The sequence below is a fragment of the Ictalurus furcatus genome, chromosome 7 (genome assembly GCF_023375685.1).
Source record: "Ictalurus furcatus strain D&B chromosome 7, Billie_1.0, whole genome shotgun sequence".
NCBI lineage: Eukaryota > Metazoa > Chordata > Actinopteri > Siluriformes > Ictaluridae > Ictalurus > Ictalurus furcatus.
Genome location: NC_071261.1, coordinates 3,779,083 through 3,923,261, shown reverse-complemented (window position 1 = coordinate 3,923,261; position 144,179 = coordinate 3,779,083). Strand labels below are relative to the sequence as shown.

The 144,179-nt window shown below is 42.6% G+C and overlaps 7 protein-coding genes and 1 pseudogene across 13 annotated transcripts; 3 read left to right on the top strand and 5 right to left on the bottom strand.

Moving 5' to 3' along the window:
• Positions 1-686: 686 nt before the first annotated feature.
• On the top strand, positions 687-2,771 carry LOC128610645 (uncharacterized). The gene is made up of 5 exons (XM_053630066.1): positions 687-692; positions 833-914; positions 1,001-1,048; positions 1,144-1,329; positions 1,441-2,771. The coding sequence occupies exons 1-5, from the start codon at positions 687-689 to the stop codon at positions 1,899-1,901; spliced, it is 783 nt and encodes a 260-aa protein (XP_053486041.1). The 3' UTR covers positions 1,902-2,771.
• Positions 2,772-26,936: 24,165 nt separating this feature from the next.
• LOC128610644 (uncharacterized) lies at positions 26,937-29,999 on the top strand. Its single transcript, XM_053630065.1, has 4 exons — positions 26,937-26,954; positions 27,555-28,467; positions 28,534-28,623; positions 28,865-29,999. The coding sequence occupies exons 1-4, from the start codon at positions 26,937-26,939 to the stop codon at positions 29,920-29,922; spliced, it is 2,079 nt and encodes a 692-aa protein (XP_053486040.1). The 3' UTR covers positions 29,923-29,999.
• Positions 30,000-39,977: 9,978 nt separating this feature from the next.
• Positions 39,978-51,161, bottom strand: LOC128610643 (high affinity immunoglobulin gamma Fc receptor I-like). The gene is made up of 8 exons (XM_053630064.1): positions 51,131-51,161; positions 46,577-46,828; positions 46,146-46,444; positions 44,973-45,162; positions 43,350-43,457; positions 40,431-40,535; positions 40,222-40,260; positions 39,978-40,098 (listed from the first exon to the last, which is right to left on the bottom strand). The coding sequence occupies exons 1-8, from the start codon at positions 51,159-51,161 to the stop codon at positions 39,983-39,985; spliced, it is 1,140 nt and encodes a 379-aa protein (XP_053486039.1). The 3' UTR covers positions 39,978-39,982.
• Positions 51,162-64,325: 13,164 nt separating this feature from the next.
• LOC128610642 (uncharacterized) lies at positions 64,326-67,321 on the top strand. Its single transcript, XM_053630063.1, has 4 exons — positions 64,326-64,343; positions 64,944-65,856; positions 65,923-66,012; positions 66,254-67,321. Exons 1-4 carry the CDS (start codon positions 64,326-64,328, stop codon positions 67,309-67,311), a joined length of 2,079 nt encoding a protein of 692 aa, XP_053486038.1. The 3' UTR covers positions 67,312-67,321.
• A 7,864-nt stretch (positions 67,322-75,185) lies between these two features.
• On the bottom strand, positions 75,186-96,228 carry LOC128610641 (carcinoembryonic antigen-related cell adhesion molecule 5-like). Its single transcript, XM_053630062.1, has 9 exons — positions 96,141-96,228; positions 84,673-84,939; positions 84,268-84,540; positions 83,007-83,258; positions 80,891-81,157; positions 79,841-80,089; positions 78,441-78,554; positions 77,335-77,439; positions 75,186-75,676 (listed from the first exon to the last, which is right to left on the bottom strand). Exons 1-9 carry the CDS (start codon positions 96,226-96,228, stop codon positions 75,594-75,596), a joined length of 1,698 nt encoding a protein of 565 aa, XP_053486037.1. The 3' UTR covers positions 75,186-75,593.
• A 13,653-nt stretch (positions 96,229-109,881) lies between these two features.
• Positions 109,882-118,247, bottom strand: LOC128609486 (myb-like protein X). 7 transcript variants are annotated; one of them, XM_053627961.1, is made up of 3 exons: positions 117,684-118,142; positions 116,878-116,974; positions 109,901-115,449 (listed from the first exon to the last, which is right to left on the bottom strand). In XM_053627961.1, exon 3 carries the CDS (start codon positions 111,359-111,361, stop codon positions 109,901-109,903), a length of 1,461 nt encoding a protein of 486 aa, XP_053483936.1. In that variant the 5' UTR covers positions 111,362-115,449; positions 116,878-116,974; positions 117,684-118,142. The 7 variants fall into 7 exon arrangements, with proteins under 7 accessions (XP_053483941.1, XP_053483936.1, XP_053483938.1 ...); XM_053627963.1 differs by having other exon boundaries at positions 117,955-118,142; XM_053627966.1 differs by having other exon boundaries at positions 109,882-115,449; positions 116,878-118,142.
• Positions 118,248-123,681: 5,434 nt separating this feature from the next.
• On the bottom strand, positions 123,682-130,556 carry LOC128609484 (Fc receptor-like protein 5). The gene is made up of 7 exons (XM_053627957.1): positions 130,320-130,556; positions 129,882-130,157; positions 129,463-129,780; positions 128,871-129,137; positions 125,755-126,003; positions 124,922-125,029; positions 123,682-124,826 (listed from the first exon to the last, which is right to left on the bottom strand). The coding sequence occupies exons 1-7, from the start codon at positions 130,531-130,533 to the stop codon at positions 124,768-124,770; spliced, it is 1,491 nt and encodes a 496-aa protein (XP_053483932.1). The 5' UTR covers positions 130,534-130,556; the 3' UTR covers positions 123,682-124,767.
• A 602-nt stretch (positions 130,557-131,158) lies between these two features.
• Positions 131,159-143,520, bottom strand: LOC128610640 (B-cell receptor CD22-like; annotated as a pseudogene).
• Between the last annotated feature and the right edge of the window lie 659 nt (positions 143,521-144,179).

Sequence of the window (144,179 nt, the reverse complement as noted above, 5' to 3'; positions counted from 1 at the left end):
TTTAGGAGGTAAAAATGGTTAAAAGAGCTGTTTAAAAAGAATAGCACCTATTACACGGCTTCTAAACAAAGATCCTTACGAGGTAAAAATGTTAAAGTGCTGGCTAAAAGAATCTCCGTAATGTTTAAACTAGGAGAGAAGTATTTTCCAGAGATGTCTTCCAGTCGCTGTGTTAAGCAGTAATGAAGTTAAACGGAGACGCCTCACTCTCGCTAAACCCCGCCCACACATACGCGTTTTCAGACACGCCTCTCTCTCTCTCTCTAAACACACCCATTCACATGTTTTCATCGTAGCCAGTACGTTCTGTCAAAATGTCAATCACGGCGGTAGAACTAGAGGGCTAATTTATGGCCTCGTCCTTGACAGGCCTGCGTTTCTCTAGGAGTGCTTAATTTATGGCCCTTTGTTTCTTCCTGACCAAAGAGTTTTTTATGACTAGGGGGGTCGTGGTGTGATCCTACAGATTGTTTATGATAATGAGTGTCTGCGGGGGTGTTAATTGCTTTACGACACACCCTACAATAGGTATGCTTTATGTTTAAAAGTAGGGTCAGTTACGCAGAAGTCTCTAAGATCGCGGCCGTGTATCAGAGCGCTGTGTAATTTTAGGCGAATCGTCGATTCTCGTTTTAACTCACCGCTAAAGCTTTATATTTTATTTTTGAGAATACTTCAAAGAGGAGATGGCTGTCTGTCGTAACAGTAAGTGTTTTGTTTTTATTATTATTATTATTATTATTATTATTATTATTATTATTATTATTACACATAGTTAAGAATGTTTTTATTTATAAACGAATTTATGGGTTTATTGTGGTGAATAAAACAGGTATCTAACGCTACAGGTGATGATGATATTGTGTCTATCCCGGACATCGTAGACGAAATCAGGTTTCTGAACAAGGCAAGCGGTACGTGCGTTGTTATTCTTTATAATTGTTCGATCCTATGTATGATGTGTATGTGTTTAATGATTTTACTTCTTTTTTTCACAAAGGGTCGAACACAGAAGTCCCGCGAGTCAGGTTTGAAAACCCCGTGCTGGGTAAGATCTGTAATAACGAGATATTTATCTGTTATGTTTAAAAAGTGGTTTAAGATGTTTTCTTACGTATTGTGTTCGTTTGTTTACTGTTCAAGGCTTGTCAAATCTTGTAGACAAGATCGCTGCACCCGAGTTCAAAAATAGTGCTGCGGTTTCCACTGAACGCGGTATACCAACGAGCTCTGGAAAAGCCGAGCGTAAAACAGTCGCTCAGGTCCACAGCGCGGGTGTCGCAACGTCTAAACGTAAACGATCAAGATCTCCCCCACGATCGACAGACGGTGTGTAGCATGTATTTTTATTTTTTTATTTTATTTTTTTAAAGAGTGTTTCATCATCCTAATTAGTGCCGGTATCCTAAGCAATGTTTTGTGTTTTTTTCCCCCAAACAGAGTCAGCTGTGAATGAACCGAGCACTATAGACTCTTGTTTGAACTGGAATCAGGAGCTGTTAGATTCGTGGGACGCATGTGTATTTACCCCGGTTCCCGGAGACGATCTGCCTTCAAACCAAGAAGCATTTGGTCGCGATGCTACTGATGTTATAGACAATAACAGAGACTCGGCGGAGGTGATACGAACCGGGTTCAAGGCCATCGAGGACCGTATTGGTGGTTTTGAAAAGACTTTTGCCAGCGTCACCGAGCGTCTGGACATTATAGAGAAGAATCAGCGTCTTTATAATCAAAGTCTTGTGGAAACTTTACAAAAACATACCATCACACATAAAGAAATCATAGCAAACCAGAGGCGTCTTATTGGGGACATTCGTCGCGTTGATCACAATCAACACCTGACGGCGGAATTGTTAAAACAGTTTGTACAGTTAGTTAAAAACAAGAAACTCGGGTGAGTTGTACAATAAGTATTTTATACCCCTGTGTGTGTGTGTGTGTGTGTGTGTGTGTGTGTGTGTGTGTGTGTGTGGTGCGTTTATTTGCTGGTGTGTATCTGGTTTACTGTGTGTGATTTTTACTAGTTTTTGTTTCAATAATAAAAATGTCAAAGCGGTGTGGTGAAAACTCGTGTAATCTGGGAGCTGCAATTAAATTTAGAAGATGCGACGACGATGGTCTGTGTACTTTTGAATAGCGTTGCAATACAGAGACGTTACAGGGTTTAATTCGGACAATGGAGGATCTGAATAGACAGCAGTCTACCACCGATACTTTGTTGAACTTATTAAACATTGTTAGATCAATGGCTGAGGTTCAAACAGAGCCGCTGCCTAATTCGTTGTTAGACATCGGTTCAAATTCGTTGTTAGACAGCGATTCAAATTCACAGCAGGTGGGGTGCGGGTCGGACAGTCAATCGTTTAATCCTTCGGAACCAAATTTTGGGTTATCCGAAGCCGCTATTGAGTCTATCGTAAGAGAGGGTGGGTCTGTTGGTGATTATACGGTGGTACCGAGACGCAGATTTAATGGTTTGGAGATACGGCGTCGTATAAACATGCGTGTGATAACCGCTCCAGACCTGGCAGCGTACGCTATATTTCTGCATGATATCATGTCTGAAATAGTGTCGTTTTCCAGACTGCTGGCCGGCGATGGGGGCTTAATCAACATTACCTTGAGAGGCCCTAGTCTACCCTCTGACGTTAACGCTGTCTTGTCACCTGATAACGATTACGATTTGCACATATTCACACAACAACTAGAGAACATTATGCAGAGTAATTCTGACGTACGGGCTGATGAATGTCTAGATCTGTACGTGTCTATAGCTTTAGTTTGCGATGTATGTAATGCACCTGATTGTCATAAATACGCTGGCAAAACGAGGCAATGTCACGATTGTTTGCTGTACTGCAGATCAACCTACTGTTACAACGCGCATAAACAAACGCAAACAGGACAACAGTACGCTCAGTGTGATGTCACTAAATACTGTCAGAAATGTAATAGGCGATATCACGTCAACGGAGCAGTACCAAAAAAACATGTGTGCCCTGCAGAACACTGTATCCATTGTAAAGCTGAGTTGGTTAATGACGGAGTACACCAATGTTTCATACAGCCGATAAAAATGGAACCACCTAGCGACAAATACATTTATTATGATTTTGAGACACAACACACGGACGGTAAACACGTGGCAAATTTCGTATGCGCCATTACATTTAAAGGGGAAGAGTTCACAGCCGCTGGTACAGACTGTATAGATCAACTTGTTAAAAAGTTTAGACAGCCTCATTATCAGAATTACACATGGGTTGCACACAACGCTTCAGGGTTTGACAATTTTATACTATTGGAATATTTTGCAAAAGCAGGGCTAACACTCCAAATTACTATGCAAGGCTGTCGGATCATCTTAATGTATGATAAGACATTCAAGCAACGTTTCATCGATAGCTACTCTTTCATCCCTATGCGTCTGTCCATGACATCCGCCGCGTTAAATCTAACCTGTGCTGAGAAAGGTCATTTTCCACATCTGTTCAATAGAACCGAAAATGAAGACTACGTAGGCCCATACCCTGATAAGCATTTCTACGGCTATGAGACAATGTCTGACAAAGAGAGGGCTCTGTTTGATGAGTGGTATGTTACGGTGTCGGGTAAGGTTTTTGATTTAAAAAAAGAGCTCGCCATGTACGGCAAGAACGATGTCGTTTTGCTCCGTGAGGCATGCATGAAGTACCGTGACGAATTCATACAATGTACCAAACTCGACCCATTCAGATACACCACTTTAGCAGCGTGCTGCATGGCCGTGTATAAAACCCACTACCTACCAAAAGACACACTAGCTCTGACCCATAACAATGCATACACAAATCAGAACAAGACATATTCAGCCGTTTCCATTGAATGGCTTGAATATGTCAAAACAACACGAGGCGTGAACATTCAGCACGCTTTAAATCATGGAGAGATGGTGATTGGAAAATATCATCTCGATGGTTATTATGAAAAGGATGGTGTCAAATATGGTTTCGAATTCAACGGATGCATGTTTCACGGGCATGAATGTCGTTATAACCCAAACCATTTACAACCGTTATCAAAAGTGCCCTACGGTTTGCTCAGAAGACAGTTTGATGATAAGGTCGAAATTTTGGAAAAGGCGTATGGTCTCGATGTTGAGGTGATGTGGGAATGTGATTGGAATAACGCTAAACAGAACGATGTCGCTGTAATGGCGTTTATGTCCACTTACATACATCCTGAACGATTGAAACCACGCAACGCGCTATTCGGTGGTCGTACTAACGCGTACAAATTGTATCACAAAGCCCACAATAGTGAAAAAATATGATATGTCGACTTTACAAGTTTGTACCCCTTTTGCCAGGCCAAAAAATGTTACCCCATAGGACATCCACAAATAATTTTCAAGGATTTTGAACCTCTTGAAAATTATTATGGGTTTGTCAAGGCTACAGTACTGCCACCGCGAAAACTGCTTCACCCCGTCCTTCCCTATAGGACCGGTGGTAAGCTTATGTTTCCACTTTGTCGTACATGCGCCGAACATCAGAATCAGACAGACCCGTGTGGTCATACTGATGAGGAAAGAGCTATTTCAGGGTGTTGGGTCAGCATAGAGCTGTTGAAAGGTGTGGAAAAGGGTTATATTGTAACGAACGTGGACGAGGTGTGGCATTTTCCACAACGGTCAGAAACTTTGTTTTGTGATTATGTTAAAACATTTTTACAATATAAACAAGAGGCCAGCAGTTTCCCCGCACACGTTATGACAGACGCAGACAAGGAATCCTACATCTCAGACTACTTTGAGAAAGAGGGGATTAAGATGGACGCCGGTAAGATAAGTCGCAATCCAGCACGGCGTTCTATTAACAAACTTCTGCTGAACTCACTTTGGGGTCGTTTCTCCATGCGTGAAAACTTGCCGTGTACAGAGTTAATTTCGGATCCGGAACAATTTACTCAGCACATATTCGGTGACGGGTATGATGTTAAACACTTTTCCTTCGTTTCAGACAGCGTGGCTCTAATTCAGTGGTGTTATGCGGATGGGAAAGGGGGGCAGACTCGCGACATCAACATCTTTCTTGGGGCCTTTACAACAGCTCATGCCCGTCTAGAACTTTACGAATTAATGGACAAATTGGGTGACAGGCTGTTGTACAGTGACACAGACAGTGTGATCTTTACATCTAGAGAGGGCGACTGGGAACTTCCGTTGGGCCCCTATCTCGGTAATTTAACTGACGAGGTTGGAGCTGGTGATCATATTGTAGAATTTTGTTCAGGCGGCCCGAAAACATACGGCTACCGCACTGCGAAGGGTAAGGTTTGCATGAAAGCCAAAGGTGTCACGCTCAACGCAGTAAATTCAAAAGCCATTAGATTAGACACCCTGATTGGACTTGTCGATCACTACGTCGTGGGGGAGGATAATAGTCGTCATATACTGGCATACACAGATACCATTGTACGTAATAAAAAACAATTCACACTACACAACAGGTCAGTTGTTAAAAAGTTTAAGGTTGTGTACAACAAACGCGTACTGCTCCCAGATTTCACAACGATCCCATATGGCTTCTGACAATCTCTTTGGACATAGGGGTGTGCGAGACACAGAGGGGTTTGATTTCCGATTACATCACCCTTTCTCGTGTGTGATAAGCGGTCCTTCAAACTCGGGGAAGTCATATTTTGTAAAAATGTTGTTGCAAAATGCTGTACATTTGATTTCTAAAAAAATTGAAAATATTGTGTATATTTATGATTGTTGGCAACCGTTGTATGATGAATTGTTGAAAATGTACAAAATAAAATTTGTTGAAGGATTACCACACACTCTGAATGATGATGCTCTGATTCCGGCCAACGCTGTTAATTTGTTAATCCTCGATGATCTGATGAAAGAGGCCAGCGGGAGCAACGAAGTGGAGAAGGTCTTTACCCAATATGTACATCATAGAAATCTTAGCGCTATTTATATTGTGCAGAATTTATTTTGCCAAGGGAAATCCAGTAGGACCATCAGTTTAAACACAAATTATCTAATGTTGTTTAAAAATCCCCGAGATGCTAATCAAGTCAGTGTTCTAGGAAGACAAATGTATCCCGGCAACACAAAATTTTTTATGGAATGTTATCGAGACGCAACCAGCAAGCCTTTCGGGTATCTGCTGATTGATTATAAAACAAAAACTCCCGAACACTATCGGCTCAGAACAGATTTACTTGCGTCACACCCTGTGGTATATCTCCAGAAAAGAAGATAGCGATATGTCTGCCAGACTTTGTAGAAACCTGCCGCTTTTAAAAATATTATTAAAAGCATCACCCAAACAAAGACGGATTATTTTACAAACTGCCACAGACGAATTCATTGCGACATTGTGTGAAGTAGCTCTTAACGTTCTCTACGGCAATATACCTCTCACATCTCAACAATACCTGAAGCTCAGAAAAAGGAAAAGCGTGATCAAATTTGTAGCGGATAAGACTGTTGGTGTTAAAAGAAAGAGACGTGTGATAAATCAACAGGGGGGCTTTCTTCTACCGCTCTTAAGCGTGGCTATCCCTTTCATCTCCAGCCTGATTGCATCTAGATAACAGAGGGAATGGAGCACGCAGAGAAAATGTTTTTAGTCCCGCAGCACCAGTTGGACAAACTAAAGACTGGGACAGCACGCGAATCTATTCAACAAATCGTGGAGAATGATTTGGACATTGCTATAAGAAATATCTTGCACCGCTCTGACTTGGACAGTTATGAAAAAGCGAAGCTGTACACAAACGTTTTACAGCGCTTTTTAACAGTCGCTAGACAAGGGGACCGTGAAATCAGCACATTAACATTGACGACTATGCAGACTGAGCATCCTGAACAAGAAAAGCCGTCTGCGCCACCCGGCGTAAACCACCAGGACGGTGGTTAGATAACGTAGCGGCGGATATTTTGAAGAATATTCCGCAGAGGAGTGTAAAAAACGCTCGCTACATTTTAGATAAGATGTCTAAAATGAAAGATGTCACATCTTGGGACGATTCGGGGGAGTTTGTGTTTAAGGGTAGAACTATTCCCGGCTCACATATGCTCGATTTAGTTAAAGGCATCACGGCTCCGCAGAAGATTTCCGATGCCCGAAGACCTGTCGGCTGGCTTGAATTTCTGGAGGCTTTTGCTACTTTAAACATACCATACTCAACGGTGCCAAACCATTATGTCAGACACGCAATTAAATCTTTCAAAACCAAATCGACTTCGCCTATAACCAATTCGTCTAAGAGGCGTAAAAAGCAGAAAATACTGCTCACCATCAGCAAAATCAAATTATTCAGATGGCCCTGTATTCAAATCACCCACTCTTGACACGAGTCAGTGGCTACGTTTTTAAACCATGAGTTTTCTTTTGTTTATGATCTTGTTATTATCTGTATTGCTGTATGTGGTGTTTGTATAACAATAATAATAATAATGATGTTAATAATAATAATAATAAAGAGTCAAAAAAGAAGAAGAAATCTCTTTTCTTTGTTTTTATTGAAAATATCTAGTGTTAGACATAAACATTTCACCTGTCTGAACACAACGAATACATTTGAAAACATTTTCATTACAAAGACCTTTTTTTAGTTTTAGTTTTTTCATAAATGCTGACACCATCTTGTCGTTTTAAATAAAATCGCCGGTATACATCTTCAGCACTCGGTCATAATCATGTCCCTTCACCATGTGATAGAGAAAAAACACACAATGCTGCCCGCAGGTCTCTGATGAAAAATCTTGGACTTGTATTGCTGAATGTTGAATCACTCTAGAATTTCGGTTTAAAAAGTTTTTGATATTCTGTGGAAAACGATTGTCATCTGGTTTATTACCAAAGCTGTCGAAAAAACAACCCACGCCGACCTCGTTTATGTAGATGGCTAGCCAGTGTTCACCCGGGAGTCCTGAAGGATGCGTGTTGATTATCACCATGGATGGTAATTTTCTCAAGGGGGCTTTTGGTAGGTGGTCACACGGTAGTACGCCGAGAAAATGGGTGTTACATGAGATCTTATCCATTATTGCCGTAAGCTGGATGGTGTCCATTCTGCCTATTAATAGTAATCAACCAGGATCTGTCTGCGATTTGACACTTCGATGATGCTGTCAAATATGGCATAAACGATTAAGTTGATCGTTCGGGGTAGAGGTTGTCTAAAACGTGCTTCTAGCCTAATGTTCCCAGACTTGATAAGCGACACGTGTTGACTGCAGTCTTCGTCCGGCGTGAGATTAAACGCATAAAGGGTATACCCATGCAGAAAATCCTCCCTATCAATAGCTAGAGGTTGATTTTTAAGATGCTTTCCAGAAGCCAGCGCTAACTGGTAAAATTCGCGTACCGCAGAGCCACTTCCATATTCAGGCTGCAGAGGTTTAGCGGGGTGCTGTTGGCCGTCCAGATAAACTGCCAAAAATTCTAGGTCATAGTTTTTAAAGGCGAACGGATTTTTATCATACGAGCCTGTAAACGCATCATTATCAACCATAGCCAGAACAACGGATTTTGGTAGAGTTCCTAAGAACAAGTTTTCTTGATTACAAACACGTGAGCCTACAGGGATTGAGAAGTTTTTCACACACACCCTGTCGATGGGGTATTTGGCTGGCGTCGAGAGCAATGCTTGCGCGTGCCCCAATCTCACACCTGGTGATACCGACACTTTTTTCACAAACAGTGAAGCTGACACGATGTTTAGTTTATAGGCCACAGCGTCGTTCCTCATCAAACAGAATTCATCTTTCGCCCTCGTCATGCGAATTTTAATGTCCACGCCGTTAAGCATTAGTTTTTCTTGAAAGAATATGTCACTGTGAATGGGGGCCAGTAGTTCAACAACGTTGCTGGCGTTGGTAAATGCAGCTCGTTTGGTCAAACCTCTATTACCACCAGCGGGGTCCGTTACGTCCATGTGACCGGCCGTGTCTTTGTAAAAGAGCCCCGCTGAGAACAGCGTTTCAAGAGCGTCTTTTCCATAATTGGTGAGACACTCTATTATGCATCGATAAGGATATGTGTTGGAACTTTGTGATATGAGACGGTCTCCAAGCGACACGTCCACTTGTGAAAATATCGTAGATCCGGCATAGTTAATAAGCCCCACGGGGGCTCCGTCTGCTATGTCTGTGCCGTCTGCGTTAGTGATTTTGAGACGCAAAAAAACCAGGGTGTTGTTTAGGTCCACATAATCCTCTCCAGTCCCCGCTATAAAAAACTCCAGAGGTGATGTTTCTGATATTGCTGACAACGGTGGTACTTCTATATATGTATTTTTTTCAATAACGGTCTGTGTTAATGGTACTGTGAATAGGTCCAGCTCGGTTTTTAAACATTCTTCTGACATATTGTGTAGTAAAGACATGGTCTAAAATATTGTTTTAACGCAGGTCTTTGGTCTTTTTGCTGTAGAGCTGGTTGGCGTCTTCTTGTGCTTGCGTTTTACAACTGACGATTTCTTGGTGTTATGTTTTCTTTTCTTCGTCGTTTGGCCACTCCTCCGAGTCCCTGGCGGTTTAGATGTTCTACTGCGAGCCATCACCATTAGTCCGGATCCATCTTGAGTGTTATTATTGTTGTTGTTATTATTATTAAACGTATGCGATAATGTATTGCTAACAACATCGCTTAGTATGTTTTTTGCTGCTGATTTAAGATGTGGTTTGGCTATGCTAAAACCGCGTTTTAGCAAAGGAATGGCCATTCTAAAGAGACCTCTAAACACACCCCCTAACCCGGCTCCGTACATAACTCCGCCCCCTGCATAACCGGGGAGCCCATTCCCCGCTTGATTCTGGTAATATTGGACATAACGCAAAGGGTCTGTGTGGTGATTGTTGAAATATGCCATTATGATTATTTTTTAAACAAATTGTTTCACAGGCCTAAAATGCAGCTTGGCACACACCTTCCCGTAACTGAAGCGCACGTCTCGATTTTGATCGTCTTTCACCTGTATGGTTATCTCACTGACGGACGATTTATTAACCGATACGTAGTGTGGGGTGTCGTATCTAACACTAACATTCTTGTGGTTCTCCCCCTCTATATGTACACATCTCAGTAGCGGCACGTAGAAATCCCCCACGGTCTGGTATTCTATGATATCGGTATAAATATACATACTGTAAAACCCCGCGTTAATATCAGCCTGAAAAGGTGCATAAGTAATGCCAGATCTTTCAACAGCATGGTCTGTAGTTTCAATAGCAACTCCCGGTTTTAATCCTAAAATGTTGGCCACCTTTCCATAAAATGTCAGCGATGTCTTCGGGGGGCCTTTGAGAAAAATTTTATTTTTAACATGGTCATAGCCGAGACTCGCACGTTGTGTGAGAGTCGCGTTGATCTCCCTGATCAAAAAAACGACGTCGTCATAACATCCAGTCTTTAACCTGTAAGATGCGTTTGATATATTGCCTTCAATATTATATTCGGTGACCCGATTCTCAGTCTTCGTTGTTTCACCATAGTTGAAAATGAACGTAGCATCTTCCTCATTAAATGTGTACCACGACAGCGGATATTCAAATTCGATTAACCCGACTTGCCATTCTCCTTTTAGATTGATAGTTTTTGATAATCGAGTTGTATAACACGAGATACTATTTTCCGGATAAACGGTCCTTGAGGCATTACAGGGAAGCGTTACATAAAAACCACCAGCAGTCATGGTTGGTTTTTACATGAATGTGTGCCATCTACGAGGTTTCGTCTGTTTTTATGGGTTCTGTACATCGACCAATTCTTTCTGGTCGATCCACGATGCGAATTTTGAGGGCCATCCGAGCCATCTAACCAAAACCATTGTTTTTCGACCTTGTTTCTTCTTGTCTAAAATTTTTTCCACTTTAAATGTTTTGTTTTTGTTCACAAATATTTTTTGTAATTCCTCTTCATAAAAAACACCATCGATGACATCGCCGTCATAATCACACAACCTATAGACGGGACGTTCGCGTGATATGCATTCTGTTATAGTGAAGAACTCGTGCGTGTAGTTTTCTTTATAACCTTTTGTGAACGGACCTCTTACTTTAGAAATTCTAACAATGTCGCCAACTTTATATTTAAATTTAGGGGTTACGCCGGGGCCGTCTTTAGATCCATATAGGTTTTTATACACGGCAGATTCATTTTCTTTGGACACATCAATAGGTCTCATCTTAATGCTCCTGTGATAGCTGGCGTTGTATCCGTCCGTGATGTCTTGTAGAATATCGATATAGCGTTTGGAGTTTGTAGCAGTTAAATATCTCCACATCCGCCCTTTTAAGGTTCTATTAAACCGCTCGACGATGCACGCTTTTAAATCGGTGGCTGTTGCAAAATGTTGTATGTTGTACTTTTTTGTCATGCTTTGAAAATGTTTATTAAAAAATTCTTTCCCATTATCTGTCTGTAGTTTACGGGGCACCCTGCCCTCATCCATTATAGATTGGAAAGCTTTAGACACCTCGACACCGGATTTGTTTTTTAAAACCCGAGTCCACGCATATTTACTAAACATGTCTATGCACGTCAACAGAAAATGAACGTTGTCGTTTTCCTTGGCGTATGCAGACATATCGACCAGATCTGCCTGAAACTGCATATCAATACCATAAACAAAAACACGATTTCTTTTGTATTTTAGCGGTGCAGTTCTGTGTAACGTGTAAGCATCCTCGCCGGCGAGCCAATCCGAAACTTGTTTATCTGTTAAACGAACCCCTGTTTCCTTTAAAACACCGTCTTTTAAACGTTTTTTACCACCAAAAGACCCCGCATTTGAAGGTGTGTAATAGACTTTTTTCAGGTCTGCTGTCATGTCTCCTGACATGTCGACACTTTAACAAGTACAAAAGAATAACACAGATGGTCTTAAACGTCTTGGTATTTATTTCAGTAAAAGATCATAAACGTTATCATACAACATCATTGAGGGAGTGTAGGAATTTTATACACATCACAATGTTTTTGTCAACCACATACGCTATAAATGCGTCTATTATTTCACAGACATCTGTCTGGTCATTTCTCGACAGCAGAATTTCACACACATCATACACATATGTACACATACATAAAATGTCTGCAATTCTAATACGTCTGCCACATTCAGTCACAATATCTAGTATTTTTGTGATAGAAACCAAAATCGGTTCGCATGCGTTAATACACATATGTACCAAAGCAGTCCAATCACACACCGTACCTCGCACAAGACACATCTGATTCACGAGATTTGTTAGACGTCTCGGGTCAACATCGCATCCGTTTACAACTACGGATACACCAACACGGTCCGTAAGGCATTTGTACAACAGACCGGACATCTCGCACCTAATACGGCGTTTAAGCAGACTCTTTGCTAATCCTGTAGCGCTGCACACATTCCCCATCTCAAACGGTTGGTGTGACTCCCTTCCAGCTGTCCACGGCGTCGTAGACGATCTGCTCGCTGCTGACATCCACAAGTTTCTCTCTGACCTCGTTAAGCCTTTGCACGATGTACACTTCGTCCCGCAGCTCGTGTAGAACGGCATCCACCGATCCTTGAATTCTCTGAGGGTTAACCCTCAAACCAAACCGACTCAAGGCTTGAGCGATGAAATGTTTAAGCCCAGGTTTAAGCAGATCACGCGATAGTTCCTCAAAGTATTTGTCAAAGAAATACGCGTCAGGTTCGAAGAGACAAGAGTGTCTAAGCTGACTCGGATGATCCACTTCGCACCCCAAACAGAGATCTTTCAGTTTTTTATTGATAACATGCTCCAGAAGGACCACGACTGTCGCTTTTATAATCTTGAACGCGTCAGATCGAATACAGCCGTCTGTGTCATCAACACCGATGTAGGCCGAGGCGCCAGTTAAAGAGCCGCTGATTCCGTACGGAGTTGTGAGGAAACTTAGGTTGTGATATCCTAATTCCTTGCAGAAATTATCCAACCACTTGTTGTCGTATGTTTGCGGAGTGGATTCTAGCGTTGTCGCGTTGTCGTCGGGCAGAGCCGGCGCTGTCTCCGGGGTGTTGCTGTAGCAGGCGTATGTAGAATCTTGAGACATCTTCGTAATATGTGTTTAACTGTGACACAGGCCACCCCGTTTTAATCATCACAGCATGAGGGCGGTCTTAAGAGAGGATCTCCGGAGTTGGTAACGCCCTGCTCGGGGTTAAACGACAGCTCCTTTACAACCTCATCGCCCACACGAAGATTTTTTGACAAACTAATACATTGTTGTTTTTTTCTCGGAGCGAAAGTTAGCTCCTCAATCTTTTCCTCAGAGTCTCTTATAGGCGTGATGCAGAACCGTCTTCTAGAGATATTAGGAGTTCTCGGTGTAGCCATTGTAGCAGTTAGTTACAGACTGTCTTCTGTGTTTAACCATAATGTCTTAACAAGCTATTTAAAACCCATTAACACCCCCGCAGACACTCATTATCATAAACAATCTGTAGGATCACACCACGACCCCCCTAGTCATAAAAAAAACTCTTTGGTCAGGAAGAAACAAAGAGCCATAAATTAAGCACTCCTAGAGAAACGCAGGCCTGTCAAGGACGAGGCCATAAATTAGCCCTCTAGTTCTACCGCCGTGATTGACATTTTGACAGAACGTACTGGCTACGATGAAAACATGTGAATGGGTGTGTTTAGAGAGAGAGAGAGAGGCGTGTCTGAAAACGCGTATGTGTGGGCGGGGTTTAGCGAGAGTGAGGCGTCTCCGTTTAACTTCATTACTGCTTAACACAGCGACTGGAAGACATCTCTGGAAAATACTTCTCTCCTAGTTTAAACATTACGGAGATTCTTTTAGCCAGCACTTTAACATTTTTACCTCGTAAGGATCTTTGTTTAGAAGCCGTGTAATAGGTGCTATTCTTTTTAAACAGCTCTTTTAACCATTTTTACCTCCTAAAGTTTTTATGTGTTTTTTTTTTTTTTGGAAACCTAGTAATACGGATTCTTTTTAAACAGCTCTTTTGATCATTTTTTACATCCTAAAGGTTTGTGTTTAGAATGTATGTAATACAAACGATTATTTTAAACAGATTCTTTTTTAAACAGATTCTTTTTTAAAAAAAGACGCTTTAACTCCTAAACTTTTTATTCAAAGGTAAACCGGGATCCCTAAAAAACATAATCAACATTTGTTTTCATTTATTTCACAAAACAAATATTCTACTCATATATGTACACATTCAAACATCATGCTTTTCTAACAATGTGTTTACACAAACGAAATAACGCCACAAAGTAACACAAACACACCCCCATATTAAAAACATTATTTCTTTTCAGACGTATTTCACCCCACCAAAAACCAAACTCATTAACATAAACACCTTTTGTTGGGAGGGGGGCTATTCCCCCCAACACACACCTCTCCACAACACCCCCAGACACAAAGGAGCCAGATTGACCAGCTGATAAACTCCATAGGGTTACCCCTCTCACCACCCCTACAGACCTGCCAGTCAGGGAAGCACAGAGGGTCATAAATTATCACACACAACACTTTGATTGACAGTTTGACAGAAAGTGTATGATATAACTACTCAGGCATATACTGGGCTAGAACTAAAGCAAGTATGTGGCCCACAAGTGGCCAGACAAATTTTGCTATCTGGGTGAGAGACGGAGATTTAACAATGTCATGGATAAGGAGACGCGCCCTTCGTCCCTATTCGTCCCAACGTGAATGTTTTTAGAATGTAAGACGAATGTAATGCAAGGTGTTTTACATGTAAAATAGTCCATGTTATTACAGCCTAGTTCTCTGTTCAAAGTAGTTATAGTGTTCAGAAACATTTCATATCATTCATGTTCAATACCTGTCCGTTATATACTTTTATAAAAGTCATAAAAGTTATTTTTTAAAATCATGAAAGTTATGAAAAGTAATAAAAAGGTACAAAAACACAAAAGCAAAAAAAATTATCTATCTATTTATTGATCTATCTATCTATCTATCTATCTATCAAAAATAGATTATAGAATATATATATATATATATATATATATATATATATATATATATATATATATATATAAAATAGATCATCATTATACCTGGTCCCCTCTAATATGGAGGGGGGGATGGGGGGCATGCCAAATGATAGGGGAGGCTTGGGGGGGCTTTAGTTACAAAAGGTTGAGAACCTCTGCCATAATGCAACGGGACTGGCGCGGAAGACCTGTCAGAATCGGTGCCGAGTAGTATGTCTGGTTTGTATTCATGCTTACCACTTACTACTGATCAGCACTGTACTGTATCAACGACCGAGCAGTAGGTACTGAATCTAATGCAATAGGTACTGACTCTAATGTAGCAGGTACTGAATCTAATGCAATAGGTACTGACTCTAATGTAGCAGGTACTGAATCTAATGCAGCAGGTAGGCTACTGAATCTAATGCAGTAGACCTGTCACAGTATGCCTTTTCGGAAGCAGCCGCAGTTTTTACCACACACGCGCTCATGCACAACTTATCAACACTATCTTTTATTTATTTATTTAAAAGTAACAACATACTCTGATCATGTACTCTTCCTTTCATACCTTATAAGAAACAGAAAATGTTCATCCATGATAAAAGCCCATGAAAATATCACAAACCAAAATCTGATTCACGCTCAGAAAAAACTCCACGTCACCACAGACACTCTACAACCCAAAATAACACACATATACTGAAGATGGTAGATTTTAGATTCCACACATATGCACTAAAATGGACCAAAAGGTCCTCACTGCAGTCTGTAGCGTAATGACACATTGGATTAGATCCACTAGGTACTGCATGTTGTAACACGCATGCACCAACGGCAGACACAGTACATCACTGTTATCCATCTATGGTTAGGGTTGGGGTTAGTGTTAAGGTTAGAACATCCAGTACGTAGTATATCTAATCTAATGTCATTACACTACAGGCTGCAGTGAGGACACACCCAATTAACAGCAATCCACATAAACTATGCTGAAAACAAAAAATATTTAGTCCCCTCTGACACCACTGGAACAGCAGGCCAAGTTATTGTTATTGCTGTAGACTGAAGACATTTGGGTTTGAGATCAAAAGATGAAAAGGACAAGAGAGGTTAGAATTTCAGCTTCTGTTTCCTGGTATTTATATGTAGACGTGTTAAATGACATAGAACATAGCACATTTCTTTCTGACCACCCAATTGGTAGATACTAGGAAATAAAAGCTGAAATCCTAAAGTCTTGTCTCATATCCATCTTTTGATCGCAAACCCAAATGTCTTTGGTGTACTGCAGAAACAAATGAATAGGCCTTGCCGTTCCAATAGTTTCAGAGGGGACTGTACTGTACACTCCCACTCATATCATTGTTAATGCAACTAACTAACACTATTCTACATATAAATGTAACCCTTACCTTAACCTCAGTAACCAAATAATAAAAAAAAGTTCTCACAAGGGCTCAACTCAAATGAACTAACTCACACAACTGATATGGATGTACACTGATACAACAATCATATCAGAGACTCTTACGAAAATGTTCTAATCACATATTAACCTCATCACACAGGACATTAGACTTCATCTGAACATATTGTTTTAAGCCGCCACTCACTCTAATGAAGACACAAAGAAAACATTTACTCACAGATCATCACACGGAGTGGACGGAGCTTCATCCTGTCACACTGATGAAGGACTGACTGATCAGTGGTCTGTGTTAAAGACACTACACTTCCTGTGTTCTTACACACAGAGAGAAAGAGAGAAAGACTTCCGTTCTGGTCAAAGTTGAGGTGCTCTTTTCATGTGAACCCAGAAATTATAACAACAATTTGCAGAACATAACTTTATTCAACTCCTGAACTTGTACAGTTCCTCTGCTACTTCACTCAGGTTCATGACTGATCTCAACAAGACATCCAGTGGACCTTTCTGGAAAGCTTTTTATCTCGTTTGATTGAATAAGCAAGCTAACTCTTTTAAAAGAATGAGGTCTTTCCTAAATCAAGAAACTTTTCTATTCTGTCAGATTAACTTCAGGTTTTGGGTTTGATGCATTCCATAAAGATAAGAAAAGTTCACTGGTCATGATGTCAGAACCTCCTATGAAGCTGGGAGGCAGGACTTCTGCTAGTCACAAAATGGGGTTCTTAAATGTACAACCTAGATGTGATCAGTGAAAGGGATTCCAAGACTTAGATTTTTCCAATAAATCTGTACGTATTTTCATCCATTTTATTTGTATGTAATAATAATAATAATAATAATAATAATAATAATAATAATAATTCCTTAGATCAATATAGTGCTTTTCTAGGCACTCAAAGCACTTTACATTGAACGGGCGGTGGGGGGGGGGGGGGGGGGTGTCCTCTCAACCACCACCAGTGTGTATGATGCGACAGAACACCCACTACACACCATCCATTGGTGGAGAGGAGAGGAGAGTGATGTAGCCAATTCAGAGATGGAGATTATTAGGGGGCCATGATAGATAAGGGCCAATGAGGGAATTTCGCCAGGACACCAGGGTTACACCCCTACTCCTTACAAGAAGTGTCCTGGGAATTTTAATGACCATAGTGAACCGGGACCTTGAGCTCACTGAGTGCTGTTAGTGTTTACCACAGAAACTAGAGTGAGAACATGCATGTGTGGCTGTTTTAATTTTGGCATTACTGAGAATGTGAATGACAGCATTTCCTCATTTCTCACACAGCTCAGCTAGAATAGAAACCAAACCACAATAATGTTTCATGTCTTAACTGCTAATCATTTAAAATGTGTAATCATTAAAATCATTTAAAATCACATATCTTGTTTATCACATATCATGGATAAACAATTGCAGACAAAACACAGGCTTATATAAAAATATCTTTGTTAAATATAGGTGTGCACCAATTATTGGCACCCTTTAAGTTGATACTTTGTGCTACCTCCTTTGACAAGATAACAGACAAGAGTCTTCTCCTATAATGTCTGATGAGGTTGGAGAATACATGGCAAGGGATCTGAGACCGTTCCTCCATACTGAATCTCTCCAGATCCTTCAAATGCTGGTGGACTCTCCTCTTCAGTTCACCCCACAGGTTTTTATTTTTTTTATGTATGTTTTGGATCATTGTCTTGCTGTAAGATCCAAACACGGCCCATTTGAAGCTTTCTGGCAGAGGCAGTCAGGTTTTCATTCAATATTTCTTGATATTTGATAGAGTCCATGATGCCATGTATCCTAACTAAATGTCCAGGCCCTCTGGCAGAAAAACAGCCCCAAAACATTAAAGAGCCACCACCATATTTAACCGTGGGCATGAGGTACTTTTCCATAAGTCTACCTCTCTGTGTGTGCCAAAACCACCTCTGGTGTTTATTACCAAAAAGCTCTATTTTGGTTTCATCTGACCATAGAACCCGATCCCATTTGAAGGTCCAGTAGTGTCTGGCAGACTGAAGACACTTGAGTTTGTTTTTTGATGAGAGTAGAGGCTTTTTTTCTTGAAACCCTTCCAAACAACTTGTGGTGATGTAGGAGACTTCGGATTGTAGTTTTGGAGACTTTCTGACTCCAAAGACACAACTAACTTCTGCAACTCTCCAGCTGTGATCCTTGGAGATTTTTTATCCACTCGAACCGTCCTCTTCACAGTGCGTTGAGATGATATAGACACACGTCCTCTTCCAGGTTGATTCATAACATTTCCAGTTGACTGGAACTTCTTAATTATTGCTCAGATGGTGGAAATGGGCATTTTCAATGCTTGTGCTATTTTCTTATAGACACTTCCCATTTTGTGAAGCTCCACAACCTTTGGCCGCACATCACAGCTATGTTGCTTGGTCTTACCAATTGTTATGAATGACTAATTGAATTTGGCCTATGTGTTACCTCATATTTATCTTGGTTGAACAATTTCCTGTTCGTAGTCACCCAGGTGTACTAAAAATGTAAAATATCAATGGGAATACACTTCACATATCATTTTCTTACATGAATTCATAAGGGTGGCAATAATTGTTGCACACCTATATTTAACACTGATATATTTTGGATAAACCTGTGCTGTGTTTGCAATTCTTTGATATCCATGAGAGCAGAGTATTTTCGTGATTTTATTTTTTTTAACAAAAGATCAAAAGGTTGAAAAATAAAGACAATTGTTCACAGCCTTCTTTGTTCATATTTACCAAGGGTGCCAATATTAATGGAGGGCACTGTAACTGCAATGAATGTGGCTTTACTGAGGTACTGAGCTTCAAATATGAACCCAGAGTTATCATTATGTTTTTTTATTAAATATACTATATACTCATGAAGTCATGGTAAATGTGTATGATGTCTAATAATCTAACCCAGGGGTGCCCACACTTTTTTGACTTGCGAGCTACTTTTAACATGACCAGTCAAAGAGATCTACCTACGCTAAAAATTCGAAACATATATTTACTCATATATATACTGAGTATACTTCAAATATGTATACACACACAATATATGTTCATGTATCTTGCATAACTGCATGAGCCCTTATGGCACACTACAATTCAGTACATTTTTGGTCATTACCTTATACTGATGACTTGCACTGAATAGAATCAGCCAGGGTTGCATAGTCCGGACAGTAGCTGCTGGTAGCCAGCCTCAAGCAGGCCTCCAAATGATGATCAGTCATTGTGGAACGGTATTTGGACTTAATAATTTTCATGTGGGAAAAGGCTGACTCACATAAATAAGTAGAGCCAAATAATGCAGTCAAGGAGGTTGCACGTTTCCTCATGTTTGGGTACTTTTCCCCTGTGAGGAAGTTCCAAAACTGTCCATGAGCCCCGGACTTCAGCTGAATGTCAGTCTGTAGTTTCAAAATCTCATCCTCCACTTCAGACGAGTTCAGGTGAAACAGCGTTGCAATTTTCGATGAGAGTGAATCAACCTCAACATTGTCCCTGAATGGGTAGCACATGAATGTAGCGACTGGCTCCAGTAAAGCAAAGTCTTGAAAGCGTCTGTCAAACTCTGACCGACAGCTGTCAATCTGCTCCGTGTAGCGTGCAATGTTCAATTGCGCACAAGCCGCAATTCCGCTGCGTCTCCAGATCTGACGCGAGGTTTTGGAAGTTCCTAGAATCATGGCGCTGCAGCTTTGAGGACAGAAGTTGCATTTTCCGTTTAAAGGCATTAACTGAGCTGATCATATTGACCACGGTTTTGTCTTTTCCTTGCAGCTCTGAATTAAGCTCATTTAACATGTCGGTCAGATCGGTTAAAAATGCTGGACTTGGGTCCAGCAGCCACTGATCATCATTGAGTTGGGTGCATTCTGCATGTTTAACAGCAAAAAGAAACTCGCTTATTTCCGGACAGAGCTCTCGAAATCTCTGCAGGAATTTACCCCTACTAAGCCATCTCACGTCAGTGTGTAGCAGGAGCTCAGAGTGGTCGCAGTCTGCCTTCTCCAGATGCGCACGAACAGCCGTATTTGAAGTGATCTAGCACGTATAGAACAGGCGATCTTTGTTGCCACATCCACGATCTCTTTCATGTTTAGCATTTTTGCTAAATAATCCACTCTTAACCCGATTAAGACCATACTCTGATTAAGAAACTACCATGTAAACAGCTATTTTTACTTACCTTAATCTAATTAAGGTCACACTCGAATTAAGCTCTAATCGAATTAAGACAGGTGGAGTATTGCTGTTTTAGTCGCATTACAGACGTATTACAGACATGTAAACACCTTAATCACATTATGAACGTCGTGTGAGAGTTTTCACCGCATTTTGCGACAGGACACGATCACACACGGCAGTTTTACGTTTTACGGCGAACAAGAGAGATCGGCCGCGTCCCAAACCGCATACTTTCCTACTATAGGCCTGTAGTGGGGAAAAATACATGTATCTCGGCTACTATATAGACGGTAAGTACGCGGTTTGAGACGCAGCCCACGGCTTCAAGCAGTCGTCTATTAGCACGTATAGCATTACAAATAATTAACTGCACTTAAAACGTTCGTAAAAAAATAAAAATAAAAACACCCAAAACTGTATACGGTACCATAATGAAGACGAACTGTATGTTGACACGTGAAATTCTGGAGGGACGTCGGACAGCATGGCACGGTGACGTAATAATGTGTGACGTTAATGTAATTATGTTCTAAAACATGTAAAACGGGAACATGACAGGAGTATTCTAAAAGCGATTCACGTAAACACCTTAATCACATTATTATCTTACTCAGAGTAAGGTCAATAATTAGATTACTGCTGTCCATGTAAAAGTAGTCAGTATCGTAGTTTTTATGAACAGTCCTAAAGTGCCGCTCCACATTTCCCTTTTTCAGAATAGCAATGGTAGCTTGGCAGATCAGACAAACGCACTTCGAATATGACATCGTGAAAAAAAAATCATCCTCCCATTCCGCATGGAAGTGATAAGTCTTCGGTTTCTTGCTTGATCCCGCTACCTCACTCATTTTGTACCCTTTCTTCAGTAGGAATAAATTGGAAAGTTAACTCAGTGATTTCGCTCGATAGCCTTTAGTGCTGGCGCGTTTGATCGCACACGCATGGTGAGAGAAAAGACGAGATCTCAGACTGGCTGCCCTCTACATCATCGCTAATATCTAATTTTTTTTTTTTAATGGCGATCTACCAGCACTTCCTTTGCGATCGACCGGACGTATTGGGCACCCCTGATCTAACCCTTTTATTTATTACAGTATTTGGTGAAATGAACTTGACTGGTTTATATCTGTGTGAAGCTGCTTCATTCACAATAATATTATATTCTCTTTTTCTTATTTCATTATTCATTACAAGTCATCTGGACCTCCCATAGAAGTTTGTGTGACAGAAGACAAGACAGCACTCACACTCCGCCCATCTAGTTAACTTCACATCATCTCCCCACACACGCAGTAGTTTAGTCGTTGTCTAGACTGCACACGTGGGTCTGCGCTACAGCTCCATTTCACTCACACACACACACACAAACACACACACACACACACAGGTTTTTATCACATATTACTTCTCCCTGCTGATCCACATCCCCAATAATCACACTACACACACCAGATAAGTTTAAAACAGAACATCTTTATTTACGTGTCTGTATATTTGTATAGTCTGTCTTTGTTTGTGCTGTAGATTGTCCGCGTCCGTCTTCCGGGTCCAGTCCGCCGAGACTACAGCAAGAGGGAGGAGATAAACTCCTGTCCTATTTCTGCACCAGTGTTTATGTGTCTGGGGGAAAAGGGGGACTTTTATTGAAATGAACATGAGGAAGGTGGTTAATATGTGTGTATGTTCGTATTATGATCATATTATATGTTAATGATGATGTATACTTATTTTTATGTGTGAGGTTGTTATATTCATAATAATAATAATAATAAACTTTGATAGAGTGCCTTTAAAAGCAGCTTCTCAAAGCGCTGTACACACAATAAGCAGTACACAGAAAAAAATGAAATAAATAAAAGTTAATAATAATAATAATAATAATAAATAATAATAATAATGAAAAAGTAGACATCAGCAGTCAAATGCAAGTTTAAAAAGTAAGTCTTAAGTTGAGCTTTAAAAATGCCAAAGGTCTGAGCTTCCCTAAGTTCAAGAGGAAGAGAGTTCCAAAGGGAAGGAACATAGACAGAAAAAGCCCCGTCACCCATAGATTTTAAGCAGGTTTGTGGAACAGTTAACAGATTACACTGTGAGGAGCGCAGTCTGTGATTTGGGGTGTAAGGAATTAATAAAGCAGACAAGTAATGAAGAGCCAAACCATGTAATGCTTTGTATGTCAGCATCATAATTTTAAAATCAACACGGAACCTGACCGGGAGCCAGTGCAAGGACTCCAGAACAGGAGTAATATGATTGTATTTCCTGGTCCCAGTCGGGATCCTCACAGCAGAGTTTTGAACATATTGGAGTTTATTGATTGTGGATTTAGAAACTCTGACGGTAATCCAGCCGAGTGACAACAAATGAGTTTATCAGTTTTTCAGCTACAGAGAAGTTTAGCATAGGGTGCAGTCTTGCTATGTTTCTGAGGTGAAAAAAAGGATGCTCAACAGTGCTCTGTACAAAAGAATCAAAAATGTAAGACCGGTATCAAAAATTACTCCAAGGTTCCTCATTTTACTTTGAGTCTCTAGAACAGAGCCATCAACAAATAAAGACAGTGGACCAGCTTTGAGAATTTGCTGACGGGAACCTATAAGCATAACTTCGGTTTTACTGACATTCAGGTACAGAAAATTATTATTCATCCACGTTTTTATCACAGAAATACAATCAGAAAGAAAACAGACATCAAGGTTTTCACCAGATTCTGAGTGAATGTAGATTTGGCTTTCGTCAGCATAAAAGTGATAACGGAGGCCGAGCGATCGCACCAAATGCCCAAGTGGAGACAAATAAATATGAAAAAGTAAAGGGTCTAATACTGAAACCTGAGGAACACGAGTGAGCACAGAGCTAGTGTCAGACCTGTAACCACCCATAGAAATAATTTATACTTACCTGATATTTATTCTTTATCATGGCTCATGCCAAATGGGCGGAGCTTCAGCTTTATAAGCGGGCCACTACCCTACATGCGGGCGCTGATGGAAAGTCCGATTCATTTCCGCGAACCGGTTCTTTCTGACGGTTTGTTTCAATGAACCGGTTCATCGGTTCCTTTACGTCGTCAAGCAATGGCGTCACTACATATTCCTTTTCTAACAACTCAGTGTCATGTTGTATCAATGAAACTGCTGGCCCAAATTTAGCCTATTACCCAAAGACACTTAAAATTCAACATAGAAGCAAATACTCACATCTGTGAACCCAGTTGGAGATAGAAAAAAAGACACCAGCCATGAGTGAGAAGAAGCAAGGGTCCAGATTTATTGGTTCCATTCCACCACACGAGATCCACATCGATGAGAATTCTCAGAAGTGATCTTACACCTGGAGCTCAAGCTCCAGTATTTATACTGTATTTACACAGTAAATAACCAATATATCTTAGACTCATCAGTCCTGGCTCATGTCCCGTCTCATGTCCTCGTAGACCCCCCCAGTCTCGCTGGTGTTGCTGCTGTCCCTGCTCATTGTCTCGCGTCGCATGGTCTCGATCACCACCCCCCGTTGAGGCGGTAACGCCTCGCCCCTTAACAATGTACTGGCCAGAAAAGGAGGCAGAGGACATCACCATCCGTCGTGCGCAGGGGATCACACAGCAGGCCACCAGACCAACAAGGAGAAGGAGGGCGAGCAGGGACACTCCCAAGCGGGTCAGGGCAGCAGTCCAATCTCCAGAAAGAAACCAGGAGAGCCACGGCGGGAGGCGGAGACTAGACCCAAAGCCGGAGTCAGTCGCTTGCTCCGCTTGGAGGGCCTGTAGTTGACCTAGGACCTTGGAGAGAGCACCCTCAGAACCAGTGTGCAAAGGGATCACAGCACAGCACTCGGGACCAATCATTGCACAGACACCCTCCTCAGGGGCACGCATCTGGTCCAGGACAAAACGGTTCTGAGCAGCCATAAGGGAGGTGGCATGGAGCTGATCACGGACCAGTCCGAAAGCACTCACCGAGTAGTTAATGAAGCGTTGCTCGTTGTATCACATGTAATTAATCCACGCCATGTTGCAGTTGATCTGCACAGCCGGGAGCAAAATAGACGCTACACCACTGCCAACGGCCTCCATGGCTCTGTAGCGAGTAGGAACGCCAACGGGGGTGCCCCCAAAGTCAAGATGGATGGTCTCATCAGTGGCCCAGTCAGAATAGCTCGCTGCACCAGCGTCACGGACATACTGAGTCCACAGGGCCATGTCGCGGCGTGAACGGGACCGGCTGGATGACGGTTGGTCAGCCACCAACAAAACACGGGTCTTACCGTCCAACCTAACTGGGGCGCAGCACCCCTGCCATTCCGCAGGCAAAGTCTGGCGTACACGTTGGCCCCCACAAAACCAGAAAACAAGGGGAACAGTACCAACACTAAGATCAGGTAGGGGAATTGTCACACTGGGGGTGCATGGGGATGAATCACAGACAGAAAGGGTCTCAATTTGCAAATCATTAGCGAACAGGGAGACATTACATCGAGCAGACACGTTTCCCACAGGATACACGCCAACAGAGGAGCAGAGGCAAATGGGAAAGAACAAGGGCAGAGACGGTTGGATGCGGACAAAAGTCAACACTTGAGTGGAAACAGGGTGAAACAGGCATGAGGAGCTTGCATTTTACATCCACGATGGGCCAAAGTCAGCAGAAAGGGCCCCAAGAAGGCACACAGTAGGACACAAAAAATCAACAGAATAGTGGGTGGTGAGGCATTCCGTGAGGTTCCCTATAGGCAGCATAAAATGGGGGGTGAGGCTACGATCATGACATACGAGACACGAGCGATCCGTCACAGATCGAGCAGTATGGACCATCCATGCCAGATACATGTTACTCTGCTCCTCCGTAAGCGAGGTGTTATCGGTGGAGATTGAATAGCGTTGTAATTTCATTAATTTATGTGCGATAGGAGTTGACATCGGGGCAATGAGGAGGGGGTGGAGAGCCCGGGATGTGAAAGGTGAACCTGTACTATCATGGTAAGAACACGCCGTAGTCGAGCAAAGGAACGGTAGCCACAGGGGGCCAATAGTGGGCAGCTCAAAGGAGCACCTACTCGTCCGTGCCATACCAGTAATTCTAAGATGTCCCACGCGAATCTCCGCTGATCAAGCTCGGGAGAAAGTGAATGAGGCCAAATGGGGACTTCTGCCAATCAGGGACTCTTCATGGGCGAGTCTAAGGAGAGCTAACGCGCACATCGAGCTACGTGAACCCACATTTAAGCCAGGGGCAGTCCAGGATCGAACATGCCTAATACGGGGATAGGGGGCTGTTCGGGAAGTAGCATCCAATCGTGGGCGAAAGGTGTTATAGGAATCCAGGGCATTATTGAAGGTATGAATAGTCCTTCTGAACATCGGGTCATAGAAAAAGAAAAAGAATGCTATTAGCCCTGCTGCAAAAATCACCCTACCCCCATATGCGCCACTATTCTGCGGAGCTCGTGCCACCGGTCCCCTCCAGAACCGGTGTTAGGGGAGTGTGAAAGGATTCATGCGGAGACTGAAGCTCAGCAGTAAGCCCAGGTAAGCTCAACTGTGCTTCAAGGGACTGCAGCGTATCCAAGTCAATTAGGCTCAGAGGCAAAGCGGGGTCGTCAAGGTCCTGACAGAGAGTGGCAAGCGTAGACAGAAAATCCTCCTCCGATGGGGTTACAAATTCCTGCGGGCTGGTAGCTACGACACCCGTCACTTCTACTCAGGGCGAGAGAACAAGGTCCATATCATAGTAAGGAGTGGAGAGAAGCAGAGGGCCGTTTGGGCTACTGGCATCAGACTGAGACAGTTTATCTAGTTTTTCCACAGCCCGCCGCTTAGTCTGGGCTCGAGTGCCGTAGGCAGGGCTCAGTTATGCATCCGAATCACTGTCACTATCGGTGAACACCACTGCCTCAGTGGGCTGCCTTGTACTGACTAGGCCTGAGGTCGACGGTTGCTCGTCGGTAGTGTCTTGCAGTAGCGGTCCCTTACCTGGTTCGGCGCAGCTGCAGTGGTTCAAGTGATACCAGTAATTCCTCCCCTCAACTTTCACAGCCGTGGGGGTTGCAGTGACCACGGTGAAGGGTCCTTCCCGGCGTCCCGTGAGGGGGCTCTTCCTCTTGAAGATACGAATGTATACCTGGTCCCCGGGTGCCACTAGACGCACGTCCTCCCGTACCTCGTTCTCTCCATGGACTGCCTCACGAACCTGTGAATACAAATGTCTATGGATTTGGGTGAGGGTTCGCACATAATCCTGCATTTCGTCCTCCACTTGTGCCAAAGACAGCCCTGTGTATGGACCTCGGGTGAACGCCATGGGCATTGGGCGCCCAGTAAGCATTTCATGAGGAGTCAAGTGCGTCATACGATTGGTCTGTGAACGCATCTTCATCAATGCCAGTGGTAAGGCTTGGACCCAGTTTAGGCGAGAGCTCTCGCATATTTTTGCCAGTTTACTTAGTAGGGTACCGTTCACCCGTTCCACCATGCCCTGGGATCGAGGATGATATTGTTACGACACGGCAAAATTGGCGCGGCAGTTCACAAAGTGTAGTGCCGCCCAGGGATGTGGCGGAGGAGGACTACACTTCCCAGTCATACCCGCGCTCGAGTTCGCCAGAGTTCTAATCACAAACACCTGCAAACACCTGAGGTTATATAAGGGCCTCCCTAGCATTAGTCGCTTGCGAAGTACCCGCTCAGCAGCCTCGTCTCTGTTCGTTTACCAAGCCGATTTCATTAGAAGTGTTTTCCCTGGTGCTCGACTTCACACTCGTCTCTCACTATGAATTTGCCTACGTCCCTGATATACAGCTTACCTGCTCTGTCCCGATTCGATTCTCGTTCTGTGTTCAGTCACACGCCATCTCTCCACTCGCCCGCGCTTGTCTCCGTCTACGCTGCGTAACAGAATACTTCGCCGTACTATGTAGGCAGCGGGCACCTCGGATTGGGAACATGTCATCCTGGAACAAAACCGCACGCTAGCGGTGTACCGGGATGAGATATCCGCGTTTCGTGCCGAAGTCTCGCGACTGAGCCTTTCCGCATCTACCAACGCCACGCCCCCGGCCCTCGCGTCACCACCGCTGACCTCCCCAGCGCATGTTCAGCCGACACCAGCTGCGCACATTCCAGCGCCGGCTGTTCACACACGATGCAAGGGCTTCATGTTACAATGTGCGCTGTTCTTCGAGAGTCACCCAGAGATGCCTGAGGTCCGTAAGTTGACCCATTTTATGGAATCACTCTCCGGAACAGCCTTGGCGTGGGCCACGGCTGAGTGGGAGCGAGGAGGTGGTGTCAGACCCTCATTAGATGACTTCCTTGCCCGGTTCCAACGCCCCTTTGATCATTCTCCTGATGGCTGGGAGACTGGTGATGAGCTCATGCAACTCAAACAGGGCTCTTGTACTGCAAGAGAGTATGCGCTAGAGTTTCGCACTATCGCTGCCCGAAGTGGCTGGAACGAACCAGCCCTTAAGACCGCGTTCCGCCGTGGCCTCGATCCGGAGTTACTGCATGAGTTGGCCTGTCGGGGTGAACAGCTAACTTTTGATGACCTCGTGGATCTGACCATAAGGCTGGATCGTCTGCGCCGTACCAACCGTCCCATACCGCACGGTTTACTGCCAGCTGAGCCGGGCGCAGCAAGCGAACCCATGCAGCTCGGAGGGGCACGGTCCCGCGAGGAGGAGAGGGAGAGAAGACGCGATGAGTTCTGGTGCTTCTACTGCGGTGAGGACACCCACGTCGTCCGCCAATGCCCGCACAGGAGGCGCCGAGGGAACGGGAGGCGCACTGACAATCCACCTTGTCATGCCCGGGTGAGTCCTAACCAGTCTTGTATGTCTCACGTATTTTCTGTACCTGTCGTGATAGAACATTCAGGCCGTTCTTTTGTTCTTTCAGCACTCATCGACTCCGGAGCAGCGGAGAACTTCATAGATGAGAAGACGACGCCGGAGCTCGGCCTTTCCATACGTCCCCTCCTCCGTCCTCGTGAGCTCCAATCCATTGATGGGTCGCCTATAGGGGGAGGCGTAATATCTCACAGCACACACTCTGTCTGCCTTCAAGTTAGCGCCCTTCACCACTAAACTCTGGTCCTTTACCTCACGGTCTCCACCAGACACCCTGTTATACTCGGACTCCCCTGGCTGGAACTGCACAACCCCCAAATCTCCTGGACTGACAAGCAACTCACCCAATGGTCCCCATATTGCTTGCAGAATTGTTTGAGGGGCCCCACGGTCCCTTTGGCCACTCACTGTGGAGAGTCCCCTGTCGCCTGCCTCAGTTAAAATTCCCCCCGAGTACCATGACCTCCATGAGGTGTTCAGCAAGGAGAGGGCCAGTTGTCTCCCACCTCACAGGCCCTACGACTGTGCCATTGACCTCCTCCCCGGGGCCAGCCTACCTTGGGGCCGTGTTTACCCGCTCTCCCAAGCGGAGCAGCAGGCCATGGAGGAGTACATTCAGGAGGCTCTCCGGCAGGGGTACATCCGACCGTCCACATCCCCTGTGTCTGCCGGGTTCTTCTTTGTGGAGAAGAAAGGAGGGGGCCTCCGACCATGCATTGATTATTGGGCCCTTAACCAAGTGATCGTTAAGTACCGATATCTGCTGCCTCTCGTCACCTCAGCCTTGGAACAGTTACGGTCCGCCACCCTCTTCACTAAGCTGGACCTCCGCAGCGCTTATAACTTAATTCGTATTAGGGAGGGGGACGAGTGGAAAACTGCCTTCAGCACCACCTCTGGACATTATGAGTACCTGGTCATGCCGTATGGGCTCACTAACGCCCCCTCTGTGTTCCAGAACCTGATCAACGACGCTCTGAGGGACATGCTAGGAAGGTATGTCATCGCCTACATAGATGACATCCTGATTTATTCGACCTCCCTGGAGGAACATGTCCAGCATGTCCGGCACGTACTGCAACGCCTCCTGCAGTACCAGCTGTACGTAAAGGCCGAGAAGTGCGAATTCCACCAGCACACAATCTCTTTCTTGGGGTATGTCATTAGCCCAAGGGGGGTCGCCATGGACCAGCGTAAGATTCAGGCGGTCGTGGAGTGGCCCACTCCGCGAACCGTCAGGGAGTTGCAGCGTTTCCTTGGCTTTGCAAATTTTTACCGAAGATTCATTAGAGACTTCAGTAAAGTAGCGCAACCCCTGACGTCGCTCCTGAGAGGTAAGCCCAGGCGACTGCTGTGGACCCCAGTTGCCCAGGAGGCTCTGGAGAGACTTAAGCGGGCTTTCACCACGGCTCCACATTCTGGACGCAGGCCTGCGTAAGGACTTCCATGCGGCTCATCCAGACAAACCGGCCCCCCGGATGGGGGGGGCCTCGGGGAACTTCAGCTCCCGGAGTGAGCCCTTTGGGGGGGGGCTCTGTTACGACACGGCGAAATTGGCGCGGCAGCTCACAAAGTGTAGTGCCGCCCAGGGACGTGGCGGAGGAGGACTACACTTCCCAGTCATACCCGCGCTCGAGTTCGCCAGAGTTCTAATCATGAACACCTGCAAACACCTGAGGTTATATAAGGGCCTCCCTAGCATGACCTCGCGACATAAAAATTTAGCCGCGGCCATCGCGTCCTCCTTGGAAGTCACAGTTGCCTCCACCCACCTGCTGAAGCGGTCTACTATTACTAGAATGTAGCGCTTCCCTTCTTTCCGGTTGTCTGCTCCCATGTCTACATAATCCATCATTATATGCCGGAAAGGTCCCGTCGGCGGGGGAATATGTCCTAAAGGGGCAGTAAAGTTCTTTCGCACATTGTTCTTGATGCACACAGCACATCTTTTCAACGCATAGTCCACCATACTGGCCAGAAATGGGGACCACCATTCCTGACGGATTTTTTGGATAGTTTCGGTCCTATGGGCATGATCCAAGCCATGGGCTTCTTTGATCAAGAGCGGGAGGTAACAGGCTGGGGCTATACACAACCCTTCTATGCTGCGCCACAATCCAGTACCCGCCTCTTTATTCGCCCCCCCGTTTTATCCACGACGATATTTCAGCCACCCCTGTGGTGTTTTGCAGCTCCACTAAGTGGGCCACATTGTCTTCCTGTGGATACCGCAGCTGACTCTCCCCGGGCTGAGTTAGGGCCATCATCTGCGCAGGCCCTACGCCAGCTTTCTTTGCTGCCTCATCCGCCAGTGCGTTCCCTTTAGTGATAAAGGAATCATCAGTCTTATGTGCCCTGCATTTCACTACAGCTAATTTTGTGGGCAATGTCATAGCATATAGTAAATCTGAAATGGCTTCCCCGTGGGTCACGGCGGACCCATCTGCCCGCTGGAATCCCCTTTGAGCCCAGATTGGTCCAAACACATGGCAGACTCCATGAGCATAGGCCGAGTCCGTATACACAGTGCAACTGTTATTACGGCCCAACTTACATGCAGCTGTCAACGCCCGTAGTTCAGCTAGCTGGGCCGAGCAGGGTTGGGGAAGGGGAACACTCATCACCACCTCAAACGTCGCCGGGTTTCGTCGTGCTTCTACTACTGCCAACCCAGCCTTATTGCCCGTATCGGTACAATAACAGGAACCGTCCACAAAATACGTATGCTTAGCATTATCAATAGGGCAGTTCTCCAAATCCGAACGCGCTTTCAAAAATTTCTCTGATTCCGCTACACACTCATGGGATACACCATCTATCGGGGTTACCAGTTTATCGGCCGGATTCACCGTGGTGCACCGTTCTATAGTGAGCTCCGGGGCTGACAGAATGGAGTCATACCCCGTTTGACGGGAGTTCGTTATCACAAAGGTCTGACTCGTTAGGAGCGCATGCAGTGCATGGGTCGTATATAATGTAACTGGGTGCCCCATGGTGATTGAGGACGCTTTCTGATATGCAAATGCGGCCGCTGCCAAAGAACGATAACAGGGTGGCATCCCCTTTTCTACGATATCGAGAGCCGTGCTGTAATAGGCGATGGCCTGTTTCCCCATGCCTTGTTGCTGTTGAGTTAAGACGGCCGAAGCGTCCCCTTTCTTTCGGATATATAGAGGTGAAACGGTTTGCTATAGTCTGGGTTAGCCAATGCGGGAGCGGTCATTAAGGCCATTTTAATATCTGCGAGTGCGGCTAGAGCTTCAGGAGTCCAGACAAGGGGGGAATTTGGCTGTGATTGGTCTGCTGCCTTAATCATGTCCCGTAATGGTTGAACCCTTAGCGCGAACTCACATATCCATGGGAGACTGAACCCTGCCATTCCTAAAAACGCCAACATCTGCCGTACGGTGGTTGGCTGTGGGGCCTTGCGTATGGCCTCTACATGCTTTGGCGCTATAGTACGGCTTTCTCCCTCTAACACACGACCTAGGTATTCCACTTTTTGTCTGCAAAATTGCAGCTTTTCTTTACTCACTTTGTGGCCATTTTCGGCCAACATTCATAGGACCTTTAGTGAGTCGTGCTGGCATTGTTCTTTGGACGCACTACAAATCAAAAGGTCGTCAACATACTGCAAGATGGTGCTATGGCACTCCAGGGCTGAGAGGTCTTGAGCCAGTACCTGATTAAATATGGATGGGCTTTCACAGTAACCCTGCGGAAGTCTAGTGTATGTGTACTGCTGCCCTTCATATGTGAAAGCAAACAAATGCTGTGAGTCTGGGTGCAGTGGCACGCTAAAAAATGCTGAGCATAAGTCTATGACAGTATACTATTTGGTCCCTTCTGGAATGTTCGACAATAGGGTGTATGGGTCTGGCTCTACTGGTGTTTCAGGTATCACGATTTGATTAATAGCACGCAAATCACGTACTAGCCTCCACTTCTCTGAGTAATTTTTTCTAACTGGAAAAATGGGGGTATTGCACTGACTTCGCGTGGAGATTAGCACTCCGGCCTCTACCAATCCGTGTATTGAGGGCCGTATGCCTTCTCTAGCTTGCGCTGACAACGGATACTGTTTCTGCTAGGGCAACCGTGCATTCTCTTTTACCTTATTCCAAGCTAGGTCGGCGGATTTAACAAGCCCTACGTCGGTCGGATGTTTTGTCCATAGCTATTCTGGAACAGTTTTCAGTATTTCCTCATTGTCCTGATCTTTTGCTGCCTTAACTGCCATTTGCAAACCACTTCGGTCCGTGCTCACGCATATGCAGACACTAGTGGCCACGGCAGTGTCAACCGCCGTTACTGAGATTCGCACGAACTTTCCATCAGGCAATTTGTGCAAAGACGGATTGGTAGTTGGTTTCCACTCTTTTACTTCTTTCGTCTGCCTTATTATTGGCCCTACATCTTCCGGTTCAAGGCCTTTGGTGACCATGAGTGTGACATGGGGCGCCATCCTTTCCAGCTGATACCAGTTTGTGATTCCCTCTGGGAGCTTGATCATAGCCGCCACTCCCTGTGGGCCACTTATTATATCCATGGTTTTAATGTCCATTACTTGTCCCTGTTCCATGTCTTCCCAAAGCTGAGCATATTCCTGGTCTCGTCCACCATCATCATATTTAACAGTGCAATGTAAAGGGGCCTCCACCTCTGTGCAATCGGGCCGCATGTACTGTAACCATGGTTTCCATTCTGCGTATCTGTGCCAGAGTTCCGACTTAGATGGATCGGACATCTCCAACCAGTATACCATCCTCACATTACGGGCGGTGCGAGGTGGTTCGTGCAACAGTAAGAATTGTGTGGATATTGATTTAGGGAATGTCACCCAAATCCCAGTCGCCTCGCACTGTATCTGAGCTCCCAGCTTACACAAGGCATCACGTCCCAGTAGGTTAACAGGCGCTCCTGGCGAATATAACAGGGGTGCTTGTATTGTCACGCCATCCAGAGTTAGTTCTTGAGGCTCGGTGAATCGTAAGGTCTGTATTTTTCCTGAGAAGCCCATAGTTTGAATTGCCTTACAGGTGAGGGGGAGCTGTGAACCTTCTTTCCCTCAGTGGCATCTTTAGCTTCTTTTTTCAGCTTTCTGTGTTGCTCCACGTGATGGGTCACATGTGCCAGAAATGAAGCCCATTCCATTGCGTTGAGCCCCACCACTTCCTCTAACTTCTGCTGCACCTCCCCAGGGAGAGTCTTCTTCAACAGCAGTTTGAACAGTCCCACACTTGCCACTGAATCATCCCATTTGGCACCCGTTTCATCCCTCCATTTGTCTTGAAACTCTTGTATGAAGGTTATCACGTTTTCTTCGTCTTTCAGTTTTATATTTACGAGCTTCCCAGGGTCCATCTTAGCCGGAAACATGCTCCTCACTGCGTCCCATATTTCAGCAGTGCCTCCAACGGGGGGTGGCCCTTGAGTCCTCCTCCTCACTGACGTCCTGTTCAACTTTTCCTTTGTCGTCTGTTTCGGTCCCCTCGCTCTCAGTCCCCCCTTGTTCGTCCAGATCCATGTCTGAACTCACTTGCTTCTTCTTCTGCTGGTGGTATATTAGGCCCTTTGAGTCCTTACTCAGGCTCTTCACATGTTTTCCTACTGTCTGGTTCAGTGCTCTTCTCGACCTCTGTGATTTTGATTCTCCCAATATCCCATCCTCCAGCCGTCGAATCCTGCCCTCCAATTCCTTATCGTCCTCGATAGCATATGGGGAGCGCACCACATCCCCCTGTATACGGACCACCCGCCCCACATTGTCTCTCGGCTCCCCTTTTTCTCCTCCTCTGGTGTGTGGAGCCCCTCGTGCTCTGTTTTCACCCTCGTGCCCTCTCTCACTCCTACGACCTTCTTGATTTTCACTGGTCCTATGCCCCTCCTGGTCCTGTATTTCCTCCAGTTTCTTGTCTCTTTGCTTGTGCACCATCGGCTGTGACCCTGGCCTCGGGGTGCTAGTGCTGGTGGGAATCTCCCCATGCTCCGGCCACCCCGGAGTGTGGGTCCAGTTTTTCATGTACTCCTGTAGTTCCCTGTCCCTCTCTTTGTTGCCTACATGTGGGAGGTCCAGCCGTGGGCTTTTGCTCTCGACCGGGGTTCTATCCTCGTATCCGGCAGCTCCTTCTTCCATTTTGGTAGGTTCTCCATCCTCCCGCATGCGATGCCTCATTCTTTGGTATCCTCTGAATGTTCCCTGAATGTCCACCTCGGTTTCCTTCCATTCATCTTCTCTGTCCTCCAGGTCTTGCATCATGTAGAGCCCGGCAGGTGGGGCACTTCTGACAGGTCTCACTGGAGGGCGGTACTGAGGGTTATATGGGGGCGGGGCCTCGGCCCGTTCTTTCTGAATAGCCTCTTTTATCTTTTTTTCTAGGCTTGCTTCCCTTTCTTCTTTCTTCCGTACCACCGCCTCTGCTCGTTCTCTCTGTCGTCTATACTTCTCCTTCTCCTCCTTCCCTGCGTTCACAAACCAGTCCACTATCTTCTCTGTCTTCACACCTTTCTCCCTCACTCTCAAGACTTTTTTCTGTTCATTCCATACAGCTAATCTCTCTTTCATTATCTGGCATAGCTGTTCATCAAGAGTACCTTCCTCGGGCCATTTCCACTCACCACTAGTCTTCTCACTCCATTTTTTACAATAATGCCTAATGTCTTTCTCATCTGTACAGTGTTTGCTTATCACCCTCTCTATCGGGCTCATCCCTTTCTTACATTCGGCCATAACTCTACTGCAGGTCGTGTCTCACACCTCTCAGCCCTTAGAGTCTTTTGTACATGCCCCCCCTAAATCCCCTACGTTATCCCTCACAGCCAAATGTTTTCCTCCAACCTTGTCCTGCTGTTCCGGCCTGCTTAGCCTATCTCGTACCGATTTATGCCTGTTTATCCCCTTCCGTCCGTACTCGGTCCAGCTGCCCTAGGGACTCACATATACTCAGAGTACATACATATCAATGCATTTCATATGACGATTCAATTAATCTTATGATTCTTAAGTTTAAATTTAGGTAATTCACACAGCCTCACACAACGGGCAATCCGGCAGTTCTTACATGTTTACACTGTTCTTAGACATAATATTTACAACACCTATTCAATTTTACCCAATTTTGGGGCCTGTACTTTTTCATTTATCATAAGTTTTTTTCGGGAAGGAATTGTTGTGGATAAAAATGACATGAAATAAACATGAGGGAGACTTAGTATGAGTAAAATGTAATTTTATTGGTAATTCATGGGATGGGTGGGTGCGTAGTCTGGAGGAGAGCGGGAGGGGGAAGAAAATGGGGTGCGTCCTGGGGACATGGGAAAATCAGCAAAGGTGAAGTGAGGGGACCACTGAGAGTGGGGCGGACTGGTAGGTGAGAAGAGGGACGAATGGTCGGGGCCCGGATCAGAGAAGAGGACATCTCCCTCAGACTGAAAGCTGGAGGGGGGTTCTGGCTGTGTAGAGGCGTCAACACACACGTTCACGGGGCAGATTCTGTATCAGGGGGGGAACCCCGCATTTCCATTTCTAGAGGGGGTGCTGCGAAGATAGTTAAGTAGCACCATGATATCAGCAGTGAGATGCACAAGCTGATAATGAGTGTCCAGATCCAGATCCAGATCCAGTAAAGGGGAGAGGAAGGACTGACGATGGGCACCTAGACACACAGAAGCGGTTTTAGGCGGATATTGACAAACTGGATTTACACTTTAAACTTTAAGAGTACTACACTATGGTTTACTAGTCGAAGAGTCAAAAAGAAGTATAAGAGCTGAGGAGTACTGACACACACACACACACACACACTCACTCTCGCACAGTCAAGGACGGGCATGTAGACATAAAGCACACACACATAAATAACTTTATAAGAATAATGAAAAGGAGTATTAAGATAGTACAAGACATTACAATATCTTATAATAATAGAAAAACTCTTTATAAAATACAGAATAGCAGGATATGCAGAACAGTAGAAGGGTAATATAATGATATTATGAAGTAGGAAATACAGTAAACCGTTTTTCAAGCAGTATAACTATATATAAAATAGAGATATAAAGCAAATATAAAAATAAATTATAAACTAGAAATACAGAAAAATATGGTGAAGATTCTTGTCTCGCAAGGAAGGCCTTAATTTTAAGAGAGAACCATGAGGAGCCATTTATAAGGGCAGCTGTGTCAAGCTGCCCCCCGGCGAGATAATAGTAAGACCAAGGTCACTCTAGATTGTTTTGTCTCTCCACTTTTGATTCTATGGGTCATTGAAATCCCTTGGTTTTGATTCTATGTGTAATTTGAAAACCCTTGGTTTTGATTCTATGTGTAATTTGAAAACCCCTGGTTTTGATTCTATGTGTAAGTTGAAACGCCCTGGTTTTTGAGCTATTGGTAAGTGGAATAGCCTTTTTTAACATAATAGTAAAGTAGATGAGCTCTTTTTTAACCCTATTGGTATTGATATCATAGTCTTCTTGAAACATATGGGTTATTTACTGTGTAAATACAGTATAAATACTGGAGCTTAAGCTCAGGGGATCAGATCACTTCTGAGAATTCTCATAGGTGTGGATCTCGTGTGGTGGAACGGAACCAATAAAGCTGGACCCTTGCTTCTTCTCACTCACGGCTGGTGTCTTTTTTTCTATCTCCAACTGGGCTCAGAGGTAGATGTGAGTATTGGCTTCTATGTTGCATTTTAAGTGTTTTCAAGGCCATCTTTATGTAGAGCAACAGTTCTTTTTTTCAGATCCTCAGAGAGTTCTTTGACATGAGGTGCCATGTTGAACTTCCAGTGACCAGTATGAGGGAGTGTGAGAGCGATGACACCAAATTTAACACACCTGCTCCCCATTCACACCTGAGACCTTGTAACACTAACAAGTCACATGACACCAGCAAGGGAAAATGGCTAATTGGGAACATTTTGGACATTTTCACTTAGGGCTGTACTCACTTTTGTTGCCAGCGGTTTAGACATTAATGGCTGTGTGTTGAGTTATTTTGAGGGGACAGAAAATTTACACTGTTACACAAGCTGTACACTCACTACTTTACATTGTAGCAAAGTGTCATTTCTTCAGTGTTGTTGTCACATGAAAAGATATAATCAAATATTTACAAAAATGTGAGGGGTGTACTCACTTTTGTGAGATACTGTGTATATATATATATATATATATATATATATATATATATATATATATAGATGTCTAAATCGCTGGCAACAAAAGTGAGTACAATATATATATATATATATATATATATATATATATATATATATATATATAGTGTAGAATAGATCATAATTATACCTGGTCTCCTCTAATATGGGGGATGTCACATGATAGGGAAGGCTTGGGGGGGCTTTAGTTACAAAAGGTTGAGAACGTCTGCCGTAATGCAACAAGGCTGGCACGGACGAGCTGTCAGAATCGGCACCAAATAGTATGTCCCATTTGTATTCATGCTTACCATTTACTACTGATCAGTACTGTACTGTATCAACGGCCGAGCAGTAGGCACTGAATCTAATGTAGCAGGTATTGAATCTAATGCAGTAGGTACTGAATCTAATGTAGCAGGTACTGAATCTAATGCAGTAGGTACTGAATCTAATGTAGCAGGTACTGAATCTAATGCAGTAGGTACTGAATCTAATGCAGCAGGTAGGCTACTGAATCTAATGCAGTAGACCTGTCACAGTATGCCATTTCGGATGCAGTCGCAGTTCTTACCACACAAACACGCTCACACACAACTTATCAACACTATCTTTAATTTATTTATTTATTTATTTATTTATTTAAAACTAACCACATAACACTCTGATCATGTACTCTCCCTTTCATACCTTCTAAGAAACAGAAAATGTTCATCCATGATAAAAGCCTGCCAAAATATCATGAACTAAAATCTGATTCATGCTCAGAAAAAAACTCCATGCCACCTCAGACACTCTACAACCCAAAATAACACCCAAATCCTGAAGATTTTAGATTCTACACACATGCACTAAAATGAACCAAAAGGTCACTGCAGTCTGTAGTGTGATTAGATTAGATTAGATTAGATTGGATTAGATCCACTAGGTACTGTATGTTGTAACACGTATGCGCCAATGGCAGAAACAGTATGTCACTGTTATCCATCTATGGTTAGGGTTGGGGTTAGTGTTAAGGTTAGAACATCCAGTACGTAGTATATCTAATCTAATGTCATTACACTACAGGCTGCAGTGAGGACACACCCAATTAACAGCAATCCACATAAACTATGCTGAAAATAAAAAATATTTAGTCCCCTCTGACACCATTGGAACAGCAGGCCAAGTTATTGTTAAACAATAGTCACTTCTACATGTTCCATCCATCTTCTATACTGCTTATCCTCTTCAGGGTCAAGGGGGAACCTGGAGCCTATCCCAGGAAGCATCGGGCACCAGGCAGGATACACCCTGGACAGGATGCCAATCCATCACCTTTTACATGTTATGGTTTTGAAATACATGTGTTCTCTTTGCATTTTTTTGTTGAAAAATGCTAACTTTATATGCACATTAACTGAAGCTTGATATGTATAGCATTAAAACCACTGACAGGTGAAGGGAGCATTGATTATTTCGTCACAATGACATCAAGGGGTGGGAAATATATGGCAGCAAGTGAACAATTAGTTCTTGAAGTCGATGTGTTGAAAGCAGGAAAAATGGGCAAATGTAAGGATCTGAGTGACTTTGACAAGGACCAAATTGCGATGGCTAGATGACTGGGTCCGAAGGACAGGTCTTGTGGTGTGTTCCCGGAATGCGGTGGTAAGGAGTAGAGATTGACCGATAATCGGTTTAAACGATAATTTTCTGATGCATGTGGGAAGGGAAGGCTAGCTCGTCTGATCTGATCCCACAGAAGAACTACTGTAGTGAAAAACTAATGCTGGCTGTGATAGAAAGGTGTCAGAACACACAGTGCATCACAGCTTGCTGCGTATGGGGCTGCATACTCACAGACCAATCACAGTGTCATGGAAGAAGGTGGGATAAATTACTTTTTCTTTTAGATCATGGGGACGGCCGGGTGCGTGTACGTTGTTTACTTAGGGAAAAGATGACACCAGGATGCAGTATGGAATGAAGGCAAGCCAGCAAAGGTAGTGTGATGTGTTGGCCAATGTTCTGCTGTGAAACCTTGAGTTCTGGCATTCATGTGGATGTTATTGTTGTATCCATGGAAGCAGAGTATTTTTGTGAATTTTGTAACAAAAGATCAAAAAGTTATCATATTTACCAAGGGTGCCAATATTAGCGGAGGGCACTAATATATATATATATATATGTATATATATATATATATATATATATATATATATATATATATATATATACATATATATATATACATATGAGTGCTGCCAGCATTGCTATATATATATATATATATGATGCATGCAGATTTTTAGTATAGTAGATGATTGAATGTACTGTAGACTGTAAGTGTTTTTATATATAAAATGTGAAGTTGCAGTATAAAAATACTCCACTTTTATTCTTGTATGACTCCTTTTTCTTCATGACCTGTGCATAAATGGCCCCACTGGGTTCAGCTGCAGAGTCACCTAATCACAGTGAAATGTGATAGTCACTACAGGAGATGTATTTACTGTATGGTGTTAATCTGAGATTTATTCCTTCTAGTGTAAGTGGAAATATTTGACATGAAATAAAGAAATCTCTCTCACTTTTACTTGCGTTCTCCACAGTGGCATAAATGTGCACATCTACAGAAAAGAGTGCAAATAAAGAATAAACAGGAGAAATTTTCAGACAATTTTGAAAATAATTCCACTGAAATTAACATTGTTAAATTAGCTTGTTAGTAAGAACACAATCTTATATTGAATTACTGTATACATAAGGAAAGTATTCATTATGTGACACATTGTCTGACCGGTCTGAAGTGGAGTGTGTCTTGATTGAGAATCCTCGGCTCCTGACTGACTCGGGTTCTGGCCTGGTGTCTGATTGCTGTTCTGCTGTATGTCTCTGTCCTTTCCTATATGAGAAGACAGAAATTCTTCATTTGCTCAATTTATAAATCATACAAACTTTATTTTAGAGAACGCTTATACGTTAGTGTATAGATAAAATGTACCAGTAAATAAAGAGCAATTACAAGCTATTAAATGTGTAAGCAACAATTTGTCTCATTTATCAAGCTGGATATGAACACATTTATTTGTAAATCATTCACAGGAGCGTTTACATACATAATGTGTTATTCATGAATATCCAGTTAGTTTAGAAAACAATAGTGTATCCTATAAGAGCTCTTGGGTGTGGGCTAATTCACTTATAAGGAGAATCACTAATGTGAACCAATTAGGAGAAGAATAATGGTGCCCCATATTGCAACACATTGTGGTTGTCACTAAATGTAAATCTGCTGTGTCATAAATGCACTTGATGCAATTTACAGCTGATTGGAATTTATCAACATACATGAGTATGAAGAAAATCAGTGATACTAAAACTTGTGTAAATCTAGTGAGAATTATTTTTTGTTTAGTTTGGCCTATGAAAACATTTAGACACAAGTTGATAATGATTAATAAACGAGGACCAAATTATGTAATTGCAAGTACAATGTGTAATAATTAGTATTCTATTCATATTTTTTATTACCTTGTAACTATTTCTTATTTAATAGAAGCTATGTACAGTAGTTGTGTGTTAAATCATGTGTAATGAGAGTAATTATTAAAAAAAGTATTAGATACAGTGGGGGAAATAAGTATTGAACGTGTCAACATTTTTGTTCAGTAAATATATTTCCAATGAGGCTATTCACATTAAATTTTCAACAGACATACAGTGAGGGAAAAAAGTATTTGATCCCCTGCTGATTTTGTACGTTTGCCCCCTGACAAAGAAATGATCATTCTATAATTTTAATGGTAGATTCATTTGAACAGTGAGAGACAGAATAACAACAAGAAAATCCAGAAAAACGCATGTCAAAAATGTTATAAATTGATTTGCATTTTAATGAGGGAAATAAGTATTTGACCCCTCTGCAAAACATGACTTAGTACTTGGTGGCAAAATCCTTGTTGGCATTCACAGAGGTCAGACGTTTCTTGTAGCTGGCCACCAGGTTTGCACACATCTCAGGAGGGATTTTGTCCCACTCCTCTTTGCAGATCTTCTCCAAGTCATTAAGGTTTCGAGGCTGACGTTTGGCAACTCGAACCTTCAGCTCCCTCCACAGATTTTCTATGGGATTAAGGTCTGGAGACTGGCTAGGCCACTCCAGGACCTTAATGTGCTTCTTCTTGAGCCACTCCTTTGTTGCCTTGGCCGTGTGTTTTGGGTCATTGTCATGCTGGAATACCCCTCCACGACCCATTTTCAATGCCCTGGCTGAGGGAAGGAGGTTCTCACCCGAGATTTGAGGATCCATCGTCCCTTTGATGCGGTGAAGTTGTCCTGTCCCCTTAGCAGAAAAACACCCCAAAGCATAATGTTTCCACCTCCATGTTTGACGGTGGGGATGGTGTTCTTGGGGTCATAGGCGGCATTCCTCCTACTACAAACACGGCTAGTTGAGTTGATGCCAAAGAACTCCATTTTGGTCTCATCTGACCACAACACTTTCACCCAGATCCTCCGAATCATTCAGATATTCACTGGCAAACTTCAGACGGGCATGTATATGTGCTTTCTTGAGCAGCGGACCTTGCGGGCGCTGCAGGATTTCAGTCCTTCACGGCGTAGTGTGTTACCAATTGTTTTCTTGGTGACTATGGTCCCAGCTGCCTTGAGATCATTGACAAGATCCTCCTGTGTAGTTCTGGGCTGATTCCTCACTGTTCTCATGATCATTGCAACTCCACGAGGTGAGATCTTGCATGGAGCCCCAGGCCAAGGGAGATTGACAGTTCTTTTGTGTTTCTTCCATTTGCGAATAATCGCACCAACTGTTGTCACCTTCTCACCTTAGCTGCTTGGCAATGGTCTTGTAGCCCATTCCAGACTTGTGTAGGTCTACAGTCTTGTCCCTGACATCCTTGGAGAGCTCTTTGGTCTTGGCCATGGTGGAGAGTTTGGAATCTGATTGATTGATTGCTTCTGTGGACAGGTGTCTTTTATACAGGTAACGAGCTGAGATTAGGAGCACTCCCTTTAAGATTGTGCTCCTAATCTCAGCTCGTTACATGTATAAAAGACACCTGGGAGCCAGAAATCGTTCTGATTGAGAGGGGGTCAAATACTTATTTCCCTCATTAAAATGCAAATCAATTTATAAAATTTTTGACATGCGTTTGTCTGGATTTTCTTGTAGTTATTCTGTCTCTCACTGTTCAAATAAATCTACCATTAAAATTATAGACTGATCATTTCTTTGTCAGTGGGCAAACGTACAAAATCAGCAGGGGATCAAATACTTTTTTCCCTCACTGTAAGTATTAACTCAAGAAATCCAGAAATATAAAGAATTACATTAAAGTAGAGAACATTAAAGTCCATAAATGAAGTTATGTGTAATAAAGTGGAATAAAACAGGAAAATAGTATTGAACACACTAACTGAAATGTATTTAATACTTAGTGGAGGAGCCTTTGTTTGTAATGACAGCTTCAAGCTGCTTCCTGTATGAAGAAATTAATCGGCCAAAGTATTCGGGTGTGATTTTGGCCCGTTCTTCTAAACATAACTAAACACTGTAAATACCAGTCATATACCATTTTGTTAACATGTTTGTTATTTCCATGTTCGTGTAGCTTATACTATTTCATGTTTTGTACACCATGCTTTGTAGAAGTACTGATTATATTATAAGCAATTTAGTGAAAACTAGTTATCAGACCTTTGTTGGATTTGTGCCACCAATGCAGGATCAGTAAAAGGATGATGAACAGAAAGGCCAAACTCAGTCCCACAGCCACAAATACTATAACAGTATTGTATGTTGAACCTGAGACAGAGGAAAGAAAAAGACACAAATGATAAAAAACCCGCTGTCACAAATAATAGCCCAATTTCTAATTCTCCATTTCTGTCCAAACTGTTTTAAAGAGTGTTTAGCAGCAATCTCTCTGAGCCTTTCTAATCAGATCCACATTCTCTACTGAGACTGCTCTTCAAGGAGTCAATCATAATCTACTCCTTTCTGCTGATGCTGGTGCCTTTCCTCGATCAGTATTTCTAGCTTGGATCATATTTCCTTTTTTCTCCTGCCCCTGACACACAAAGTATCCCTCAATGATCAATCCTTGGCCCTCTCCTTTTAACTACAGGTACAGTATATGCATCCACTTGCTCAGATCACTCAAAAACATCTGAGTTTCCACTGTTAAGCAGATAACACTGATTTATCTCATCATGAGCTATGTCTTCCATATCATTAACTGTATAAATTCATGATCTAGAATAATGGATGGACTCCAACGTTCTTAAATTGAACTCTGAAAAAACAGATATTTTATTTGCACCCAAAACTCATTTGTTTTAAAATTCCAGATATTCAGTAGATATTGATGGCATTAACGTTAAACCTTCTACAAATGTTCACAATTTATTCATAATTTTTACAACACAGTTTCATTTGAACTCTGTATTAGGTCACTCACAACAATCTCTTTATCAGCTCTGCATGACCCTTACTTAGTTTGAAAGAACTCTTGCTTCAGGATTTCATCATTTCACAGTTACATTTTTGAAGATCTCTTCATTCCCATTTCTGGTATAACTCCTAATCGACTACAACATGTTTGAAAATATGTTTGTTGTAGTCTTTACTCATACCAAACACACATTAAATGTGTACACTATCATGAACACTGGTTACCCATCTCACAGAGAATCAAATAAACAAACTCTTAATTCTAACACACATGGCTTCGCTGTAACACTCTACACCCTGGAGTCTTAGATCCACCAGTACTGATCTACAAGTGGTTCCTAATGAGCAGACTGACAAGAATGGGCAGAATATTTAATGCCATAATCCACCCCCAGGCCTTTAACTGCACATCCATGAACTCAAAACACATGTTTTGTACCAACAGCTTTCCTTTTTTTTCTTCCTGCTAGTAATTTTCCTACTGTTTTTTTTTTTTTTTTTACAGTCCGTTTGAGTGTTAGGTGCTACAGAAATTGAATGTATTTGTGTTCTCCTTCTTCCTCTTATTATTATTATTATTATTAGTAGTAGTAGTAGTAGTAGTAGTAGTAGTAGTAGCAGTAGTCACAGTCTCTCCTTTGAACACATATTTATCAGGCTTTATGGTCACCACAGATATAGGAATCTCTACAGAAACAATTTTAACATCCCAGATACAAACACACTTCAATAATATACGGTTCTACTTCTATTAACTGCTATATACCTAAGTGATTAGTGATGATGCAGTTTATACGTATGTAATAATATCTCAAATCTGTTAAGAAGTGCCAGTGTTTTGCAGTGATTTGTAAACTTTTCACTCACCAGTAACATTTACCCAGAGTGCATCACTGTAGTGTGTGTAGTAGACTGGGTTTCCTCTTCCAGCTCTGCACCTGTACTGACCTCCATCAGAGTCTCTAACGGAGCTGATGTTGTAGTAGTCTGTTTCAGTCTCAGTCTCAGTGCTCTGAGTGGGTTTGATCCAGTAAAACTTCCATGCAGCAGACTGCAGCTTCAGTGTACAGGACAGAGTCACTGAGTTTCCTTTCAGTACAGCTCCTTCACGACTTGACGTGAGTTCAGGTTTAGGTTTTTCTGCAGTTGGAGATGAAACACACAGTTCAGGATGTTAACTGTTCATGTTCTGCTGTCAGAGTGTTTAACACACTAATCACTACTACAGACAAACACACTATTACTGATACACTGTAAAGACTCCTGTCATAGTGAAATTATTCATGAATATCTATCAAAATATTTTGTGGTATTTATGAAAGTAATTTAGCTTTTGTGAGAGTAGATTTAATGTGAAGTACATTGTTCTCTTAGTCAAGAAAAAGTGTAAAGACAAAATGTACTGCATTATGTTTGACTGTTATTTAAAACATCCTTCAATATAAAATGTTTGAACCAGCAGAATGCATTTTATTCTTTCATTTTACACTTAATGCAGTAATAATAAAAGAAGAGATATTTTGCCATTAATATTATTTATTATTGGATAAACCTGGGACATTTTCATTTTCAGCATTTTGCAGCACATTGAGTCAGCAAATAAATAAAAATCACATCTTTAGTCTTCATCGACTGCATTTCACATCATCTCAAAGTCCAACATCTTTACTGCATATCACACTTTGTGTGCATATTGTGCAGCTCTATGACTATAATTATGAACAAAATAAATTGTTCCTAATTGAACAAACACACTGAAGTTTAAAAGGTTTTTCATTTTTTCAAAATGTACTTTATGCATAAATACACACTCTTAATGAATTCATCTTCATAAGTGTGTTCACTATTACGAATGTTGAACACAGTGAATGTACAACTACACCATTCATCATTACTAGACACAGGATAAGTAACTAAATGTTGTTTTTTTTCCGGATCTGTGACATTTTAAATAAATCTTGTGAACTTAATCCACACTGCATGTAGTGATGTTATGCTGAAGTTAATAAATATTGGTGTGAGGAAGAGATTAACACACACACACACACACACACACACACACACACCTGACACAGTGAGTGTAACAGTGTTACTGGTCTCTGAGGTCTGAGAGTCGCTTCTTCTCCGTCCGCTGCAGGTGTATTTAGCGCTCTGAGACTCTACAGGAGTGAATGAATATTTCCTGCTCTTAGTGTAGGAGAATATTTGGACACCATCTTTATTCCAGTTGTACATCCACTCAGTGTCTGCATGTCCTCGTATTTCACATGTGAAAGTGACTTCCTGTCCACTGAATATCTGTCCATCAGGCTGCAGAGTCAGAACGGCTTTTGGTCTCTCTGTACAGTTACAACAAATACATCAAATCCGTCAAACACACCCTTCTCTGACCATCTGATATTTAATCAGTGTGTTTTGTAATGATTATGTGTCTCAGTGCATGTTACAGGAGTGTAAGATCAGACATGTACCTATCACTGAGAGGATCACTTCATTACTCCATGGCGTTGACCATCCATCAATAGACACGTAACAGCTGTATTTGTGACTCTGATCTACTTTTATAGTGTAGTAATTTTCAGCAGATCTGTGACTATAACCACCATCTTTGTACCAGTTGTACGGTCCACTTCCTCCTGAAATCCTACATGTGAGTGTAACCGTCTCTCCTCTGAATACTTGAGGTGAATTCGGCTCCACAGACAGAACTGGTTTAATCTCTGCTGGAAAAGTCAAAAAGCAAACACACACTGTCAATGTAAACAACTTAAATTCTGCATGACAACGTACAAACAATCTTCTCCACCTTAATACAAATCCAACATGTACACAACATAGGCAATAAAATATGTATAAATCACCTTGAGCTTGTCCGACTCGGATAAGTGAAATAAGCACTAAAAAGGGAAGAGGAACAGAGAATATGATGTAACGCTGACTTGTTTCTTTTCTTTAAGAAGACAAATGAGAACAATGTCATATACTGCAAAAAATCTGTATTTAGTTTCACTTCAGCTATAAGAAATGCAATATATTGACCTGTTTCAATAATGAATGGAGTTTAGAAAAAGCTATTTTCACTCAGGTCACTATGCTGCTCATTACTGTCTCATGTTTAATCTGATCCACATCTGCTAATCTGAAACTGGATTACACACTTCCTTCTCTGTGTCTCACATGAGAAAGGCGCTCCTGTGCACTAAAGCTGTGGTGTAATACATACAGCCTGCAGGATGATGTCATATATCAGGAAAAACCTGATCTCAGTAGCACATACAGGCTAATGAACACACACAGGTTAATGAACACACACAGGCTAATGAACACACACAGGATAATGAACACACACAGGTTAATGAACACACACAGGTTAATGAACACACACAGGATAATGAACACACACAGGTTAATGAACACACAGTTTAGGATGATCAGTGTAAATTGTTATTTTGTCTTCTGGGAAACATGCAAGTACCTTATTTAGAGTCTGAAGGGCAGTACTAAATGGAAAAAATAAGATCTTTAAATAAATAAACAATTTAAACTGATCACCCTGTTCAAAAGTTTACACCCCCCTGAATCTTAATGTATCGTGTCACCTTCTCGAGCATCAGTGAATGTTTTGCACCTTATGTAATAGTTGTGTACGAGTCCCTCAGTCGTCCTCAGTGTGAAAAGACAGATCTGAACATCATATAGCCTGTGTTGGAAAGGGCTAAAATATACAGAAGATGCTGGAAAAGCGAAGAATGTGCAGGACCTGGAGGATTTTTCTGAAGAACAGGGGGCAGTTTAACTGCTCAGGAGAAACAAGGGACTCGTGAACAACTCTCACAAAACATAAACACACTCGTGGATCATCCAGGTAACGACACAGTATTAAGAATCAAGGGTGTGTAAACTTTTGAACGGGATAATTTTCATAAACTCAGCCATTGTCTTGTGGACTATATGTAAACATATGTTCTGTGAAATAGCTTATTCAGGACAGGACTAAATAAACAACGACATGGAATTTTTATGATCAGTCTTATTTTGTTAAAAGTATTAAGATTTTGCAGATTCAGCAAGGGGTATGTAAACTTCCGATCACAACTGTATGTTCTCTATATGTCTTTTCTTTACAAAATATAAATATATTTGTTTAACTTATTTTGTTATTTGTTAATAAATATTCATATTACATTCATATTATATGAATTCATATTGTTCATATTGTATTTTTAATTGTTTATAAAAGTCCTTGATGTTTTTAAGTGGTTGAATTTTTCTGTGTGTGTGTTGGTAGCTGTGTGTGTGTGTGTGTGTGTGTGTGTGTGTGAGAGAGGATTTGTTTTTGCCTTTAAATATACTGTAAATATATTTATTTGTTATTTTGTTGTTTTTAAAAGTGTGTTGTTAATAAATGTTCATATTGTAGTGTATTTGTTAATGTTTATTAAAAACCCTTAATCTTATTAAATGGTTGAATTTGAGTTTCCCTACTAAAATGAAGTACATTTAGCAGTTTCTGGGCCACATCTGGCCCGGGGACCAAGCCGACTCTCAGCCAGATCTGTCTTACAGTGTCTGGGGCAGACTCGGGCCAAATAAAACAATATAATTCACTTTACAGTGTGTGGGCCGGATCTGGGCTGGAGGAAATTGTGTGTGTCGGTTTGCAGTGTGTGGGCCGGATTTGGGCTGGAGGAAATTGTGTGTGTCGGTTTGCAGTGTGTGGGCCGGATCTGGGCTGGAGGAAATTGTGTGTGTCGTTTTGCAGTGTGTGGGCCGGATCTGGGCTGGAGGAAATTGTGTGTGTCGGTTTGCAGTGTCTGGGCCGGATCTGGGCTGGAGGAAATTGTGTGTGTCAGTTTGCAGTGTCTGGGCCGGATCTGGGCTGGAGGAAATTGTGTGTGTCGGTATGCAGTGTGTGGGCTGGTTTTGGCCCGGGGACCCAGGCGTATACTGGGCTAGAACTAAAGCAAGTATGTGGCCCACAAGTGGCCAGACACATTTTGCTATCTGGGTGAGAGACGGAGATTTAACAATGTCATGGATAAGGAGACGCGCCCTTCGTCCCTATTCGTCCCAATGTGAATGTTTTTTGAATGTAAGACGAATGTAATGCAAGATGTTTTACATGTAAAATAGTCCATGTTATTACAGCCTAGTTCTCTGTTCAAAGTAGTTATAGTGTTCAGAAACATTTCTTATCATTCATGTTCAATACCTGTCCGTTATATACTTTTATAAGTCATAAAAAAATTTTTTTTAAATCATGAAAGTTATGAAAAGTAATAAAAAAGTACAAAAACACAAAAGCAAAAAAAAAATTATCTATCTATTTATTGATCTATCTATCTATCTATCTATCTATCAAAAAATAGATTATAGAATATATATATATATATATATATATATATATATATATATATATATATATATATATATATAAAATAGATAATCATTATACCTGGTCCCCTCTAATATGGAGGGGGGATGGGGGGCATGCCAAATGATAGGGGAGGCTTGGGGGGGCTTTAGTTACAAAAGGTTGAGAACCTCTGCCATAATGCAACGGGACTGGCGCGGAAGAGCTGTCAGAATCGGTGCCGAGTAGTATGTCTGGTTTGTATTCATGCTTACCACTTACTACTGATCAGCACTGTACTGTATGAACGACCGAGCAGTAGGTACTGAATCTAATGTAGCAGGTACTGAATCTAATGCAATAGGTACTGAATCTAATGTAGCAGGTACTGAATCTAATGCAACAGGTACTGAATCTAATGCAGCAGGTAGGCTACTGAATCTAATGCAGTAGACCTGTCACAGTATGCCTTTTCGGAAGCAGCCGCAGTTTTTACCACACAAACACGCTCACACACAACTTATCAACACTATCTTTTATTTATTTATTTAAAAGTAACAACATAACACTCTGATCATGTACTCTTCCTTTCATACCTTATAAGAAACAGAAAATGTTCATCCATGATAAAAGCCCCCAAAAATATCATGAACCAAAATCTGATTCACGCTCATAAAAAACTCCACGTCACCACAGACACTCTACAACCCAAATAACACACAAATCCTGAAGATGGTAGATTTTAGATTCCACACATATGCACTAAAATGGACCAAAAGGTCCTCACTGCAGTCTGTAGCGTAATGACACATTGGATTTTATCCACTAGGTACTGCATGCTGTAACACGCATGCACCAACGGCAGACACAGTACATCACTGTTATCCATCTATGGTTAGGGTTGGGGTTAGTGTTAAGGTTAGAACATCCAGTACGTAGTATATCTAATCTAATGTCATTACACTACAGGCTGCAGTGAGGACACACCCAATTAACAGCAATCCACATAAACTATGCTGAAAATAAAAAATATTTAGTCCCCTCTGACACCATTGGAACAGCAGGCCAAGTTATTGTTATTGCTGTAGACTGAAGACATTTGGGTTTGAGATCAAAAGATGAAAAGGAGAAGAGAGGTTAAAATTTCAGCTTCTGTTTCCTGGTATTTATATGTAGACGTGTTAAACGACATAGAACATAGCACATTTCTTTCAGACCACCCAATTGGTAGATACTAGGAAATAAAAGCTGAAATCCTAAACTCTTGTCTCATATCCATCTTTTGATCGCAAACCCAAATGTCTTTGGTGTACAGCAGAAACAAATGAATAGGCCTTGCCGTTCCAATAGTTTCAGAGGGGACTGTACTGTACACTCCCACTGATATCATTATTAATGCAACTAATTAACACTATTCTACATATAAATGTAACCCTTACCTTAACCTCAGTAACCAAATAATAAAAAAAGTTCTCACAAGGGCTCAACTCAAATGAACTAACTCACACAACTGATATGGATGTACACTGATCCAACAATCATATCAGAGACTCTTATGAAAATGTTCTAATCACATATTAACCTCATCACACAGGACATTAGACTTCATCTGAACATATTGTTTTAAGCCGCCACTCACTCTAATGAAGACACAAAGAAAACATTTACTCACAGATCATCACACGGAGTGGACGGAGCTCCATCCTGTCATACTGATGAAGGACTGACTGATCAGTAGACTGTGTTAAAGACACTACACTTCCTGTGTTCTTACACACAGAGAGAAAGAGAGAAAGACTTCCGTTCTGGTCAAAGTTGAGGTGCTCTTTTCATGTGAACCCAGAAATTATAAGAACAATTTGCAGAACATAACTTTATTCAACTCCTGAACTTGTACAGTTCCTCTGCTACTTCACTCAGGTTCATGATAGATCTCAACAAGACATCCAGTGGACCTTTCTGGAAAGCTTTTTATCTCGTTTGATTGAAAAGTTAACTCTTTTAAAAGAACGAGGTCTTTCCTAAATCAAGAAACGTTTCTATTCTGTCAGATTTACTTCAGGTTTTGGGTTTGATGCATTCCATAAAGATCAGAAAAGTTCACTGGTCATGATGTCAGAACCTCCTATGAAGCTGGGAGGCAGGGCTTCTGCTAGTCACAAAATGGGGTTCTTAAATGTACAGCCTAGATGTGATTAGTGAAAGGGATTCCAATATTTAGATTTTTCCAATAAATCTGTGCATAGTTTCATCCATTTTACAATAATAATAATAATAATAATAATTCCTTAGATGTATGGGGGGTGGTCTTCTCAACCACCACCAGTGTGTATGATGTGACAGAACACCCACTACACACCATCCATTGGTGGAGAGGAGAGGAGAGTGTTGTAGCCAATTCAGAGATGGAGATTATTAGGGGGCCATGCTAGATAAGGGCCAATGGAGGTATTTCATCAGGACACCAGGGTTATACCCCTACTCTATACAAGAAGTGTCCTGGGATTTTTAATGACCATAGTGAACCAGGACCTTGGTTTAATGTCTCATCCCAACGACTGTGCATTTGGACCCACATAGACCATTAAGTGAGCACGCCATACTGGCCTCACTAATAGGTATTTAATGTATAAATTTTATACTAATCCCCACAAGTATGATAAACAATTAGCTCTTTATTTACTGAATCCCATTAGCTTTCCACAGTTCTACAGGTTCCTGTTGCTGCTGAAGGTCACAGTGAACCTCCACTGAGTCTCAGGATTTTCCTCCTTTTTGCATCTTGCTTACTGTTAACAATTTTCAACAGACTAGCAGATAAAATATCCAGTTTATGTGAACACAGCACTGTACTTAAAGCTTTTATGTTAATTCTTCTTACTGCCTGTTGATGATTCAAGTTATTTACATTCTGAGTTCTCTGTGTTTAGATGCATTTAATGAAAGCACAAAGTAATGTGTTATAAGATGAGATAAGATCTAACATTATGTTCATCTTTTATTATTAGCTCAGCTCACTGAGTGCTGTTAGTGTTTGCCACAGAAACTAGAGTGAGAACATGCATGTGTGGCTGTTTTAATTTTGGCATTACTGAGAATGTGAATGACAGCATTTCCTCATTTCTCACACAGCTCAACTAGAATAGAAACCAAACCACAATAATGTTTCATGTCTTAACTGCTATTCATTTAAACTGTGTAATCATTAAAATCATTTAAAATCACATATTTGCTGACGAACAAATAAGAATAAATAAACTTTTTGTGTAATAATGTCAATTAATCACAACATTCATTGAATGGTTATTTTATTTATTTTTTTGATCAAGGTTTCTTTATTAACATTTTTCAAATTAAACATACAACACCAACCAAACAGACAGAACAACCCCCCCCCTTGCCAGACACAGAACATACATATTACATATTATAAAGCCAGACCACCATAGAAGAGAGCAAAAGAAATAAAATTATAGACAATGATCACATGACAATACTGTCAGCAGCCACGTCTCTGACAAAAAACAGAAAAGGTTGCCAGATTCTGTAAAATTTCCCAGTCGCCCCCATGACAGTGCACCTAATCTTTTCCAACTTAAGAGGAGACATGACTTCCCTGATCCAATGACCATACACTGGTGGAGCAGGATCCTTCCATCTAAACAATATTAATCTCCTGGCCAGGAGAGTGCAGAAGGACATCATGCTGGTCTCGCACCATCTGAAAGGAGTATTCTCCTGGGTCACCCCAAACATCGCAATAAGAGGGGACGGCTGTACTACTCTTCCCAATATCTTAGTAAAGGTCTCAAATATAGATTGCCAGAATGTGTACAGCTTTGGACATGTCCAGAACATATGCAACAGAGTGTCTGGGGCCTGTCTGCATCGATCACATGTGGGATCTATGCCGGAATTAATCTTCGAGAGTCTAGCTTTGGACCAATGCAGACGGTGAACAATTTTAAATCGGACAACCGCATGTCTGAGACATATGGAGGAGGAGAAAATCCCCCGGATTACCTTGCACCAATCAGCATCAGAAATTGATTCGCCTAAGTCCGCCTCCCATTTATTCTTAAGGAGATCTAGGGACGACAAATCATGCATGCTGAGTAGGTCATAGATAACCCTTATTGTCTGCTTCCTGGCCAGTTTACAGTTAAAAATTGCATCTAATAGCGAATTGGAAGGGCACAACGGGAAGGTGTCCGAATTTAAGGCCACAAAGCTTCTAAGCTGCAAATATTTATAAAAATGCGATCTGGGAATGTCATATTTCTGCATGAGCTGCTCGAATGACACAAAAACGCCCTCAAAATAGAGATCAGACAGTAAGACAGCTCCCTTTCTAGACCAAGTAACGAAAGTCTTATCCAACAAAGATGGGAGAAACAGATGATTATTTGCAATTGGCCCCATGAGTGACAAGTCCCCAAGAGAGAAAGATCTTCTAAACGGATTCCTAATTTTGATTGAGTGTACAACAACTGGATTAGAGGTAAAGCTAGACTGAGGTTGTGCGAATGGTAATTTAGCACACAGTAGGGCTGCCGGGGAGGTGGACGCGATGGACGCCCCCTCCATAATTGTCCATACAGGGGCTGCCACACTCTCCCCCATCCAGTACAACAATGATCTTATATTAGCTGCCCAGTAGTAGTACATAAAGTTTGGGAGTGCCATCCCTCCCTTCGCTCGAGGTCTCTGCAATATATGCCTTTTGATCCGTGATGGCTTTTTGTTCCAGATAAAGGCTGATATCTGATTGTTCAGATTTGAAAAGAAGGATTTTGTAAGAAACACTGGGAAACACTGAAAAACATAAAAATTTAGGCAGCACATTCATCTTTATAGTATTGATTCTGCCCCCCAGGCAGAGAGGCAAGGGATCCCACTGCTCAATATCTTGCTTCAGATTAGATAACAGGGGCTGATGCATAACCCACATATACTTTAATTTCTTTAGACTAATTTTGAAAGGGAATGAGTCCAGGGGTACCTGGAGTGCCCCCTCCCCAACAGTCATCAGTTCACTTTTTTGAAAATTACCTTATATATGAATGAGTAAGGGAATTTGGCCTATGTGTTACCTCATATTTATCTTGGTTGAACAATTTCTCCAGGTGTACTAAAAATAAAATATCAATGGGAATATACTTCAAATATAATTTTCTTACATGAATTCATAGGGGTGCCAATAATTGTTTCACACCTATATTTAACAAAGATATTTTTGGATAAACCTGTGATGTGTTTGCAATTGTTTGATATCCATGAGAACAGAGTAGTTTGGTGACTTTTTTAAACAAAAGATGAAAAGGTTAAACAATAAAGACAACACACAGCCTTTTCACAGCCTTCTTTGCTCATATTTACCAAGGGTGCCAGTATTAATGGAGGGCACTATAACTGCAATAAATGTGGCTTTACTGAGGTACTGAGCTTCAAATATGAACAGAGAGTTATCATTATGTTTTTTTTAAATATACTATATACTCATGAAGTCAGGGTAAATGTGTATAATGTCTAATAATCTAACCCTTTTATTTATTACAGTATTTGGTGAAATGAACTTGACTGGTTTATATCTGTGTGAAGCTGCTTCATTCACAATAATATTATATTCTCTTTTTCTTATTTCATTATTCATTACAAGTCATCTGGACCTCCCATAGAAGTTTGTGTGACAGAAGACAAGACAGCACTCACACTCCGCCCATCTAGTTAACTTCACATCATCTCCCCACACACGCAGTAGTTTAGTCATTGTCTAGATCAGCATTTCCCAACCATTTTTCAGTCAAGGCACCCTTTGAAAATTAAAAAAAAAATGTAGCACCCTACTGTACACAAACAATAATGCTAGACAGCGTTAAACCTGGTTTATACTCGACACATCCACAATAGCACGAGGGAGCGTGTGGCAAAAATTATGACATCGCAGAGTGGGCCATCGAGTGCGTTGAGTGCACGAGGCCTCGTTTCTCATGCCGGTTTGCACGGCATTTTTTGTAACTTGCTGGATCCGAAAATTAATGACTTTGAGGTGACTCTTACCAAAAGGTACAATTGTACAGGCTTCTCTATGATCCATCCATGCAGGACCATAGAGAGAGCCAGATGGCACAAAATTCATGGAAAGGTTTTTAAAAATAGTTATTTCAATGTGCTTTGTACATACTGTTGATAGAATAAAGTTAATGTTTTTTTTTTGGGAGTGCACCATGTTTTCATTCATCAGTATCTTCACAAATAAACTCAGTCACTACACTACACCTTCAGACACAGTGATTAAACCTCATTCTCTTGTCTTTATACACAGAGACGTTTAGACTGATGGGTGAACATTCAGAGTGATCATTCTGTAATAACTTTCTTTTGTCTCTATAAATAAAGAGACGTTTACACTGATGGGTGAACATAATAATCACCTGATTTAGTAAATTTGAGAAATGAAATTAGCAGGATGCTCCCACTTTTTTGCTGATATCTACTGTAATTGCTAACATTTAAAAAATGAGCCTACAATAAATACTAGATAAGTCTATATAATGAATGTAAAGGTCCATGTTAAATAAAAATCTTAATGAAATGAATAAAATAAAAAAAATTGAGGTTGTCAATTTAGTTTTATACATGTTCTCATATTTATAGCTATATATTTTGTTGTAATGTGATGTGATAATCTCAAGGTTTACTGGGTTTTATATGATTCTTATATGATTCTTTGTTCTTTTTTTCACACTGTGGGTTTTAGTGAAGTGTACTGAAAACAAACATCAACAACAAACACAACAATTCCTCCTCAGCATTCAGCAACTCCACGCGAGACGCCATGTTTGTAAACGTTGCTATGGTTGTTCAGACAAACTACTTCTTCTCTCACCTACTTCCTGTTGGTTTATAGGACGATTACTCAGAGTCGCCCCCTTTCGTTTAAAATAATATTACAACCGCGAGCTCGTCAAGTATAAACGCCTCGTGCGTTTGGGGAGGTGCGCGCGCAGGCAGTGGAGGCTCGCGCTGCGGAGTCAGGCGGAAGTATGAACAGGGCTTTAGCTCCATGAGGATGAAGTTTGATGGTCCAGAAGCATCTGGGGCTTTTCTTTTAAGAAATCTGTCCATATTCTTTTGCACTACACACGCATCGTCACACGCTAATTATTAGGATAAAACACATAGACTGATGTTGACGTGCTGCTGACAGGTCAGAGAGGGGGAGGGAATTATTATTATTTATATATATTTTTTATTATTATTGTTATGCACGTGTGTCTGTCTTATTATTTCTGTGTCTGTGTTATTATTTCAGACATCAGATATTGATCATATATCGGCTATTAAATGTTTTATAGCTACACAATTGAGCATTTTAGAAATGTTTGAAGGATTTCTACACGGCACCCTGCTCTCATCAGATGGTTCACCAGCTGGAAAACACTGAAACAGACTGCACACGTGGGTCTGCGCTACAGCTCCATTTCACACACACACACACACACACACACACACACACAGGTTTTTATCACATATTACTTCTCCCTGCTGATCCACATCCCCAATAATCACACTACACACACCAGATAAGTTTAAAACAGAACATCTTTATTTACGTGTCTGTATATTTGTATAGTCTGTCTTTGTTTGTGCTGTAGATTGTCCGCGTCCGTCTTCCGGGTCCAGTCCGCCGAGACTACAGCAAGAGGGAGGAGATAAACTCCTGTCCTATTTCTGCACCAGTGTTTATGTGTCTGGGGGAAAAGGGGGACTTTTATTGAAATGAACATGAGGAAGGTGGTTAATACGTGTGTATGTTCGTATTATGATCATATTATATGTTAATGATGATGTATACTTATTTTTATGTGTGAGGTTGTTGTATTCATAATAATAATAATAATAAACTTTGATAGAGTGCCTTTAAAAGCAGCTTCTCAAAGCGCTGTACACACAATAAGCAGTACACAGAAAAAAATGAAATAAATAAAAGTTAATAATAATAATAATAATAAATAAATAATAATAATAATAATAATGAAAAAGTAGACATCAGCAGTCAAATGCAAGTTTAAAAAGTAAGTCTTAAGTTGAGCTTTAAAAATGCCAAAGGTCTGAGCTTCCCTAAGTTCAAGAGGAAGAGAGTTCCAAAGGGAAGGAACATAGACAGAAAAAGCCCCGTCACCCATAGATTTTAAGCAGGTTTGTGGAACAGTTAACAGATTACACTGTGAGGAGCGCAGTCTGTGATTTGGGGTGTAAGGAATTAATAAAGCAGACAAGTAATGAAGAGCCAAACCATGTAATGCTTTGTATGTCAGCATCATAATTTTAAAATCAACACGGAACCTGACCGGGAGCCAGTGCAAGGACTCCAGAACAGGAGTAATATGATTGTATTTCCTGGTCCCAGTCGGGATCCTCACAGCAGAGTTTTGAACATATTGGAGTTTATTGATTGTGGATTTAGAAACTCTGACGGTAATCCAGCCGAGTGACAACAAATGAGTTTATCAGTTTTTCAGCTACAGAGAAGTTTAGCATAGGGTGAAAAAAAGGATGCTCAACAGTGCTCTGTACAAAAGAATCAAAAATGTAAGACCGGTATCAAAAATTACTCCAAGGTTCCTCATTTTACTTTGAGTCTCTAGAACAGAGCCATCAACAAATAAAGACAGTGGACCAGCTTTGAGAATTTGCTGACGGGAACCTATAAGCATAACTTTGGTTTTACTGACATTCAGGTACAGAAAATTATTATTCATCCACGTTTTTATCACAGAAATACAATCAGAAAGAAAACAGACATCAAGGTTTTCACCAGATTCTGAGTGAATGTAGATTTGGCTTTCGTCAGCATAAAAGTGATAACGGAGGCCGAGCGATCGCACCAAATGCCCAAGTGGAGACAAATAAATATGAAAAAGTAAAGGGTCTAATACTGAAACCTGAGGAACACGAGTGAGCACAGAGCTAGTGTCAGACCTGTAACCACCCATAGAAATAATTTATACTTACCTGATATTTATTCTTTATCATGGCTCATGCCAAATGGGCGGAGCTTCAGCTTTATAAGCGGGCCACTACCCTACATGCGGGCGCTGATGGAAAGTCCGATTCATTTCCGCGAACCGGTTCTTTCTGACGGTTTGTTTCAATGAACCGGTTCATCGGTTCCTTTACGTCGTCAAGCAATGGCGTCACTACATATTCCTTTTCTAACAACTCAGTGTCATGTTGTATCAATGAAACTGCTGGCCCAAATTTAGCCTATTACCCAAAGACACTTAAAATTCAACATAGAAGCAAATACTCACATCTGTGAACCCAGTTGGAGATAGAAAAAAAGACACCAGCCATGAGTGAGAAGAAGCAAGGGTCCAGATTTATTGGTTCCATTCCACCACACGAGATCCACATCGATGAGAATTCTCAGAAGTGATCTTACACCTGGAGCTCAAGCTCCAGTATTTATACTGTATTTACACAGTAAATAACCAATATATCTTAGAAAGACTATGATATCAATACCAATAGGGTTCAAAAAGAGCTCATCTACATTACCATGATGTTTAAAAAGAGGCTTATCAAATTTACCATTATGTTTTGAATGAGGACTTTCGACTACCATTATGTTTTGAAAGAGGACTTTCTGACTACCATTAGGATTGAAAGTGGGAGAGAGAGAAAACAATGTAGAGAGACCTTGGTCTCACTTTTATCTCGCGGGGGGGGGGGGGGGGGGGAGAGGGGGGAACTTGACTCAGCTACCCTTATAAATGGCTCCTCATGGTTTTCTCTTAAAATTAAGGCCCCCGTCTACACCACGCCTGACCCTTCCTCGCGAGCCAAGAATCTTCACCATCTGAATTATGAGTAAGTTTCTTTTGCATTTTTCTGTATTTCTGGTTTATAATTTACTTCCATATTTGCTCTATATCACTATTTTATATATGGTTATACTGCTTGCAAATGGTTTACTGTACTCCCTACTTCATAATATCATTATATTATCCTTCTAATATCCTACATATCCTACTACTCTTTATATTACCCTTATAATATCTTAATACTCCTTTTTATTATTCTTATAAAGTTGTAATTTTATGTGTGTGTGTGTGTGTGTGAGAGAGAGAGAGACAGAGAGAGAGAGTGTGTGTGTGTGTGTGTGTGTGGGTGTTATGTCTGCACGCCTTCCCTTGACTGTACGAGAGTGTGTGTGTTTCTCAGCCTGCACTCCTCAGCTCTTATATTTCTCTGTGACTAATAAACCATAGTCTGTTACTCTTAAAGATCTTAAAGTGTGAATCCAATTCGTCAATATCCGCCTAATACCGCTTCTGTGTGTCTAGGTGCCCGTCGTCATTTTTCCTTCTCTTCTTTACTGGAGGGGCTGGATTTGGATCTGAACACTCACTATCAGCTCGCGCATCTCACTGCTGGCATCATGGTGCTACTTAACGTTCTTCGCAGCACCCCCTCTGGAAATGGAAATGCGGGGTCCCCCCCCCCGGGGTCCCCCCGATACAGAATCCACCCCGTGAATGTGTGTATTGACGCCTCTACACAGACAGACCCTCCGCCTGACCCTCCCTCCAGCTTTCAATCTGAGGATGATGTCACCTTCTCTGATCTGGGCTCTGACCATTCTTCCCTCTTCTCACCTGTCAGTCTGCCGTACTCTCAGTGTTCTCCTTATTTCACCCTTGCTGACTATCCCATGTCCCCAGGACGCACCCCATTTTCTTCCCCCTACCGCTCTCCTCAAGATTACACACCCACCAGTCCTGTCAATTTTCAATAAAATTACATATTACTCATACTAGGTCTCCCTCAAGTTTATTTCATGTCATTTTTATCCACAACATTCCCCATCTGAGGCTATAAAGCCTCATAAACTACCTTAATTAAGCGGGTATCTGTGGAGAAACTGGTTCTGCCGCACCCCATGGCCGTCCCTCGCTAGCTGTCTGTGGATTACTCTAACGAAGCTATAATTCCTTCGCTCATCCTTGTAATCAAATGGGTCCCTTACAGTAACCACTTCTATGCTACACTGATCAGGATAGGAGCTGAGGAGGGTTTGTAGACCTGGTGGGAGACGTGCTAGCGGTGTGCGCCCCGGGGCTTCATAGTAGATTGGCAGCTGGAGAATGGGCCTTAGGGCCCCCTACGTCACGTCTATATTGCGCCGGACCCATGTAGATGTACCTAGCCACAACTCTTAACCCTTAACTTCTCCTTTCAACTATATATATATGTTATTTCGAATCAAACTACCTTGATTATACGTTTGTTTGCCTACATCGATTATAACTGTGATTAACTGAGTTCCCCTAATCATTTATTACCACTACTACTGCCGTCGCTAGTCTAAGTATGAGTGGCCACTACAGTAACTACTTGATTGGATCTACACGTCCCTATCTTTCTCAACTAGGCCTGTCAGCCCACAGTTTTGTATTTGTCGGGACCTGGAGAGTCTTGCTTCCCCCCATAAAACAAACCCCAATCCTTCGCAGTCAGGGGTGGGCGAAAAAACCTCCTATGAGGAAAAATTCCCACTCTGCCAGCACTATGTGCTTGACAGCACCATTATACTTTTCTCGTGCCTGATTACGTCACACTTTGTTGCACATCACAGATCATACCCCATCACATATCATATCACATATCACAACATTTTATAACAATCAACATGACAGTCTCTATCGGCAGTATCTCTCTGTATTCTGGTTGTCTTCGGCTCAAGCACTTTACGTACTATAGAGAACCACCCTTTGGGGAGAGGTTAGGCTAGCACTTACACCCAGGGTATGGATCATCACATCTTCTTCTCACCCCTCAGGGTTCAGTAGATCTGCAACACAGATGAACACATACAAAACACCAATAGGTCCCGTTTTTCTCGGATAGGCCCAGTTGGCCACTACCTTGTACAAACGGGTCCTTGCGCTCCCTTGCGCTGTCCTCATCAGTCCTGGCTCATGTCCCGTCTCATGTCCTCGTAGACCCCCCAAGTCTCGCTGGTGTTGCTGCTGTCGCTGCTCATTGTCTCGCGTCGCATGGTCTCGATCACCACCCCCCGTTGAGGCGGTAACGCCTCACCCCTTAACAATGTACTGGCCAGAAAAGGAGGCAGAGGACATCACCATCCGTCGTGCGCAGGGGATCACACAGCAGGCCACCAGACCAACAAGGAGAAGGAGGGCGAGCAGGGACACTCCCAAGCGGGTCAGGGCAGCAGTCCAATCTCCAGAAAGAAACCAGGAGAGCCACGGCGGGAGGCGGAGACTAGACCCAAAGCCGGAGTTAGTCGCTTGCTCCGCTTGGAGGGCCTGTAGTTGACCTAGGACCTTGGAGAGAGCACCCTCAGAACCAGTGTGCAAAGGGATCACAGCACAGCACTCGGGACCAATCATTGCACAGACACCCTCCTCAGGGGCACGCATCTGGTCCAGGACAAAACGGTTCTGAGCAGCCATAAGGGAGGTGGCATGGAGCTGATCACGGACCAGTCCGAAAGCACTCACCGAGTAGTTAATGAAGCGTTGCTCGTTGTATCACATGTAATTAATCCACGCCACGTTGCAGTTGATCTGCACAGCCGGGAGCAAAATAGACGCTACACCACTGTCAACGGCCTCCATGGCTCTGTAGCGAGTAGGAACGCCAACGGGGGTGCCCCGAAAGTCAAGATGGATGGTCTCATCAGTGGCCCAGTCAGAATAGCTCGCTGCACCAGCGTCACGGACATACTGAGTCCACAGGGCCATGTCGTGAACGGGACCGGCTGGATGACGGTTGGTCAGCCACCAACAAAACACGGGTCTTACCGTCCAACCTAACTGGGGCGCAGCACCCCTGCCATTCCGCAGGCAAAGTCTGGCGTACACGTTGGCCCCCACAAAACCAGAAAACAAGGGGAACAGTACCAACACTAAGATCAGGTAGGGGAATTGTCACACTGGGGGTGCATGGGGATGAATCACAGACAGAAAGGGTCTCAATTTGCAAATCATTAGCGAACAGGGAGACATTACATCGAGCAGACACGTTTCCCACAGGATACACGCCAACAGAGGAGCAGAGGCAAATGGGAAAGAACAAGGGCAGAGACGGTTGGATGCGGACAAAAGTCAACACTTGAGTGGAAACAGGGTGAAACAGGCATGAGGAGCTTGCATTTTACATCCACGATGGGCCAAAGTCAGCAGAAAGGGCCCCAAGAAGGCACACAGTAGGACACAAAAAATCAACAGAATAGGGGGTGGTGAGGCATTCCGTGAGGTTCCCTATAGGCAGCATAAAATGGGGGGTGAGGCTACGATCATGACATACGAGACACGAGCGATCCGTCACAGATCGAGCAGTATGGACCATCCATGCCAGATACATGTTACTCTGCTCCTCCGTAAGCGAGGTGTTATCGGTGGAGATTGAATAGCGTTGTAATTTCATTAATTTATGTGCGATAAGAGTTGACATCGGGGCAATGAGGAGGGGGTGGAGAGCCCGGGATGTGAAAGGTGAACCTGTACTATCATGGTAAGAACACGCTGTAGTCGAGCAAAGGAACGGTAGCCACAGGGGGCCAATAGTGGGCAGCTCAAAGGAGCACCTACTCGTCCGTGCCATACCAGTAATTCTAAGATGTCCCACGCGAATCTCCGCTGATCAAGCTCGGGAGAAAGTGAATGAGGCCAAATGGGGACTTCTGCCAATCAGGGACTCTTCATGGGCGAGTCTAAGGAGAGCTAACGCGCACATCGAGCTACGTGAACCCACATTTAAGCCAGGGGCAGTCCAGGATCGAACATGCCTAATACGGGGATAGGGGGCTGTTCGGGAAGTGGCAACCAATCGTGGGCGAAAGGTGTTATAGGAATCCAGGGCATTATTGAAGGTATGAATAGTCCTTCTGAACATCGGGTCATAGAAAAAGAAAAAGAATGCTATTAGCCCTGCTGCAAAAATCACCCTACCCCCATATGCGCCACTATTCTGCGGAGCTCGTGCCACCGGTCCCCTCCGGAACCGGTGTTAGGGGAGTGTGCAAGGATTCATGCGGAGACTGAAGCTCAGCAGTAAGCCCAGGTAAGCTCAACTGTGCTTCAAGGGACTGCAGCGTATCCAAGTCAATTAGGCTCAGAGGCAAAGCGGGGTCGTCAAGGTCCTGACAGAGAGTGGCAAGCGTAGACAGAAAATCCTCCTCCGATGGGGTTAGAAATTCCTGCGGGCTGGTAGCTACGACACCCGTCACTTCTACTCAGGGCGAGAGAACAAGGTCCATATCATAGTAAGGAGTGGAGAGAAGCAGAGGGCCGTTTGGGCTACTGGCATCAGACTGAGACAGTTTATCTAGTTTTTCCACAGCCCGCCGCTTAGTCTGGGCTCGAGTGCCGTAGGCAGGGCTCAGTTATGCATCCGAATCACTGTCACTATCGGTGAACACCACTGCCTCAGTGGGCTGCCTTGTACTGACTAGGCCTGAGGTCGACGGTTGCTCGTCGGTAGTGTCTTGCAGTAGCGGTCCCTTACCTGGTTCGGCGCAGCTGCAGTGGTTCAAGTGATACCAGTAATTCCTCCCCTCAACTTTCACAGCCGTGGGGGTTGCAGTGACCACGGTGAAGGGTCCTTCCCGGCGTCCCGTGAGGGGGCTCTTCCTCTTGAAGATACGAATGTATACCTGGTCCCCGGGTGCCACTAGACGCACGTCCTCCCGTACCTCGTTCTCTCCATGGACTGCCTCACGAACCTGTGAATACAAATGTCTATGGATTTGGGTGAGGGTTCGCACATAATCCTGCATTTCGTCCTCCACTTGTGCCAAAGACAGCCCTGTGTATGGACCTCGGGTGAACGCCATGGGCATTGGGCGCCCAGTAAGCATTTCATGAGGAGTCAAGTGCGTCATACGATTGGTCTGTGAACGCATCTTCATCAATGCCAGTGGTAAGGCTTGGACCCAGTTTAGGCGAGAGCTCTCGCATATTTTTGCCAGTTTACTTAGTAGGGTACCGTTCACCCGTTCCACCATGCCCTGGGATCGAGGATGATATTGTTACGACACGGCAAAATCGGCGCGGCAGTTCACAAAGTGTAGTGCCGCCCAGGGATGTGGCGGAGGAGGACTACACTTCCCAGTCATACCCGCGCTCGAGTTCGCCAGAGTTCTAATCACAAACACCTGCAAACACCTGAGGTTATATAAGGGCCTCCCTAGCATTAGTCGCTTGCGAAGTACCCGCTCAGCAGCCTCGTCTCTGTTCGTTTACCAAGCCGATTTCATTAGAAGTGTTTTCCCTGGTGCTCGACTTCACGCTCGTCTCTCACTATGAATTTGCCTACGTCCCTGACATACAGCTTACCTGCTCTGTCCCGATTCGATTCTCGTTCTGTGTTCAGTCACACGCCATCTCTCCACTCGCCCGCGCTTGTCTCCGTCTACGCTGCGTAACAGAATACTTCGCCGTACTATGTAGGCAGCGGGCACCTCGGATTGGGAACGTGTCATCCTGGAACAAAACCGCGCGCTAGCGGTGTACCGGGATGAGATATCCGCGTTGCGTGCCGAAGTCTCGCGACTGAGCGTTTCCGCATCCACCAACGCCACGCCCCCGGCCCTCGCGTCACCACCGCTGACCTCCCCAGCGCATGTTCAGCCGACACCAGCTGCGCACATTCCAGCGCCGGCTGTTCACACACGATGCAAGGGCTTCATGTTACAATGTGCGCTGTTCTTCGAGAGTCACCCAGAGATGCCTGAGGTCCGTAAGTTGACCCATTTTATGGAATCACTCTCCGGAACAGCCTTGGCGTGGGCCACGGCTGAGTGGGAGCGAGGAGGTGGTGTCAGACCCTCATTAGATGACTTCCTTGCCCGGTTCCAACGCCCCTTTGATCATTCTCCTGATAGCTGGGAGACTGGTGATGAGCTCATGCAACTCAAACAGGGCTCTTGTACTGCAAGAGAGTATGCGCTAGAGTTTCGCACTATCGCTGCCCGAAGTGGCTGGAACGAACCAGCCCTTAAGACCGCGTTCCGCCGTGGCCTCGATCCGGAGTTACTGCATGAGTTGGCCTGTCGGGGTGAACAGCTAACTTTTGATGACCTCGTGGATCTGACCATAAGGCTGGATCGTCTGCGCCGTACCAACCGTCCCATACCGCACGGTTTACTGCCAGCTGAGCCGGGCGCAGCAAGCGAACCCATGCAGCTCGGAGGGGCACGGTCCCGCGAGGAGGAGAGGGAGAGAAGAAGCGATGAGTTCCGGTGCTTCTACTGCGGTGAGGACACCCACGTCGTCCGCCAATGCCCGCACAGGAGGCGCCGAGGGAACGGGAGGCGCACTGACAATCCACCTTGTCATGCCCGGGTGAGTCCTAACCAGTCTTGTATGTCTCACGTATTTTCTGTACCTGTCGTGATAGAACATTCAGGCCGTTCTTTTGTTCTTTCAGCACTCATCGACTCCGGAGCAGCGGAGAACTTCATAGATGAGAAGACGACGCCGGAGCTCGGCCTTTCCATACGTCCCCTCCTCCGTCCTCGTGAGCTCCAATCCATTGATGGGTCGCCTATAGGGGGAGGCGTAATATCTCACAGCACACACTCTGTCTGCCTTCAAGTTAGCGCCCTTCACCACTAAACTCTGGTCCTTTACCTCACGGTCTCCACCAGACACCCTGTTATACTCGGACTCCCCTGGCTGGAACTGCACAACCCCCAAATCTCCTGGACTGACAAGCAACTCACCCAATGGTCCCCATATTGCTTGCAGAATTGTTTGAGGGGCCCCACGGTCCCTTTGGCCACTCACTGTGGAGAGTCCCCTGTCGCCTGCCTCAGTTAAAATTCCCCCCGAGTACCATGACCTCCATGAGGTGTTCAGCAAGGAGAGGGCCAGTTGTCTCCCACCTCACAGGCCCTACGACTGTGCCATTGACCTCCTCCCCGGGGCCAGCCTACCTTGGGGCCGTGTTTACCCGCTCTCCCAAGCGGAGCAGCAGGCCATGGAGGAGTACATTCAGGAGGCTCTCCGGCAGGGGTACATCCGACCGTCCACATCCCCTATGTCTGCCGGGTTCTTCTTTGTGGAGAAGAAAGGAGGGGGCCTCCGACCATGCATTGATTATTGGGCCCTTAACCAAGTGACCGTTAAGTACCGATATCTGCTGCCTCTCGTCGCCTCAGCCTTGGAACAGTTACGGTCCGCCACCCTCTTCACTAAGCTGGACCTCCGCAGCGCTTATAACTTAATTCGTATTAGGGAGGGGGACGAGTGGAAAACTGCCTTCAGCACCACCTCTGGACATTATGAGTACCTGGTCATGCCGTATGGGCTCACTAACGCCCCCTCTGTGTTCCAGAACCTGATCAACGACGCTCTGAGGGACATGCTAGGAAGGTATGTCATCGCCTACATAGACGACATCCTGATTTATTCGACCTCCCTGGAGGAACATGTCCAGCATGTCCGGCACGTACTGCAACGCCTCCTGCAGTACCAGCTGTACGTAAAGGCCGAGAAGTGCGAATTCCACCAGCACACAATCTCTTTCTTGGGGTATGTCATTAGCCCAAGGGGGGTCGCCATGGACCAGCGTAAGATTCAGGCGGTCGTGGAGTGGCCCACTCCGCGAACCGTCAGGGAGTTGCAGCGTTTCCTTGGCTTTGCAAATTTTTACCGAAGATTCATTAGAGACTTCAGTAAAGTAGCGCAACCCCTGACGTCGCTCCTGAGAGGTAAGCCCAGGCGACTGCTGTGGACCCCAGTTGCCCAGGAGGCTCTGGAGAGACTTAAGCGGGCTTTCACCACGGCTCCACATTCTGGACGCAGGCCTGCGTAAGGACTTCCATGCGGCTCATCCAGACAAACCGGCCCCCCGGAGGGGGGGGGCCTCGGGGAACTTCAGCTCCCGGAGTGAGCCCTTTGGGGGGGGGCTCTGTTACGACACGGCGAAATTGGCACGGCAGCTCACAAAGTGTAGTGCCGCCCAGGGACGTGGCGGAGAAGGACTACACTTCCCAGTCATACCCGCGCTCGAGTTCGCCAGAGTTCTAATCATGAACACCTGCAAACACCTGAGGTTATATAAGGGCCTCCCTAGCATGACCTCGCGACATAAAAATTTAGCCGCGGCCATCGCGTCCTCCTTGGAAGTCACAGTTGCCTCCAACCACCTGCTGAAGCGGTCTACTATTACTAGAATGTAGCGCTTCCCTTCTTTCCGGTTGTCTGCTCCCATGTCTACATAATCCATCATTATATGCCGGAAAGGTCCCGTCGGCGGGGGAATATGTCCTAAAGGGGCAGTAAAGTTCTTTCGCACATTGTTCTTGATGCACACAGCACATCTTTTCAACGCATAGTCCACCATACTGGCCAGAAATGGGGACCACCATTCCTGACGGATTTTTTGGATAGTTTCGGTCCTATGGGCATGATCCAAGCCATGGGCTTCTTTGATCAAGAGCGGGAGGTAACAGGCTGGGGCTATACACAACCCTTCTATGCTGCGCCACAATCCAGTACCCGCCTCTTTATTCGCCCCCCCGTTTTATCCACGACGATATTTCAGCCACCCCTGCGGTGTTTTGCAGCTCCACTAAGTGGGCCACATTGTCTTCCTGTGGATACCGCAGCTGACTCTCTGAGTTAGGGCCATCATCTGCGCAGGCCCTACGGCAGCTTTCTTTGCTGCCTCATCCGCCAGTGCGTTCCCTTTAGTGATAAAGGAATCATCAGTCTTATGTGCCCTGCATTTCACTACAGCTAATTTTGTGGGCAATGTCATAGCATATAGTAAATCTGAAATGGCTTCCCCGTGGGTCACGGCGGACCCATCTGCCTGCTGGAATCCCCTTTGAGCCCAGATTGGTCCAAACACATGGCAGACTCCATGAGCATAGGCCGAGTCCGTATACACAGTGCAACTGTTATTACGGCCCAACTTACATGCAGCTGTCAACGCCCGTAGTTCAGCTAGCTGGGCCGAGCAGGGTTGGGGAAGGGGAACACTCATCACCACCTCAAACGTCGCCGGGTTTCGTCGTGCTTCTACTACTGCCAACCCAGCCTTATTGCCCGTATCGGTACAATAACAGGAACCGTCCACAAAATACGTATGCTTAGCATTATCAATAGGGCAGTTCTCCAAATCCGAACGCGCTTTCAAAAATTTCTCTGATTCCGCTACGCTCTCATGGGATACACCATCTATCGGGGTTACCAGTTTATCGGCCGGATTCACCGTGGTGCACCGTTCTATAGTGAGCTCCGGGGCTGACAGAATGGAGTCATACCCCGTTTGACGGGAGTTCGTTATCACAAAGGTCTGACTCGTTAGGAGCACATGCAGTGCATGGGTCGTATATAATGTAACTGGGTGCCCCATGGTGATTGAGGACGCTTTCTGATATGCAAATGCGGCCGCTGCCAAAGAACGATAACAGGGTGGCATCCCCTTTTCTACGATATCGAGAGCCGTGCTGTAATAGGCGATGGCCTGTTTCCCCATGCCTTGTTGCTGTTGAGTTAAGACGGCCGAAGCGTCCCCTTTCTTTCGGATATATAGAGGTGAAACGGTTTGCTATAGTCTGGGTTAGCCAATGCGGGAGCGGTCATTAAGGCCATTTTAATATCTGCGAGTGCGGCTAGAGCTTCAGGAGTCCAGACAAGGGGGGAATTTGGCTGTGATTGGTCTGCTGCCTTAATCATGTCCCGTAATGGTTGAACCCTTAGCGCGAACTCACATATCTATGGGCGACTGAACCCTGCCATTCCTAGAAACGCCAACATCTGCCGTAGGGTGGTTGGCTGTGGGGCCTTGCGTATGGCCTCTACATGCTTTGGCGCTATAGTACGGCTTTCTCCCTCTAACACACGACCTAGGTATTCCACTTTTTGTCTGCAAAATTGCAACTTTTCTTTACTCACTTTGTGGCCATTTTCGGCCAACATTCATAGGACCTTTAGTGAGTCGTGCTGGCATTGTTCTTTGGACGCACTACAAATCAAAAGGTCGTCAACATACTGCAAGATGGTGCTATGGCACTCCAGGGCTGAGAGGTCTTGAGCCAGTACCTGATTAAATATGGATGGGCTTTCACAGTAACCCTGCGGAAGTCTAGTGTATGTGTACTGCTGCCCTTCATACGTGAAAGCAAACAAATGCTGTGAGTCTGGGTGCAGTGGCACGCTAAAAAATGCTGAGCATAAGTCTATGACAGTATACCATTTGGTCCCTTCTGGAATGTTCGACAATAGGGTGTATGGGTCTGGCTCTACTGGTGTTTCAGGTATCACGATTTGATTAATAGCACGCAAATCACGTACTAGCCTCCACTTCTCTGAGTAATTTTTTCTAACTGGAAAAATGGGGGTATTGCACTGACTTCGCGTGGAGATTAGCACTCCGGCCTCTACCAATCCGTGTATTGAGGGCCGTATGCCTTCTCTAGCTTGCGCTGACAACGGATACTGTTTCTGCTAGGGCAACCGTGCATTCTCTTTTACCTTATTCCAAGCTAGGTCGGCGGATTTAACAAGCCCTACGTCGGTCGGATGTTTTGTCCATAGCTATTCTGGAACAGTTTTCAGTATTTCCTCATTGTCCTGATCTTTTGCTGCCTTAACTGCCATTTGCAAACCACTTCGGTCCGTGCTCACGCATATGCAGACACTAGTGGCCACGGCAGTGTCAACCACCGTTACTGAGATTCGCACGAACTTTCCATCAGGCAATTTGTGCAAAGACGGATTGGTAGTTGGTTTCCACTCTTTTACTGCTTTCGCCTGCCTTATCATTGGCCCTACATCTTCCGGTTCAAGGCCTTTGGTGACCATGAGTGTGACATGGGGCGCCGTCCTTTCCAGCTGATACCAGTTTGTGATTCCCTCTGGGAGCTTGATCATAGCCGCCACTCCCTGTGGGCCACTTATTATATCCATGGTTTTAATGTCCATTACTTGTCCCTGTTCCATGTCTTCCCAAAGCTGAGCATATTCCTGGTCTCGTCCACCATCATCATATTTAACAGTGCAATGTAAAGGGGCCTCCACCTCTGTGCAATCGGGCCGCATGTACTGTAACCATGGTTTCCATTCTGCGTATCTGTGCCAGAGTTCCGACTTAGATGGATCGGACATCTCCAACCAGTATACCATCCTCACATTACGGACGGTGCTAGGTGGTTCATGCAACAGTAAGAATTGTGTGGATATTGATTTAGGGAATGTCACCCAAATCCCAGTCGCCTCGCACTGTATCTGAGCTCCCAGCTTACACAAGGCATCACGTCCCAGTAGGTTAACAGGCGCTCCTGGCGAATATAACAGGGGTGCTTGTATTGTCACGCCATCCAGAGTTAGTTCTTGAGGCTCGGTGAATCGTAAGGTCTGTATTTTTCCTGAGAAGCCCATAGTTTGAATTGCCTTACAGGTGAGGGGGAGCTGTGAACCTTCTTTCCCTCAGTGGCATCTTTAGCTTCTTTTTTCAGCTTTCTGTGTTGCTCCACGTGATGGGTCACATGTGCCAGAAATGAAGCCCATTCCATTGCGTTGAGCCCCACCACTTCCTCTAACTTCTGCTGCACCTCCCCAGGGAGAGTCTTCTTCAACAGCAGTTTGAACAGTCCCACACTTGCCACTGAATCATCCCATTTGGCACCCGTTTCATCCCTCCATTTGTCTTGAAACTCTTGTATGAAGGTTATCACGTTTTCTTCGTCTTTCAGTTTTATATTTACGAGCTTCCCAGGGTCCATCTTAGCCGGAAACATGCTCCTCACTGCGTCCCATATTTCAGCAGTGCCTCCAACGGGGGGTGGCCCTTGAGTCCTCCTCCTCACTGACGTCCTGTTCAACTTTTCCTTCGTCGTCTGTTTCGGTCCCCTCGCTCTCAGTCCCCCCTTGTTCGTCCAGATCCATGTCTGAACTCACTTGCTTCTTCTTCTGCTGGTGGTATATTAGGCCCTTTGAGTCCTTACTCAGGCTCTTCACATGTTTTCCTACTGTCTGGTTCAGTGCTCTTCTCGACCTCTGTGATTTTGATTCTCCCAATATCCCGTCCTCCAGCCGTCGAATCCTGCCCTCCAATTCCTTATCGTCCTCGATAGCATATGGGGAGCGCACCACATCCCCCTGTATACGGACCACCCGCCCCACATTGTCTCTCGGCTCCCCTTTTTCTCCTCCTCTGGTGTGTGGAGCCCCTCGTGCTCTGTTTTCACCCTCGTGCCCTCTCTCACTCCTACGACCTTCTTGATTTTCACTGGTCCTATGCTCCTCCTGGTCCTGTATTTCCTCCAGTTTCTTGTCTCTTTGCTTGTGCACCATCGGCTGTGACCCTGGCCTCGGGGTGCTAGTGCTGGTGGGAATCTCCCCGTGCTCCGGCCACCCCGGCTCCCTCCGGGCACCCCTGCTTATGTCCACATGGATGGAGATGAGTACAAACGTTTGCTGGAGATAAAACTGTACACTCTATGCACATGACTTTTCTAACAGGCTTGTTACAGTGCAATAAAAATACATTTAAACGATAGTTTCTGGAAGACGTGTGACATTACAGACACATTTGGTGCACACAGTTTAGGGCTTGTGATAGATATTCATCTTGTTGTGGTTTGTGATATCTGCATGCATTTATTTAAAGTGTTGCTTAATACAATGAAACCATGAAATGATATTTGTTATGATGAAATGATACATGATCTTTCTAACTGTAGGCTGCAGATTGTGGTTGTACCGTGTGGTGGAAAATACATCAGTGTATCTCTGTATGTGATCGTAACGACTTTCAGTTCTGTAGGTGTGAACTGCACACAGATGACATGATGAAGCCCCTCACATGAGTGAAAAAACATTTTCAAGAATAAAAGTTCAGTCACATTGACTTATTAGTCTTACTATTACTACTAAATCCTTTTGCTTTACAACCAGTCCTAATAGTGGCACAAGCAATCAATAAAATACACCCTGTAAATACTTCTTAATGCTGTCCATACACACGTTCTTAATCCCCCCCACACACATTTTAAACCAAATAAGTGCAAAGAACCTGTACAAAACAATCTCACTCCAATTTTACTGTCACTGCACACATGATGAACTTCTCTCTCTCTCGTCTGTTCAGTTGTGTATTCACTCCTCCAGCACCTGTAAATGAACATTTACAGCTGTTTTAGATTTTAGTTCCTGAAATAGTTAAACTTGTGTTTTAAGCCAACAGCAAATCATTAAGGAACATTTAAAAGGCAATGTAAATTTATATTTCAGTATATACAGTAATTATTAAATATAAAGCAGTAAATAGTGATGGCTTATTTAAGGAGAAACTGTCACGTATGTTATTACACTGCAATATTTGCACTTCTTATAGTAGAATTTCTCTTAACTTCACTGACACTATAGGAGTGTCAGTGTACTATACGAGGAGGAAATTTCATGAAAATGCATCAAAGATGTGATTTTAAACCACTTTATCTTTTATTAACAGAAATGTTACTAGGGTATTTTCCAAAAAAATTGGATTGGAAGTAGAGTCAACAATTGATGATTGTTTGATGTCGTCTTGAACAAGAGACACGGGCTTGTTTAATCCACACACTGTATTCCACAGTAGCTAATGATACATCAGCAAAAACGAGTCTTTGTGAATGTAAAATTATAGGGCCAGGTAGTGGTGGGAGATATATACATATAGTACAAATAAAAAGTGTATTAAATCCAGTTTCTACTGTGAAAAACTGTGAAAGCAGCTGATTTATTTGTCATAATATGCATTATACATTCAGCTGTGGGATCTGGTTGCCATAGGGTTGTTTATTTTTTTTCTATAGACTGAGGTTTATTTGTTTTCCTAAATTTGTTTAGAAGTTTTCTTTAAAAGTAAAGATCAACCCCAGGAAATGAAAGTACTAGAGGACTCTCTCACTTTGTTTACTGAGTGTTTGAGCTGTGAGAGGAACCAGAATGCACATCTCTATTTTCTACTGCTAAGAGCTATAGAGCATTTCTACAGTTGACTCACTTCCGCTGTGATTACATCATGATACCCAGCAGCTGGTAAGGCTTGCAGCAACAGGAAGAGAGGACGCTGGAGCTGCTTTTTGACATTATTTGCTTTTAGAATTGCTTTAGGTGTAGTAATTTAGAAAGTTGTTAGCAATCTAACTGAGGCTGTAGCATTTATATTACACTATTTATATTTATAACTGTTTATAACTCCGACTGAACTCCTACTGAGCAAGGCACAAAACTTGAACTAGGTTTTCTATACAATTCTAAGATCTCTCTAAGTATTTCTATCACAATTTGAGATTTGTAAATAGAACAGATTTTGTCTTACCTATGTGTTCTGCTTCAGCTGTGAATAAACAGTTTCATACTCTACACTGGCCTTCACTAGATGTAAACAAGAAACGCTGAATTAATGTCATTAATGCCATCTCAACTGTTAAATAGACATGAACTAAAGGAATTGGTTAATAAATCAGAAAACAATAAAAAGTAATGTACATGCAAATTTATATAAATATGTACAGATAGCTTTACCTTGGTTTTTCTTTGCTTTTTTCTGTGGCTTGAGTTCAAGCTCAGTGTAAATCACATCACTGGGTCCAGAATCATCATCTGCAGTGACAGTGAACAGAACAAAACAAACACAGATAACATTTTAATCTGAATCAACCTTTGTAAAAAAAAAAAAAAGAAAAAAAAAGAAATCAGTGTGGAGAATTACAGGTGCATGATGGGATGTAACTGAACACAGATATATTTTAAATGTGGAGCTTATAGTCACTTCTCCTTGTTATGGGTTTGAACTACATGTTCAATTATTATTATTTTTTTTTTAAACTTGAAAAATTTTGTATGCACATTTACTGATGCTTAGTGTGTGTGTTATATATATATATATATATATATCTCACAAACACACACACACACACACACACACACACACACAATGGCACCTGTCAGGGGTGGGATATATTAGTCAGGAAGTGAACAATCAGTCCTTGAAGTTGATGTGCTGGAGGCGACTTTGACAAGGGCCAAATTGTTATAGCTAGACGACTGGATCAGAGCATCTCCATAATGCAGTGGTTAGCATCTACCAAAAGTGGTCTAAGGAAGGACAACCAGTGAACCGGCGACAGCATCATGGGCGCCAAAGGCTCACTGATCCATGTGGGGAGCAAAGGCCAGCCTGCCTATTCTAATCCCACAGAGGAGCTACTGTAGCACAAACTACTGCTGTAAATGTTAATACTGGCTTTGTTAGAAAGGTGTCAGAAAACACAGTGCATCGCAGATTGCTGTGTATAGGGCTGATTAACAGCAGACCAGTCAGAGTGTCATGGAAGAAGGTGGCCTGGTGTGATGAAGCACTTTTTCTTTTACATGGATGGCCAGGTGCGTGTGCATCGCTTATCTGCGGAGGAGATGGTACCAGGATGCACTATGGGAAGAGCGCAAGCCAGTGGAGGCAGTGTGATGCTCTGGGCAATGTTCTGCTGAGAAACCTTGGGTCCTAGCATTCATGTGGATGTTATGTTGACACATACCACCTAGGTGTTGTCTTTAGGGAAATAAAATAACACAAAAAATAACCGTTATTTCTAATCTTTTCAGTCAAATACTGTGCTGCAAACATCAATGTTAGATTTATCTTGTCAGTACTGGCAAGTGACCATGGTATAACCGCACATCGGGTGGTTCTTTGCCTCCACGTAGTGTATTAAAATCGTGTAATGTACACCTAGCCATGGATTATCCCTTACACATGTGGTATTATGTAGAATATATTATATAATAAACAGGTTTTAGTAGTTTCTTTCTTTCTGAGGTTTATAGTGGAACTGACACCTAGAATGGGAGGTGCATGCAGATTTTTAGTATAGTAGATGATTGAATGTACTGTAGACTGTAAGTGTTTTTATATATAAAATGTGAAGTTGCAGTATAAAAATACTCCACCTTTATTCTTGTATGACTCCTTTTTCTTCATGACCTGTGCATAAACGGCCCCACTGAGTTCAGCTGCAGAGTCACCTAATCACAGTGCAATGTGATAGTCACTACAGGAGATGTATTTACTGTATGGTGTTAATCTGAGATTTATTCCTTCTAGTGTAAGTGGAAATATTTGACATGAAATAAAGAAATCTCTCTTTTACTTGCATTCTCCACAGTGGCATAAATGTGCACATCTACAGAAAGGAGTGCAAATAAAGAATAAACAGGAGAAATTTTCAGACAATTTTGAAAACAATTCCACTGAAATTAACATTGTTAAATTAGCTTGTTAGTAAGAACATGATCTTATATTGAATTACTGTATATGTAGTGACGTGTGCTGTGACTAAAACGTCATCCTTATTAACTACATGGCCAATGGGCTCTCTCCCTACCATAGTATATAAGCTGTTGTTTAGGCCTCACGGAATGCGTCATGATCGAAAACCCACGCCTTCTTTTCGTTGCTACGGACTACAGAGGTATGTGGTTTTAGCTTTGTTGCTTAGCTGTTTGATGCTAGCGTTGTCCACTTATCATGCGATTTATTTATTTAGAGTGACGTTAGGCTACCGAGACTGTGCATGTGTGGTGTGCTGCTTACTCTCAGTGCGGTGTGCCGTCAGGGCTCTCAACTGTGTAGCATGGTAGTTTAACATAGCTTCGGTCGGAGTACCAGCTGTTGCCGTCACAACTATTAAAGACGCTATCATGATTTTCGGATGTTCCATCATGAGTATCATGTCATCGGATCACGGTAGGTAAATCGTTTAGTTCTATTACTCGAGCTAAACTCTATTGCATGCATTCCTAATTGAGGTTGTAACACCTGTTTGTTCTTAGGGTCCTCGATTTTGCATGCGTTAAGGCGGGCTGAGTGAGATGTGGTCATATCGGTATAACTCCTCCCCCTCATTCGTGGAGCCACGTTGCTGCTTGGTTGCTTTGGGGCTGCTTGCTGTTTGGTTTTGCTGTTTGATGCTCCGATTTGGTTTTATTTTGTTCTGCTTTGTTTCGTTATTTTGTTTTGTGTTGGTTACTGTCACTAAGATCAGTTTTCTTTAATTAACTGTGTTGTAACAGTCTTTATCAGTTATGCTGATACTGCTATGTGGTACTAGTGGTTTTGGTCAGTCTTGGTAAACTTGCTACCTGTAATCAGTTTGAGTGTGAGGTTGTGTGTTTTTTGTGACAGTAAATTTGTCTTTGTTTTGTTTTATTCTGTTTGTCAGATTTGAGCGCATTATAATTGATTTTGTGTGTTTCTGTTGTCTCCTTGTAGGAGCTGAGTGCTTCCTGAGGCTGGGAGGAGTTCTTTGCTGCACCTTTGTCTTTACTTAATTAAGGGTCGTTATTATTGCTGTGTTTATTCTCGGTGAATTTTGAGGGTATGATTTTGATTAGTGGGGTGCTTTTGCCTTTTGTATAGCTGGTGCTGTCGTACTAGCCTGCCCTTCATACAGGAAGCCTCAGTCCTCCTATGATTATTGTTAACTTCCTCTTGTGACTGTTTTATTTGACCAATGCCTGACTGCGTTGGATGTTGTTTCTTTTAAATAATTCTTGACCAGTCTTTTTAACTTTAAAATAAAATGTATTCTTGTATGGAAACCCATGCCTCTTGCCTGTTCTAAGTGGAACGTACTTGCGTGTCTTTATTTGGGTTATTTTCCCTGTTTTCTCCGAGTGGCATAGTTGGTACAAAAACGAAACAAATGAGCCGCATAGCTACACGTGGCGTAGTTGGCAGGATTTATGAGGATCTCCATAGTATAGTTAGTTGTTGCAAAAAAAAGAGCACATTGCTACATATACATAAGGAAAGTATGCATTATGTGACACGTTGTCTGACCGGTCTGAAGTGGAGTGTGTCCTGACTGAGAATCCTCAGCTCCTGACTGACTCGGGTTCTGGCCTGGTGTCTGATTGCTGTTCTGCTGTATGTCTCTGTCCTTTCCTGTATGAGAAGACGGAAATTCATTTGCTCAATTTATAAACCATACAAACTTTATTTTAGAGAATGCTTATAAGTTAGTGTATATGTCGCTGAAATGTACCAACAGAAATTACAAGCCACTAAATGTGTAAGCAACAATTGGTCTCATTTATGAAGCTGGATATGAACAAGTTTATTTGAAAATCATTCACAGGAGCCTTTTCATACATAATGTGTTACTCATGAGAATCCAGTTAGTTTAGAAAACAATAGTGTATCCTACAAGAGCTCTTGAGTGCTGAGACGGATGTACTTGCAGAATAAAGTTTAATAAAGCAAAACATACACAAATCAATACAGACGAGGCAGGAGAGCATACTTGACAAAGTGGGAGAAACAAAGCCAGACACAGTGAGGTGCGAACAGTGACTATATACAGACTGGCGCTTTTTAACCAGAAAGAGAGTCAGGTGCGGGTGGTCATGTGACTGGTACAGACTTGTGGTGGCTGCTGGGATTTGAAGTCCACAATCCCTTCTGGGAATTCATATAACACTGTCATAAATGCACTTGATTCAATTTACAGCTGATTGGAATTTATCATGCACATGAGTATGAAGAAAATCAGCAATGCTAAGACTTGTGTAAATCTAGTGAGATTTTTTTTTTATTAGATTGGCCTACAAAAACATTTAGACAAGTTGAATTTGATAAAGATTAATAAATGAGCACCAAATTGTGCAATTGTAAGTGCACTGTGTCCCAATTAGTATTCTTTTCCTATTTTTATTAGTTTGGTAACTATTTCTTATTTAATAGAAGCATTGTAGCTGAATGATAATTAAGGATGTGTAAAATCCTGTGTAACGAGAGAAATTGAGTGTCAGATACCAGTCATAGACCATTTTGTTAACATGTTTATTTCCATGTTAGTGTAACGTATACTATTTCATGTTTTATAGACTAAGCTTTGTAGAAGTACTGATTATATTAAGCAATTTAGTGAAAACTAGTTATCAGACCTTTGATGGATTTGTGCCACCAACGCAGGATCAGTAAAAGGATGATGAACAGCAAGGCCAAACTCAGTCCCACAGCCACAAATACTATATCAATACTGGATCCAGACCCTGAGTCTGAGGAAAGAAAGACACAAACGAAAAAACCTGCTGTCATTACAGTTCGCAAAAATACTAGCCTTGACACTAACGTACATTCTAATAATAGTCCAATTTCTAATCTTCCATTTCTGTTCAGACGGTTTTAAAGAGTGTTTACTAGTAATCTCTCTGAGCCTTTCCAATCATATCTACATTCTCTACTCAGACTGCTCTTCAACGGGCCACTCATAATCTACTACTTTCTGCTGATGCGGGTGCCTTTCCTCTATAAGGATTTCTAGCTTGGTTCATGTTTCCTTTTCTCTCCTGCCCCGTCACACATGATATCCCAGTCCTTGGCCCCCTCCTTTTCACTACAGGTACAGTATATGCATCCACTTGCCCAGATTATTCAAAAAGATCAAAGTATTCACTGTTAAGTAATTAACACTCAGATATATCTCAGCATGAGAGCTATTCTTTCCACATCATTAACTGTATACATTCATGATCTAAAATAATGGATGGACTCCAACGTTCTTAAATTACACGAAATTAAACTGATAAAACAGACATTTTTCTAGCACCCAAAACTCCACTGTTATGAATTCCAGGTATTTCATTTGATATTGATGGCATTACCGTTACACCTTCTGCAAACGTTCACAATCTAGTTATAATTTTTTGATAACACACTTTCATTTGAACTCTGCATTAGGTCACTCAAAACAATCTTTTTTTTTTTTTTTTTTTATCAGCTCTTATTGATCCTCACTTAGTTTGCTGTAGTCCTTACTCAAACCAAGCACAGATTAGATTTGTACTCTATCATTAACACGGTTTACCCATCTCACAGAGAATCAAACAAACACACTCTTAATTCTCACACAGTACATGATCTCGCCGTAACTCTCTACACCCTGGAGTCTTAGATCCACCAGTACAAATCTACTAGTGGCTCCTAACGACCAGACTGACAAGAATGAGCAAAATGTTTAGTGCCGTAATCCACCTCTAGGCCTTTACCTGCACCTCCTTAACCCTAAAACATACATTTTGTACTAACACTTTTCCTCTTTTTCTTCCTGTTCGTCATTTAATTAACAGCCAGTTTGAGTTTTAGGTGCTACGTGCTACAGAATCAAATTTATTATTATTATTATTATTAGTAGTAGTAGTAGTAGTAGTAATCACTGCACGTTTTAATGTTATTTTTACAAAGGGAATCAAATACTTTGAAAGCTGACTGAAAACACTGTGCATATAAACTTTGTTAATAAAAAGAGAATCAAATAAAAAGAAATTCTCTCAAGGTTTCTCACTTCTGACTGAAACCCAGCTTTTCGGTGACTCTCCTCTCTCTGGGTGTTTACAGTGGTAGAAACCTTCATCTGACTTTGAGACAGTACTGATGGTCATCTCTCCTGTAGTCTTGTTCTGCAGGACTGAACCATCTTTATAGAAATCAACACCAGAAGCTGAGGTCTTTGAGTTGCGAGATAAACAATGTAAAGTCAGAGGATGTCCCTCAGTCACAGGATGGACAGGACTGTCCAGGATCACATGACCATCTGTAGGAAAGAGAAAGAAGCCACTGAAATCAGAAAGTGTGTAAAATACAGTAATGATTTTAACACAGAGAGCTACAGTAAATCAGTGGTAGATATCAGAGAGAGTGTACACAGTGCAGCGCTCACAGAGTCTTCATGTGTGAAAGAGAAAATATGCTTAAAAGCCAGTTTTATCAGTAACATTCAGATGTGAAAGCAGCTTTCACTGTAATATTCTTAACATCCTGAAACTAAACTAGTCTTCATGAGTTATTCTTATTTCTGTTTATATTCTTATTGTTAAAACATTGAGAGGAGCTTTTTTAGGTTTACCCTCTGCAGTCTAACTTCTATATGGGGATAATAATTTTATTTATGTAAGTCTAATGTATTTATGCCTCTTCTCTCTCTCTCTCTCTCTCTCGCCTGCTTTGTGTGTGTGTGAGCGTGTGTGTGTTCTGCTCAATTCTGTCTACCTTGTTCTTTATGCTAGTGATAAAGGTGATACTGACATCCAAAAAGTCTCATTTCTCTGTATTCTTTTTTCCTCTTTTTTATTCTCTGAGTCTGATCTTTGTGTGCAGATGTGTGTATAAACCTCTGTGTCTCAGATCTCTGCAGCCCTGAACACAGCGCTATCTGTTGGTCTTTTGTTAGAATCGACTGAATAAAAACATCAAATCTGTGTCACCCTACACACTGCACTCAGTTTCTTTATAACAATATTATAATTTATTTTCACCAATTCAGTAGATTTTCAAAGTGTTATCTTTATTCCTGTATATTGTACATCTATTACTGATGAGAACATTGAAGACTCACGGTGCACTGTGATGTTGACAGGATTACTGCGTCCTCCAGATTCAGACTGACACCAGTAAACTCCAGTGTGTGATGTAGAGAGGGAGCTGATGTTACATGTAGATCCTGAAACTGATGAACAATCAGACACTGTCTCACTGTGTGTGTATCCTCTCACTGTCCATCCAGTAGAGTCACTCTGGTCCTCACAGCTCAGTGAGAGAGAGTCAGCAGTAAAGTGTTGAGTTCTGCTGGGATTGATGATCAGAGACACTGGAGGAGATTCACCTGAAACACACACATTATAATTCAGATCTTATTCTGAAAATTAACATGTATTTTGATTTTATTATGATGTTAATTTCAATGTACAGTTTAGTAAACATGTGTAACATTAAAATTACCACAGGACTAATACTTGCTCTGATTAGACAATGATATCCGAATAAAAATCTACTATCAGGTGCTTATTCAGCTGCTTTACACATTCCTCACTAAGGAGTTTAAATAAACAGTTATTACACAACACATTAGCACAGATACAACACTTAATATTAATAAATGTACATTTGCTACACTCCAACTCAACTCTATTGTTGATTTATTTCCTCACCAGTGATGCACAGTGGCTGTAGGTTACTGTCCCGTGTGTGAAAGACTGGTTCTCCTCTCTCTGCTCTGCACATATAAACTCCTGTGTGCTTCACAGTAACAGGACTGAGAGTGTAGGAGCCTCCAGATCTTCTGCTGCTGTCTGAGAGGAGCGCTGTACTGTACCTGAGGGAACCCTGACTGTCTCTGGAGGGAACCTCTGTGTACCAGCTGAATGTCCAGCCTGTAGAGGAGTGTTTAACCTCACAGCTTAGAGTCACTGAGTCTCCTTCAGTCAGCCAGCGCAGTGGAGACACACTCACTACTGCCTCTGCTGCATCTGATGGACAACGAATGTAAAAAGAAATAAAATCATAGAGTGGTAATCTTGTTATATATAATTAATGATAAGATAAAACAAACTCACACACTCACCTGATACAGTCAGTGTAACAGCATCACTGGTGTGTGAGGAGTGTGAGCCTCCTCTCTCTCTTCCTCTACAGGTGTATTTACCTGCATGAGATGTTTCAGCACTACTGATTCTGTACTCCTGTTCACTACTGACACCAGAACCATCTTTATTCCAGCTGTACATCCAGTCAGAGTCCTCTTCATCCTGTAGGTCACATCTGAGAGTGACAGTCTCTCCTCTGTACACCTGTACATCAGGATTTATGGACACCACAGGTTTTGGGAGCACTGTACAAAGATAGTAAAATATTTCCTGAAATAATTAGTATACTTTTGATTGATTGGTTTTCATGAGTGTAGAGAGTTTAGAAGATTTTGGAGAAGAATGTAACATTACACATGTAAATGTTTTGGACAAGTTATAACCACTTGCACCAAAAAGTCCAGCGTCTTCAACAGATCCTGATTCTAATCATTTGGTATTGTGTTAGATGTAATTATAGTAAAGTATTATTCAGATCTGTTTAATAAAATGAAAGGTGATTCATTTAATCCATTTATTTGACATCACATTTTATTCTGTATAATTCCATGTTTTGGTCATTGGTAAGGAAGCAGAGTGGAGCAAAAGAAAAAAAAATCCTACAATTACTCGAGATCCTGATGTGATCTGGTTCCAGGTCTCTTATGTATGATTTCCAAAGTGATTAGTCAGCACTTATAGAGACGAAGCAGGTGATTTATTTACAGTGTAGCTTTAAGGCCTCTGGTATCAGACACACACTGTACATTCTTTCTATATTGATCATAATTTAATATTCTGTAGTGAGTGTTTCAGCACTAATGTCTGTGTGTCAGTTACAGTTATAAACACCATTATGAGTCTGATTAACATGAGTGCTGTGTAATTATGATTTCCATCTTTCTACTACCATGAGATTTATTATCCCTACATAACACTGATATCTGATAGTCTGGATCTCTTATAACAGAGATTCTCTTCCTGATGAACACACTCAGCAGTACTTTAACTTTTGCTCTACTGTTCATGAACGACAGGCTTTATAAATATCTCAAATATAATCAGAAATAACTTAAAACATGCAGTGAGAGAGTAGAAAGCATGACGAACCTCTAACTGTAACTGTAACTGGATCACTGAGCTCTGAGTCGTAGTTTCCTCTGCGTGCTTTACACTGATACACTGTTTCTCCTGCATTAGAGACTGTATCATGGAGTGTGTTGGTGTCTTCAGCTACTTGGACTCCATCTTTGTACCAGAGAAAAGTCCATCCATTAGACAGCAGATTACAGTTCAGAGTAACTCTGTCTCCAGTGTAGACGGAGCTCTGAGGATTCACTCTCACAGTCGGTTTGGGTTTTTCTGTTGATATGAAATGATGATGATATTAAAGTTTTCCTCTTTACAACATCAACAAGAGTTTTATCATCTTAATCAGATGATTTGTGTCTAATAATGCATTTATATTCAGCATTTGTTAAACGGTTACAGTTGTGTGACTATCACATGGACAACATGGTCTTATAATATCTGTCAGGAACCTCGAGTCGGCACGGAAGCAGGAGCGGGCGGCAGGTGTAGAGCGTGGTATCGGGAAGGTCAAGAAACGTAGTCGTAAGACAGGCAAAGGTCAAGCGATCGGACGAACAACACAAACGGGGTCAGGCAGAGAGCGTAGTCGAAACCGGAAACAGGGGTCGAGGATAACGAGAAGACTAACTAACTAACTAGATCGGCTTGGTAACGCAGAGAAACGAGTTGACTGAACGTATACTTCACATTGACTCTAGGTGAATGACATCCCTAAGTACTAGCGGTGAGAGTGTGTGTGTGTCTGTGTGTGTGTCTGTGTGTGTGTGTGTGTGATTGGTGCCAGGTGTGTCTGATCAGAACTCCGGGGATGGTGAGCGCATGCGTGCATGAGAAGTGAGTGTTGCATCTTGGGAAATTAAGTTCTGATCTGACTGAGCTGTGACAATATCATTATACTTTATATATACTGTACATGGAATTAATTGAATACATTTTTTCATAACTGAACAAACACACTGAAGTTTAAAAGTTTTTTCATTTTTGTTTCAAAATGCACTTTATGAGTGGTGCATAAATACACACTCAATGAATTCATCTTCATCAGTGTGTTCACTATTATGAATGTTGAACACAGTGAATGTACAACTACACCATTAATCATTACTAGACACAGGATAAGTAACTAAACATTGTTTTTTTTCGGATCTGTGACATTTTAAATAAATCTTGTGACTTTAATCCACACTGCATGTAGTGATGTGAAGCTGAAGTTAATAAATATTGGTGTGAGGAAGAGATTAACACACACACACACACACACACACACACGCACACACACCTGACACAGTGAGTGTAACAGTGTTGCTGGTCTCTGAGGTCTGAGAGTCGCTTCTTCTCCGTCCGCTGCAGGTGTATTTAGCGCTGAGAGACTCTACAGCAGTGAATGAATATTTCCTGCTCTCAGTGTAGGAGAATATTTGGACACCATCTTTATACCAGTTGTACATCCACTCAGTGTCTGCATGTCCTCGTATTTCACATGTGAAAGTGACTTCCTGTCCACTGAATATCTGTCCATCAGGCTGCAGAGTCAGAACGGCTTTTGGTCTCTCTGTACAGTTACAACAAATACATCAAATCCGTCAAACACACCCTTCTCTGACCATCTGATATTTAATCAGTGTGTTTTGTAATGATTATGTGTATCAGCGCATGTTACAGGAGTGTAAGATCAGACATGTACCTATCACTGAGAGAGTCACTTCCTTGCTCCATGGCGTTGACCATCCATAAGTAGACCCGTAACATCTGTATCTGTGACTCTGATCTACTTTTATAGTGTAGTAATTTTCAGCAGATCTGTGACTATAACCACCATCTTTGTTCCAGTAGTACGGTCCACTCCATCCTGAAATCCTACATGTGAGTGTAACCGTCTCTCCTCTGAATATTTGAGGTGAATTCGGCTCCACAGACAGAACTGGTGAAAAAGTCAAAAAGCAAACACACACTGTCAATGTAAACAACTTAAATTCTGCATGACAATGTACAAACAATCTTCTCCACCTTAATACAAATCCAACATGTACACAACATGGGCAATAAAATATGTATAATTCACCTTGAGCTTGTCCGACTCGGATAAGTGAAATAAGCACTAAAAAGGGAAGAGGAACAGAGAATATGATGTAACGCTGACTTGTTTCTTTTCTTTAAGAAGACAAATGAGAACAATGTCATATACTGCAACAAAATCTATATTTAGTTTCACTTCAGCTATAAGAAATGCAATATATCGACCTGTTTCAATAATGAATGGTGTTTAGAAAAAGCTATTTTCTCTCAGGTCACTATTCTGCTCATTACTGTCTCATGTTTAATGTCACGTCTCGTGACGTAAGGGAGATAGGGACGGATGCAAGTGCAGTAGGAACAGTTTTATTTAATGAGAAACACAGGCAGGTAAATCCAAAACGTGATCCAAAACATGCGAGAGGTCAGGCGATCGGAAAACAGGCCTACACGGGGCAACGCAGGGAACTATGTCGTGGTCACCGAAAACAGGTCGAGATACAAAACATGAAACATAAACTATGACTATGAACTGGGAGCGGAGAAACCAGCGTGAACTAAACAAACGAATCTAAACATGAAACTTGACATGAACACAGACAGACACACAGACAGACAGACAGACAATCTAATCTAATCTAATCTAACATTCCGCGCTGTGTGCTGGGAGGCGCGCGGTATATATACACAAACATACTCAGCCTCGTAATGGCTGACGGCTGAGGGCAATTCAGACACACGTGAAACAATAGCCAATGACAGAACAGGGAGGAGACATAACAAAACATAACAAATGCACGTGTCCAAATGTCACGAATGTCACCAAAGGAAAAGCAGGTGCTCGCGCACCTTGCTCGTCCACGCGCGCTCACATGTTCTAACGCGCGCTGCGCTGCGCTTCCTATGAGGAAAAAAACCCGATCTCAGTAGCACGTACAGGTAAATGAACACATTCAGGCTTGGACTGTGCAACGTACTGAAACATTTCTCTGAAAAAATGTCTATGAGGATGACTGTCGAGTGTAAAACTGAAAACTGGCATGGCTTTTAAAGTTCAAAGATGTTCTCTTAAAGCTAAGACAATATAGAAGGTTCATTCAGTCTTCACTTTCTTCTGAAACAGGTGATCCTATCACAGAGCAGGACAGAGTCAAAAGGGAAATGAAGATCTGCAAGGCTGGATTACATGGTCAAAGTAGAAGTAGAAGATCTTGCTGTTGCAGATTCGGCAATCATCAGATTTTCTCAACAAGAAACGCACAAGGGAGAGATTGCTGCCTTGCAAAATGGAAGATCTGGAGTAAAGAGCAGCTGTGATATTCATAACCTTCATCCAGTGTTGATGGATGGTGTGCTCAAAGTTGGTGGAGGACTTAGTAGAGCAGCGATGCCAGAAGAGATGAAACGTCCTGTTATCTTGTCAAAGGAACACCATGTATCCAAACTCATCTGGCCACATGTTCATAAAAACTAGGTCATGCTGGAGGAAACCACATGTCAACACTTCAAAAAAGGTAATGAGTTATAAATTGAAACTCTGCCTGTAGAAAAATAATTTCAGAATGTTTGTTTGTCAACGTCTACAGGGCAAGATGGGAGAACAAACAATGGCTGAGACTCATGCATTAAAGTTTGATAATGGCACAAATTTCATTGGAGCAGAAAGAGAGCTCCAGACAGCTTTGAACACACTGGATCATGACTAAATCCAGCATACATGTTTCTATCTGAGGGACTCAAATGGACTTTAATCCCCCTGCTGCATCGCATCACAGTGGCGTGTGGGAGCGGCTCATTCATCTGGTAAAGAAGGTCCTGTACTCCACTCTCCAACAACAATCGTTGGATGATGAGAATTTTCACTCCATCTTTTGTGAAATTGAAGCTATTCGTAATGACCTCCCCATCACAAAGCTTCTGATGATTTAAACAACTTGGAAGCTCTTACGCCCAATCACATTTTATAGCTGAGATCAAAACCACCTCTTCCACGATGGCTTTTAAAAGACAGTGATCTGTACATAAACGCGTAAAGAGCGACAAGTCCAATACTTGTCTGATCTTTTTGGAAAAGGTGGGTCAGAGAATACCTTCCACTGCTCCAGGAATATCAGAAGTGGATGAAACCACACAGAAGCTTCGCTGTTGGTGATATTGTGATCATCATGGATCCAGCAGCTCCATGGGGTTCTTGGCTACTTGACAAAATAACTCAAACATATCCTGACAGTAGAGGACTAATACGAACTGCACAACTCAAAACTAAAACAGGATTACTGGACAGACCTGTGATTAAAATCTGCCTGTTTTTAGAAGACACTGAGGACTGATCTCTAAAGTGGACATACACATGGCTCCTTTGGTAATTTAAAGGATTGTAGTTGCACACCAACAATTATGGGGTCGGTGTGTAGGAGCCATTGTAGATACAGGTGTATCTAAAAAAATTTTAATATTGTAGAAAAGTTCTTTTTTTTTTCTCCATAATTTAGTTCAAAAAGTGATACTTTCATATTTTCTAGATACATTACACAAAGTGAAATATTTCAAGCCTTTTTTTCTTTTAATCTCAATGAATACAGCTTACACCTCATGGAAATCAAAAATCCAGTATCTTAGAATATTAGAAAAAAAAAATTATAATACAGAAATTCGAGCATCTGAAAGGTATGTTCATTTATGCACTCAATACGCGGTCGGGGCTTTAATCCTTTTGCACAAATTACTGTATCAATGTGCCGTGGCATGGAGGCGATCAGCCTGTGGCACTGCTGAGGTGTTCTGGAAGCCAAGGTTTCTTTGATTATTGTATTATAAGTTCGTTATTCTAATATTTTGAGATTTTTGATTTCCGTGAGCTGTAATCCAAAATCATCGAGATTAAAACAACAACAAAAAAAAGACTTGAAATATTTCACTTTATGTGTAATGAATATAAAATATACGTAAAAATAAATTTTTCCACAATGTAAAATTTTTTTTAGATGCACTTGTAAATGTATGTGTAATGCATGTATTTTGAGGCTGTCACCACTGGGGGGCAGTATATGCATGTTAAGGGGTATAATCAGGTGATAATATGATATCAGGTATACCCAGCTAACAATTTTTGGTTCTCAGAACATACATTTTTAAGGTTTGTTTTTTGTTAACCAGGAACGTTTTCTTTATGGAAATATAAAGATGTGTTTTGGAAAGATAGGTTTGCAGTATGTTCCCCTAATGTTCTCTTAAGGCTCCCATGATGTTTTGTTAATGTCCCCATAATTTCATGAATGAGAACTGAAATCTACTCAAAGTGTCTGCATAATCTTTCATAATCTGTTTGTAAAAAACCTTGCTGATGGACCTACTTGATATGAATCACAATTCCCAACTCAGTGGTACAGGTAGTAAAACTTGAGGTAAAGTTCTCCAGATCTCCAGCTCAACATTCTCAACTCAGCTAGTAGTCTATTTTTTATTGAAGGCTGTGGTAATTTACCTGCCAATGTATGACTTGATCAGATAAAAAGCTGGATTTATCATAAAACTTGCCTCAGGTGTTTTCATTGTTTGCAGGACTACCAGACCATAAAATATAAAACTTTTTGGCTAACATGAGACTAGGCTAGTTTGGTGTCAAACTAAGCTAACTAAGCTATCATTGTATGGGTTTAGCTGCTACAAAACTATGCAGAGTACATTATCTGTACTTGTGTAGCTGCTCCCAAACTTATTCTTCTGGTCAGATTAAAACGTACGCTTCAACTGATGTTTGTCGTTTCTTTTATTGCATTCCTTCACAACTTAAGCGCATTCAATCACCGTCAAACACCGTGAAAAACTGAAATAAAGTACATAACACATTCTCACATGAGCATATTGTACATAAGCATGTTCTTAAGAGTCCATGAGTATTCATTCATCTTGCTCACATATTAAACTAGCATTAATGGCCTTAGGAAAAATTTGCACTATTACAGTACAATACAAACATGAAACGCACAACATCACAAACCAACATACCGTGTGCGCCTTCCGACCAGAACTCTAGGAGTAGCTATAACGCTTTACTGTTTAATTATTCTCTTCTTTAGCATCTAACTCCGTGTACAGCGTAGCACCAAAAACTGCATGCACATTTTCGCACTGCTATTAGTTAGGCTAATCACATGACCACAGTAACTTAAATTCAATGCAGCTCACTAGTTTAACCTGTAGGTGTCACTATTTCTGCAACCCTTGTAAAACAAAACTCACATAGGCAAATTATTATTAATATTTACATTGCATTATTGTAATAACAACAACATAACAAATAAATACTTTAAAGGCTTAAAGAAAGAAAAGACCCATACATGTTTTCAGCGACAGCTACATCATGTTCACGTAAACTGGAAATCATATAGACATTTACACATCAGAGGATGTTAGTGATTCAGTTTCAGTGCCTTTACTGGCTAAAAATAAATAAAAAATCTCTGTATATCCATTTTCCCCTCACACTGACTGTGAGATGGCTTTTGGCAGAATTGAGAGCTGTCAGCAAATAAGACACAAGTATTTCCACGTATTTTCCTGTAAACCTTGTCTGATTGGTCTCACCTCCATTTACTGAAGATAAAATTACAACACTTTAGTCAGTCAGTGGGGTGGTGGCGAGGGCGTTGGGGCGCTCATCGGTGCCTCCAAGCTGGTGTCGCCCTAAGGACTGCCTGGTTCACCTATGTCTAGAAACGGCCCTGTCGCATGCCATGACAGTACGTACTGCATTAGATTCAGTACCTACAGCTCGTTGATACAGTGTGTACTGATCAGTATGTGTGTAGTCTGAATACAACCTGGACATACTACATCCGACATGTTGGTGCAGACAGCTTTTCCGTGCCAGTTCCGTTACATTATGGGATAGTGCAGTATCCACAGTGTCCACTGGATCCATACTGCAGAATCAGAAGGTCATCTGGGTATTTCTCGCCTACTGTTTTATGAATACTGAGAATTCTGACATGCTACTACTTTGGTGTACTGCTTTTCACCTACTATGTAGTAGGGTAGTAGGGATATTCAGCCTATGGTAGTACACCAAAAATAATAGCACTGGACACTGTGCTATCCCATAATGCAGTGGTTGGTTCTCAACCAGGGGCCCCACTGGGGAGGCGGGAAGAGATCGGAAGGGAGGCACGACAAAAACACAGACAGGGCATCAGTTGTGTACTCTGTGTATTTTATTGCTTTTCAAATAGAATGAGTATAAATGAAAAACTCATTGTTTCCTCTCCCTCTGTATTTTCTCTTTTCTGGGTACAGGTGGAGTTTAGCTGCCTTTTATCTAGCTGTCACTGCAGACCAGTGTTGCCAACTCAGCGACTTTTCAGACCCCTTTAGCGACATTCTTTTTGCAAAAAAATAAGCACCTAGTGACAAATTTAGTGACTTTCTGGACAAACCTTAGCAACTTTAAATTTGTGGCCAGTATTGTCCTGCAAGCACGAGGTCTTGCTTTCATGCTGCACTCACACTTCCCTCTGAGTCTGCTGTGTTCAGTGAGTGGCTGAGAGCCGGAGATTTAACAATGTGATGGATAATGAGACATGCCCTTCTTCCCAATGTGAATGTTTTTAGAATGCAAGACGAATGGAATGCAACATGTTTTACATAGTTCTCTTGTTCAAAGTATTCATAGTGTTCAGGAACACTTTATATCATTCATGTTCAATACCTGTCCGTTATATAGCTTTATAAATGTCATAAAAGTATCATAGAAAGTATCATATCATAAAAGTTATGAAAAGTAATAAAAAAGTACAAAAACACGAAAGCAAAAATAAAATAATCTATCTATCTATCAAAAACATATATATATATATATATATATATATATACATATATATATATATATATATATATATATATATATATATATATATATATATATATATCACAAAAATTAGTACACCCCTCACATTTTTGTAAATATTTGATTATATCTTTTCATGTGACAACACTGAAGAAATGACACTCTGCTACAATGTAAAGTAGTGAGTGTACAGCTTGTGTAACAGTATAAATTTGCTGTCCCCTCAAAATAACTCAACACACAGCCATTAATGTCTAAACCGCTGGCAACAAAAGTGAGTACACCCCTAAGTGAAAATGTCCAAAATGTTCCCAATTAGCCATTTTCCCTCCCCGGTGTCATGTGACTTGCTAGTGTTACAAGGTCTCAGGTGTGAATGGGGAGCAGGTGTGTTAAATTTGGTGTCATCGCTCTCACACTCCCTCAAACTGGTCACTGGAAGTTCAACATGGCACCTCATGGCAAAGAACTCTCTGAGGATCTGAAAAAAAAAATTGTTGCTCTACATAAAGATGGCCTAGGCTATAAGAAGATTGCCAAGACCCTGACACTGAGCTGCAGCACGGTGGCCAAGACTATACAGCGGTTTAACAGGACAGGTTCCACTCAGAACAGGGCTCGCTATGGTTGACCAAAGAAGTTGAGTGTATGTGCTCAGCGTCACATCCAGAGGTTGTCTTTGGGAAATAGACGTATGAGTGCTGCCAGCATTGCTGCAGAGGTTGAAGGGGTGGGGGGTCAACCTGTCAGTGCTCAGACCATACGCCGCACACTGCATCAAATTGGTCTGCATGGCTGTCATCCCAGAAGGAAGCCTCTTCTAAAGATGATGCACAAGAAAGCCCACAAACAGTTTGCTGAAGACAAGCAGACTAAGGACATGGATTACAGGAAGCACGTCCTGTGGTCTGATGAGACCAAGATAAATTTATTTAGTTCAGATGGTGTCAAGCGTGTGTGGCAGCAACCAGGTGAGGAGTACAAAGACAAGTGTGTCTTGCCTACAGTCAAGCATGGTGGTGGGAGTGTCATGGTCTGGGGCTGCATGAGTGCTGCCGGCACTGGGGAGCTACAGTTCATTGAGGGAACCATGAATGCCAACATGTTCTGTGACATACTGAAGCAGAGCATAATCAGTATGCATTATTCCAGCATGATAACGACCCCAAACATACCTTCAAGACGATCACTGCCTTGCTAAAGAAGCTGAGGGTGAAGGTGATGGACTGGCCAAGCATGTCTCCAGACCTAAACCCTATTGAGCATCTGTGGGGCATCCTCAAATGGAAGGTGGAGGAGCACAAGGTCTCTAACATCCACCAGCTCTGTGATGTGGTCATGTAGGAGTGGAGGAGGACTCCAGTGGAACCTGTGAAGCTCTGGTGAACTCCATGCCCAAGAGGGTTAAGGCAGTGCTGGAAAATAATGGTGGCCACAAAATATATTGACACTTTTGGTCCAATTAGGACATTTTCACTTAGGGGGTTATTCACTTTTGTTGCCTGCGGTTTAGACATTAATGGCTGTGTGTTGAGTTATTTTGAGGGGACAGAAAATTTACACAGTTACACAAGCTGTACACTCACTACTTTACATTGTAGCAAAGTGTCATTTCTTCAGTGTTGTCACATGAAAAGATACAATCAAATATTTACAAAAATGTGAGGGGTGTACTCACTTTTGTGAGATACTGTGTGTATATATATATATATATATATATATATATATATATATATATATATATATGTCCAATCCGCTGGCAACAAAAGTGAGTACAATTATATATATATATATCATAATTATACCTGGTCTCCTCTAATATGTGGGGGGTGCCACATGATAGGGAAGGCTTGGGATGGCTTTAGTTACAAAAGGTTGAGAACCTCTGCCATAATGCAACAAGACTGGCACGGACGAGCTGTCAGAATCGGCACCAAATAGTATGTCCCATTTGTATTCATGCTTACCACTTACTACTGATCAGTACTGTACTGTATCAATGACCGAGCAGTAGGTACTGAATCGAATGTAGCCGGTACTGAATCTAATACAGAAGGTACTGAATCTAATGTAGCAAGTACTGAATCTAATGTAGCGGGTACTGAATCTAATGCAGCAGGTACTGAATCTAATGCAGTAGACCTGTCACAGTATGCCATTTCGGATGCAGTCGCAGTTCTTACCACACAAACACGCTCACACACAACTTATCAACACTATCTTTTATTTATTTATTTATTTATTTAAAAGTAACAACATAACACTCTGATCATGTACTCTTCCTTTCATACCTTATAAGAAACAGAAAATGTTCATCCATGATAAAAGCCCACGAAAATATCACAAACCAAAATCTGATTCATGCTCAGAAAAAAACTTCATGTCACCACAGACACTCTACAACCCAAAATAACACACAAATCCTGAAGATTTTAGATTCTACACATATGCACTAAAATGAACCAAAAGGTCACTGCAGACTGTAGTGTGATTAGATTACATTAGATTGCATTGGATTAGATCCACTACGTACTGTATGTTGTAACATGTATGCGCCAATGGCAGAAACAGTACATCACTGTTATCCATCTATGGTTAGGGTTGGGGTAAGTGTTAAGGTTAGAACATCCTAAACTCTTGTCTCATATCCATCTTTTGATCGCAAACCCAAATGTCTTTGGTGTACAGCAGAAACAAATGAATAGGCCTTGCCGTTCCAATAGTTTCAGAGGGGACTGTACTGTACCCTCCCACTGATATCATTATTAATGCAACAAACTAACACTATTCTACATATAAATGTAACCCTTACCTTAACCTCAGTTACCAAATAATAATAAAAATTCTCACAAGGGCTCAACTCAAATGAACTAACTCACACAACTGACATGGATGTACACTGATCCAACAATCATATCAGAGACTCTTACGAAAATGTTCTAATCACATATTAACCTCATCACACAGGACATTAGACTTCATCTGAACATATTGTTTTAAGCCGCCACTCACTCTAATGAAGACACAAAGAAAACATTTACTCACAGATCATCACACAGAGTGGACGGAGCTCCATCCTGTCACACTGATGAAGGACTGACTGATCAGTGGTCTGTGTTAAAGCCACTACACTTCCTGTGTTCTTACACACAGAGAGAAAGAGAGAAAGACAGAAAAATAAGTGTTCTGGGATTTTTAATGACCATAGGACCTTGGTTTAATGTCTCATCCCAAAGACTGTGCATTAGGACCCACACTGACACCCCACAGAGTGAGCACCCCATGCTCTCTTTGCTGCTTCCAGCAGCAAGCTTAGTTTTCCCCAGAGAGTCTTCCATGAAGGTAATGGCCAAACTCACCCCTGCTTAACTGCAGTGGGAAACCAGACGAGATCTACAGGGGGATATGGCTCGAGCAAATGATAAGATAACAATCTGTAAAGCTTCATGTGAAAGTAGGAGGTGTTTTTCTGGAGATGAACAAGTACTGAGTAATGCTGATGACAGGTACTGAATAAATAGGCTTGAGAAATAAAATGTTATTGAAATCTAAAAAAGTTTTAAATGAAAACAAATTAAATGGAAAAAGTGAAAAGAGTCTGATATGTACTCTGGTAAAAGTCTGGAAAAACATCACAAAAGAAGGAATTAATAATTTGGTGATGTCACTGAGCTGCAGGCTTGATGAAGTTATTGCAAGCAAGAGATATGCAACCAAATATTAAGTGTTATTTACTTCAGTTTACTTCAACTTATCTGTTCCTACACTTTTGCTCACCTAAAAATTGTTTGGTCTGATACAAAAGGTTCTATGTTTTATGATGTTTAACACCAAGATGTAAATACCAAGAAATAAAAACTCTAAACTCTTGTCTCATATCCGTCTTTTGATATTAAATCCAAAGGTCTACAGGCGTACAGCAGAAACAAATGAATTGGCCTTGCTGTTCCAATAGTTTCAGAGGGAACTGTATGTACTAATCCCATAAACAAGTGTTTAGATCTTTTATATTTATTAATCCCCATAGTTAATGTGTGTTTAGATCTTTTATATTTATTAATCCCCATCACTAATTCATGTTTAGGTCTTTAATGTATGCTGCAGTGACATCTAACATTATGTTTATCTTTTATTATTAGCTCAGCTCACTGAGTGCTGTTAGTGTTTGCCACAGAAACTAGAGTGAGAACATGCAGGTGTGACTGTTTTAATTTTGGCATTACTGAGAATTTGAATGGCAGCATTTCCTCATTTCTCACACAGCTCAGCTAGAATAGAAACCAAACCACAATAATGTTTCATGTCTTAACTGCTAATCATTTAAACTGTGTAATCATTAAAATCATTTAAAATCACATATCTGCTGACGAACAAATAAGAACAAATAAACTCTTTGTGTAGTAACGTCAATTAATCACAACATTCATTGCTAGATATACATGGTTATTTTTTAATGTAAATCAGATCTGAAATGACTGACGTGAGATAATGTGCAGTTGTGTACAGTTTTCAGATAAGACTACATAATGAATCAGGAAGTCTTAAACTGTATCACTGCCATTTGCAAAAACATTATCTTCATAGATTAGAGTCTGCACATCTGGAGCTCGGCTGTGCTGTGTGAACCTACTGGCTCTACAAGGTACTGCAAATAAAAACATGATATACAGTGCCCTCCACTAATATTGGCACCCTTGGTAAATATGAGCAAAGTAGGCTGTGAAAAACCTTAATATTTTATTCAAAAATTCACAAAAATTCTCTGGATATCATGTAAAAATATCATGCAAAAAGAAACTCGCTTATCTCCGGACAGAGCTCTCGAAATCTCTGCAGGAATTTACCCCTACTAAGCCATCTCACGTCAGTGTGTAGCAGGAGCTCAGAGTGGTCGCAGTCTGTCTTCTCCAGATGCGCACGAACAGCCGTATTTGAAGTGATCTAGCACGTATAGAACAGGCGATCTTTGTTGCCACATCCACGATCTCTTTTTGCGCATAAGGCTTGTTGGTGTATTATGCACTGGTAGTTAAGGAAGTCCGGGAAAGCATCGTCTTCCCTGCACTTGGCAATGAATCCATTTGCGCTGCCAACCATTGCGGGCGCACCGTCCGTGGTGACTGATATCAATTTGCACACTGGGAGCTGGGTTTTGTCAATGAAGTCTTTAAAAGACTGAAAAATGTCCTCTCCCCGCGTGTCTTCTTTCATGGGCAGTATCGTTAACAACTCTTCTTTTGCAGTCATGTCTGTAAACAACATCCGAATAAAAACGCACAACTGGGCTGTATCACTTCCGTCCGTAGACTCGTCCGATTGCAGTGAGAAACACGCGCCATCTGTGATGTCCTTCCAAAGCTGTTGTGTCAAATCCTCGGCCATGACTTCACAGCGCCGTGGAACTGTACTTCTTGATAGCTGGAGAGCTCTGATTGAAGATAATATTTCGGTTTTGTTTTTAAAGTCCCGAAACAACGAGTCAGCTGCGTCTACGAATGCCTCTTTTATCATCTCTCCGTCTTGGAATGACTTCTTGTGTTTAATGATGGAGTGACTCACCCGGAACGACGCTTCGGTGGCTGCCTTAGCATTTGAAGTCAGTCGTGAGAATCGTAGTTTTTATGAACAGTCCTAAAGTGCCGCTCCACATTTCCCTTTTTCGGAATAGCAATGGTAGCTTGGCAGATCAGACAAACGCACTTCGAATATGACATCGTGAAAAAAAATCATCCTCCCATTCCGCATGGAAGTGATAAGTCTTCGGTTTCTTGCTTGATCCCGCTAACTCACTCATTTTGTACCCTTTCTTCAATAGGAATAAATTGGAAAGTTAACTCAGTGATTTCGCTCGATAGCCTTTAGCGCTGGCGCGTTTGATCGCACACGCATGGTGAGAGAAAAGACGAGATCTCAGACTGGCTGCCCTCTACATCATCGCTAACATCTATTTTTTTTGAATGGGGATCTACCAGCACTTCCTTTGCGATCGACCGGACGTATTGGGCACCCCTGATCTAACCCTTTTATTTATTACAGTATTTGGTGAAATGAACTTGACTGGTTTATATCTGTGTGAAGCTGCTTCATTCACAATAATATTATATTCTCTTTTTCTTATTTCATTATTCATTACAAGTCATCTGGACCTCCCATAGAAGTTTGTGTGACAGAAGACAAGACAGCACTCACACTCCGCCCATCTAGTTAACTTCACATCATCTCCCCACACACGCAGTAGTTTAGACATTGTCTAGACTGCACACGTGGGTCTGCGCTACAGCTCCATTTCACACACACACACACACACACACACAGGTTTTTATCACATATTACTTCTCCCTGCTGATCCACATCCCCAATAATCACACTACACACACCAGATAAGTTTAAAACAGAACATCTTTATTTACGTGTCTGTATATTTGTATAGTCTGTCTTTGTGCTGTAGATTGTCCGCGTCCGTCTTCCGGGTCCAGTCCGCCGAGACTACAACAAGAGGGAGGAGATAAACTCCTGTCCTATTTCTGCACCAGTGTTTATGTGTCTGGGGGAAAAGGGGGACTTTTATTGAAATGAACATGAGGAAGGTGATTAATATGTGTGTATGTTCACATTATGATCATATTATATGTTAATGATGATGTATACTTATTTTTATGTGTGAGGTTGTTGTATTCATAATAATAATAATAATAATAATAAACTTTGATAGAGTGCCTTTAAAAGCAGCTTCTCAAAGCGCTGTACGCACAATAAGAAGTACACAGAAAAAAATGAAATAAATAAAATTTAATAATAATAATAATAATAATAATAATAATAATGAAAAAGTAGACATCAGCAGTCAAATGCAAGTTTAAAAAGTAAGTCTTAAGTTGAGCTTTAAAAATGCCAAAGGTCTGGGCTTCCCTAAGTTCGAAAGGAAGAGAGTTCCAAAGGGAAGGAACATAGACAGAAAAAGCCCCGTCACCCATAGATTTTAAGCAGGTTTGTGGAACAGTTAACAGATTACATTGTGAGGAGCGCAGTCTGTGATTTGGGGTGTAAGGAATTAATAAAGCAGACAAGTAATGAAGAGCCAAACCATGTAATGCTTTGTATGTCAGCATCATAATTTTAAAATCAACACGGAACCTGACCGGGAGCCAGTGCAAGGACTCCAGAACAGGAGTAATATGATTGTATTTCCTGGTCCCAGTCGGGATCCTCACAGCAGAGTTTTGAACATATTGGAGTTTATTGATTGTGGATTTAGAAACTCTGACGGTAATCCAGCCGAGTGACAACAAATGAGTTTATCAGTTTTTCAGCTACAGAGAAGTTTAGCATAGGGTGCAGTCTTGCTATATTTCTGAGGTGAAAAAAGGATGCTCAACAGTGCTCTGTACAAAAGAATCAAATGTAAGGCCGGTATCAAAAATTACTCCAAGGTTCCTCATTTTACTTTGAGTCTCTAGAACAGAGCCATCAACAAATAAAGACAGTGGACCAGCTTTGAGAATTTGCTGACGGGAACCTATAAGCATAACTTTGGTTTTACTGACATTCAGGTACAGAAAATTATTATTCATCCACGTTTTTATCTCAGAAATACAATCAGAAAGAAAACAGTCATCAAGGTTTTCACCAGATTTTGAGTGAATGTAGATTTGGCTTTCGTCAGCATAAAAGTGATAATGGAGGCCGAGTGATCGCAGCAAATGCCCAAGTGGAGACAAATAAATATGAAAAAGTAAAGGGCCTAATACTGAAACCTAAGGAACACGAGCGAGCACAGAGCTAGTGTCAGACCTGTAACCACCCATAGAAATAATTCATACTTACCTGATATTTATTCTTTATCATGGCTCATGCCAAATGGGCGGAGCTTCAGCTTTATAAGCGGGCCACTACCCTACATGCGGGCGCTGATGGAAAGTCCGATTCATTTCGCGAACCGGTTCTTTCTGAGGGTTTGTTTCAATGAACCGGTTCATCGGTTCCTTTACGTCGTCAAGCAATGGCGTAACTACATATTCCTTTTCTAACAACTCAGTGTCATGTTGTATCAATGAAACTGCTGGCCCAAATTTAGCCTATTACCCAAAGACACTTAAAATTCAACATAGAAGCAAATACTCACATCTGTGAACCCAGCTGGAGATAGAAAAAAAGACACCAGCCGTGAGTGAGAAGAAGCAAGGGTCCAGATTTATCGGTTCCGTTCCACCACACGAGATCCACACCGATGAGAATTCTCAGAAGTGATCTTACACCTGGAGCTCAAGCTCCAGTATTTATACTGTATTTACACAGTAAATAACCAATATATCTTAGAAAGACTATGATATCAATACCAATAGGGTTCAAAAAGAGCTCATCTACATTACCATGATGTTTAAAAAGAGGCTTATCAAATTTACCATTATGTTTTGAACGAGGATTTTCTGACTACCATTATGTTTTGAAAGAGGACTTTCTGACTACCATTAGGATTGAAAGTGGGAGAGAGACAAAACAATTTAGAGAGACCTTGGTCTCAGCTACCCTTATAAATGGCTCCTCATGGTTTTCTCTTAAAATTATGGCCCCCGTCTACACCACGCCTGACCCTTCCTCGCGAGACAAGAATCTTCACCATCTGAATTATGAGTAAGTTTCTTTGACATTTTTCTTTATTTCTGGTTTATAATTTACTTTCATATTTGCTCTATATCTCTATTTTATATATGGTTATACCGCTTGCAAATGGTTTACTGTACTCCCTACTTCATAATATCATTATATTTCCTTCTAATATCCTACATATCCTACTACTCTTTATATTACCCTTATAATATCTTAATACTCCTTTTTATTATTCTTATAAAGTTATAATGTTATGTGTGTGTGTGGGAGAGAGAGAGAGAGAGAGAGAGAGACAGAGAGAGTGTGTGTGTGTGTGGGTGTTATGTCTGCACGCCTGCCCTTGACTGTACGAGAGTGTGTGTGTTTCTCAGCCTGCACTTCTCAGCTCTTATATTGCTCTGTGACTAATAAACCATAGTCTGTTACTCTTAAAGATCTTAAAGTGTGAATCCAATTCGTCAATATCCGCCTAATACCGCTTCTGTGTGTCTAGGTGCCCGTCATCATTTTTCCTTCTCTCCTTTACTGGAGGGGCTGGATTTGGATCTGAACACTCACTATCAGCTCGCGCATCTCACTGCTGACATCATGGTGCTACTTAACGTTCTTAACAGTACCCCCTCTGGAAATGGAAATGCGGGGTTCCCCCCCTCTCAGATACAGAATCCACCCCGTGAATGTGTGTATTGACGCCTCTACACAGACAGACCCTCTGCCTGACCCTCCCTCCAGCTTTCAGTCTGAGGATGGTGTCACCTTCTCTGATCTGGGCTCTGACCATTCTTCCCTCTTCTCTCCTGTCAATCCGCTGTACTCTCAGTGTTCTCCTTATTTCACCCTTGCTGACTATCCCACGTCCCCAGGACGCACCCCATTTTCTTCCCCCTACCGCTCTCCTCAAGATTACGCACCCACCAGTCCTGTGAATTTTCAATAAAATTACATATTACTCATACTAGGTCTCCCTCATGTTTATTTCATGTCATTTTTATCCACAACATTCCCCCATCTGAGGCTATAAAGCCTCATAAACTACCTTATTTAAGCAGGTATCTGTGGAGAAACTGGTTCTGCCGCACCCCATGGCCGTCCCTCGCTAGCTGTCGGAGGATTACTCTAACGAAGCCATAATTCCTTCGCTCATCCTTGTAATCAAATGGGTCCCTTACAGTAACCACTTCTATGCTACACTGATCAGGATAGGAGCTGAGGAGGGTTTGTAGACCTGGTGGGAGACGTGCTAGCGGTGTGCGCCCCGGGGCTTCATAGTAGATTGGCAGCTGGAGAATGGGCCTTAGGACCCCCTACGTCACGTCTACTTTGCGCCGGACCCATGTAGATGTACCTAGCCATAACTCTTAACCCTTAACATTCTCCTTTCAACTATATATATATATATATATATATGTTATTTCGAATCTAACTACCTTGATTATATGTTTGTTTGCCTACATCGATTATAAGTGTGATTAACTGAGTTCCCCAAATCATTTATTACTACTACTACTGCCATCGCTAGACTAAGTATGAGTGGCCACTACAGTAACTACTTGATTGGATCTACACGTCCCTATCTTTCTCAACTAGGCCTGTCAGCCCACAGTTTTGTATTTGTCGGGACCTGCAGAGTCTTGCTTCCCCCCATAAAACAAACCCCAATCCTTCGCAGTCAGGGGTGGGCGAAAAAACCTCCTATGAGGAAAAATTCCCACCCTGCCAGCACTATGTGCTCAACAGCACCATTATACTTTTCTCGTGCCTGATTACGTCACACTTTGTTGCACATCACAGATCATACCCCATCACATATCATATCACATATCACATATCACAACATTTTATAACAATCGACATGACAGTCTCTATCGGCAGTATCTCTATGTATTCCGGTTGTCTTCGGCTCAAGCACTTTACGTACTGTAGAGAACCACCCTTTGGGGAGAGGTTAGGCTAGCACTTACACCCAGGGTATGGATCATCACATCTTCTTCTCACCCCTCAGGGTTCAGTAGATCTGCAACACAGATGAACACATACAAAACACCAATAGGTCCCGTTTTTCTCGGATAGGCCCAGTTGGCCACTACCTTGTACAAACGGGTCCTTGCGCTCCCTTGCGCTGTCCTCATCAGTCCTGGCTCATGTCCCGTCTCATGTCCTCGTAGACCCCCCAAGTCTCGCTGGTGTTGCTGCTGTCTCTGCTCATTGTCTCCCTTCGCATGGTCTCGATCACCACCCCCCGTTGAGGCGGTAACACCTCACCCTTAACAATGTACTGGCCAGAAAAGGAGGCAGAGGACATCACCATCCGTCGTGCGCAGGGGATCACACAGCAGGCCACCAGACCCACAAGGAGAAGGAGGGCAAGCAGGGGCACTCCCAAGCGGTTCAGGGCAGCAGTCCAATCTCCAGAAAGAAACCAGGAGAGCCACGGCGGGAGGCGGAGACTAGACCCAAAGCTAGAGTTAGCTGCTTGCTCCGCTTGGAGGGCCTGTAGTTGACCCAGGACCTTGGAGAGAGCACCCTCAGAACCAGTGTGCAAAGGGATCGCAGCACAGCACTCGGGACCAATCATTGCATAGACACCCTCTTCAGGGGCATGCATCTAGTCCAGGACAAAACGGTTCTGAGCAGCCATAAGGGAGGTGGCATGGAGCTGATCACGGACCAGTCCGAAAGCACTCACCGAGTAGTTAATGAAGCGTTGCTCGTTGTACCAAATGTAATTAATCCACGCCACGTTGCGAGTGATCTGCACGGCCGGGAGCAAAATAGATGTTACACCACTGCCAACAGCCTCCATGGCTCTGTAGCGAGCAGGAACGCCAACGGGGGTGCCCCCAAAGTCAAGATGGATGGTCTCATCAGTGGCCCAGTCAGAATAGCTCACTGCACCAGCGTCACGGACATACTGAGTCCACAGGGCCACGTCGCGGCGTGAACGGGACCGGCTGGATCACGGTTGGTCAGCCACCAACAAAACACGGGTCTTACCATCCAACCTAACCGGGACGCAGCACCCCTGCCATTCCGCAGGCAAAGTCTGGCGTACACGTTGGCCCCCACAAAACCAGAAAACATCCGCAAGGGGAACAGTACCAACACTAAGATCAGGTAGGGGAATTGTCACACTGGGGGTGCATGGGGATGAATCACAGACAGAAAGGGTCTCAATTTGCAAATCATTAGCGAACAGGGAGACATTACATCGAGCAGACACGTTTCCCACAGGATACACGCCAACAGAGGAGCAGAGGCAAATGGGAAAGAACAAGGGCAGAGACGGTTGGATGCTGACAAAAGTCGACACTTGAGTGGAAACAGGGTGAAACAGGCATGAGGAGCTTGCATTTTACATCCACGATGGGCCAAAGTCAGCAGAAAGGGCCCCAAGAAGGCACACACTAGGACACAAAAAATCAACAGAATAGGGGGTGGTGAGGCATTCCGTGAGGTTCCCCATAGGCAGCATAAAATGGGGGGTGAGGCTACGATCATGACATACGAGACACGAGCGATCCGTCACAGATCGAGCAGTATGGACCATCCATGCCAGATACATGTTACTCTGCTCCTCCGTAAGCGAGGTGTTATCGGTGGAGATTGAATAGCGTTGTAATTTCATTAATTTATGTGCGATAGGAGTTGCCATCGGGGCAATGAGGAGGGGGTGGAGAGCCCGGGATGTGAAAGGTGAACCTGTACTATCATGGTAAGAACACGCCGTAGTCGAGCAAAGGAACGGTAGTCACAGGGGGCCAATAGTGGGCAGCTCAAAGGAGCACCTACTCGTCCGTGCCATACCAGTAATTCTAAGATGTCCCACGCGAATCTCCGCTGATCAAGCTCGGGAGAAAGTGAATGAGGCCAAATGGGGACTTCTGCCAATCAGGGACTCTTCATGGGCGAGTCTAAGGAGAGCTAACGTGCACATAGAGCTACGTGAACCCACATTTAAGCCAGGGGCAGTCCAGGATCGAACATGTCTAATACGGGGATAGGGGGCTGTTCGGGAAGTAGCAACCAATCGTGGGCGAAAGGTGTTATAGGAATCCAGGGCATTATTGAAGGTATGAATAGTCCTTTTGAACATCGGGTCATAGAAAAAGAAAAAGAATGCTATTAGCCCTGCTGCAAAAATCACCCTACCCCCATATGCGCCACTATTCTGCGGAGCTCGTGCCACCGGTCCCCTCCAGAACTGGTGGTAGGGGAGTGTGCAAGGATTCATGCGGAGACTGAAGCTCAGCAGTAAGCCCAGGTAAGCTCAACTGTGCTTCAAGGGACTGCAGCGTATCCAAGTCAATTAGGCTCAGAGGCAAAGCGGGGTCGTCAAGGTCCTGACAGAGAGTGGCAAGCGTAGACAGAAAATCCTCCTCCGATGGGGTTACAAATTCCTGCGGGCCGGTAGCTACGACACCCGTCACTTCTACTCAGGGCAAGAGAACAAGGTCCATATCATAGTAAGGAGTGGAGAGAAGCAGAGGGCCGTTTGGGCTACTGGCATCAGACTGAGACAGTTTATCTAGTTTTTCCACAGCCCGCCGCTTAGTCTGGGCTCGAGTGCCCAGGGCTCAGTTATGCATCCGAATCACTGTCACTATCGGTGAACACCACTGCCTCAGTGGGCTGCCTTGTACTGACTAGGCCTGAGGTCGACGGTTGTTTGTCGGTAGTGTCTTGCAGTAGCGGTCCCTTACCTGGTTCGGCGCAGCTGCAGTGGTTCAAGTGATACCAGTAATTCCTCCCCTCAACTTTCACAGCCGTGGGGGTTGCAGTGACCACGGTGAAGGGTCCTTCCCGGCGTCCCGTGAGGGGACTCTTCCTCTTGAAGATACGAATGTATACCTGGTCCCCGGGTGCCACTAGACGCACGTCCTCCCGTACCGCGTTCTCTCCATGGACTGCCTCACGAACCTGTGAATACAAATGTCTATGGATTTGGGTGAGGGTTCGCACATAATCCTGCATTTCGTCCTCCACTTGTGCCAAAGACAGCCCTGTGTATGGACCTCGGGTGAATGCCATGGGCATTGGGCGCCCAGTAAGCATTTCATGAGGAGTCAAGTGCGTCATACGATTGGTCTGTGAACGCATCTTCATCAATGCCAGTGGTAAGGCTTGGACCCAGTTTAGGCGAGAGCTCTCGCATATTTTTGCCAGTTTACTTAGTAGGGTACCGTTCACCCGTTCCACCATGCCCTGGGATCGAGGATGATATTGTTACGACATGGCGAAATCGGTGTGGCAGTTCACAAAGTGTAGTGCCGCCCAGGGATGTGGCGGAGGAGGACTACACTTCCCAGTCATACCCGCGCTCGAGTTCGCCAGAGTTCTAATCACAAACACCTGCAAACACCTGAGGTTATATAAGGGCCTCCCTAGCATTAGTCGCTTGCAAAGTACCTGCTCAGCAGCCTCGTCTCTGTTCGTTTTATCAAGCCGATTTCATTATAAGTGTTTTCCCTGGTGCTCGACTTCACGCTCGTCTCTCACTATGAATTTGCCTACGTCCCTGATATACAGCTTACCTACTCTGTCCCGATTCGATTCTCGTTCTGTGTTCAGTCACACACCATCTCTCCACTCGCCCGCGCTTGTCTCCGTCTACGCTGCGTAACAGAATACTTCGCCGTACTATGGAGGCAGCGGGCACCTCGGATTGGGAACGTGTCATCCTGGAACAAAACCGCGCGCTAGCGGTGTACCGGGATGAGATATCCGCGTTGCGTGCCGAAGTCTCGCGACTGAGCGTTTCCGCATCCACCAACGCCACGCCCCCGGCCCTCGCGTCACCACCGCTGACCTGCGCATGTTCAGCCGACACCAGCTGCGCACATTCCAGCGCCGGCTGTTCACACACGATGCAAGGGCTTCATGTTACAATGTGCGCTGTTCTTCGAGAGTCACCCAGAGATGCCTGAGGTCCGTAAGTTGACCCATTTTATGGAATTACTCTCCGGAACAGCCTTGGCGTGGGCCACGGCTGAGTGGGAGCGAGGAGGTGGTGTCAGACCCTCATTAGATGACTTCCTTGCCCGGTTCCAACGCCCCTTTGATCATTCTCCTGATGGCTGGGAGACTGGTGATGAGCTCATGCAACTCAAACAGGGCTCTTGTACTGCAAGAGAGTATGCGCTAGAGTTTCGCACTATCGCTGCCCGAAGTGGCTGGAACGAACCAGCCCTTAAGACCGCGTTCCGCCGTGGCCTCGATCCGGAGTTACTGCATGAGTTGGCCTGTCGGGGTGAACAGCTAACTTTTGATGACCTCGTGGATCTGACCATAAGGCTGGATCGTCTGCGCCGTACCAACCGTCCCATACCGCACGGTTTACTGCCAGCTGAGCCGGGCGCAGCAAGCGAACCCATGCAGCTCGGAGGGGCACGGTCCCGCGAGGAGGAGAGGGAGAGAAGACGCGATGAGTTCCGGTGCTTCTACTGCGGTGAGGACACCCACGTCGTCCACCAATGCCCGCACAGGAGGCGCCGAGGGAACGGGAGGCGCACTGACAATCCACCTTGTCATGCCCGGGTGAGTCCTAACCAGTCTTGTATGTCTCACGTATTTTCTGTACCTGTCGTGATAGAACATTCAGGCCGTTCTTTTGTTCTTTCAGCACTCATCGACTCCGGAGCAACGGAGAACTTCATAGATGAGAAGACGACGCCGGAGCTCGGCCTTTCCATACGTCCCCTCCTCCGTCCTCGTGAGCTCCAATCCATTGATGGGTCGCCTATAGGGGGAGGCGTAATATCTCACAGCACACACCCTGTCTGCCTTCAAGTTAGCGCCCTTCACCACTAAACTCTGGTCCTTTACCTCACGGTCTCCACCAGACACCCTGTTATACTCGGACTCCCCTGGCTGGAACTGCACAACCCCCAAATCTCCTGGACTGACAAGCAACTCACCCAATGGTCCCCATATTGCTTGCAGAATTGTTTGAGGGGCCCCACGGTCCCTTTGGCCACTCACTGTGGAGAGTCCCCTGTCGCCTGCCTCAGTTAAAATTCCCCCCGAGTACCATGACCTCCATGAGGTGTTCAGCAAGGAGAGGGCCAGTTGTCTCCCACCTCACAGGCCCTACGACTGTGCCATTGACCTCCTCCCCGGGGCCAGCCTACCTTGGGGCCGTGTTTACCCGCTCTCCCAAGCGGAGCAGCAGGCCATGGAGGAGTACATTCAGGAGGCTCTCCGGCAGGGGTACATCCGACCGTCCACATCCCCTGTGTCTGCCGGGTTCTTCTTTGTGGAGAAGAAAGGAGGGGGCCTCCGACCATGCATTGATTATCGGGCCCTTAACCAAGTGACCGTTAAGTACCGATATCTGCTGCCTCTCGTCGCCTCAGCCTTGGAACAGTTACGGTCCGCCACCCTCTTCACTAAGCTGGACCTCCGCAGCGCTTATAACTTAATTCGTATTAGGGAGGGGGACGAGTGGAAAACTGCCTTCAGCGCCACCTCTGGACATTATGAGTACCTGGTCATGCCATATGGGCTCACTAACGCCCCCTCTGTGTTCCAGAACCTGATCAACGACGCTCTGAGGGACATGCTAGGAAGGTATGTCATCGCCTACATAGACGACATCCTGATTTATTCGACCTCCCTGGTGGAACATGTCCAGCATGTCCGGCACGTACTGCAACGCCTCCTGCAGTACCAGCTGTACGTAAAGGCCGAGAAGTGCGAATTCCACCAGCACACAATCTCTTTCTTGGGGTATGTCATTAGCCCAAGGGGGGTCGCCATGGACCAGCGTAAGATTCAGGTGGTCGTGGAGTGGCCCACTCCGCGAACCGTCAGGGAGTTGCAGCGTTTCCTTGGCTTTGCAAATTTTTACCGAAGATTCATTAGAGACTTCAGTAAAGTAGCGCAACCCCTGACGTCGCTCCTGAGAGGTAAGCCCAGGCGACTGCTGTGGACCCCAGTTGCCCAGGAGGCTCTGGAGAGACTTAAGTGGGCTTTCACCACGGCTCCCATTCTCAGGCACCCGGATCCCTCCAGGCCGTTTGTCGTGGAGGTCGACGCGTCGGAGGTGGGAGTGGGAGCAATTCTATCGCAAAGGTTTGGCGAGAGTCCCAAGTTACACCCCGTGGCTTTTTTTTCCCGCAAGTTGTCGCCAGCAGAGCGCAACTATGATGTGGGGAACCGTGAACTTCTGGCCATCAAGCTGGCCCTAGAAGAGTGGAGACACTGGTTGGAGGGGGCAGTACATCCATTTGTTATCTTCACGGACCATAAGAATTTGGAATATCTACGAACCGCCAAATGGCTCACTCCTCGCCAAGCCCGCTGGTCCTTATTCTTCTCCAGGTTCCAGTTCACCCTGTCTTACCGACCTGGTTCAAAGAATACAAAGGCCGATGCCCTGTCTCGCATTTATGCCCCAGAGCGGCCGACGGAGCAAGAGAGTTACATTATGCCTCCCTCCTGCATAGTGGGTGCTCTGGAGTGGCCCCTAGCACAGAACTTAGCCCATATTCCCAGCGCAAGAATCCCAGCAGCCTGTCCTCCCGACAAACAGTTCGTGCCTAAGCGGTACCATCTCGAACTCATCACCTGGGCCCACACGACTTTGGCCACGGGCCACACGGGGGCCCGCCGCACTTACCAACTGCTGGCCGAGAAGTACTGGTGGCCCAACATGCCCAGAGAGGTTCAGCGCATCGTATCCTCGTGTTCCTCTTGCGCTCAGTCCAAAGGCCCACGTGCGCTCCCGGCTGGGATTTTGGTGCCCTTACCCATACCTGAATGTCCGTGGTCCCATCTGGCCCTCGATTTCATAACCGACTTGCCAAAGTCGCAGGGGAACTCCGCAATACTGGTGGTCGTAGATCGGTTCTCGAAGTCCCTGCGCTTAATTCCATTACCAGCCATCCCATCTGCCTTCACCACAGTGGAACTCCTGTTTCAACACGTCTTTTGCTACTTTGGCATCCCCGAGGAGATTGTGACTGATAGGGGGCCACAGTTCACATCGCAGGTTTGGGCCAGCTTTATGAGGAAGATGGGGGTCGCCATTAATCTCACGTCCAGCTACCACCCCCAGGCCAACGGACAGGTAGAACGGGCCAACCAGGAAGTCATACGGTTCCTTCGGACTTACTGCTCTGCCAACCCAGGGGACTGGAGTCAGTACCTTCCATGGGCGGAATACACCCAGAACTCACTACGGCATTCCGCCACCCAGCTCACCCCGTTCCAGTGTGTCTTGGGTTACCAACTGCCATTATTCCCCTGGAACGCGTCTCACACGGACTCGCCAGCAGTGGATGAGTGGTTCCGCCGAAGTGAACAGGTCTGGGAGCGTGCCCATCAACAGCTGGTGCAGGCGTCCCACGTCGCTAAACGAAAGGCCGACCGGCACCGGAGGGCTCACCCTAATTATCGACCCGGGGACCGGGTGTGGCTCTCCACAAGAGATCTGAGACCCCTCACAGGCACAAAGCTTCAACCAAAGTATATCGGGCCCTTCCGAATACTGAGGCAAATTAATGAAGTCACATATCGTCTGGACCTTCCGAGACACAATCGCATCGCCCCGTCTTTCCACGTCTCACTTCTCAAACCTGTGATCTCAGGCCCCTTGGCCACAGCAGTGACGGAGGATTCCCCACCGGAACCGTTGGTGATAGAAGGCCGCCCAGCCTACCCAGCCACCTTTTAGACTCCAGATGGAGGAGAGGGGGACTTCAGTATCTGGTGGTCTGGGAGGGGTATGGACCAGAGGAACAGTGCTGGGTCCCAGCCCGAGACATTCTGGACGCAGGCCTGCGTAAGGACTTCCATGCGGCTCATCCAGACAAACCGGCCCCCCGGAGGGGGGGGGCCTCGGGGAACTTCAGCTCCCGGAGTGAGCCCTTTGGGGGGGGGCTCTGTTACGACACGGCGAAATTGGCGCGGCAGCTCACAAAGTGTAGTGCCGCCCAGGGACGTGGCGGAGGAGGACTACACTTCCCAGTCATACCCGCGCTCGAGTTCGCCAGAGTTCTAATCATGAACACCTGCAAACACCTGAGGTTATATAAGGGCCTCCCTAGCATGACCTCGCGACATAAAAATTTAGCCGCGGCCATCGCGTCCTCCTTGGAAGTCACAGTTGCCTCCACCCACCTGCTGAAGCGGTCTACTATTACTAGAATGTAGCGCTTCCCTTCTTTCCGGTTGTCTGCTCCCATGTCTACATAATACATCATTATATGCCGGAAAGGTCCCGTCGGCGGGGGAATATGTCCTAAAGGGGCAGTAAAGTTCTTTCGCACATTGTTCTTGATGCACACATCACATCTTTTCAACGCATAGTCCACCATACTGGCCAGAAATGGGGACCACCATTCCTGACGGATTTTTTGGATAGTTTCGGTCCTATGGGCATGATCCAAACCATGGGCTTCTTTGATCAAGAGCGGGAGGTAACAGGCTGGGGCTATACACAACCCTTCTATGCTGCGCCACAATCCAGTACCCGCCTCTTTATTCGCCCCCCCCGTTTTATCCACGCCGATATTTCAGCCACCCCTGCGGTGTTTTGCAGCTCCACTAAGTGGGCCACATTGTCTTCCTGTGGATACCGCAGCTGACTCTCCCCGGGCTGAGTTAGGGCCATCATCTGCGTAGGCCCTACGGCAGCTTTCTTTGCTGCCTCATCCGCCAGTGCGTTCCCTTTAGTGATAAAGGAATCATCAGTCTTATGTGCCCTGCATTTCACTACAGCTAATTTTGTGGGCAATGTCATAGCAAATAGTAAATCTGAAATCGCTTCCCCGTGGGTCACGGCGGACCCATCTGCCCGCTGGAATCCCCTTTGAGCCCAGATTGGTCCAAACACATGGCAGACTCCATGAGCATAGGCCGAGTCCGTATACACAGTGCAACTGTTATTACAGCCCAACTTACATGCAGCTGTCAACGCCCGTAGTTCAGCTAGCTGGGCCGAGCAGGGTTGGGGAAGGGGAACACTCATCACCACCTCAAACGTCGCCGGGTTTCGTCGTGCTTCTACTACTGCCAACCCAGCCTTATTGCCCGTATCGGTACAATAACAGGAACTGTCCACAAAATACGTATGCTTAGCATTATCAATAGGGCAGTTCTCCAAATCCGAACGCGCTTTCAAAAATTTCTCTGATTCCGCTACACACTCATGGGATACACCATCTATCGGGGTTACCAGTTTATCGGCCGGATTCACCGTGGTGCACCGTTCTATAGTGAGCTCCGGGGCTGACAGAATGGAGTCATACCCCGTTTGACGGGAGTTCGTTATCACAAAGGTCTGACTCGTTAGGAGCACATGCAGTGCATGGGTCGTATATAATGTAACTGGGTGCCCCATGGTGATTGAGGACGCTTTCTGATATGCAAATGCGGCCGCTGCCAAAGAACGATAACAGGGTGGCATCCCCTTTTCTACGATATTGAGAGCCGTGCTGTAATAGGCGATGGCCTGTTTCCCCATGCCTTGTTGCTGTTGAGTTAAGACGGCCGAAGCGTACCCCTTTCTTTCAGATATATAGAGGTGAAACGGTTTGCTATAGTCTGGGTTAGCCAATGCGGGAGCGGTCATTAAGGCCATTTTAATATCTGCGATTGCGGCTAGAGCTTCAGGAGTCCAGACAAGGGGGGAATTTGGCTGTGATTGGTCTGCTGCCTTAATCATGTCCCGTAATGGTTGAACCCTTAGCGCGAACTCACATATCCATGGGCGACTGAACCCTGCCATTCCTAGAAACGCCAACATCTGCCGTACGGTGGTTGGCTGTGGGGCCTTGCGTATGGCCTCTACATGCTTTGGCGCTATAGTACGGCTTTCTCCCTCTAACACACGACCTAGGTATTCCACTTTTTGTCTGCAAAATTGCAACTTTTCTTTACTCACTTTGTGGCCATTTTCGGCCAACATTCTTAGGACCTTTAGTGAGTCGTGCTGGCATTGTTCTTTGGACGCACTACAAATCAAAAGGTCGTCAACATACTGCAAGATGGTGCTATGGCACTCCAGGGCTGAGAGGTCTTGAGCCAGTACCTGATTAAATATGGATGGGCTTTCACAGTAACCCTGCGGAAGTCTAGTGTATGTGTACTGCTGCCCTTCATACGTGAAAGCAAACAAATGCTGTGAGTCTGGGTGCAGTGGCACGCTAAAAAATGCTGAGCATAAGTCTATGACAGTATACCATTTGGTCCCTTCTGGAATGTTCAACAATAGGGTGTGTGGGTCTGGCTCTACTGGTGTTTCAGGTATCACGATTTGATTAATAGCACGCAAATCACGTACTAGCCTCCACTTCTCTGAGTCATTTTTTCTAACTGGAAAAATGGGGGTATTGCACTGACTTCGCGTGGAGATTAGCACTCCGGCCTCTACCAATCCGTGTATTGAGGGCCGTATGCCTTCTCTAGCTTGCGCTGACAACGGATACTGTTTCTGCTAGGGCAACCGTGCATTCTCTTTTACCTTATTCCAAGCTAGGTCGGCGGATTTAACAAGCCCTACGTCTGTCGGATGTTTTGTCCATAGCTATTCTGGAACAGTTTTCAGTATTTCCTCATTGTCCTGATCTTTTACTGCCTTAACTGCCATTTGCAAACCACTTCGGTCCGTGCTCGCGCATATGCAGACACTAGTGGCCACGGCGGTGTCAACCGCCGTTACTGAGATTCGCACGAACTTTCCATCAGGCAATTTGTGCAAAGACGGATTGGTAGTTGGTTTCCACTCTTTTACTTCTTTCGCCTGCCTTATCATTGGCCCTACATCTTCCGGTCCAAGGCCTTTGGTGACCATGAGTGTGACATGGGGCGCCGTCCTTTCCAGCTGATACCAGTTTGTGATTCCCTCTGGGAGCTTGATCATAGCTGCCACTCCCTGTGGGCCACTTATTATATCCATGGTTTTAATGTCCATTACTTGTCCCTGTTCCATGTCTTCCCAAAGCTGAGCATATTCCTGGTCTCGTCCACCATCATCATATTTAACAGTGCAATGTAAAGGGGCCTCCACCTCTGTGCAATCAGGCCGCATGTACTGTAACCATGGTTTCCATTCTGCGTATCTGTGCCAGAGTTCCGACTTAGATGGATCGGACATCTCCAACCAGTATACCATCCTCACATTACGGGCGGTGCTAGGTGGTTCGTGCAACAGTAGGAATTGTGTGGATATTGATTTAGGGAATGTCACCCAAATCCCAGTCGCCTCGCACTGTATCTGAGCTCCCAGCTTACACAGGGCATCACATCCCAGTAGGTTAACAGGCGCTCCTGGCGAATATAACAGGGGTGCTTGTATTGTCACGCCATCCAGAGTTAGTTCTTGAGGCTCGGTGAATCGTAAGGTCTGTATTTTTCCTGAGAAGCCCATAGTTTGAATTGCCTTACAGGTGAGGGGGAGCTGTGAACCTTCTTTCCCTCAGTGGCATCTTTAGCTTCTTTTTTCAGCTTTCTGTGTTGCTCCACGTGATGGGTCACATGTGCCAGAAATGAAGCCCATTCCATTGCGTTGAGCCTCACCACTTCCTCTAACTTCTGCTGCACCTCCCCAGGGAGAGCCTTCTTCAACAGCAGTTTGAACAGTCCCACACTTGCCACTGAATCATCCCATTTGGCACCCGTTTCATCCCTCCATTTGTCTTGAAACTCTTGTATGAAGGTTATCACGTTTTCTTCGTCTTTCAGTTTTATATTTACGAGCTTCCCAGGGTCCATCTTAGCCGGAAACATGCTCCTCACTGCGTCCCATATTTCAGCAGTGCCTCCAACGGGGGGTGGCCCTTGAGTCCTCCTCCTCACTGACGTCCTGTTCAACTTTTCCTTCGTCGTCTGTTTCGGTCCCCTCGCTCTCAGTCCCCCCTTGTTCGTCCAGATCCATGTCTGAACTCACTTGCTTCTTCTTCTGCTGGTGGTATATTAGGCCCTTTGAGTCCTTACTCAGGCTCTTCACATGTTTTCCCACTGTCTGGTTCAGTGCTCTTCTCGACCTCTGTGATTTTGATTCTCCCAATATCCCGTCCTCCAGCCGTCGAATCCTGCCCTCCAATTCCTTATCGTCCTCGATAGCATATGGGGAGCGCACCACATCCCCCTGTATACGGACCACCCGCCCCACATTGTCTCTCGGCTCCCCTTTTTCTCCTCCTCTGGTGTGTGGAGCTCTGTTTTCACCCTCGTGCCCTCTCTCACTCCTACGACCTTCTTGATTTTCACTGGTCCTATGCTCCTCCTGGTCCTGTATTTCCTCCAGTTTCTTGTCTCTTTGCTTGTGCACCATCGGCTGTGACCCTGGCCTCGGGGTGCTAGTGCTGGTGGGAATCTCCCCGTGCTCCGGCCACCCCGGAGTGTGGGTCCAGTTTTTCATGTACTCCTGTAGTTCCCTGTCCCTCTCTTTGTTGCCTACATGTGGGAGGTCCAGCCGTGGGCTTTCGCTCTCGACCGGGGTTCTATCCTTGTATCCGGCAGCTCCTTCTTCCATTTTGGTAGGTTCTCCATCCTCCCGCATGCGATGCCTCATTCTTTGGTATCCGCTGAATGTTCCCTGAATGTCCACCTCGGTTTCCTTCCATTCATCTTCTCTGTCCTCCAGGTCTTGCATCATGTAGAGCCCGGCAGGTGGGGCACTTCTGACAGGTCTCACTGGAGGGCGGTACTGAGGGTTATATGGGGGCGGGGCCTCGGCCCGTTCTTTCTGAATAGCCTCTTTTATCTTTTTTTCTAGGCTTGCTTCCCTTTCTTCTTTCTTCCGTACCACCGCCTCTGCTCGTTCTCTCTGCCGTCTATACTTCTCCTTCTCCTCCTTCCCTGCGTTCACAAACCAGTTCACTATCTTCTCTGTCTTCACACCTTTCTCCCTCACTCTCAAGACTTTTTTCTGTTCATTCCATACAGCTAATCTCTCTTTCATTATCTGGCATAGCTGTTCATCAAGAGTACCTTCCTCGGGCCATTTCCACTCACCACTAGTCTTCTCACTCCATTTTTTACAATAATGCCTAATGTCTTTCTCATCTGTACAGTGTTTGCTTATCACCCTCTCTATCGGGCTCATCCCTTTCTTACATTCGGCCATAACTCTACTGCAGGTCGTGTCTCACACCTCTCAGCCCTTAGAGTCTTTTGTACATGCCCCCCCTAAATCCCCTACGTTATCCCTCACAGCCAAATGTTTTCCTCCTACCTTGTCCTGCTGTTCCGGCCTGCTTAGCCTATCTCGTACCGATTTATGCCTGTTTATCCCCTCCCGTCCGTACTCGGTCCAGCTGCCCTAGGGACTCACATATACTCAGAGTACATACATATCAATGCATTTCATATGACGATTCAATTAATCTTATGATTCTTAAGTTTAAATTTAGGTAATTCACACAGCCTCACACAACGGGCAATCCGGCAGTTCTTACATGTTTACACTGTTCTTAGACATAATATTTACAACACCTATTCAATTTTACCCAATTTTGGGGCCTGTACTTTTTCATTTATCATAAGTTTTTTTCGGGAAGGAATTGTTGTGGATAAAAATGACATGAAATAAACATGAGGGAGACTTAGTATGAGTAAAATGTAATTTTATTGGTAATTCATGGGACGGGTGGGTGCGTAGTCTGGAGGAGAGCGGGAGGGGGAAGAAAATGGGGTGCGTCCTGGGGACATGGGAAAATCAGCAAAGGTGAAGTGAGGGGACCACTGAGAGTGGGGCGGACTGGTAGGTGAGAAGAGGGACGAATGGTCGGGGCTCGGATCAGAGAAGAGGACATCTCCCTCAGACTGAAAGCTGGAGGGGGGTTCTGGCTGTGTAGAGGCGTCAACACACACGTTCACGGGGCAGATTCTGTATCGGGGGGGGGAACCCCGCATTTCCATTTCTAGAGGGGGTGCTGCGAAGATAGTTAAGTAGCACCATGATATCAGCAGTGAGATGCACAAGCTGATAATGAGTGTCCAGATCCAGATCCAGATCCAGTAAAGGGGAGAGGAAGGACTGACGATGGGCACCTAGACACACAGAAGCGGTTTTAGGCGGATATTGACAAACTGGATTTACACTTTAAACTTTAAGAGTACTACACTATGGTTTACTAGTCGAAGAGTCAAAAAGAAGTATAAGAGCTGAGGAGTACTGACACACACACACACACTCATACTCACTCTCGCACAGTCAAGGACGGGCATGTAGACATAAAGCACACACACATAAATAACTTTATAAGAATAATGAAAAGGAGTATTAAGATAGTACAAGACATTACAATATCTTATAATAATAGAAAAACTCTTTATAAAATACAGAATAGCAGGATATGCAGAACAGTAGAAGGGTAATATAATGATATTATGAAGTAGGAAATACAGTAAACCGTTTTTCAAGCAGTATAACTATATATAAAATAGAGATATAGAGCAAATATAAAAATAAATTATAAACTAGAAATACAGAAAAATATGGTGAAGATTCTTGTCTCGCAAGGAAGGCCTTAATTTTAAGAGAGAACCATTTATAAGGGCAGCTGTGTCAAGCTGCCCCCCCCCCCCCCCCCCCCCCGCGAGATAATAGTAAGACTCTAGATTGTTTTGTCTCTCCACTTTTGATTCTATGGGTAATTGAAAACCCCTGGTTTTGATTCTATGTGTAAGTTGAAACGCCCTGGTTTTTGAGCTATTGGTAAGTGGAATAGCCTTTTTTTTTTAACATAATAGTAAGGTAGATGAGCTCTTTTTTAACCCTATTGGTATTGATATCATAGTCTTCTTGAAACATATGGGTTATTTACTGTGTAAATACAGTATAAATACTGGAGCTTAAGCTCAGGGGATCAGATCACTTCTGAGAATTCTCATAGGTGTGGATCTCGTGTGGTGGAACGGAACCAATAAAGCTGGACCCTTGCTTCTTCTCACTCACGGCTGGTGTCTTTTTTTCTATCTCCAACTGGGCTCAGAGGTAGATGTGAGTATTGGCTTCTATGTTGCATTTTAAGTGTTTTTGGGTAATAGGCTAAATTTGAGCCAGCAGAATACAACAGGGGAAAATTATATTATTATTATTTGTCATTTAACTAAACAACATATTCATAATTTATGGAATATAAATGAAAGGTCCCAATGGACTGACTCACTCATTTCTCAACAATGGCCTGAAAATGCACACTCCCCCCCACCCACCTTCAATTTTCCTTTTTTCCCTGGATCACACAGTCTGGGAATATGTTGTTATATATTACAGGTCTACAAGTTCTTATTTACACAATGGACAGTCTGACAGATGTCTAAAATATTTACAATGTTCTTGCATGCTCCCCAATTTTTAAAACACTCACACAGCAGTTATTGATACCAAAGTAATTATAATACACACAGTCACACCCGACTCACAGAAAGTCTGTACCAGATTCAAAACATTCAAAAAAAGCAAAAATATCTCACAATGTTCTGTGTTACCCAGCTCAATCTGAAGAGCACACACACACAGTATTGTTCTTTTTCCTTTTTTTTCTTTCTTCCACACAGACGGCAGGCCTGCCTGCGCAGATAAGAACAGATAGGAACACACACACACACTCCTTTTTATCAACAATGCCTGCAAGCTCACATACACCATATTATATTCACACACTATTACACATATTTATTTTATTACATACACACAAGTGTGGTCTCAGAGTATAAAGCACCTTCACACCAGCTCCGTATGTATGAAGCTTACAGTCATATAAATTAAATGCAACTTTCTCCAAAACTAATTTTCAAAGCTTATCCAACACACTTATCTCCTTATGTATGGAGCTCATGTTCAGAGCACTAATGAATACATTTTTCCCTGTCTCCAACACTAAGTTTCAGAGCTTATCGCACATGCATGCACGCTCTCACACCACACTCATATTATAAGCACACACATTTGTTATTACACATTCATACACCGGGCACGCTGGGTCCGTTCCCTAAGTTGCGTGACCCGGACCTGGGCCCAGGATTTATACCCCTCTCTATCCAGACCTGGACTCAATCCAGCGGTATTAGGGGTCCCCCACCAATGCAGCCGCCACCTCTAGTAGCCGGTATCTGGGGTTTGAGGCCTCATATCCACCTGCTTCCTATCCAGCCCTGGAATTTTTAACCAGTGGTATTGCAGGACTTTCACTCACAGAACACATACAATTTCATTAAACAGTCTTATGAACCTTATTCATAGCCCTTACACAATTACAATCGGTTCACACTTCTCTTACCTCTTCTCACTCACTCAAGGTTCTTTTGGAGACCAACTTTAGTCTTTCTTCCCACCCCGGTGGCTTCCCAATCGTAACAACAGACCACTAAGACAGAGCTTTGAAATAACAGGCATCTGCAATGCCTTCTTCCTACACGGAATGAAGTCCCACGGGAGAGATTACAGACATATAGATCTTAACCCAGTCCCATCTGGGGTGCCAAATGCTGGCCCAAATTTAGCCTATTACCCAAAGACACTTAAAATTCAACATAGAAACAAATACTCACATCTGTGAACCCAGTTGGAGATAGAAAAAAAGACACCAGCCGTGAGTGAGAAGAAGCAAGGGTCCGGATTTATTGGTTCCATTCCACCACACGAGATCCACACCGATGAGAATTCTCAGAAGAGATCTGACACCTGGAGCTCAAGCTCCAGTATTTATACTGTATTTACACAGTAAATAACCAATATATCTTAGAAAGACTATGATATCAATACCAATAGGGTTAAAAAAGAGCTCATCTACATTACCATGATGTTTAAAAAGAGGCTTATCAAATTTACCATTATGTTTTGAACGAGGACTTTCTGACTACCATTATGTTTTGAAAGAGGACTTTCTGACTACCATTAGGATTGAAAGTGGGAGAGAGAGAAAACAATTTAGAGAGACCTTGGTCTCACTTTTATCTCGCGGGGGCAGCTTGACTCAGCTACCCTTATAAATTGCTCCTCATGGTTTCTCTTAAAATTAAGGCCCCCGTCTACACCACGCCTGACCCTTCCTCGCGAGACAAGAATCTTCACCATCTGAATTATGAGTAAGTTTCTTTTACATTTTTCTGTATTTCTGGTTTATAATTTACTTTCATATTTGCTCTATATCTCTATTTTATATATGGTTATACTGCTTGCAAATAGTTTACTGTACTCCCTACTTCATAATATCATTATATTATCCTTCTAATATCCTACAAATCCTACTACTCTTTATATTACCGTTATAATATCTTAATACTCCTTTTTATTATTCTTATAAAGTTATAATGTTATGTGTGTGTGTGTGTGTGAGAGAGAGAGAGAGAGACAGAGAGAGAGTGTGTGTGTGTGTGTGTGGGTGTTATGTCTGCACGCCTGCCCTTGACTGTACGAGAGTGTGTGTGTTTCTCAGCCTGCACTCCTCAGCTCTTATATTTCTCTGTGACTAATAAACCATAGTGTGTTACTCTTAAAGATCTTAAAGTGTGAATCCAGTTTGTCAATATCCGCCTAATACCGCTTCTGTGTGTCTAGGTGCCCGTCGTCATTTTTCCTTCTCTCCTTTACTGGAGGGGCTGGATTTGGATCTGAACACTCACTATCAGCTCGCGCATCTCACTGCTGACATCATGGTGCTACTTAACGTTCTTCGCAGCACCCCCTCTGGAAATGGAAATGCAGGGTTCCCCCCCTTCTCAGATACAGAATCCACCCCGTGAATGTGTGTATTGATGCCTCTACACAGACAGACCTTCCGCCTGACCCTCCCTCCAGCTTTCAGTCAGAGGATGATGTCACCTTCTCTGATCTGGGCTCTGACCATTCTTCCCTCTTCTCACCTGTCAGTCCGCCGTACTCTCAGTGTTCTCCTTATTTCACCCTTGCTGACTATCCCATGTCCCCAGGACGCACCCCATTTTCTTCCCCCTACCGCTCTCCTCAAGATTACGCACCCACCAGTCCTGTGAATTTTCAATAAAATTACATATTACTAATACTAGGTCTCCCTCATGTTTATTTCATGTCATTTTTATCCACAACAAAACCTTCAAATGAACTCATTTGTGTGAATGCATATTGCTGATTATTGCCTTTTATTCACTTAAGTTAATGGTGTTTGTGGTCACAGTTTCATTCGCTGATCCTTCATATCAGATTCGACAGACCAATATTGAGTAGCGTACATCTTGGACAAGTTTCCTACATTAAAGTTTTACACCTACAGCACACATTACAGACATTGATAAACAAATATGGATATGTTCTACGTGTCTAAAGTATAAGGAAAGAATAAACTAGTCTTATAGACTCCACGATTTAGCTTCAACTTAGATAGAAAGGTTTTTCCATATTTTAAGAAGAATGTATTTAATGTAACTAGTCATAAGCATATTTCCAGTATGTTTTGTTTGTTATTTTAAAAAAAACAACTTACATTTTCCATCAGGTTCGTTCAAGTCATGTGCATAGTGTCAGCAACTCACTCGTCTGAATCCTCTGCAAACTTCAACAGTTAGTTGAACCGGCTCATACGGTACTTTTTGAGTCGAATATAATGAAAAATCAACTCTGCCTGTAGGTTTGATTTGACCTAGTGTAGTCTCCAACTTGTTCATTTCGAACTGGGTCTCAGGCTCGTGGCAGACACACTGGATCGTCATTATAGGCTACTATGTTGGTGTCGATGCATAAAGTGAAGCATCATTGAACAGCATCCATTAAGTCTAATGACAAATGTAATCACAAGTTCACAACTGGAAAACAAATATATTTAGGTTTAATAGGAACGTTGTAGAGTAAAATGCCTACTTCAAATTCTCAAGACCTTAGTTTGCACATATTTTTAAATAATTCAAAAATAACAGAAACAAAGATCTGTCAGTTTATAAATGTTTCATTCCACTACTGCCATTAACATCACAGCACATAGCGGGTCCTCAGTAATCCTCCGCAAACTTCGACAGTTAGATGAACCTGTTCATTCGGTTCTTTTTGAGTTGAACATGGTGCAGAGCGTGCTACTCCAGCTGTGTCTTCATCATCAAACCAGAATTAAAGTTCGATTCAGTGAACCGGCTTGACTGATTACTTCTTGAGAACCAGCTCAAAAGAACGATTCTTTCAAGAACTGGCCATCACTACATGCGGGGGTTAGTTTGCTGGTTCATGTGGAGTTAGATGTGAGAGTAGAGTAGTGTTGTCAAAAGTGGTAATATTGAGAACTTTTTTGAAAAAAACAATCCAGTCTAATTATAAAATTATTATTATATAATTAGTATTTTATATATATATATATATATATATATATATATATATATATATATATATATATATATATATATATAGATAGATCGATAGATATAGATAGATATGTATGTATATATTATATGTGTGTGTATAATATATATATATATATATATATATATATATATATATATATATATATATATATATATATATATATATATGCCCTGCGATGGACTGGCACTCCAGGTTCCCCGCGACCCTGAAAAGGAGTAAGCGGTAGAAGATGGATGGATGGATGGATATATATATATATATATATATATATATATATATATATATATATATATATATATATATATATATATATATTCATTTTTCTTTTCACCATTGTGTAAATATTATTTTTTTCTTTGTTTAGCCTGGGAATGTAAAATGATGGATCAGCAGTACAAAATCAGTTTAGCACCTCCTGTCTCTTTCTCACTGTTTAAATCACACTGCTGAGAAAAGCAAAACACCACAACTGCTTTAAAGCCCAGTGTTGATCAGAGTGGGAAATGTTCACTCAGTCAGAATAGAGGCAGTTAAACAGCTCCTAAACAGAACCAGAATTATTGTTAACAGTAAATAAAATGAAAAGTATAGCCACTATAGTATGGAGACAATAGGACAAAGCCACAACATACACCCCATCAATAGTAAAGTGATTGTGTGGGAAAACGAACCTACAGAGCCCCCTAGTGTCAGGTATTCGTAATCCGGTGCTCTCAGATTCGTAATCCGTGCCTTTATTGGTCTGCCGAAGCCATACCCCGAGCAAAACCAATAGATTAATTCACATATCCTACCACACACACACACACACACACACACACACACGTATATAAAGATGTCACTGATTTTGGGAAGACACTGTCACTGTCTGTCTATGAAGCTCTCTGGAACTACCTGTTCAGTAGTTTTGATCGCACCACCTTCCAACCAATCAGAATCCAGTATTGAGACTGAGAATTTTATAATACAACATGATCAACTTTGTATTCTGCTTACATGGGACTGCTCCAGAAGATATACTGTTGTATAATAATTAAAGTATTAATGTTTTATTATAGAAACTTGGCAAATCAAATTTCACCTGGCCATTGGACTATGCCCTTACTGAAAGACTGTGAGGTACAGCTTTTAACTTCTTTGCATGTAAACCATTATTATCAGCAGTGGAGTGTCATCATATACTACATTCACAGTACACTATAGACTGTATGTACAGTATCTGGTCTTATTCCACTCTTAATTAACAGGGACACCACTTCAGCTTGGAGGGATGGACTGTGGGATATTCATGTTGATGGTAAGTGGTCATATAATTGCTATACCATTGCCTCTGTGTGTGCTAAACACTGCATTTGTTAATATAACATCAGAGTTTTGATTTTGTATTTCAGTATGCCCTGTATGTGACCATTGCAAAGCCCTTTGATTTTTCAGCTGTGAGTTTTTATCAATTTATGGTTATTTTTTTCAGCAAAAAGGACCGTAAACACAACTAAAATTTTATGATTAAGATTTTCAATTGTCATCGTTTATCAGTCTGACATACCTATAAACAGGAGGTGGTGGTGCCATCAGTCACTACAGGCATTTCCTCTGGCAAGTTATGATACTCATAACTATAGTTTGGATGAAGCTGTCCATTATGTGCATTCCCAGTATGCAGGTCATTTGTAATAAATAAAAAATAATGCACACTGGAAATTTTTTTTACTGTTTTGTCACTTTTTCTTCAAAGTCAAGTCCAACAGTCAGTCACCAAACAAACAATCTTACTGGAGCTAAACATCATGGAGGTCACCCCATCTGTGTCAGACCTCATGGAGGTCACCTCATCTGTGCCAGACCTTATGGAGGTCACCCCATCTGTGCCAGATGTCATGGAGATCACCCCATCTGTGCCAGACCTCATGGAGGTCACCCCAACACAGAGAATCCATGTATATACAGGGAATGTTTATGTATTGTTTGACTATTGTTTGTTTATGTAATTACCTTTCTTGTTTCATAAAAGTGTTTGAGCAGCACTTGACTAATTACATGTTTATTGAAATGTCTTATCTTTTTGTACAAAGGACTCGGCGATGATGAAACAGACTCTGCTTGCCTGTGAGTGGGTGGAGGAGAACAGACCCCACTTTGCTGGGAAAGTTCACTTACCACAGATCATGAGGATGAACGAGGATGATGCCTTGTTGGCCATCACAATGCAGGACCTGTTTATCAACACTATTTTTTATGAAAGTGAAATGGACGAAGAGAAAATCCGGGCTCCCTTCCTTTTCACCTTCGAGAGATTAGAGGATATGGAGTTTTTCATGCAGAAAATATACGATAAAAGAAATATTCATGTATCTTCCCTGCACAACCCTCACTGCTAACAAGCTAATTAGTGGGGTAGATCTGTGAAAATATTGTTTTTATGTGTAGTTTTAGGTTTTGTAAAATGTTGTTGTTGTTTTTTTTTTAACCCATTAAAGTTTTGTGGGAAAACAAAATGTGTTCTTGAAACCTAATATACTAAAATTTTATTTTGTATCTTTTATCTTATTATATATTTTTTTCCTAGAGTGAAGACTGATTTTTATGTTAGATGTACATTTTGTTAATGAAGGTGAATAGAAATAAAATAAATTCAGCAACACTTGAGGGCAGTGGAGTATGTGACTAATAAATTGTTAATTAAGTAACACTCCCAGTCTACTACCAAATGTTCATGGAGTTGGTTGCCTTGCTACCAGTCTCAGACCACATGTGTACTCTTGTTTTGTTCTTTAGTGTGACACGTGGCTGGGTTCAGACTACAAGACAAGTTGCTTATTACCATTTGATGAAGACAATCACATGTGGACTGAGTCCATCCAAAATTATATTCACATATTTCCATCTAAATTATATTCACAATGATACTCTCGTTGTACATGCATTCATTTTTCTTTCATGAGGTGGAGACCCTAAGTGTACATTTAAAAGCAACAAAAGAGATAAGACAAGCAGATAGGTGATCATTTTATTTATTTATTTTTTATCACACCTGCAAGGGTAACTCAGTTCCCATGTTTAAAAGCAAACAGCATATTAGGAGCATACTTTATTACATTAATGAATCACATATGACTGAGAAAATTCACAAATAGCTTACATAGCCTTAATACAGTGGGGAAAAAAGAAGGTAGTCTAGTCATGCAGTTTGTCACAGAAACAGTGCAGAAAAATCATGAAATCATGAAAAATGTTAAAGAAAGATAAGGCAATATTAGCTATGCCAGCATCTCCAGTTCCATGCAAGTCTCATGGTTACTTTGACCTAACCTTCGTGCATTAACAATCAACATTTTTTCCCCTTTAGGTAAGTTTGATCTAATGAAGGGCTTGCATTGACGTTAACAGCCAGTAGGTGTCGAAATGAGCCATAGAGGTGGAACTAGACTACATCCATAGAGGTGAAACTAGACTAGACCCATAGATTACTAGACTAGATCAAGAGAGGTGGAGCTAGACGTCCAGCTACATCTATTTGGCTCTGCAGTGAGCAGTAGTGATGGGAAGTTCGGACCATTTTACTGACTCGGATCTTTGAATCTCGTTCAGCAAAATGAACAAATCTTTTTTCAAGTCATTTCTTTCATTTCAGCAGAATATAATTAAAATGTTACATGTTAAATTCACCAACACATCTAGTACTTACGCAAACGTTGATCACATTTGGAATAAAAGATAAAATATAGGCTATTGCAGCCAAGGCCAAATTATGAGAAACAGAAATGATTAATTAATAGCTTAGCATTAGGTCTTCAGCCTATACAGTCTGTTAGTTCACCTCACCTCCCGATCCGAGTCGTTCTTTCTTTTGTCACGTCGCATTTCTCACGTCTGTTCCCCGGAAACAGAAATGATTATTTCAGCTCTCGAGTCTTCGGGTCAGAGTCGTTCGTTCATCACGTTACAGCTCCATGGGCTAAATGCAGTGTTCTCTGTTGCACGGGGAGCTGCTGTTATATAAACGCTAGATGATAAAAAATAATGTAAACACCTGAGTCTCAGACAGACGCTTCAGCTTCTATCACTCTGTACGGTCTGTTGTCCTCATCAGGGTCAGCTGTAAAATAAACACTCATGAACACTTCAAATTAGCCTCTTATTAAATGTTAGGGTTTAATTTTATGGCTAATGAAGAACAATGTGAGGTCTTACTTCGAGCTCTGTAACATTTCATTGCCAGAATGATGGTCACCAGCACATACGGAGAGGCCGCTACTGCACTGCTGAGGAGCTTCAGTACTGACAGTGGAGCTTTTCCATCTGATAGAACTGGAGGGAAAAATACATAAGATAATAAAATAATTATATAATCATCATCATAATAAATTATAATTAATCATATATAAAGCATACATTTACAGATCATACATTTAAGTTTCATGTGAAGATATGAGTCTGAAAAGTTGTCTGTAACTTAATGTTTCTTTAACCACATACATTTAATTGAACATTAGGGCAGTTATATTTGCTTTTATGCTAGTGATAAAGGTGATACTGACATCCAAAAAGTCTCATCTTTCTGTATTCTTTTTCCCTCTTTTTTATTCTGAGTCTGATCTTTGTGTGCAGATGTGTGTATAAACCTCTGTGTCTCAGATCTCTGCAGCCCTGAACACAGCGCTATCTGTTGGTCTTTTGTTAGAATCGACTGAATAAAAACATCAAATCTGTGTCACCCTAGACACTGCACTCAGTTTCTTTATAACAATATTATAATTTATTTTCACCAATTCAGTAGATTATAAAAGTGTTATCTTTATTCCTGTATATTGTACATCTATTACTGATGAGAACATTGAAGACTCACGGTGCACTGTGATGTTGACAGGATTACTGCGTCCTCCAGATTCAGACATTAATAGCATTAAATGTTATTGTTACAAAGGGAATCAAATACTTTGAAAGCTGACTGAAAACACTGTGCATATGAACTTTGTTAATAAAAAGAGAATCAAATAAAAAGAAATTCTCTCAAGGTTTCTCACCTCTGACTGAAACCCAGCTTTTGGGTGACTCTTCTCTCTCTGGGTGTTTACAGTGGTAGAAACCTTCATCTGACTTTGAGACAGTACTGATGGTCATCTCTCCTGTAGTCTTGTTCTGCAGGACTGAACCATCTTTATAGAAATCAACACCAGAAGCTGAGGTATTTGAGTTGCGAGATAAACAATGTAAAGTCAGAGGATGTCCCTCAGTCACAGGATGGACAGGACTGTCCAGGATCACATGACCATCTGTAGGAAAGAGAAAGAAGACACTGAAATCAGAAAGTGTGTAAAATACAGTAATGATTTTAACACAGAGAGCTACAGTAAGTCAGTGGTAGATATCAGAGAGAGTGTACACAGTGCAGCGCTCAGAGTCTTCATGTGTGAAAGAGAAAATGTGCTTAAATGCCAGTTTTATCAGTAACATTCAGATGTGAAAGCAGCTTTCACTGTAATTCTTAACATCCTGAAACTAAACTAGTCTTCATGAGTTATTCTTATTTCTTATTTCTGTTTATATTCTTATTGTTAAAACATTGAGAGGAGCTTTTTTAGGTTTACCCTCTGCAGCCTAACTTCTATATGGGGATAATAGTTTTATTTATGTAAGTCTAATGTATTTATGCCTCTTCTCTCTCTCTCTTGCCTGCTTTGTGTGTGTGTGTGTGTGTGTGTCTTGCTCAACTCTGTCTACCTTGTTCTTTATGTTAGTGATAAAGGTTATATTTACAATACAAGTTGTATTATTATAAAATGTTATAAAATGTTTGTGATATGATGCACTCAGGCATGAGAAAAGTATAATGGTGCTGTCGAGCACACAGTGCTGGCAGGGTGGGAATTTTTCCTCATAGGAGGTTTTTTCACCCACCCCTGACTGCGCAGGATTGGGGTTTGTTTCTTGGGGGGAAGCAAGACTCTGCAGGTCCCGACAAATACAAAACTGTGGGCTGACAGGCCTAGTTGAGAAAGATAGGGACGTGTAGATCCAATCAAGTAGTTAGTTACTGTAGTGGCCACTCATACGTACGGCAGTAGTAGTAGTAATAAATGATTAGGGGAACTCAGTTAATCACACTTATAATCGATGTAGGCAAACAAACGTATAATCAAGGTAGTTAGATTCGATATATATATATATATATATATATATATATATATATATATATATATATATATAGTTGAAAGGAGAAGTAAGTTAAGGGTTAAGAGTTATGGCTAGGTACATCTACACATGTCCGGCGCAAAGTGGACGTAGGCCCATTCTCCAGCTGCCAATCTACTATGAGACCCCGGGGTGCAGGCGCTAGCACGTCTTCCACCAGGTCTACAAAACCTCCTCAGCTCCTATTCGATCAGTGTTGCGTAGAAGTGGTTAATGTAAGGGACCCATTTGAGTACGGGGACGGGCGCAGGGATTATGGCTTCGTTAGAGTAATCCTCCGACAGCTAGCGGGGGACGGCCATGGGGTGCGGCAGAACCAGTTCCTCCACAGATACCCGCTTAATTAAGGTGGTGTATGAGGCTTTATAGCCTCAGAGGGGGGAAATGTTGTGGATAAAAAATGTCATAAAATAAACATAAGGGAGACCTAGCATCCAGCAAAGGGGAGAGGAAGGACTGACGACGGGCACCTAGACACATAGAAGCGGGATTAGGCGGACATTGACAAATTGGAATTACACTTTGAAGATCTTTAAGAGCAGTAGTAGTCAAAAAAGTCAAAAAGAGGTATACGAGCTGAGCTGAGGAGTGCTAATATATACACACACACACACACACACACACACGCTCGTACAGTCAAGGGCGGGCAAGTAGACACAACATACACACACACTCTCTCTTTCTCATACACACACATGAATAACTTTAATAATATCTTATAGTAATAGAGAAACTCTCTATAAAAAAACAGAATAGTAGGATATGCAGGACAGTAGAACTGTAATGATATTAAGAAGTTGGAAGTACAGTAAACCGCTTTTCAAGTAGTATAAATATATATAAAATATGAAATATAGAGCAAATATGAAAATAAATTATAAACTAGAAATACAGAGAAATGTAACTTACTCAGGACTCAAATGGTGAAGGTTCTTGTCTCGCAAGGAAGGCCTTAATTTTAAGAAAGAACCATGAGGAGCCATTTATAAGGGTGGCTGAGTCAAGCTGCCCCCCCCCCCCCCCCCCCCCCGCGAGATAACAGTAAGACCAAGGTCACTCTAGATTGTTTAGTCTTGTCCACTTTCTATTTTACGGGTAATTCAAATTCACTGGTTTCGATTCTCTGGGTAACTGAAATTCTCTGGTTTTGATTCTCTGGGTAACTGAAAATCTCTGGTTTTTGTTCTCTGGGTAACTGAAACTCTCTGGTTTTGACTTTCTGGGTTATTAGAAATCCCTGGATTCTGATTTTATGTGTAAATTGAAACCCCTGGTTTTGATTCTATGTGTAAGTGGAATAGCCCTTTTCTGGAACATAAGAGTAAGGTAGATGAGCTCTTTTTTAACCCTATTGGTAGTGAGATCATAGTCTTCTTGAAACATATGGGTTATTTACTGTGTAAGTACAGTATAAATACTGGAGCTTAAGCTCAGGGTATGGGGATCACTTCTGAGAATTCTCATCGGTGTGGATCTCGTGTGGTGGAATGGAACAATAAAGCTGGACCCTTGCTTCTTCTCACTCACGGCTGGTGTATTTTTTCTATCTCCAACTGGGCTCAGAGGTAGATGTGAGCATTGGCTTCTATGTTGAATTTTAAGTGTTTTTGGGTAATAGGCTAAATTTGAGCCAACAACATCCAAAAAGTCTCATCTCTCTGTATTCTTTTTCCCTCTTTTTTATTCTCTGAGTCTGATCTTTGTGTGCAGATGTGTGTATAAACCTCTGTGTCTCAGATCTCTGCAGCCCTGAACACAGCGCTATCTGTTGGTCTTTTGTTAGAATCGACTGAATAAAAACATCAAATCTGTGTCACCCTACACACTGCACTCAGTTTCTTTATAACAATATTATAATTTATTTTCAACAATTCAGTAGATTATAAAAGTGTTATGTTTATTCCCGTATATTGTACATCTATTACTGGTGAGAACATTGAAGACTCACGGTGCACTGTGATGTTGACAGGATTACTGCGTCCTCCAGATTCAGACTGACACCAGTAAACTCCAGTGTGTGATGTAGAGAGGAAGCTGATGTTACATGTAGATCCTGAACCTGATGAACAATCAGACACTGTCTCACTGTGTGTGTATCCTCTCACTGTCCATCCAGTAGAGTCACTCTGGTCCTCACAGCTCAGTGAGAGAGAGTCAGCAGTAAAGTGTTGAGTTCTGCTGGGATTGATGATCAGAGACACTGGAGGAGATTCACCTGAAACACACACATTATAATTCAGATCTTATTCTGAAAATTAACATGTATTTAGATTTTATTATGATGTTAATTTCACTGTACAGTTTAGTAAACATGTGTAACATTAAAATTACCACAGGACTAATACTTGCTCTGATTAGACAATGATATCCGAATAAAAATCTACTATCAGGTGCTTATTCAGCTGCTTTACACATTCCTCACTAAGGAGTTTAAATAAACAGTTATTACACAACACATTAGCACAGATACAACACTTAATATTAATAAATGTACATTTGCTACACTACAACTCAACTCTATTGTTGATTTATTTCCTCACCAGTGATCCACAGTGGCTGTAGGTTACTGTCCCGTGTGTGAAAGACTGGTTCTCCTCTCTCTGCTCTGCACATATAAACTCCTGTGTGCTTCACAGTAACAGGACGGAGAGTGTAGGAGCCTCCAGATCCTCTGCTGCTGTCTGAGAGGAGCGCTGTACTGTACCTGAGGGAACCCTGACTGTCTCTGGAGGGAACCTCTGTGTACCAGCTGAATGTCCAGCCTGTAGAGGAGTGTTTAAACTCACAGCTTAGAGTCACTGAGTCTCCTTCAGTCAGCCAGCGCAGTGGAGACACACTCACTACTGCCTCTGCTGCATCTGATGGACAACAAATGTAAAAATAAATAAATAAAATTATACAGAGTGGTAATCTCGTTATATATAATTAATGACAAGATAAAACAAACTCACACACTCACCTGATACAGTGAGTGTAACAGCATCACTGATCTCTGAGCTCTGAGAGTCACTGCTTCTCCACCCTCTGCAGGTGTATTCACCACTGTCATCATTTCTAACTGAGCTGAAGCTGAACTCCTGTGTTGTGCGGTATGGGTAGAGTGTGTTATCTTTCTTATACCAGTCGTATGTCCACTCAGTGTTTCCTCCTCCCTGTATTTCACATCTGAGAGTCACAGTCTCTCCTCTGAACACATGTTTATCAGGCTTTATGGTCACCACAGCTTTAGGATTCTCTGCAGAAACATAATTTTATTATTAATTTTATTATTTTATTTTTGTTTTATTATTAACCCAAATACAAACACACTTCAATAATATACAGTTCTAATACTACAACTGCTGTATATTTAAGTGATTAGTGATGATGCAGTCTTTTGCAACCTGTTTTTACTCACCAATAACATTTACCCAGAGTGCATCACTGTAGTGTGTGTAGTAGACTGGGTTTCGTCTTCCAGCTCTGCACCTGTACTGACCTCCATCAGAGACTCTAACGGAGCTGATGTTGTAGTAGTCTGTTTCAGTCTCAGTCTCAGTGCTCTGTGTGGGTTTGATCCAGTAAAACTTCCATCCAGCAGACTGCAGCTTCAGTGTACAGGACAGAGTCATGGATTTTCCTTTCAGTACAGCTCCTTCACGACTTGGTGTGAGTTCAGGTTTAGGTTTTTCTGCAGTTGGAGATGAAACACGCAGTTCAGGATGTTAACTGTTCATGTTCTGCTGTCAGAGTGTTTAACTCACTAATCACTACTACAGACAAACACACTATTACTGATACACTGTAAAGACTCCTGTCATAGTGAAATTATTCATGAATATCTATCAAAATATTTTGTGGTATTTATGAAAGTAATTTAGTTTTTGTGAGAGTAGATTTAATGTGGAGTACATTGTTCTCTTAGTCAAGAAAAAGTGTACAGACAAAATGTACTGCATTATGTTTGACTGTTATTTAAAACATCCTTCAATATAAAATGTTTGAACCAGCAGAATGCATTTTATTATTTCATTTTACACTTAATGCAGTAATAATAAAAGAAGAGATATTTTGCCATTAATGTTATTTATTATTGGATAAACCTGGGACATTTTCATGTTCAGCATTTTGCAGCACATTGAGTCAGCAAATAAATAAAAATCACATCTTTAGTCTTCATCGACTGCATTTCACATCATCATCTCAAAGTCCAACATCTTTACTGCATATCACACTTTGTATGCATATTGTGCAGCTCTAATCTACACAAGTACTGAGTGCTGAGGTGAACCTGAGGTTAATGAGTACTGAGGAGATGATCACACTCACCTGATACAGTCAGTGTAACAGCATCACTGGTGTGTGAGGAGTGTGAGCCTCCTCTCTCTCCTCCTCTACAGGTGTATTTACCTGCATGAGATGTTTCAGCGCTACTGATTCTGTACTCCTGTTCACTACTGACACCAGAACCATCTTTATTCCATCCATAGATCCAGTCAGAGTCCTCTTCATCCTGTAGGTCACATCTGAGAGTGACAGTCTCTCCTCTGTACACCTGTACATCAGGATTTATGGACACCACAGGTTTTGGGAGCGCTGTACAAAGATAATAAAATATTTCCTGAAATAATTAGTATACTTTTGATTGATTGATTTTCATGAGTGTAGAGAGTTTAGAAGATTTTGGAAAAGAATGTAACATTACACATGTAAAGGTTTTGGACAAGTTATAACCACATGCAACAAAAAGTCCAGCGTCTTCAACAGATCCTGATTCTAATCATTTGGTATTGTGATAGATGTATTTATAGTAAAGTATTATTCAGATTTGTTTAATAAAATGAAAGGTGATTCATGACATCACATTTTATTCTGTATAATTCCATGTTCTGGTCATTGGTAAGGAAGCAGAGTGGAGCAAAAGAAAAAAAATCCTACAATTACTCGAGATCCTGATGTGATCTGGCTCCAGGTCGCTTATGTATGATTTCCAAAGTGATTAGTCAGCACTTATAGAGACGAAGCAGGTGATTTATTTACAGTGTAGCTTTAAGGCCTCTGGAATCAGACACACACTGTACATTCTTTCTATATTGATCATAATTTAATATTCTGTAGTGAGTGTTTCAGCACTAATGTCTGTGTTTCAGTTACAGTTATAAACACCATCATGAGTCTGATTAACATGAGTGCTGTGTAATTATAATTTCCATCTTTCTACTACCATGAGATTTATTATCCCTACATAACACTGATATCTGATAGTCTGTATCTCTTATAACAGAGATTCTCTTCCTGATGAACACACACTCAGCGGTACTTTAACTTTTGCTCTACTGTTCATGAATGACAGGCTTTATAAATATCTCAAATATAATAAGAAATAACTTAAAACATGCAGTGAGAGAGTAGAAAGCATGACGTACCTCTAACTGTAACTGTAACTGGATCACTGAGCTCTGAGTCGTAGTTTCCTCTGCGTGCTTTACACTGATACACTGTTTCTCCTGCATTAGAGACTGTATCATGGAGTGTGTTGGTGTCTTCAGCTACTTGGATTAGAGGTCGCTGATCTTTGTACCAGAGAAAAGTCCATCCATTAGACAGCAGATTACAGTTCAGAGTAACTCTGTCTCCAGTGTAGACGGAGCTCTGAGGATTCACTCTCACAGTCGGTTTGGGTTTTTCTGTTGATATGAAATGATGATATTAAAGTTTTCATCTTTACAACATAAACAAGGGTTTTATCATCTTAAACAGATGATTTGTGTCTAATAATGCATTTATATTCAGCATTTGTTAAACAGTTACAGTTGTGCGACTTTATTACATGACAACATGGTCTTATAATATCATTATACTCTATATATACTGTACATGGAATTAATTGAATAAATTTTTCATAACTGAACAAACACACTGAAGTTGTAATGAATTCATCTTCATCAATGTGTGTTCACTATTATGAATGTTGGACGCAGTGAATGTACAACTACACCATTAATCATTACTAGACACAGGATAAGTAAATAAACGTTGTTTTTTTTTCGGATCTGTGACATTTTAAATAAATCTTGTGACTTTAATCCACACTGCATGTAGTGATGTGATGCTGAAGTTAATAAATATTGGTGTGAGGAAGAGATTAACACACACACACACACACACACACACACACACACCTGACACAGTGAGTGTAACAGTGTTGCTGGTCTCTGAGGTCTGAGAGTCGCTTCTTCTCCGTCCGCTGCAGGTGTATTTAGCGCTGAGAGACTCTACAGGAGTGAATGAATATTTACTGCTCTCAGTGTAGGAGGATATTTGGACACCATCTTTATTCCAGTTGTACATCCACTCAGTGTCTGCATGTCCTCGTATTTCACATGTGAAAGTGACTTCCTGTCCACTGAATATCTGTCCATCAGGCTGCAGAGTCAGAACGGCTTTTGGTCTCTCTGTACAGTTACAAGAAATACATCAAATCAGTCAAACACACCCTTCTCTGACCATCTGATATTTAATCAGTGTGTTTTGTAATGATTATGTGTATCAGTGCATGTTACAGGAGTGTAAGATCAGACATGTACCTCTCACTGAGAGAGTCACTTCATTACTACCTGTCGTGAACCATCCATCAATAGACCCGTAACATCTGTATTTGTGACTCTGGTCTACTTTTATAGTGTAGTAATTTTCAGCAGATCTGTGAACATTAACACCATCTTTGTTCCAGTGGTACGGTCCACTTCCTCCTGAAATCCTACATGTGAGTGTAACCGTCTCTCCTCTGAATATTTGAGGTAAATTCGGCTCCACAGACAGAACTGGTTTAAACACTGCTGGAAAAGTCAAAAAGCAAACACACACTGTCAATGTAAACAACTTAAATTCTGCATGACAATGTACAAACAATCTTCTCCACCTTAATACAAATCCAACATGTACACAACATGGGCAATAAAATATGTATAAATCACCTTGAGCTTGTCCGACTTGGATAAGTGAAATAAGCACTAAAAAGGGAAGAGGAACAGAGAATATGATGTAACGCTGACTTGTTTCTTTTCTTTAAGAAGACAAATGAGAACAATGTCATATACTGCAAAAAAATCTGTATTTAGTTTCACTTCAGCTATAAGAAATGCAATATATCGACCTGTTTCAATAATGAATGGTGTTTAGAAAAAGCTATTTTCACTCAGGTCACTATGCTGCTCATTACTGTCTCATGTTTAATCTGATCCACATCTGCTAATCTGAAGCTGGATTACACACTTCCTTCTCTGTGTCTCACATGAGAAAGGCGCTCCTGTGCACTAAAGCTGTGGTGTAATACATACAGCCTGCAGAACGATGTGTCATATATGAGGAAAAACCCGATCTCAGTAGCACATACAGGCTAATGAACACACACAGTTTAATGAACACACACAGGTTAATGAACACACACAGGCTAATGAACACACACAGGTTAATGAACACACACAGTTTAATGAACACACACAGTTTAATGAACACACACAGGTTAATGAACACACACAGGCTAATGAACACACACAGGTTAATGAACACACACAGGTTAATGAACACACACAGGCTAATGAACACACACAGGTTAATGAACACACACAGGTTAATGAACACACACTGGTTAATGAACACACACAGGTTAATGAACACACACAGGTTAATGAACACACACAGGCTAATGAACACACACAGGTTAATGAACACACACAGTTTAGGATGATCAGTGTAAATTGTTATTTTGTCTTCTGGGAAACATGCAAGTATCTTATTTAGCGTCTGAAGGGCAGTACTAAATGGAAAAAATAAGATCTTTAAATAAATAAACAATTTAAACTGATCACCCTGTTCAAAAGTTTACACCCCACTGAATCTTAATGTATCGTGTCACCTTCTCGAGCATCAGTGAATGTTTTGCACCTTATGTAATAGTTGTGTACGAGTCCCTCAGTCGCCCTCAGTGTGAAAAGTCAGATCTGAACATCATATAGCCTGTGTTGGAAAGGGCTAAAATATACAGAAGATGCTGGAAAAGCAAAGAATGTGCAGGACCTGGAGGATTTTTCTGAAGAACGGGGGCAGTTTAACTGCTCAGGAGAAACAAGGGACTTGCGAACAACTCTCACAAAACATAAACACACTCGTGGATCATCCAGGTAAATCATCCAATGGTTGAATTTTAGTTTCCCTACTAAAATGAAGTACATTTAGCAGTTTCTGGCCCGGGGACCAAGCCGACTCTCAGCCAGATCTGTCTTACAGTGTCTGGGGCAGACCCGGGCCAAATAAAACAATATAATTCACTTTACAGTGTGTGGGCCGGATCTGGGCCTGAGGAAATTGTGTATGTCGGTTTGCAGTGTGTGGGCCGGATCTGGGCTGGAGGAAATTGTGCGTGTCAGTTTGCAGTGTGTGGGCCGGATCTGGGCTGGAGGAAATTGTGTGTGTCGGTTTGCAGTGTGTGGGCCAGTTTTGGCCTGGGGACCCAGGCGTATACTGGGCTAGAACTAAAGCAAGTATGTGGCCCACAAGTGGCCAGACAAATTTTGCTATCTGGGTGAGAGACGGAGATTTAACAATGTCATGGATGAGGAGACGCGCCCTTCGTCCCTATTCGTCCCACTGTGAATGTTTTTAGAATGTAAGACGAATGTAATGCAAGATGTTTTCCATGTAAAATAGTCCATGTTATTACAGCCTAGTTCTCTGTTCAAAATAGTTATAGTGTTCAGAAACATTTCATATCATTCATGTTCAATACCTGTCCGTTATATACTTTTATAAAAGTCATAAAAGTTATTTTTTAAAATCATGAAAGTTATGAAAAGTAATAAAAAAGTACAAAAACACAAAAGCAAAAAAATTATCTATCTATTTATTGATCTATCTATCTATCAAAAACAGATTACATATATATATATATATATATATATATATATATATATATATATATATATATATATATAAAATAGATCATCATTATACCTGGTCCCCTATTATATGGAGGGGGGGATGGGGGGCATGCCACATGATAGGGAAGGCTTGGGGGGGGCTTTAGTTACAAAAGGTTGAGAACCTCTGCCATAATGCAACGGGACTGGCGCGGAAGAGCTGTCAGAATCGGTGCCGAGTAGTATGTCTGGTTTGTATTCATGCTTACCACTTACTACTGATCAGCACTGTACTGTATCAACGACCGAGCAGTAGGTACTGAATCTAATGCAACAGGTACTGAATCTAATGCAATAGGTACTGAATCTAATTTAGTAGGTACTGAATCTAATGTAGTAGATACTGAATCTAATGCAATAGGTACTGAATCTAATGTAGTAGATACTGAATCTAATGTAGTAGGTACTGAATCTAATGCAATAGGTACTGAATCTAATGCAGTAGACCTGTCACAGTATGTCTTTTCGGAAGGAGCCGCAGTTTTCACCACACACACGCTCACGCACAACTTATCAACACTATCTTTTATTTATTTATTTAAAAGTAACAACATAACACTCTGATCATGTACTCATCCTTTCATACCTTCTAAGAAACAGAAAATGTTCATCCATGATAAAAGCCAACCAAAAATATCACAAACCAAAATCTGATTCATGCTCAGAAAAAACTCCATGTCACCTCAGACACTCTACAACCCAAAATAACACACATATACTGAAGATGGTAGATTTTAGATTCCACACATATTCACTAAAATGGACCAAAAGGTCTTCACTGCAGTCTGTAGCATAATGACACATTGGATTTTATCCACTAGGTACTGCATGTTGTAACACGCATGCGCCAACGCCAGACACAGTACATCACTGTTATCCATCTATGGTTAGGGTTGGGGTTAGTGTTAAGGTTAGAACATCCAGTACGTAGTATATCTAATCTAATGTCATTACACTACAGGCTGCAGTGAGGACACACCCAATTAACAGCAATCCATATAAACTAAGCTGAAAATAAAAAATATTTAGTCCCCTCTGACACCATTGGAACAGCAGGCCGCGTTATTGTTATTGCTGTAGACTGAAGACATTTGGGTTTGATATCAAAAGATGAAAAGGAGAAGAGAGGTTAGAATTTCAGCTTCTGTTTCCTGGTATTTATATGTAGATGTGTTAAACGACATAGAACATAGCACATTTCTTTCAGACCACCCAATTGGTAGATACTAGGAAATAAAAGCTGAAATCCTAAACTCTTGTCTCATATCCATCTTTTGATCACAAACCCAAATGTCTTTGGTGTACAGCAGAAACAAATGAATAGGCCTTGCCGTTCCAATAGTTTCAGAGGGGACTGTACTGTACGCTCCCACTGATATCATTATTAATGTAACTAATTAATACTATTCTCTATATAAATGTAACCCTTACCTTAACCTCAGTAACCAAACAATAAAAAAAGTTCTCACAAGGGCTCAACTCAAATGAACTAACTCACACAACTGATATGGATGTACACTGATCCAACAATCATATCAGAGACTCCTACCAAAATGTTCTAATCACATATTAACCTCATCACACAGGACATTAGACGTCATCTGAACATATTGTTTTAAGCCGCCACTCACTCTAATGAAGACACAAAGAAAACATTTACTCACAGATCATCACACGGAGTGGACGGAGCTCCATCCTGTCACACTGATGAAGGACTGACTGATCAGTGGTCTGTGTTAAAGCCACTACACTTCCTGTGTTCTTACACACAGAGAGAAAGAGAGAAAGACTTCCGTTCTGGTCAAAGCTGATGTGCTCTTTTCATGTGAACCCAGAAATTATAACAACAATTTGCAGAACATAACTTTATTCAACTCCTGAACTTGTACAGTTCCTCTGCTACTTCACTCAGGTTCATGATTGATCTCAACAAGACATCCAGTGGACCTTTCTGTAAAGCTTTTTATCTCGTTTGATTGAATAAGCAAGCTAACTCTTTTAAAAGAACGAGGTCTTTCCTAAATCAAGAAACTTTTCTATTCTGTCAGATTTACTTCAGGTTTTGGGTTTGATGCATTCCATAAAGATCAGAAAAGTTCACTGGACATGATGTCAGAACCTCCTATGAAGCTGGGAGGCAGGGCTTCTGCTAGTCACAAAATGGGGTTCTTAAATGTACAACCTAGATGTGATCAGTGAAAGGGATTCTAAGATTTAGATTTTTCCAATAAATCTGTGTGTATTTTCATCCATTATATTTGGATAATAATAATAATAATAATAATAATAATAATAATAATAATAATAATAATAATAATTCCTTAGATCAGTGTAAGGCTTTTCTAGGCACTCAAAGTGTTTTGTATTGTATGGGGGGGGGGGGGGGGGGGTACCTCCTCAACCTCTACCAGTGTGTAGCATCCACCTGGATACACCAGAACACCCAATACACCCAGAACACCCAGAACACCCAGAACAGCCAGCTATTGGTGGAGAGGAGAGTGATGTATCCAATTCAGGGATGGGGATTATTAGGGGGCCATGATGGGGGCCAGTGGGGGAATTTCACCAGGACACCAGGGTTATACAGAAAAATAAGTGTTCTGGGATTTTTAATGACCATAGGACCTTGGTTTAATGTCTCATCCCAAAGACTGTGCATTAGGACCCACACTGACACCCCACAGAGTGAGCACCCCATGCTCTCTTTGCTGCTTCCAGCAGCAAGCTTAGTTTTCCCCAGAGAGTCTTCCATGAAGGTAATGGCCAAACTCACCCCTGCTTAACTGCAGTGGGAAACCAGACGAGATCTACAGGGGGATATGGCTCGAGCAAATGATAAGATAGCAATCTATAAAGCTTCATGTGAAAGTAGGAGGTGTTTTTCTGGAGATGAACAAGTACTGAGTAATGCTGATGACAGGTACTGAATAAATAGGCTTGAGAAATAAAATGTTATTGAAATCTAAAAAAGTTTTAAATGAAAACAAATTAAATGGAAAAAGTGAAAAGAGTCTGATATGTACTCTGGTAAAAGTCTGGAAAAACATCACAAAAGAAGGAATTAATAATTTGGTGATGTCACTGAGCTGCAGGCTTGATGAAGTTATTGCAAGCAAGAGATATGCAACCAAATATTAAGTGTTATTTACTTCAGTTTACTTCAACTTATCTGTTCCTACACTTTTGCTCACCTAAAAATTGTTTGGTCTGATACAAAAGGTTCTATGTTTTATGATGTTTAACACCAAGATGTAAATACCAAGAAATAAAAACTCTAAACTCTTGTCTCATATCCATCTTTTGATATTAAATCCAAAGGTCTACAGGTGTACAGCAGAAACAAATGAATTGGCCTTGCTGTTCCAATAGTTTCAGAGGGGACTGTATGTACTAATCCCATAAACAAGTGTTTAGATCTTTTATATTTATTAATCCCCATAGTTAATGTGTGTTTAGATCTTTTATATTTATTAATCCCCATCACTAATTCATGTTTAGGTCTTTAATGTATGCTGCAGTGACATCTAACATTATGTTTTCAATTCAATTTCAATTCAATTTTATTTGTATAGTGCTTTTTACAATAGACATTGTCTCAAAGCAGCTTTACAGAAATATCAACACGGTATACAGATATTAAAGGTGTGAATTTATCCCAACTGAGCAAGCCACTGAGTGGCGACGGTGGCAAGGAAAAACTCCCTAAGATGTTTTAAGAGGAAGAAACCTTGAGAGGAACCCGACTCAGAAGGGAACCCATCATCATCTGGGTAACAACACATAGTGTGAAAAAGTTCATTATGGATTCATATGAAGTCTGTATGGTGTTAGGAGCAGCCGTAGTCCCAGCAATCTGGAATTAGAGAAGATTTGCGCTCCATCCAGAGGCAGAAAGGATCTGGATCTCTAGTATCGCCATAAATTCGTGTGGGGCTCGGCAAAAAGAGAGAGCGAGAAAAAAGATTATTATGACTGCGAAGTAGTAAAATAGAATCTAGTCAGGGTAGGCTTGAGTAAACAAATACGTTTTAAGCCTAGACTTAAACACTGAGACTGTGTCTGAGTCCCGAACACTAATTGGAAGACTGTTCCATAACAGTGGGGCTCTATAAGCGAAGGCTCTTCCCCCTGCTGTAGCCTTCACTATTCGAGGTACCGTCAAATAGCCTGCATCTTTTGATCTAAGTAGGCGTGGCGGATCATATAAAGCCAAAAGATCGCTTAGATATTGTGGCGCGAGACCGTTTAGTGTTTTATAGGTTATTAAAAGTATTTTATAGTTAATGCGAGATTTTATTGGGAGCCAATGCAGTACTGATAATATTGGTGTGATATGGTCGTATCTTCTAGTTCTAGTTAGGACTCTAGCAGCTGCATTCTGGACTAACTGGAGCTTATTTATATTCCTACTGGAACATCCAGACAGTAAGGCATTACAGTAATCTAATCTAGAGGTGACGAATGCATGAACTAGTATTTCCGCATCATGTAGTGACGATATGTTTCTTATCTTAGAAATATTTCTGAGATGAAAGAAAGCTATCCTAGTAATATTATCTACATGAGCATCAGATGATCAGATGATATCACATGATGAAACAGAAAGACCGTCCAGAGTAACCATGTGATCAGAAAGATTACTTCTAGCTACACGTGGGCCTAATAAAAGTATTTCTGTTTTATCAGAATTAAGTAAAAGGAAGTTAGTCAACATCCAACGTCTAATGTCCTTTACACAAAGTGTTTATCTTTTATTTTTAGCTCAGCTCACTGAGTGCTGTTGGTGTTTACCACAGAAACTAGAGTGAGAACATGCATGTGTGGCTGTTTTAATTGTGGCTTTACTGAGAATGTGAATGGCAGCATTTCCTCATTTCTCACACAGCTCAACTAGAATAGAAACCAAACCACAATAATGTTTCATGTCTTAACTGCTAATCATTTAAAATGAAAGTCGCATATCTGCTGAAGAACAAATAAACTCTTTGTATAATAACGTCAATTAATCACATTCATTACTAGATATGAATGTTTTTTTAAAAAAATGTAAATCAGATCTGAAATGACTGACGTGAGATAATGTGCAGTTGTGTACAGTTTTCAGATAAGACTACATAATGAATCAGGAAGTCTTAAACTGTATCACTGCTGCCATTTAAATGAAAACATTCATAGATTAGCATCTGTACATCTGAGCTCGGCTATGCTGTGTGAACCTACTGGCTCTACAAGGTACTGCAAGTAAAAACATGATATACAGTGCCCTCCACTAATATTGGCACCTTTGGTAAATATGAGCAAAGAAGGCTGTGAAAAATTGCATTTATTGTTTAACCTTTTGATATTTTGTTAAAAAAAAAATCACAAAAATTCTCATGGATATCAAACAATTGTAAACAAAACACAGGTTTATCCAAAATATTTATTTTTTAAATATAGGTGTGTAACAATTATTGGCACGCTTTTAGTCTATACTTCCCTTAGCCAAGATAACAGCTCTGAGTTTTCTCCTATAGTGTCTGATGAGGTTGGAGAATACATGGCAAGGGATCTGAGGACGTTCCTCTATACAGAATCTCTCCAGATCCTTCAAATTTTGCGGCCCACGTTAGTAGACTGTCCTCTTCAGTTCACCGCACAGGTTTTCTATGGGTTTCATGTCAGGGGACTGGGATGGTCATGGCAGGGCAGTCAGGTTTTCATTTAATATCTGTTGATACTTGATAGAGTCCATGATGCCATGTATCCTAACAAAATGTCCAGGTCCTCTGACAGAAAAACAGCCCCAAAACATTAAAGAGCCACCACCATATTTAACCGTGGGCATGAGGTACTTTTCCATAAGTCTACCTCCCTGTGTGTGCCAAAACCACCTCTGGTGTTTATTACCACAAAGCTCTATTCTGGTTTCATCTGACCATAGAACCCGATCCCATTTGAAGTTCCAGTAGTGTCTGGCAGACTGAAGACACTTGAGTTTGTTTTTTGATGAGAGTAGAGGCTTTTTTCTTGAAACCCTTCCAAACAACTCGTGGTGATGTAGGTGACTTCGGATTGTAGTTTTGGAGACTTTCTGACTCCAAAGACGCAACTAACTTCTGCAGCTCTCCAGCTGTGATCCTTGGAGATTTTTTGGCCACTCGAACCGTTATCTTCACAGTGCGTTGAGACGATATAGACACACGTCCTCTTCCAGGTTGATTCATAACATTTCCAGTTGACTGGAACTTCTTAATTATTGCTCAGATGGTGGAAATGGGCATTTTCAATGCTTGTGCTATTTTCTTATAGACACTTCCCATTTTGTGAAGCTCCACAACCTTTTGCCGCACATCACAGCTATGTTGCTTGGTCTTACCAATTGCTATGAATGACTAATTGAATCTGGCCTATGTGTTACCTCATATTTATCTTGGTTGAACAATTTCCTGTTCGTAGTCACCCAGGTGTACTAAAAATGTAAAATATAAATGGGAATACACTTCACATATCATTTTCTTACATGAATTCATAAGGGTGGCAATAATTGTTGAACACCTATATTTAACACAGATATATTTTGGATAAACCTGTGCTGTGTTTGCAATTGTTTGATATCCATGAGAGCAGAGTATTTTCATGATTTTAGTTTTTTAACAAAAGATCAAAAGATTGAAAAATAAAGACAATTGTTCACAGCCTTCTTTGTTCATATTTACCAAGGGTGCCAATATTAATGGAGGGCACTGTAACTGCAATGAATGTGGCTTTACTCAGGCACTGAGCTTCAAATATGAACCGAGAGTTATCATTATGTTTTTTATTAAATATACTATATACTCATGAAGTCATGGTAAATGTGTATGATGTCTAATAATCTAACCCAGGGGTGCCCACACTTTTTTGACTTGCGAGCTACTTTTAACATGACTAGTCAAAGAGATCTACCTACGCTAAAAATGCGAAACATATATTTACTCATATATATACTGAGTAGACTTCAAATATGTATACACACACAATATATGTTCATGTACCTTGCATAACTGCACGAGCCCTTATGGCACACTACAATTCAGTACATTTTTGGTCATTACCTTACTCTGATGACTTGCACTGAATAGAATCAGCCAGGGTTGCATAGTCCGGACAGTAGCTGCTGGTAGCCAGCCTCAAGCAGGCCTCCAAATGATGATCAGTCATTGTGGAACGGTATTTGGACTTAATAATCTTCATGTGGGAAAAGGCTGACTCACATAAATAAGTAGAGCCAAACAATGCAGTCAAGGAGGTTGCACATTTCCTCATGTTTGGGTACTTTTCCCCTGTGAGGAAGTTCCAAAACTGTCCATGAGCCCTGGACTTCAACTGAATGTCAGTCTGTAGTTTCAAAATCTCATCCTCCACTTCAGACGAGTTCAGGTGAAACAGCGTTGCAATTTTCGTTGCGAGTGAATCAACCTCAACATTGTCCCTGAATGGGTAGCACATGAATGTAGCGACTGGCTCCAGTAAAGCAAAGTCTTGAAAGCGTCTGTCAAACTCTGACCGACAGCTGTCAATCTGCTCCGTGTAGCGTGCAATGTTCAACTGCGCACAAGCCGCAATTCCGCTGCGTCTCCAGATCTGACGCGAGGTTTCGGAAGTTCCCAGATTCATGTCGCTGCAGCTTTGAGGACAGAAGTTGCATTTTCCGTTTAAAGGCATTAACTGAGCTGATCATATTGACCACGGTTTTGTCTTTTCCTTGCAGCTCCGAATTAAGCTCATTTAACATGTCGGTCAGATCGGTTAAAAATGCTGGACTTGGGTCCAGCAGCCACTGATCATCATTGAGTTGGGTGTATTCTGCATGTTTAACAGCAAAAAGAAACTCGCTTATCTCCGGACAGAGCTCTCGAAATCTCTGCAGGAATTTACCCCTACTAAGCCATCTCACGTCAGTGTGTAGCAGGAGCTCAGAGTGGTCGCAGTCTGCCTTCTCCAGATGCGCACGAACAGCCGTATTTGAAGTGATCTAGCACGTATAGAACAGGCGATCTTTGTTGCCACATCCACGATCTCTTTTTGCGCATAAGGCTTGTTGGTGTATTATGCACTGGTAGTTAAGGAAGTCAGGGAAAGCATCGTCTTCCCTGCACTTGGCAATGAATCCATTTGCGCTGCCAACCATTGCCGGCGCACCGTCCGTGGTGACTGATATCAATTTGCACACTGGGAGCTGGGTTTTGTCAATGAAGTCTTTAAAAGACTGAAAAATGTCCTCTCCCCGCGTGTCTTCTTTCATGGGCAGTATCGTTAACAACTCTTCTTTTGCA

Coding starts and splice junctions, on each gene's coding strand:
- LOC128609484 (XM_053627957.1), bottom strand. CDS start 130,533: ATGACTCTGTCCTGTACACTGAAGCTGCAGTCTGCTGGATGGAAGTTT. Junction 129,138..129,462: donor ACAGCCACTGTGGATCACTG/GTGAGGAAATAA, acceptor TGTGTGTTTCAG/GTGAATCTCCTCCAGTGTCT. Junction 125,030..125,754: donor AAGCTGGGTTTCAGTCAGAG/GTGAGAAACCTT, acceptor CAGTTCTATCAG/ATGGAAAAGCTCCACTGTCA.
- LOC128609486 (XM_053627965.1), bottom strand. CDS start 111,361: ATGTTGGCCGAAAATGGCCACAAAGTGAGTAAAGAAAAGTTGCAATTT.
- LOC128610642 (XM_053630063.1), top strand. Junction 65,857..65,922: donor GGTGAGTCCTAACCAGTCTT/GTATGTCTCACG, acceptor TTGTTCTTTCAG/CACTCATCGACTCCGGAGCA. Junction 66,013..66,253: donor ACGTCCCCTCCTCCGTCCTC/GTGAGCTCCAAT, acceptor GAATTGTTTGAG/GGGCCCCACGGTCCCTTTGG.
- LOC128610641 (XM_053630062.1), bottom strand. CDS start 96,228: ATGGCCGAGGATTTGACACAACAGCTTTGGAAGGACATCACAGATGGC. Junction 84,541..84,672: donor AGTGACTCTCTCAGTGATAG/GTACATGTCTGA, acceptor GTAACTGTACAG/AGAGACCAAAAGCCGTTCTG. Junction 81,158..83,006: donor AGTTACAGTTACAGTTAGAG/GTTCGTCATGCT, acceptor TGTGTGTTTCAG/GTGAATCTCCTCCAGTGTCT.
- LOC128610644 (XM_053630065.1), top strand. Junction 28,468..28,533: donor GGTGAGTCCTAACCAGTCTT/GTATGTCTCACG, acceptor TTGTTCTTTCAG/CACTCATCGACTCCGGAGCA. Junction 28,624..28,864: donor ACGTCCCCTCCTCCGTCCTC/GTGAGCTCCAAT, acceptor GAATTGTTTGAG/GGGCCCCACGGTCCCTTTGG.
- LOC128610645 (XM_053630066.1), top strand. Junction 915..1,000: donor GTTTCTGAACAAGGCAAGCG/GTACGTGCGTTG, acceptor TTTTTCACAAAG/GGTCGAACACAGAAGTCCCG. Junction 1,049..1,143: donor GTTTGAAAACCCCGTGCTGG/GTAAGATCTGTA, acceptor TTACTGTTCAAG/GCTTGTCAAATCTTGTAGAC.
- LOC128610643 (XM_053630064.1), bottom strand. CDS start 51,161: ATGGAGCTCCGTCCACTCCGTGTGATGATCT. Junction 46,829..51,130: donor TCCACTCCGTGTGATGATCT/GTGAGTAAATGT, acceptor TGACTTTTCCAG/CAGAGATTAAACCAGTTCTG. Junction 43,458..44,972: donor ACTCTGGGTAAATGTTACTG/GTGAGTGAAAAG, acceptor CCTCTGTCTCAG/GTTCAACATACAATACTGTT.